The following is a 140,677-nucleotide window of genomic DNA, read 5'->3' as shown; positions in this document are numbered from 1 at the left end:
TTCTTGTCATTTGATGAAATAAGAAGCATTTGGTATGACATACTCGGCTCTTGAGGCATAAATGACCCAAACCGAATGGCTACCATCAACTCTTGAGTGATTTGGCTTGACCTCCCCATGACACAGTTATTGCAGCTAATGAATTTTAAATAATGGGATAATTATAAAGTATAAGGCGTTAGATAAACTAATCTTATTTTTTAGCAATCAACAGGTTAATAATATTAAAGTAATTATTGGAATTCATTCACCCTTATGTCCTCATATAGATGAAGAAATTTGAAACAGGAAGCAGGGAATGTTCTGATTTATAGTAATAAAAAAAAAAACACCCTATAGACGGCACTTCAATTACCACTGAATTTATTTTTACCGTATTGCAATTAACAGAACATGAAGGTAAACCAGGTCAACATTCTAGAAGGCTTAACATCAAGTTTATACTCTGAACTTTCAAGCCTCTTATGTCTCTGAGCATTTGAGAATGGGCAAAACAATAAAAAATAAAATACACCTAAGTATATTTCAGCCTTTTGGCAATATTTAATATAAATCTCAGTTTGTGCACTGGAATGGCTTAGAATAGAGGATCTCAACCTTTTTGACTCCAGTTACAGCTATATAAATATTTCGGTATAACTAGAAAGAGATTAGTGGTTTTAGCTTATTTTAATTGTCTCTTCTTGTTTTTGTCATTTTAAGCCATTTTGAGGCTTGCTGTTTTAGAATCACTCTTTTTTTCAGAACACAGTACATGATTTATGGAAATGAATAAAACAAACTCAAAAGCCATCTATGCTCCAGAAGATCAGACACTGTTAAAGGGCAAAACATTAAAAACTATGGCACATAGTCTTAGAGTACGTACTTGACTAACTGTGGCCCAGGTCAGGAAGCAGACAGACTGGCTAAACTGACCATCTGCTAGCCACCTCACGTCACAGAAGTCAGTTAATTGTCAGCACATAGAGACTCTTTCACCTAGATATCACACTATAGAGTCTGTGTCTGTTCCCCGACTAGAAAATACAGAAAAACATCCAAACCAATTTATGAGTAACAACTTAATTGATGTTTGTGGCATGAGGCATGAACATGATGTTCAGCGGGATCTGCAGCGGGAGAGAGGCTTGGGAGACGAGCGGTGAGTAAGTGGGTCAAGTGCAAAGTGATAACACCGGTGTCTGATTGCAGTGATGAGCGTGGAGAGACCGGATTAAAGAGAGCGTCTGGAGAACGTGCGGGAGAGAGAGATGGGACGGAGAGCTCGTGCGTGGACAGCGGCTGAAAGCCAAAGAGATCCAAGGAACTGAGTAATTGGAAGAGTTAAAACTGTTTGGAAGCGCAGAGAACGAGACGTTGTGTTATGAATCTTTTTGTTTCATTGAATAAAAAGCACGAGGCTCCGTAAGCCGACCCTGCCCTCTTCCGTCCTTCACACGAACGTTGTCACATTGGTGCCGAATCCCGGAAAGAAAGTAGGAATGCCGCTGTGTCAACTCCGTCAAGTTCGCCATTTGTGGAGGACATCCACTCGCTCGCGGGGCTCCACCAGGAAAATCATCAGGCGTTACTGGACATGAGCCAACCCGATAGCCCGAAAAAGCGTGCAGTTGGGCGCGTGGAGGTCAGGTATCTGGGTTTGCACTTGGGTCATGGACAGGTGCGTCCCCAAATTAATAAGATGCCGGCAATTGCGACCTAAGACCAAAAAGAAGGTGAGGCAGTTCCTGGGGCTGGTGGGATATTATAGGTTTATTCCTAATTATTCTGACCTCACCAGCCCACTAACTGACCTCACTAAAAAGGATGCCCCAGATCCGGTCCAGTGGACGGAGCTGTGTTAGCAGGCTTTCACCCAGTTAAAGGCTGCTCCGTATGGCGGCCCGCTCTTACACTCTCCTGACTTGTCTCTCCCTTTCTTACTGCAGACGGACGCGTCGGACAGGGGGTTTGGAGCCGTCCTGTCCCAGGAGGTAGACGGAGAGGAGCGGCCGGTGCTGTACATCAGTCAGAAGCTCTCTAAGTGAGAGACTATGTACAGCACCATTGAAAAGGAGTGCCTGGCTATCCGGTGGGCCATTCTCACCCTCCGCTATTATCTCCTGGGACGAGAATTCACTCTCTGTTCGGACCACGCGCCCCTGCAGTGGCTCCACCGCATGAAAGATACCAACGTGTGGATCACCTGTTGGTATCTGGCATTACGGTCCTTTGAATTCAAGGTGATCCACAGGCCGGGGGCGCAGATGGCTGTAGCCAACTTCCTTTCCAGGAATGGATGGGGGGAGGGGTATGTGGCGTGGTGCAGCAGAGAGGCTTGTGAGACGAGCGGCAAGTAAGTGGGTCAAGTGCAAAGTGATAACACCTGTGTCTGATTGCAGTGATGAGCATGGAGAGACCGGATAAAAGAGAGCGTCTGGAGAACGTGCGGGAGAGAGAGACGGGACTGAAAGCTCATGTGTGGGCAGTGGCTGAATTGGAAGAGTGAAAACTGTTTGGAAGCGCAGAGAGCGAGACGTTGTGTTATAATTATTTTTGTTTCATTGAATAAAAAGCACGAGTAAGCTGACCCTGCCCTCTTCCTTCCTTCACACGAACGTTGTCACAATGTTCAACAAATAAAAAATGTATATAACCCAGAGAAACAAATTCTAAAGCTTGGCTTATTGAATATCCGGTCCCTTTCCACGAAAGTGCTTTTTGTAAGTGATATGATCACTGATCATTAACTAGATGTGCTCTGTTTGACAGAAACCTGGCTAAAACCAGATGAATACATTATTTAAATGAGTCTACTCCCCAAGATTACTGTTATTAAAAATGAGCTGTGTCCAAAAGGCAAAGGGGGAGGTGTTGCTACAATTTATAGCAATATTTTCAGTATTACACAGAAGACAGGCTTTAAGTATAACTCCTTTGAAGTAATGGTGCTTCATATAACATTATCTAGAGAAAAAAGTATTAATGATAAATCCCCCGTGATGTTTGTACTGGCTACTGTATACAGGCCACCAGGGCACCATACAGACTTTATTAAATCATTTGCTGATTTTCTATCAGAGTTAGTGCTGGCTGCAGATAAAGTCTTACTTGTGGGTGATTTTAATTTCCACGTCGACAATGAAAAAGATGCATTAGGATCAGCATTCATAGCCATTCTGAACTCTATTGAGGTTAGACAACACGTTTCAGGACCTACTCATTGTTGAAATCATTCTCTAGATTTAATACTATCACATGGAATTGATGTTAATGGTGTTGAAATTCTGCTGCAAAGCGATGACATCTCAGATCATTATCTAGTCTTGTGTAAACTCCATATTGCTAAAACTGTAAATGCAACCTTCTTACAAATATGATGGCTCCATCACTTCTACTACAAAGGACTGCTTTGTAAGTAATCTTCCTGATTTATCTCAATTCCTCAGCATATCCTACAGTGCAGAAAATCTTGATGATGTAACAGAAACTATGGACTGTCTCTTTTCTAGCACTTTAGATACGGTTGCTCCTTTACGCTTAAGGAAGATTATGGAAAAGAGTCCAATACCGTGGTATAATTAGCACAGTTGCGCTCTAAAGAGAGCAGCCCGGAAAATAGAGCGCAGCTGGAGGAAAACTAAACTAGAGGTATTTCATATTGCTTGGCGGGAAAGTACCCTATCCTACAGAAAAGCATTAAAAACTGCTCGATCTGATTACTTTTCGTCTCTTTTGGAAGAAAACAAACATAACCCCAGGTATTTATTCAATAAAATTAACAAAAAAATAAAGCATCAACAGGTGTTGACATTTCCCAACAGCACAGCAGTAATGGCTTTATGAACTATTTTACTTCCAAAATCGATACTATTAGAGATCAAATTGTAACCATGCAGCCGTCAGCTACAGTATCGCATCAGAGAGTGCACTATAGATACCCTGAGCAACAGTTCCACTCATTCTCTACTATAGGAGAGGAAGAATTGTAAAAACTTGTTAAATCAGCTAAACCAACAACATGTATGTTATGGCGCTTTTCCACTGCATGGTACGACTCGGCTCGGCACAACTCATAACGGCACGGCTCAGTTCAGCTCGGTTTGTGTTTCCACTGCAGTTTAGTACCGCTTTAGAGTGGGCAGGATTATTCGCGTGTCATTATAGTTGCGCCGCTTCTACTGCCGTGACTCCTGAAAAACTTTTTAATTCTACGTTGCTCCATCGCGCTCTCACTGGATCCACTCCTCGGCTATCAAAGAGAGGAACATCTGTACTTCCTCAACAGACAACGAAACAGCCATTTTTTGGTTGTTTAAAAAAGGTGCGCTCATTCAAAACAGTTGCATTCGATCCTTCGCTGGCTGTGCTGATTTAAATCTAGCGGGTCTGTTGTGTCTCATGCTGAAAGTTCAATGACGCAGGCAGAGGTGATTCTCTCCGGCCAATCAGTGATCAGCAAAGTTTACACATCACGTTTTGGTAACGGTAAGGCTCGCTTGGAACCTCGGCCGAGGTGTTACTAAAAAAACTACCAGGTACTGTTCCCAGTGGAAAACCCGCCAAAAGTGAGCTGTACTGAACCGTGCCATGCTATGCAGTGGAAAAGTGCCATTAGACCCTATTCCATCTAAACTACTAAAAGAGGTGCTTCCAGAAGTCATAGATCCTCTTTTAAATATTATTAATTCGTCATTGTCATTAGGATATGTCCCCAAAACCTTTAAACTGGCTGTTATTAAGCCCCTCATTAAAAAAAAAACACAACTTGATCTAGTTAATTACAGACCGATCTCGAATCTCCCTTTTCTGTCAAAGATACTAGAAAAGGTAGTATCCTCACAATTATATTCCTTCTTAGAGAAAAATTATATCTGTGAGGATTTCCAGTCAGGATTTAGATCATCCCATAGTACTGAGACTGCTCTCATTAGAGTTACAAATGACCTGCTCTTATCATCTGATCGTGGTTGTATCTCTCTATTAGTGCTACTGGATCTTAGCGCTGCATTCGACGCTATCGATCACAGCACTCTTTTGAATAGACTAGAAAACTTTGTTGGCATTAGTGGAAGTGCATTAGCATGGTTCAAATCATACTTATCTGACTGCCGTCAATTCTTAGCGATGAATGAAGAGGTATATCGATCACAAGTGCAGTACGGAGTACCTCAAGGCTCAGTACTTTTCAAGCTTTACATGTTACCCTTGGGAAATATCATCAGGAAACACGGGGTTAGCTTTCACTGTTATGCTGATGATACTCAGCTCTATATTTCTTTGCGGCCCGGTGCAACACACCAATTTGAGAAACTTATGGAATGCATAGTCGATTTAAAAAAGTGGATGGCGAGTAATTTTTACTGCTAAATTCTGAAAAAACAGAGGTGTTAATTATCGGACCTAAAACCCCCAAAAGTAATAACCTAGAACACTGTCTAGCCCTTGATTGCTGCTCTTTGAATTCTTCGTCATCAGCCAGGAACCTAGGTGTGCTATTTGATAACAATCTCTCCTTTAACAGCCACGTTTCTAGCATTTGTAAAACTGCTTTTTTTCATTTTAAAAATATATCTAAACTGAGACCTACAGCTCTCAATGTCAAATGCAGAAATGTTAATTAATGCGTTTATGACCTCAGTGTTAGATTATTGTAATGCTTTATTGGGCGGTTGTTCTGCAACTTAATAAACAAACTACAGATGGTTCAAAATGCAGCAGCTAGACTTCATACCAGGAAGTATGACCACATTAGCCCGGTACTGTCAATACTGCACTGGCTACCTATTAAACATCACATAGATTTTAAAATCTTGTTAATTACTTATAAAGCCCTGAATGGTTTAGCTCCTCAGTACTTGTGTGAGCTCTTATCGCATTATAGTCCTCGACATCCATTACATTCTCAAAACTCTGGCCATTTGATAATACCTAAAATATCAAAATCAACTGCAGTGGGCCGATCCTTTTTCTATTTAGTGCCCAAACTCTGGAACAATCTACCTAACACTGATCGGGAGGCAGACACACTCTGTCAGTTTAAATCTAGATTAAAGACCCATCTCTTTAACCTGGCGTACACATAAACTAATACGCTTCTAATATTCAAATCCGTTAAAGGATTGTTAGGCTGCATTAACTAGGACGGTCAACCGGAATCGGGAACACTTCCCATAACACACAATGTACTTGTTATATCGTAAGAAGATTGACATCTACGCTAATATTAGTCTGTTTCTCTCTTATTCCGAGGTCACTGTAGCCACCTAATCCAGTCACTGCAGTCACCAGATTCAGTTTGTATCCAGATCAGATGCTGGATCAGCACCCAGAGATGACCTCTACAGCCCTGAACGTCAGCGGAGACCAGGACACGTAGATGAGCCCCAGAGAAAGATGCCCAGTGAGGACCCCACCACCTAGACAGTCATCAGGAAAAGACCAGTGGAACCAGTTGAGCCCTTACAGTCTGACTTTGCTGCAGTTGGAATTGTTCTGCTGGTTCGTTTGGCCAGAGGAGAACTGGCCCCCCGACTGAGCCTGGTTTCTCCCAAGGTTTATTTTTCTCCATTCTGTCACCGATGGAGTTTTGATTCATTGCCGCTGTCGCCTCTGACTTGCTTAGTTGGGGACACTTCATTTCCAGCGATATCGTTGACCTGATTGCAAAGACACTATTTAAACTGAACTGAGCTGGATGATGACATCACTGAATTCAGTAATGAAATGCCTTTAACTGAAAATTGAGTGTTTATTCTTGTCATTTTACATTATTGACACGCTATTTTCCTTTTTTTTCCTATTTTGATATTATGCAGTTGCTTTGACACAATTTGCATTGTTAAAAGCGCTATATAAATAAAGGTGACTTGACTTGACTTAAAAATGGACAAATACTTGGAGCAAAATCCAGTGTAAACAAGCAACTTTCGTTTACTTGGTTAAACTGGTCTCCTGGGTTAGGCTTGTGCTTCAGTGTTGAACTTGCTGAACTACATACAGTGAGAAATATACTGATAAACCATTTAAAAAATACAGATACAAAATGTATGAGAAAATCTACTCTGACAGAGCAAGGTGATTAAACATGATTAGGCCTATCCTTAAAATATGAAAGATTTTTGCCCCTTTCCTGTTTTTAAATTTTTTTTGCATATTTGTCACACTTAAAATGTTCAGATCATCAAACAAATTTTTATATTACATAAAGATAATGCAAGTAAATACAAAATGCAGTTTTTAAACGATAATTTCATTTATTAAGGGAAAAAAGCTGTCAAAACCTGCCTGGCACTGCGTGAAAAAGTCTTTGACATCACTGAGGATGAATTTGGCCCACTCTTCTTTGCAGAATTGCTTTAATTCAGCCACATTGGAGAGTTTGAGCATGAAAGGACTGTTTAAGGTCATACCACAGCATCTCAATCGGATTTAAGTCCGGACTTTGATTTGGCCACTCCAAAACCTTTATTTTGTTTTTCTTGAGCCATTCAGAGGTGGGGTCATTGTCCTGCTGCATAACCCAAGTGCACTTGAGCTTGAGGTCACAAACTGACGGCCGGATATTCTCCTTCAGGATTTTTTGATAGAGTGAAGAATTCATGGTTCCATCAATAATGACAAGTCGTCCAGGTTCTGAAGCTGCAAAGCAGCCCCAGACCATCACACTGCCACCACCATGTTTGACTGTTGGTATAATGTTCTTTTTATGAAATGCTGTGTTGGTTTTATGCCAGAGGTAACGGGACACACACCTTCCAAAAAGTAAACATTTTGTCTCACCAGTCCACAGAATATTTTTCCAAAAGTCTTGGGTATAACAAGATATTTTTTGGCAAATGTGAGACAAGCCTTTGTGTACTTTTTGGTCAGCAGTGGCTTTTGCTTTGGAACTCTCCCATGGATGCCGTTTTTGCCCAGTCTCTTTTGCCTCAGTAATTTTGGTAGGCCAGCCAGTCCTGGGAAGGTTCACCACTGAAGGTACACCTGGGAAGGCTCACCAGAGCCTTAGAAATGACTTTATAACCCTTTCCAGACTGGTACATGTCAACTATTTTGTTTCTCATGTGTTCTTGAATTTCTTTAGATTGCGGCATGATGTGTTGCTCTGTATAAGCATGCTTCACTTTCTCAGACAGGTTCTATTTAAGTTATTTCTTGTTTAAACAGGTCTGGCAGTAATCAGGCTTGGGTTTGGCTAGTGAAATTTAACTTGGCTTTCTAAAATAATGTGGTTAATCACAGTTCTGTCATGATTTAACAGGAGGGGCAATTATTTTTCACGTAGGGCCAGGTAGGCCAGATTTTTTTCCCTTAATAAATGAAATCATCATTTAAAAACTGCATTTTGTATTTACTTGCATTATCTTTGTGTAATATTAAAATTTGTTTGATGATCTGAATTTTTTAAGTGTGACAAATATGCAAAAAAAATTAAAAACAGGAAGGGGGCAAAAACCTTTTCATGGCACTGTACATAAGTGATGATATGCAAACTAGCTGATGATAAACATTTAATTTAAAACTTCATTCTGCATTAATTATTAAATACATTCAAATAAAGTTTGAAACACTTTGAAAGATAAGCTTCACAATGAATTTTAGATTTCCTGAGAAACAACAAAAGGAGCCCAGAGTAAAAGTGAAAAGAAGCCTGAGTGCAGTCATACTCCTGCATAAAGATTGAGTCAGCAAAGTCTTTTCTTCCCTCCACCCTTCTATTTTGGGCTCAGAGATATCAATAAAAGGTCTTTGAAGTCCACATAACACTGCAGCCTTCTTATCATTTGTGGTTTCAGACCAAAAAGCTACTGAATGATACAAATCCAATTAGACCGCATGCCTTCAGAGCTTCTGAATCTAGGTCATCGGTAAGGAAGTTCTCGTGTGCTAATAAAAGAGTACTCACGTAAACATTTCGGATGAGTCATATGGGTCAGTGCCTGGTTGGCAGAGCGGCCCGACGGACCCAGAAAACAAGCCTCTTGTCTTTGAGTGTGTCTGCCCATGAGGCAGATGATGAACTGCTTCATCGCAGTGAGAACAATGATGCACACAGTGTTCTCATTACGACAAATAATCATCAGTGTGATCTGCTTCTCCGCACCCAGAGTTGCATGGTCTGCTGATATGTGCGGTCCTGAGGGCACTTACTTTAGAGTTCAGGGACTTTAGAGTCCCTCAAGAGCCTGCCACCTATTAGTGAAGTTAGGTCCAGTCTCATATATATACTCTCACAAAATAATTATAAAACTGTCATGGTGCCCTTTCAAGGTATTAATATGAACTTTTAAGGTAATAATAAAAATATGTACCTTTCAGATCTTGTACCTTAAGATCTTTGCTCCAGTGACAGCTTTGTACCCTTTTTTCTAATAGTATACTGTTATTGTTCATATAGCAGAAATAAAACCCACAAACATGACTACAAAGCCTAGATCGCTTCCCATTATTTACAGAAAAATATATATATATTTTTTTTTTTTTTTTTTACTAGATGATAGAGGTTTGTAAACAAACTTTGATGTTGACTTGACAAAGCCTTATTTGAAAGTTTGAAATAAGTTTTAAGATGTTATTAAAATGTTATGTTCTTGCCAAAAGGCTTGAAACATGCTGCTAATATATTGCTAGCATGATTTAGCATGTTGCTAGTATGTTTTAACTCGTTTTAATAAGATTTAATATGTTTTTGCATGATTTAGCAATTCTCTCTATTAACAAACCATTAACTATGATTTTCCCTCAATAAACTCCTAATTTGCTGCTTATTAATAGTTATTAAGGTAGTTGTTAAGTTTAGGTACTGGGTAAGATTAAGGATATAGAATAAGGTCATGCAGAATATGTGCTTTATAAGTACTAAAAACAGTCAATATGTTAATAATAGACATGCTAATACGCAGCTATTAATAGTGGACATTGATACCTATTCTAAAGTGTTACAGATTGTTGCTAAAATGTTTTAACATTGATAATAACCAGAAAAGTTTATTGAGCAGCAAATCAGAATATTGGAATGATTTCTGAAGGATCATGAGACTCTGACGACTGGAACAATTACGCTGAATTGTATTCCTTTGTTTGTTTTTGTTTTTTTCTCTTAAAGGGAAGATCTAATCCTATTTTATGCATTCTGCCTTATTTACACTCTTCGAGAGCTGGATTCTCATGCTAAACATGGCCAAAGTCTTAAAAAACAAGCTGACAAGATATGACAGATACAGTATGTGCCAAATAGACTCCTTCAGGGTCTGTATACGTTTCAAAAAGTTTTTTTTTTTTGTTTTGTTTTGTTTTTTCCCTGTATGGCATCATAAATGAAGGAATTCCTTTTATGGTCACTTCTCCCGGAAAAGCGCACACACATCAACCAGAGCGAGAGCAAGGGAACACCCATCAATATGCTTCATTTGTTAATTTGTTAGCCATAGTAACTTTTTGTTCCTCTTTTATTGATGTTGTTGTCACAGCTCGCAGATAGGGCTGGGCGATATATTGCATGTGATATGCATGCGCATCTGGTCAGTAAAGCCGGTTCCTTCATTAACGGTAAATCTCCATCTCCTGCTTTCAAATGGAGCGGCATTTAATACACGGAGCCATAGATCACTGAAAAGCTACGCAATATCACTTTCATTTTCGCACATGAATCGCCTTCGATAATGAATGCTATATTGCCTAGCTTGTCAGTGAACTATGGCTCTGTTTATTAAAAACATACACGTTTTTTACGCTCCCATAAACATACAAGTTTTTTACAACTACTGCGATGAAAAAAAGTTGACATTGCTTTGATCCAGCTCGTTTGTGGATGGATGATGTTCATAGATGCAATAATAAATATTACCAGGTGGTCTCTTTTGCTGCAACTGACAATAAAACTAAAGGTGTTTTGATATCTGTTTGAAGAAATTTTAATATTTCCATTTTAGACACACATTGTGATAATGCTGACAGAATTGCCTGTGAAAAGTAATTCTCCCTGATCCTAACTGATAATTCTATTGTTTCTGCTTCAGTTGTTTGCTCTTTTCTCCTCATACAATCATGCAGACCATTGTTGTTTTTGTATTCATGCATCTTATTTTTTTTTTGTTTCTTTTCATGTACAGTTTGCCTTTTAAATCAAATTTTTTGAAAATGTTCACAAAAAAAGAGAATGCTCTTGACTCTTTAGCTCCGCCCACAGCACGCCTCCTCCAGGAGCTCGACTGTTTTAAGAAGGAAGCAATACAGCTGTATCTGTCTTTTATAAATCTGTTAAAAATAAAGACTCTTCAAAAATATGAAGCAATGCAATACTACTCTATAGGTACTCATGATTACCATGAAATTGGCAGAAACCATGGCCTGGTTGCACAGACAGGGTTTAGGTTAAGCCAGGATTAGGCAATAGTTCAATTAGGACATTTAAATGTGCTGTATGTAAGTTTTTGACTCTACTAAAGCATAACAATACCATAATATGTTTGCAGATATTTAAGAAACATGCCAAGTTAACATACTTGTTTATCTGAAAAACAATGCTGCAGTCAGTAATTCTCCTTTGAAAATATGCATTCCGGGCCGGAATGTCAGTCTGTGTTTTGGTTTGTGTAACCTGCCCACTGCCAGTTTACCCAATTGTATTTCAGCAACTCGGGTTGCCAGTTTGCGGAAAACACAGCATATTTCATATCATTCATCATCATGTGTGCTCGTTCCTGTTGGTGTCGTTAATGCGTCAAGTCTGAGGAGGAGGGGATGGTGAAAAAAACCCTCTCCAAATTTTTGAATTTGGACTGCAATTTCTAGTTCAACCACTAGGTCAATCCTACATAACGCACTTTTAAGTACTTTTTTATAAACATGCCTTTGAAAAAAAAAAACAATACTAATGTGTATCTTGAGACAAAACAAAGGCACTGACATATTTTACGATCAGTTACTGCAAGTTTCTTTAAATTGACACAGCTCAGATTTACATATTAGTCTGGGATTAGGCCTAAGCCTTGTTTGTGAAACCGGGGGTAACTTCAAATCAGTGTTTCTTATGTGATACATTTTTGAGCTGCTTGGCTGAGTTATTGAACTAGTTTTAGTTTTACAAGACCCTTTGTAAAACATGAATGGAAAATACTTCTGAAACCAAAGCTGCTGAAAAAAACATACTGGCGGCCACTGCTGTGCTCTTGACCCACTATACGAACATTCAGAATAAGTGTGCCATTGAGCTGAATTGGCTACTGCTGCACACTGAAACACTTCTCACTACTGCTCTATGATTGTCACCTTATCCTGGATAATAAAATGCAGATGCAAGTGGGTGACACATCACAGTGATACGTCTGGGTCAGATGTGTCATTTCAGCTGAAGAGGGTCTTTCAGCTACATCCACAGTCAGCACTGACGATGGTAAATATAAAAGATGTGGAACAGGAATAGGATCTTTTGAAGAATCATATCCAGGCAACAAACAAGCTTTGAAACATGAAACTCACGTTTGACCCTGTATGCTGAAAGAAAAGCAGTACATTGTGTCTTCTGTCATGGTTCATTTACTCCATTATGTATAAAATGCATTAAATGAAATATGGTTGCACTTTATTTTAAGGTGTCCTTGTTAGTGTAATAATACATTTACGTACTGAGTAATATTAATACATGTACTATATGGTTAGGGTTACTTGCATGCAATTATGTATAATTTATTGTTATTATGATAGTAAGTAACACCTTAAAATCAAGAATTACCAAAAATATAACATATAAATAAAACCTGATACTTGGGATACCAGTCAGTCCTCAGTCTGTCTGGGTAGAAACAGGATCACATACTTCACAAACACACCTCCATGCAGCACATAATCCTTCAGTAGGTCTTTTCCTTGCGCATCTAATGAGTAAATTACTGTTCAGTGAGGGGAGAAAGAGCTGTACACCTTTAGACCTTAAAGCAACCCTTTCATTATTCACAATATCATCAGCTGTTGCCTGAACCTCTGACTGAGACTCATTTGAATTATGGATCCAAACCCCAGAACATATGTACATGTTTATATTAAAAGCATAATTAACATGCAAATTATGTGCAAGCATGCACATTTCATATGCAAGGTCACTTAAATTTGTGCATTTCCCCATTACACATATGCTTCATGAACAGATATGCTCTACTTGAACAGAAAATAAAACAGGCATGAGAGGAAACTCAACAGAATGGTTTTCAGAGATCTCACTGAGATATTACAAATAATTGTCATCTGGATAAATCTACTGGTTTAAGACTAAATTATATTACATAATCTTATTTCAATCATTAACTCATCTTTTGTCTCTTAATAATGAAACGATTTTACAGGAATCTTAAAGAATCTTTATATATTAGAAAAACTTGATCAGTTCATCCAAGATTAGTAATAAATGGATATAAGTACATTCTGATTAGATTAGACGTATTTAAAATAAAAATCATGCAATTTATGTTGTTTATATGTTGTCAGAGCTAGGCAATTATATTTTGATGATTAATATTACTAATTTAAATACAGAATGAACATAAACATAAACATTATATACTGTACATTTAGGCTTCTTTATTTTACCAATACTATTTAAACGTCACTGTAATGCATGGCCTTTCAAGACTTATTGCTTTATAAGTTTTTCTCTAAAAATAAAAATAAATCAACATCCTTTAAAAGTAAATAACGTATGTTTTCGACTGCATCAGCGTTACAGCCAATAATAGCACAACTGAGAGAAAGTGCAGCGTACATGAAAAAAAAACCGTATGATAATATAGAGAAAATTGACAATGTCACCACAGTGGAGCGTATTATGTCATATTACATGGTCTGAATCGATTTTTAATGAAAGGATTTCCGGTGGTATTCCAGCATCTGAGGCCGAGACACATGAAAGAACCCACAGCTTCTTGGGTGTCAGCTGAGCCGCACATTCGAGCACATCAGTGTTGGGGGTGGGGAGAGTAAACCAGTGAAATTACCAGTAAGGGTTATATGCTGCTCATAACAATTCGAATGCCAACAATCCATACAGTGCTTCTGTCTTTTCAAATTGATCTAACTGTGAAATTGTGCATTGCGCAAATGCACTAATGCATTTTTTTTTTTTGCACTAAATATTTATTTAAACAGAGAAAATAAAGCCATGCACCTCCTCTACTTACAATCCAAGCAACTGGCTTTCTCCTTGAAAAACTGAGAAAATGCTCTCAGCATTACAATATTGTTTATATTCTAAAACACAGCAAGCATCCAAAATCGACTCATGTACATGACAAATTTGAAATACTCTATTGGCAACAACTGTATACTTCAAGAAGAAGATTGCCTTCTTCTTGAAGGATACACTCTAGTACATCAAAACAAGGTATCTTGAAAGCCAGCATGGAAAGAAAAACACCCATGATGCCAGTGTTGGAACAACTATAGTGTGCATACTACTGCTGTTTGTGTTACTTCAGGCAAAATCTGCTCCAATGATGAATTTAGACACAATATCAATTACAAGTATTTGCCATATAGTATCAGAAAATCAGACGAACTACTGCTGCACTAGTCACACTAATACTTCACATTGCACATGCAAACACAAAAACTGGCTAAATGTGAATCCAAGCTCTTTGGATATTAAATTCACACATTTTTTTCTAAAACACCCAGCTTATTCAAGGCGCAAAACACATCTGACAGCTCTCCTCTCCTTCAACAGCAAGTGCTTGTATCTCATCTGCATTAGTGTCTCGTGATTGGCCCGTGGTTTAACAACAGGAGATGCAGCTGCGAGTTGATTGGCTGAGCTCTGAAGAGGGAAGGCCATAAATAGGGGATGAGAACACACAAATCACAGATGCAGCTGTAACAGCTTACCGTTCGACATTTCACACGCTCTGAGACAGCTACAATCAAAAATTGAGAAGTCTGAAGCCTTTACTGGAAGCTGCAGACTTAAATACAGTAGAGAGTTTGGCTTTGGGATTGGGATCATGTCTCTAGAAGTGAAGGAAAAGACACAAGTGCGCTTGGTGTTCATGGGAGCAGCAGGTGTGGGAAAAACTGCCCTGATTAAACGTTTCCTACAAGACAGCTTTGACCCCAAACATCGGCGCACGGTGGAGGAGCTCCACAGCAAGGAGTATGAGGTGGCTGGAGTCAAAGTGACCATTAACATCATGGACACAAGCGGCAGCTACTCCTTCCCAGCCATGCGGAAGCTCTCTATCCAGAATGGAGATGCATTTGCCCTGGTCTACTCCGTGGATGACCCTGAATCTCTAGAAGCTGTCAAGAGACTGCGTGAGGAAATCCTAGAGGTCAAAGAGGACAAGTTCACACCCATTGTGGTGGTGGGCAACAAAAAAGACCGACTGCAGGAACGAAGGATATCGGCGGACGATGTTCTGGTGAAGGTGGAACTGGACTGGAACAACTGTTTTCTGGAGGCCTCGGCTAAAGAAAACGAAAACGTGATGGAGGTGTTCAAGGAATTGCTCCAGCTAGCAAACCTCCCTAGCTGTCTCAGCCCAGCTTTACGCCGTCGCAGAGAGACCTTTCCCAAGGACATGAGTCTTCGGCCGCCCATGAACAAGACCAACAGCTGTTCCGTCTCCTAAAGCTGGCAAGAAAAAGATTATCGAGAACGGAAAGGGTCGAGTTGCTTCTCAATGCCAATGTTGAAGCAAAGCAAAGATGCAGAAGGCTCTTTGAAGGCATGAAAAGATGTTTTTGTTACCCAGAGAAATTTCCCCTAATCCTGCTCCAAAAGCAGCATCCTCCGCAGTGATGAAGGAAAAGGGACAATGATTACATCCAAAGGGGAGAATGATCAAAGGACAATTGCATTTGTGCAAAGAATGTCTTGAATGTTTTGAGTTCCTGAAATTTAGTTGTGTGATCTGTGTAAAGAGCTACTGCAATATTCAATCATGTGTATGTCAAAACGTTCTGACTTTTATGACATTGCAATATTGTAATGCCGTAGCATTAATGTTTTTTTTTTTACCATAATTTAAAATTTGACTAAGACATGGTTTACAAATCATTGCACCAAGTATTGAAGTCAACGTATCTATATTTCAAAATGTCTGGCGCTGTCTACATGCACTTTTATTCTGTCGAAAACTCATATTTGAGTCAGGTGTCTTTTTTTTTACTCAGTTTCTTTGGGGGATTTTGTACCTTTTTGATTTGCTGTAACATGTATTGGAAAAATAAAGAAAAAGAAAACTAATGGCACCTCAAAGGCTTTCTGGCTTCTCTTAAAATAATTATTATATGTATGTGTGTGTGTGTGTGTGTGTGTGTGTGTGTGTGTGTAATGAATTCAAAGAGTTCAGAAAAGACTTGAAAGACTTCAAACCTATGGAATGACAAATATTGTAGTATGTGAATTATAAAGATGGAGGAATTTTTCTTTTTCTTTACTCTCCATTCCTACACTCTCAAGGGGGGGATGGGAGGGGGGTCCCAACGCTGTCACTGGGGGCGGTACCTCTTCAAAAGGTAAAAATATGTACATTTTAGGTATGCACCTTTAAGACACTTATATGCACTCTTTACATGTAAATAAATGTGTACCTTTTGATAGTATACTAATCTATTTTAAATAATGTTTAAATATTAACTATAAATGAATTATATTTTATATTTGCCTAATCATTTCCAAATAGCTAATTAGAAGTGTCGTTAAATTGTGTCCAGATCTTAATTATCAAATTTGATCAGTCCTAAAATCCAAGGAGCAATCAAAAATCAAGTGGCTGCCTCAGCTTAAATTGCATGTTCGCAAGTATGCAGTGAGGATCCTACAGGAATTGCCAAATATTGCCATCTTGTGGTGCGTCGACTGACTTGAAGCTTCTCACTTCACATGCTATATAACATGAAGTGAATAGTGACAATAAAGCAAAAGGAAATGTGTGCTGTGTTTAACAATGGCTCATTGTTCTTTATGCACACAACAGGATGTCAGTTAGTTCCTAAAACAGTCAGTTAATGACCTATTGAATGAAAATGTAGGGCCCATTTTATGCATGTTGTGTATGCAGCATATAACTGCAACAGGATCATATAACGTTGCACTAAATATCTGCTGCATAACAGCACTGAAAGTAACATCTGGGTTACCACCACATTAAGTATTCTCTATAATAATGGCCATAAAATACAAACCGAGTGTGTTTTGATTGTTCAGACTGAATACTGCCTGAGAGAAAAGCTGTACATAAGTCTGGTTGTTCTGGTGCTCTTTCAACAGCTGAAAGAGAAAGTGGCCTGGGTGTCTGGGGTCTAAAGTAATTTCTCAGCCCCCTTTCTCACTCTGGAGGTGTAAAGATTTTGGGCAGGGAGGCACGGATGATCCCTCAGCAGTCCTGACTATCTGTCCATAGTAGTCTTCTGATGTCTGATTTGGTGGCTAAACCAAACCAGGTTATTGAAGCGCAGAGGACAGACTCAATGACAGCCGAGCTGCTCCTGTGGCAGGTTGAACTTCCTTAACTGGTGTAGGAAGTACAACATTTGTTGACCCTTTCTGATTCTAATATATATTTTCAAACTAAAGGGATGTAGATGAGTTTGTTTCTTTATCGGAACCGATTTTTAGAAATGTAGCATTACATACTTGCTCACCAATGGACCCTCTGTAGTGAATGGGTGCCGTCAGAATGAGAGTCCAAACAGCTGATAAAAACATCACAATAATCCACACCACTCCAAAAATGCACGTTTATGATAAGCAAATCCATTTTTTTTCTAGACCATTGCTTACAGCAAAAACACTATAGTCTCTAATCCTTAATATTGCTTTCCCTGGTGAAAAAGTCGTCTTTTCTGAGGAGAGAAATATTCACAGATCAACCACCGTTTATAAGCAAAAGCAGTCCAAAACTGTTCTAAACAAATAAGTTGGTTTATTTTGACGTGAGAGGACAACAGGGGATGGACTTTTTCACAGATTGAAGCTGTATTGTGGACTATTATATGTTTGCCAGGAGCAACGGTTTAAATGTTAAGTTAAAATGCCTTAATGATGGATTTGTTTCTTATAAACACATAGCTCTCTGCTTCACAAGGCTATATTTGATGGACTGGAGTGGTGTGGAATATTGTGATGTTTTTATCAGCTGTTTGGACTCTCATTCTGACGGCACCCATTCGCTGCAGAGGATCCACTGGTGAGCAAGTATGTAATGCTACATTTCTAAAAATCGGTTCCAAACTCATCTATATCTTGGATGGAAATTTTCAGCAAATGTACATTTCAATTATTCCTTTAAGGCTTGTTTTCATCAACTTTCTTGAATCTTGAATTGACGTTTAATTTTTAACTTTCTAAACTTAAATTTCATTTCACTTTCTATTTATTTATTTGTGCACTTAAAAAAAGTGAAATATGCCAATGCAGTAAGTGAAAATGTAATAGTGAAAACATTTTAATTGTGGTATTTCATTGTTTCTCGCACAGAAAGCTACTGTATTATTTCACAGAAGACTTGTAATATAAAGCACAAGTCACATGAACTAATTTATTTGTAATATTTTCAAAATGAATCATGCATCTTGCACTGAAGCCAGTAAATCAGACATAGTACCTAACATCTCTTTTCGAGGCAGGTTTGGTACAACTTTTGCAAGTAACGAAGTTTCACAAAATGTCTATGCGTTAAAATACAGTTAGCCATTTATACACACAAACCGTGAAGATTTCCCCTTTCATACGAACAGTAGATACAAGGTGTATTGTTTCCTGAGGCCAAAAGCGGGAACTGACCTCTAAATGCTGCATTTCTAGTTCCTCTTTAAGTCGGGTTTAAACACACAGCTGTCTGTTCATCGGCTCTGACCTACAGCAATCCTCACACAGATAAGTGCTGCGCTCTCAACACAGCTTTGTTTCACAGATAAGGTGAGGTTTCGCTCTGCTACAGCTGGAGAACAATTGGAGGTATGGGTTTTTATCTTTGCACAACTATCATTGTTCTTTTGCGATGTTAAGATCCTCGACAAAGCTATATATCTAACCATCAACAAAAGGGTGATATTTGATCATTTTAAACAGTTCTGTAATGATCTCGGTGTGGTGAAACTCACAAATTCTGTTTAAAATGTTCAAATCCGTCATCATTTACTCACCCTCATGACTTTCTGTTTTAAGTAGAACATAAATATTGATATATTGGTAGATTGTTGGAAGCAAATATATGTTATGCTTCACAGAAAGAAAAGAAAGGGAAAGTAAAAGGCATTTTCATTTTCGCTTGAACATGTCTGGGTGGCGTTTCACTTCAAGAAACTTTTAATTGTAAAACCATTAAGATGTTTCAAATTAAATAAAATTAAATGAATTAAAAAATGTATACATAGTATTTATTGCACTTTTTAATTCATGCTGAAAAAAAAAACCTACTGTAATATTGACAGTCATTTACAATAGAAAATAAAAAAATTAAAGTGCAGAAGCATTTGCAATGACAATACTCAAACATAGTCAAAATGCTAAATATTTTAATTCTCTCAAAAAATGCAATTTTCTTTATGCAATAAATATATAATTTTTTTGTGACCAGGACACGTTTTCGTGAGTTTTGTTTGAGTCCCTTGACTTGGTCTAAGCTCCTCAGTGTCATGTGAACAAACCTGAGGAGTATAGAGCAAGTAAAGGGTCTTTTACCAACTCATCCTCTAAAAATGAAGACCACTGATGACATCAAATCCTGATGGAGATTTTCAAATACATAACACCCCCTTGTATTTTTTCAATAAAGATACACCTGAGCAGCATGAAGCAAATCACTTGTGTTTATTTACAAAAATAAGATTGCAAAGCAACAGCAAATACAATACACTGTAGCAAAACCGTATGTTCTCCGTAAGGTCGGACCATATTTGCACTATACAGCAAAAATATAGCTAGAACATCTCTGAATACGGTTGCCATAGCAACCACGCTCGCTCTCACAGAGTGAGGCACTGGGAAACGGCTAGTCGACGTACAATTGAGGAACACAAAGCAGTGGAAGACAACTTTAAAAGAAAGAAGTGTAGCTGTGCTTCAAAGGAACACTGAATGACGCTAGATGGCAGAGACAAACGTACACAGAGGAAGTACAGGGACGTGCGGGGGCAGTGCTGGTGCATGTTTTCTCCGTCCGTCTGTGATCCCGGTCAACCTGACACACAAAACTCATGCGTTGTGGTTATCAGCTTACCATACGGTTTTACAATCCTGCTCCAACCTCCTCTAAGATTTAATCAGGAAGCAAAAGCTAAATGGTTTTATCTGATTGGGTGGATGTCACTGCTAACAAGCCAAGTGAGTGATCACAGTATACTGCATTTAGTTAATGCTAAGCATATCTGCAGTATATAACTGGCCTAGTATTGCTAATATGGTTTATTTAAGATCAAACCCAAAGTCTTATCTTCTACACCAGGCAATACAGATCTTAACATTATAGCACACAAATGAAATGCACTGAAACTGAGGAACATGCCGTTTTTGCTCCCTTAGTTTTGTTATGTAGGAGTACAGAGACGTATTCACAGTACTTGGTTCATTTAGAGCTCGCTTGTTTGTCGTTTGGAGTAAACATTCATTACACAAAGAAACCAGCATTTGGTAACACTTTAGTATATGGACCAATTCTCTCTATTAACAAATTATTATTAGCATACCTATTATTAACATATTGACTGTTTTTAGTACTTATAAAGCACATTCTGCATGACCATATTCTACATCCTAATCCTACCCAATACCTAAACTTAACAACTACCTTACTAAGTATTAATAAACAGCAAATTAGGAGTTAATTGAGGCAAAAGTCATAGCTAATGGTTTGTTAATAGTGAGAATTGGACCTTAAAATAAAGTGTGACCATTAAAATGTAATATTTACTGTATTCAAACTCCAATCCTGTATGACTCTCACATGGAAAAACAGGAATATTTTAAATAATATGCTGGAAACTCTTATAATATTAGCAAAAAAAGACGGTTTTCTTTCTGTGCTTTTTCCACTGACAAAAACTCATACAAGTTTAGAATAACATGAAATGAGTAAATATGAAATTTCACTTTTGGGCGAACTATCCCTTTCATTTTGAAGGAACCAAAATAAAGCAGAAATACTGGTAAGAAGTCAAATCATCAGTTTTCCATAACAGTAGAACGGTAAAACTTTACAATAAAGTTCCAAGTTAACTGAATTAGTTAACTAACAATAATGTTTTTTTTTACTTCTAATACATTAACTCTTTCCCCACCAAACGTGGAATTTTCTGAGTTTTCACATTTTCACTGTTATACACTGGGGGCACTATAACGCATCTCCTGATTGAGTCCAGAATCTCCTGATCAAATATGCAGACAAAGAAGAAGCAGAAACCAGTGATCTTATATGTAAGCGTATGCATATGAAAAATAATGCGATCATCAACATTACAGCATGAAAATGTCGATCCTGTGAAGCTTTAGGGGTGTTGATGGAAGCCATCTACTGTATCTATGCTTTGATCATTGTCCTGAATATGATCCAGGTGTAGTACTTGATAAATACAATTTTGCTTTTTGCACAAAATGTTGCTTTTTATGACACGTGTTAAAGCCAGAATGTTTAAAAAGAAGAGACTCTGTTCTTTATTTGTATGCATTGCATACAGATATTCATACAAAAAAATATTCTGGGGATCATGAAATTTTAGTGAAAATAATCAAAAATGTTGGCGGTGGCTTTTTTTTTTTCAACAATTCAGACGGGGAAAGAGTTATTCATAGTTCATGTTAATTTCAACATTTACTAACATATTAACATTTTATTTTAATATGAACTAACAATGAACCGTATTTTGATTTGCTAATGTTAAAAAGATTAATAAATACCGCAACAAATGAATTGCTCATTGCTAGTTAATGCGTTAATGTTAACCAATGGGACCTTATTGTAAAGTTTTACCAATAAATCTAAAACTGGTGATTTTACTGCAGAGTATCACTTAAAGGTTAAAAATAATTCAAATTAAAAGGTAAGTGAACGCTTGCATAAATTATGTTCTTTGCATCATATCTACGTTCATATCTGCACACTGGCAAATGTTTGAGTAAATCTTTTATTTTAGACTTCAACTATATAATTTGGCAAGGGAAGTTTAGTTTAATTATTTTGCAGAGTAAAATGTGTTTATTCAGGAAATGAAGGTGATTGCAGTGTTTGTTCGGCTCGGAATGGGGAACTGTGTTAGCACACCTCTCAATTGTGTGAGGGGGGAAATATTTCCCTAAACTCTACACCTCACCATCTGTTTGTTGGCTAGTCGTCTACTGTGATATTGCGGAACAGGTAGGCCATGGACTCCCCGTTGTGAATGCGTCGGATAGCCTCGGCCAGGATCATACTGACATCCACTGTCTTGATCTTAGGGCACTGCAGCTTTTGCACCTCATGAGGGACAGTGTTGGTCACCACCACCTGAAAGACCATAAAGATATCCCAAACATTTGGTCATGCTCCATCATTTAATACACTAATTCACATCAATATTTAATGCTAATTAAACAGCTATTTTTTTTCAGAAAATGCATGAAGCATGTAGACAGTAAAATCATCTGAAATTTTCATTTCAATAAAAGCTTTTCTTCTTTTTTTTGGGAGAATCAGAATGAGCCCTTCACTTCTCATTGGACGTGCATTATAAACGAGCTGAAAGACTCACTTCGTCTATGGCGGACTCCTCGATGAGGCGTGGGGCGTCTGCAGACAAGAGGCCATGGGTGGCCATGATGTAGATCTTATAAGCTCCTCTCTCCTTCAGAATCTCAGCTGTTGCCACAAAGTCTTCCACATCATCAATAATGTCATCCTACATGTCAGAAACAACATGCACTGGTCATCCCGTCAATCAAAAATTACTGTCACACTGATACCTAGTCCAATAATATGCATTTCTTACCACAATGATGGCGATGCGGCCTCCAACATCTCCGACAACAGTGATTGGTGGTTTCTCCTTGGCCATCATTACTATAAAAGACAAACATCAACTAGTTTTTCAAATAATTTCAGGAAATTGTCTGTAGACCAAGAAGCCAATCAATCACATTCCATCATTAGAGTAGATTGGGTAAGATGGGTTCAAGTTATGCAATGGCTAGAAGTTTAGGCAATGGCCCAAACAACCCATATACACAAGCATCATTTAACCATTTGAAAAGTCCTGCATGGACCCAATTACACATAGCACTAGCTTATTTTTTTGGAGAACGCTTCCCATTTTACCCCACCTACAATTCAACCCAAATAGGAATGAAAAACTCATGCCATGCAGAAATCAAAATGATCATCTCTTGGTCCCCAATATACCCAATCATAGAGGCGAACATCTAGAGTTTTTACACTAAGAGTCAGTGCAGGAAACTACACATCAATCAATCTGTCCTCGAGTCAACATGACAGACTCCAGGACATCGCTGTAATTCAGGAGTGGTCAAGAAGGGCTAATGTCATTCATCCAGAGGAAGGACACAGGAACACAGCCAAAACACACACTCCGATCCAAGTAATCACGAGAGAGAGGAAGACTGGTGGGTCGATTTAAGAATACAAGGGGGTTAAAGGAGTAATGCATGCCTTCAACACATGCCTTTCATTAAGAGCACGACCCACAATGCTTTTCTATATTTATACCTTGAGTTTTACAGGTTAATGATGCTTACAGACCTTCTCTCTTAATCATATTCAACAGATCACTGCTTTAAGGAGCCGTTGTTCTGTAAAACAGCATCTTTGAAAGGCATCGTTCACAGAGGACGGGTTCTTGACTTAAAAAGAGCTATAGTAGATAGGAACCAGCAACCGCATGTACCAAACAGTGTTTTTCTTAGGGCTGGGTGGTTTTTACGGTTTTTATTACATTAACGAGAATGCAATGTTTTGCCACTATTGAGCAATTCATTCATTGATTAAGGAACCATGGCTTTGGTAAAAACACCAATTTTTAGCAAAAATAGTTACAATTAGACAAGTTGAAAATACACCAACGACGGTTAAAAGAAAAAAAATAACCCAACCGCATTTTTTTCCAATTTTTTTTTACTGTTATTAACAGCTTGGTGTTATAGTTTTAGTCGTTTGGAATTTGAATTGCCTTTGAGTTCAACTCTAAAACTGAATGTTTACATTTTGGTTAATATGAAGGATATTTCTTATTTTACATTATTTCTTAACATACCTGCAGGACGTTTTTAAGACCTGTTTGTGCAATATTTGCATATTTCATGCATCTTTTCTGCAAAGATATTTAAGAAGTGAATTTGTTTTACATTTACACCATGTTGACCACTTCATGTTTGCTGCACATGGAATAGAGCTTTCTTTAACCAGATCATTTTGTAAGTTTTAATAAAGACAATGTTACTTGAACCATGCTGTAGATACATTTTTTTAAATTGTAAAGAAGCTGTAATAATAAATAATAATAAAAAAAACATTTAAATAGTATCTTGTATTGGTCTTTTTTTTTTTTTGGCTTTATCACCCAACCCTAATCTTTCTCCACAGACAATCAAATATATATATTTTACATTTTGGTAAGCAATATTTCAATGACAAATATTTCATTATATGATAGTAAATGTTTTACAAGTGACATTTATTTGGAGAGTTTTTATAAGAATGGAGATGACAGTCTTGTGTCATCAGCCAATCAGCATGATAACGATGACGTAATTCTCCTGCAGTGATTCGTCACATGTGAGAGATTATCTGTATGCAAATAAGAAGCGACAAATGCAACGACTACCAATATAGACAGTGATCTGCTGTCTGATAATGCTGGATACTGCAGCAAACAAAAAACTATTCTGTTTCAACCAAAATAACTTTAAAAAGGCAGAAACCACTGACCAAAAGTTCACACAACGTGGACAAACTACAAGCAAACGTCAGCAGAGATTATCAAAAATGATAGTAGAGTTGCAATATTTAACATTTGTTTGGCTAAAACTATCAAATTGATTTAATTTTAATCTGAGACTACTACACCCTGAACAGATTTTTTTTAAAATAAGTAAATAAATAATGAATGAATTTAAAAATGAATTATTTTTGCCTTTGGTTTTCCACTAAATGTTCTAAAAAATTCTATATTTTAGTAAAAACAAAATAAATAACTTTAAATATAAATAATAAATAAATATGTATTATTTATAAATAATAATAATAACTATTTGTTTTAATAAATAATAATAATTTTGCACCTACTACAAAATTCAGTGCGCATGGCACTAGACAATGAATATAAATGGCTGATGTCTATGTAGTGCCTTGTCTACATACTGTAGACTATTAATAAAAATAAATAAGATGGAATGCAAGATGATGTCCAGTGTGAACGACCCCAACAAGCGCTGATAGCCAACGACAGTATTTATGTATGACAATATTTTAAAGTTTTCTAAACACCGTTTTTGTTGTTGTTTTTCTGTGTACTTCTACAAGCTTATATAACCAAAAAGCATTTGCTTTTTTAATTTAACACTGTATCTAAACCTCTATGAACTTTCAGTGGACACCTTCCTCTATTTATTTATTTTTTAAGGTCATGTGTTTCCAAGACTATGCAGGGGCCTTGGTTACAAGCAGCTAAACGACTACTATTTAAAACCTCTAGTCTAGGGATTTTTCATAAGCAGGCATGAAGTGTTGACTGGCAAGATGAGCCTGGATCACAAATAAAGACAGTTCTCTCAGACAGACATTCAATGGTTCCATTTCTGAACAATGGTAAGTACATGGAATTTGAAAATAAGCACTTCATTTGAGGCTTCTTAGTTCTGTTCGACTGAAGCACTCTGAAGCTTAATTCATTTTTTGTTACAATTATTAGGTAAAAATGATTAGGCTGGGCGGTACATCGGTATATATATTTATGCCAATGTGTGTGCTTTTATCGGCTATTTTACAAATTTAGAGTCACTATGTTTGATTTATTTTAATGTATAAGATAAACACCTTCAATTTGTAGAACAGTAAATTAGGGGATTGTGCAAAAATAGTCATTAGGGCATGGTTATTAAAATACAAACTTCACATTGAAAATATTATATAGGAACATGACTGTTAGCATAATATAAAAATACCTGTATCGTGATATTTTGGACATACCGACCACCCCTACTCTTTATAATAGTTTATAATTATATTATTAAAATAATATAATAATTTGAACTGCTCTTGTCATAACTGAGAAATATTCACAGAATAAATATCTGTAACTGGGTGTACTCGTGGTAAATAAAGTGCTTCAGAGTGCTGGATCACAGACACTGAGAGACCTCAGCCACTGCACACATGCAATAGGAACCATGTCAGCGTGTTCACTGCTGTGATCGGTAGCAAATAGAGTTAACGTCATACTTGGGAGCTCTATGCCTGGGAACGGAGCTTGTTGTTTGCCTATTACCAATAAATAAACATCACGTTAAACAAAAATCCACACACAAATGATAGAACATACAGACATGAAACCAGGACTTCAACAATCCTCATCAAACCCTGATGAAATATATTTTACAAGCTTTATATTGAACTTTTCGTAAGCATTTCTCAGTTCCACTGAGAAAGTGCTAGTGCTTTGAAATTGAGGGTTTTTTCAGGATTGTCAAAGTCCATACAAAAACCATAAATATACATCGAGCTACTTGGAGTGAACTGCTCTCAGGCGATGTGTGAGTAGACACGCATCACCCAGGACCTGCTCATACATTAATATGCTAAATATCATAAATGTGTGTGATCTTAATTCCCTTCTATACTGAGGTAACTGTGTGCTCAAGGTAAAACATAAGTGAGAATCCTACAATCTAGAACAATTAACACATGGAACAGTGAAAATAATAACTGTGTCTCAAAACCTAGATGACTGATTCGTCTTTTTCACTTGGTTGGTGGCTACCTAAACACACCAAAACTAAACAGTTTGTCATGGAATCTAATTCTTGTCACAGAAAATAACATGTTTTGTGTAGTGTTTTAATTGTTGGTCTATACACACATGCTTCAGACAGATCTATTTTTAAAGATTTTTTTTTTTTTTATCTCAAGACCATATTCTGAAATGAAAGTCAGCAGGCAAGTTGCTGCGCTCTAAATATTTGGACCACTAGATAGAGCCAAAATGCCACAAAATTAAAACTAAGACTTCATTTTGATATGTCTTCTGTCAGTGTGAAATGTTCCGGTAATATGCTTTCATGATTGATCATTCCTGTCACTTTTGAGTATTTGTTGTATTTTTTTAGTTGGATTGTTCAATAGGTTTGGAACAGAACAGAGGAGACTCAGTGCTGTCTAGGTGGCTCGTTTTAGTAGGTTTTGAGACAAAGTCTTTGTAAACATCTAGAGAGATAAATGAATGGGGGAAGGTTTAAAAAAAACCCTCTTGACCTATCTTGATCTCCTTAATCTCCAGAATCAGCTATTTTGCAAGCTGAATGCTGCAATCGAACCCAGGCTCAGTGTATGAACTCAGCTAAAACTTATAAAAACATGTTTTTTTTTCACCCCAAAATCAAAAGGAAAAGTAAATATATTTTTGTAAATGTACTTTGGATAAACAGTCTTTTTTGTCAAAAAAGACTATTTTTATGACAGTTAAGCACATTTTCGTTCATTCGTTTTTGTACTTTTGTTATAGTTTAATATGCATTTATGTATTTTTTATTACAGTGATGAGATTTAAATTCTTCCATTTTCCTGAAAAAGAAAAGTGTCCCATAAATATTAAACTTAATTTCTTCGTGAAAAACTACCTACTGTTAATTTTGGGGTGAAATGCTATCACAAAATGTCTTTCTGATCTAGTTTGTGTTTATAACCTCGTTCAACCTCTTAATAACATGAATGCTTAGTCACTGGGTTGGAGCTGCTGAGATGTGCAGCAACAACCTGCAGATTCAGAGTGTGGTGACTCTTACATGGCAACTCCAAGCCGGAGTGACCAAAGGTGTTGCGGACACATGGAGGAGAATGCCGCCCATCTGCCATGTCGGACTCTGAACACTGTGCTTCTCCATGCATGACGGCCAGACCAAGACGCAGACGCTCTGCATACGACTGAGCCCTGAAGAGAGGGGAGACATACAGAGATATTCCTTATGATCCTCTTGACTATATGTGACCCTGGACCACAAAACCAGTCATAAGGGTCAATTTATCCATCACCTGAAAGCTGAATAAATAAGCTTTCCATTTATGTATGGTTTATGATCGGACAATATTTGGCTAAGAGACAACTATTTGAAAATCTGGAATCTGAGGGTGCAAAAAAATTTTAACTATTGAGAAAATCACCTTTAAAGTTGCCCAAATGAAGTTCTTAGCATTGTATATTACTAATCAAAAATGAAGTTTTGATATATTTACAGTAGGAAATTTACAAAATATCTTCATGGAACATAATCTTTACTAAATGTCCTAATGATTTTTGGCATAAAAGAAAAATGGAGAATTTTGACCCATATGATTTTTGGCTATTGCTACAAATATAGTTCAATCAAAAATGAACATTTTGTCATTATTTTCTTGTTCTCATGTGGAATTTCTTTCTTCCGATGAACACAAAAGATATTTTGAGGAACCTAACAGTTGCTGGTAGCCACTGATTTTCATGTTTTTGTTCGTTTGTTTTTTTAATGGCTATGGGCAAACTGTTTGGTTACCGACATTTTTCAAAACACCTTTTTTTCTTTTTTCTTGTTTGTTTTATTTGTTTTATTCTTTATGGCTAATTTTATAGTGCTTTCAGTTAAAATGCTGTGCTTTTATCTCTGTTTAACACTGTTTAAATCCACATCCAGATTTTCCCTTGAAATCAGAATATGAAAATTAAATTCAGCAAATTCCATTTAGGCCTGCTTTTATCTATGAAAAATACAACACCATTCCAGGAGCTGTTACCTTTTTGCAGCAGATGGGGATTTGGCTACAATGATAGCGTTTCTATAATCAGGAATCTATGCAAAATAAAAAAGGAAAGAACAGAAAATGATTCATTTTATTTTTTTCTCCTTTATACATTTTTAAGTTAATGGATGTAAATGCTGCCTACCTCCTCCTGAATGTACTGCAGCAGGAATGGAGAAGCCCGCAGGTTGTCAACAGGGAAAGTAAAGAAGCCCTGGATCTCTTTCTGATGCAGATCCATGGTGATTATATGAGTCAGACCTAGTTAACATTGCAAATTGTTAAAAGCTGCAGAAATAACACTGTGGATCATAATGGTGCAACACATAACCATATCAGTAAAACGTTTAGACACACTAGACATCGTTTATCTATTTTTTGAACGCTTAAATGCTAAGAATTAGTCAATGTCGACAAATATAAATTATGTATGAATTTCGTGCCAGTTTTTAAATAGATATTTTTAATTTGGAGCAGAGAGTTAAGAAAAAGCAGTCAACCATAATAATAAAGACTGATTGTGGGGTCCACATTTTTGACCGTTACTGTGAAAACAGAAGTAGGAACATGACAGCCATTACCTGCTCTGGCTAGCATGGAAGCAAGCAGTTTGCACACTATAGATCCTCTCTTCCTCATCTTACACTGTTTACTGTAGGGGAAGTACGGGATGACGCCGATGATGTTCTTAGCACAGGAGGTCTTCAGTGCATAGGCCATAATCAGCAGCTCCATAATAGCAGTGTTAACATCTCTGATGGACACAGACAAACGGACTTTAGATAACTGTTCTAAAGAGCTTCAAGGCCTGCGGAGAACTGCAATCTGAGACATGCAATTTAGCACAAAAAAAAAAAAAAAAGTGATCCCCTGTAGACTTCACTTTGCACCTTCTGTATTCCACAGAAAAAAAAGAAAGTCAAAATACATAAGGGAAAGCAAATGATGTCAGAATTGGCCAATAAAGTGCACATAAAAAATATAATTTAAATGTACAATGATGCTCGTGAAAAATCATGGAAAGTATATGGTGAATATATGAACTCATATGAATATATGAATTATATACTATATTTAGACAGCAATTAAGCTATAGCGTTATGCACAAATTCCCAGGCACAAATAAATTTAAACAGTCTGAATTTCCTAGAATTTAATAAGCATGCTGATTTCCTATCCTGAACTGGATTCAATACACTGGCGCTCTTACCTGGGAATGGTTTGGATGATGAAGATTGTTTGGCCTCTCACAGACTCTTTAATCTCAACTCTGGTTTCTGTCAGATAAAAACAAAAACATCAAAATAACAGTGAAATGGATTATTTAGTTGACACCAACCTGTGAACCTCATGAAGAAAATGGAAACCATTACCTCAAAATAAAAATAAGAAACTATATTTGGAATAAAGAAACAACGCCTATTTTAAGAACATTACTCCATTATTGTTAAGATTATTATTTTGCTTCTTAATTATTCTTTTCATTTCATTCCATTATTAATACCATTTAATCGCATATCAAATCGCCATTACATTACACATTATCATAATTGCAATATCTTCAGATTGACTAAAATCATTAGACCTCAGATGATGCCAAACTTCAGACAACATACAAAACTACCACATTTTGCTATAAGTTTGATCACAACATACAATCATTGCTGTTAATAGTGTTCAGCGTCTGTTTGATTGCATGACATTAACTGCTAGTTTTTCACCGTACATTTCTGCCCTATGAACATCAACTTGAGATAGTCACCACTGAGAAGCTATTACTAAATATGATGTAGAGACTTTATTTTTCTGTAAAGCTGCTATGCAACGACTTGCATTGTGAGAAACGCTGTATAAATAAACTGAATTAATAGTGAGAACTGGACCTTGAAATAAAGTGTGACCAAAAATATGTGAAAGAGTAAGAAAAGCAGCAGTAGAGCATGAGCTGTGAGGTTTCTCTGTATAAAAACGCAGCTACATATGTGCATCTGGCTAATCAGTAATCTGGGTCTGTATTAAAGGTGTTTATTGTGTGAACTGGTTTCGAGGACGGCATTTTTGGTATTGTTTGAGAATCTTGCTGCATGTCTCTCAGATGGCTCTTTAGAGAGCGTCACGTTTGCTGAGAGTCATGAAAGGCTGTAAAGTAAAGGCTGTGTAGAAAGCCCTAATATGGAGATGGTTTGGGCACACGGCTGCTCATTTAGAGTAGTCTAAATTCATTAACATTAGAACGAGGTTAACAAGACATTCATGCGTGTATGGATTCATGTTGTGAGGTTTTTTGTAAGAAGTTGTCCTGTGCGTACAAATAACACAATTATTAGTAAATGAGACCCATTACGTTTTGTGTGATTTAATACACATTATTGTTATGAATTGTGCTGACTTCGAGACAGATACTGATTAAGTTTTTGAAACCGCAAGAGCGAAGTGATTACAGTAACGAGAACGAGATTTTCCTATTTAGGTCCAAAAACGACAGGGTGCCAAGGGTCACTCTTGTGTGTGTGTGTGTGTGTGTGTGTGTGTGAGTGAATAAAGCCTGATTGATCACCTCTGTTTGACTCCTGGTAAACAACAGATTTCCCCAGCTCAACTCCAAGACGCCTGCGCAAACAAACACAAGCAGAAAATCAACACAGGTATGCCAAACCTTTCTTATCATGAAAATCCCTTTGAAACAGAGCTGCATGACAACCTGATTAAACAGATTGTATTATTTCAGGCTATTTCCAAGAGCAGTCAGTCACATGCACAGCTTATGTGATGAATAGCCCACTGTTCACCAGTTTCCCTGCTCTCTTCATGTGGAGAAAACACTGCATTTACTTCGCACAGGAAGTACACTTAACACCACACGTCCACAGTAATCCAAATCCACATAGTATGCACTACTGCAGCTAAGTATTTATGTCTTTTTTTACTATTCGACATCAGAATAACGACATGAAGAACCAGGCCGGGCTGTCGTGTTTTCTGCTGATCTAACGTTACAGGCCAAAATCACCACTGCACATTCATACAACACCACCTCAAATCAAGATCCTTGTTCAATACTGAGCAGTTGGTCATGGGATACTCACTCAGTGATCTTCTTAGAGAGTTCAGTGCACGCGGGCGTGGAGTTGGCAGAGAAAACGCGATAACCAGTTTTAGCCACGTTCATGATCAACTAACGTTACCTAGCGGTCCACAACAAAACTAAGAGGTATACAAGTCTAATGCTAAACAGTCGCGTGGTTTTATCGCTGTCTTATATGGGAATGTGAATGATGTATTAGCTATTGAAGAATGCAGACGGCAGCTGCTGTTCAAATTTACTGTGGTTTCCAAACAAGCAGCCGATTTCTTCTGCGCGAGCTCCGCTGCTGAGGACTCACTACAGCCGCCTGCTGGCCGGAGATCACAGCTTCCGTACAAACTACGGATGCTTCCTCGGTTTGGCAAACCAACGAAAAAGGTACATTACCGCCACCTACTGATCTGGAGTGTGGAGTGTGCATAGATTTGGAAGAAAGAAATACAAAAGGAAGACGAAAGAAACAAAAATAAATAAAACAAACCTGTGTTCCTGTGTTTTTCAGGTAGTTAAATAATATTTCATGCACTCTTGATTGCCTTGCCCCTTTTCCTAACAATACTTTTAATATCTAAATATTATCAACTCCCATCCTAATTCTTGCATTTATTGAAATCTCTCCCTTTTATATGCAGAACACTCAATAAGAATATGCATCACTGTTTCTAATTCTCCACATTTGTCACACTTTCCCGATTCATGCTTACCTATTTTATAAAGACTATAGTTTGCTGTATGAATAATGACATCTTTCTTCCTATTTCCATCTTTTTCTCTCATTTCCAACATCCGGAAAAGATGTCTTCCTTTAGACCCACATAACTTTTGCCATTACTTACTTACTTCAAATGATATCACTCTCTTGAATTCAGCTTTACTTAAAGCTAACTTCATTTCTATTTGTGGATGATTTAATGCTTTCTTTGCTAGCAAGTCTACTTCCTCATTTCCATCCACACCCACATGTGCAGGTACCCAGAGGAAATTTACCTCTATGCTTATCTGCCTTATTCTAATCTAAACAAACTTTGTAATACTTCAGATACTAAGTCTTGCATAGCTTCAGATTTCCCACTCTGTAGACTAGTGAGCGCAGCCATTGAGTCAGTACTATCACAGCTCTTTCTGGTTGAACTTCTTCAATCCTTTGTAGAGCTAGTATGATAGCTAATAATTCAGTATTAAAAACTGACACATGATCTGAGAATCTTTTTGCTATTTTATTTTAAAAGTAGAAATACTGCTGCTGCTGTTTTTCCAGCTGGTTCCTTAGACCCATCTGTAAATACCTGTAACACAGATTAATACTCTTGCATTATATATTGTTGAACTACTAATTCAGTTGGCATGTTCACCTCCGGTGTTTTATTACTTTGTGAATTTGTAAGTCTATTAGCGGCATAGGGAACAACCAAGGGGGAATTGGTGGTATAGCAACAGAAGAAGCAATTGCATGGTCTTTCAACTCAAAGCTGTTTGCCTCTTTCCTTACTACCCAACCAAAGCTTGTTATTTCTATGCATTCATATTCCCAACAATCTTTCAAAAGTAGTCTAACTGGATGGTTCTCCAGATGTCCCTTTACACCATACCAGTACCTTCATCTCAACTGAAACCCATGCTGTTCTAGAGGCAATTCTCCCATTTCAACTTGTAATGAAGCCACCGGAGAAGATCTAAATGCACCAGAGCAAATGCGCAAACCTTGATTTTGTATTACCTATCTTTTTAAGTAATGTTTTGTTCCCTTAATCATCCATTAATCATCCCTTAATCATCCATCACAAGGAGTAAAACCTAAGAATATATTTCTGATGTGCAGAACAAGATTGTTGAGCTTCACAAAATAGAAAGTGGCAGTAAGAAAAGAGCTAAAGCATTGAAAATCCCCATTTCCACCATCAGGGTAATAATTAAGAAGGTCCAATCAACTATCTGCCTGGAAGAGGTCGTGTGCCTTGTCTTGAAGCACGGTGAGAAGGAGAGTTTGAGTGGCCAAAGACTCTCCAAGGATCACAGCTGGAGAATTAAAGAGATTAGTTGAGTCTTGGAGTCAGAAAGCCTAAAAAATATATATCAAACATCCCCTACATCACCACATGTTGTTCAAATAGGCTTCAAGAAAAAATTCTCCTAGCTCATCCAAAAACAAACTCCAGCAATTTCAGTTGCCAGACATGACTGGAACGTCAAATAGCACTGTCTTCTATGGTCAGATGAAGCTAAAAAAAAATTGCTTTTTGGCACCAAACCCATCAGATGGGTTTGGCACAAACAGAGATAAAAGTATACCCTGTGTCCACGGATAAATATATTGCTGGATCTTTAATGTTGTGGGCCTATATTTCTGCCGGAGGTCCTGGACATCTTGTTCAGATGCATGGCATCATGGATTCTATCAGATACCAACAGATAAAAAATCTAAACCTGACTGCCTGTGTTATAAATATTATAATGGGCCATGTTTGGATCTTCCATTAAGGCAATGATCCAAAACAAACATCAAAATCAACACAAAAATGGGTGCTTTTGCCATGGCCGTCCTAGTCCACTGACATGAACCCTGTAGAAAATGAGTGGGGTGAACTGAAGAGAAGAAGTACTAACATGGAGCTGTGAATCTGAAGAGATTCTGTAGGAAGAAAATGGTCTCTGATCTCTTATCAGGTGTTCTCCAAACTCTTCAGGCATTATAGGAGAAAACTGAGAGCTGTTATCTTGGGAAAAGGATGTTGCAATAATTCAGATGATTCAGTGATTCAGACATGTGTAACCAAATTCAGCCAAAGCCAAAAAAAAAATGTTTTTATTAAATGACTGAGTATTAGTAATGAACACCTGCTGTTAACTAGCATAATCACTGAAGGAAAGAGAAACACAACAACTACAACTGACTTCCAGCCACAGCCTTAGATGAAATCAACTGAAATGAAAGAAGACATTAAATCTCTCAAGATCTCAGTAGAGGATGATTAAACAACTCCACAAACAGCATCAGCTTCACTTATTAATAACCAGATTTACTTTATTTCTGTCAGACATCTACAAAAGCTTAACATTAATTTAGATGTTGAGGCTTTATTAAAAATAATATTTTGTTTAATGTCAATTAATATTTTGTTTAATGTCAATTAGTGTTTGATTGGGCTCTTATCTTCTGGGCATTTGTATGTTTATGAAGAACATTTGTTATTTAAAAAAAAAAAAAAAAAAAAAAAAAAACACAGGGCAGAATTTGGACCCGCATATTGTAAATCAAATCAGTTTACAGAATTTATGGGGTACGTCAATTTAAATTATGACTGCTTTTTATTGGCTGGTAATTTTAACGTTCATGTTGCCCAACAAATACACTATCAAATACACTGTCATTTAATCTGGTGCAGTGGATATCCTTGCCAACACTCTGGACCTAGCACTCACTCATGTTGAGAGCATTGCTGCTACAGCTCTGATTGCATTCGTCTGAAAGAAGAAAGTCATGTACACCTAGGATGGCTTGAGGGTGAGTAAATAATGGGCTAATAGTCACTGCAAACTGGTGAACCACACACTCATTGAAATATTAAGTTACTATAAGTTAAGTTAAGTTAAGTTAAATATAAGTATGCTTTGTTCTAAGTATGTTTTGTTTTATGTACAGCTTTAAAAACTAAAACTAAACAAACAAAAAGTTAATGTGCAAAAGTGAAATATTTGAATCAATCAGTATTTTAGCAATTCATTTTATTATTAATTCTAAAAGTATTATATGTGTAAGTATGTATAGCACGTAGTCCAACGTCTTCATGTTTAGTCCAATTTTGGGGGAGGAGCTGGTTGTTCTTAGCAGAACACACCTATCTGTCTCAAGTGAAACCAAAAGTGTCAGAGACGCTATTACTATAATACTAATACTATAGGCATGTGTTTTTGAACCATACTGTTGTAAAGTACTTGAATTAATTTGTTGTGGTAATTCTATAGTTGCTGTGGTAATATAACAACTATAGTAATATAAACAAATTACTTTACCCAAAACTGTACTAAATATTCTACAATTATAGGGTATATTATACTAAAATGCACTACAGTTTATAGTAAAAGCTAAAGTATACTACAGTATTACAGTTTATCAGTTCACTATAATAATAATACAGTATGCTGTAGCATTCATTAACAAAGTGTTGTAAATACTATAATATACAGTATAAATGTATAATACACTTTACTAACACTACAGTATTTACTATAAATAAGTATTTTTTTCATGTTGGTAAGTGTATATATATATATATATATATATATATATATATATATATATATATATATATATATATATATATATATATATATAAGTATGTATTAAGTATGTATTTTTTTAAAACCTACTCCAGCTAAAGGAGAAACAACAATCAGGCATGTGATCAGCTAAAAAAAAGAAAAAGAAAAAGAAAAACTTAGACCACTCCTATAATAGTAATGCTATTAATAATAATAATGCTTTGCAAAAAAAATGCAATACTAATATTTATTACTGTATTTTTTTTTTCCTTTTCAGACAATAAAGATTTTATTTTGGCAGAAAAAAAATGTCACTGGGATAATCAGTGCCCAAAGATATTCAACTTTATTTACAAAAAAAATTGCAAAAATGCCTCACATATTTTCTGATTAGCATCCAGGCGATTAACCTAATAAACACCGGTTTCTTTTTGTAAGATGGCCATTCTTACATACGACAGGGCCACTCTTATTTCTATTGGTGCACAATGCACTAACCTTTCGCCGTTTTTGAACCCGGACCCATCCTGGCCGAGCGAGATCCTGAGGAGGAACAAAGGACGCAACCCGTACCGGCGTCCTCGAGGGAAACGACCCGGCGTCAGGAACAGGCTGAGGGCACACGCACACCGCGCTCCCCTACCAAGTGTCCTGCTCGCCAATGTCCAGTCGCTGGATAACAAACTCGATGACCTCAGGGCAAGAGTCAAGTTCCAGAGGGACATTCGGGACTGCAACCTTCTCTGCTTCACCGAGACACGGCTGAACCCAGCGGTACCAGACCACGCCATCCAGCCGGCCGAGTTCTTCTCGGTTTACCGCATGGACAGAACGCTGGACTCGGGAAAGACTAGGGGAGGTGGAGTATGTCTGATGGTGAACAAACACTGGTGCGACAGCGCGAGCATTGTTCCCCTCTCACGCTCCTGCACACCGAATCTTGAACTTCTGACCATCAAATGTCACCCTTTTTATCTCCCTCGGGAATTTAGCTCGGTCATCGTCAGTGCCGTTTATATTCCACCTCAAGCGGACACGGACACTGCGATATGGGATTTACATGAAACACTACACCTTCACCAGACACAGCACCGGGACGCCGCATTCATTGTTTTGGGAGATTTCAACAGTGCCAACCTCAAGCGTGCACTGCCGAATTTCCAACAGCACATCGGCTGCCCCACCAGGGGCGAAAGGACATTAGATCACTGTTACACCCCATACAAGAACAGCTACAAGGCACAGTCACAACCACCGTTTGGGAAATCGGACCATGCCGCCATCTTCCTCATGCCTGTTTACAAACAGAGGCTGAAACAGGAAGCCCCGGTGCAGAGGGAGGTCCAACGCTGGACGGACCAATCGGTGGCCACTCTGCAGGACGCGCTAGATGACGCAGACTGGGACATGTTCCGGCGCAGCTCTGATGACGTCAGCTTGTTTACGGAAGCGGTTGTGGGATTTATAGAGAAACTAATGGATGATACGGTGCAGAAAACCATCATCAGGACGTTTCCCAACCAGAAGCCGTGGGTGGATAAAACCATCCGCGACGCCCTGAGATCCCGCTCCGCTGCCTACAACACAGGGCTCATCACCGGGAACATGGATGATTACAAGGCTGCATCTTACAGCGCGCGCAGAGCGGTGAAGGAGGCGAAGCAGCGCTACGGGAGGAAACTAGAGTCGCAATTCCAACATGGCGGCTCTAGGAGTCTGTGGCAGGGACTTAGAACCATCACGGACTATAAAACACCACCCTCCAGATCGGGGAATGCGGACGCTTCTCTGGCTGACGAGCTGAACACTTTTTATGCTCGCTTCGAGGCTGCAGCTAATCACGCTAACGGCGCTAGCAGTGCTAACTGCATGCACGCTGAGGAAGCCGGTGAGGACAACGTGTTCACCATCACGGAGCATGACGTGAGGAGGGCATTCAGGAGAGTGAACATCAGGAAGGCAGCAGGACCAGATGGCATCACAGGTCGGGTTCTGAAGGCCTGCGCTGACCAGCTAGCACTGGTGTTCACTGAGATCTTCAACCTCTCCCTGGAACAGTCCATAGTCCCCTCATGCTTTAAGCAGTCCACCATTGTTCCTGTCCCCAAGAAACCCCAGCCCACCTGCCTAAACGACTATCGCCCTGTAGCCCTCACATCAGTGGTGATGAAGTGCTTTGAGAGACTGGTCAGAGACTTCATCATTGCATCACTACCAGACACACTGGATCCACTACAGTTTGCATACAGGCATAACCGCTCCACGGAGGATGCCATCTCACACCTCCTCCACACCACAACAAGTCACCTGGACTGCAGAAAAGGGAATTATGTAAAAATGCTGTTTGTGGACTACAGTTCAGCGTTTAACACCATAATTCCCTCCACACTCACCTCCAAGTTGGAGGTCCTTGGTCTCAGCACATACTTGTGCCAATGGATCTCCAGCTTCCTGAAGGACAGACAGCAAGCCGTACGGATGGGTAAACACACCTCATCCTCCATCACCCTAAGCACTGGAGCCCCTCGAGGTTGTGTTCTGAGCCCCCTGCTGTACTCACTGTACACTTATGACTGTGTGGCCACTTCCAACTCCACCACCATCATCAAGTTTGCTGATGACACTGTTGTGTTGGGCCTGATCTCAGACAACGACGAGACGGCCTACATACAGGAGATTAAGAACCTGGAGAGTTGGTGCCAGGTGAATAGTCTACACCTGAACATCAGCAAAACTAAGGAGCTGATAGTGGACTTCAGTACGAAGCAGGAGCGGTCATACCAGCCGATCACGATCAGCGGGACTCCAGTGGAGAGAGTGGACAGCTTCAGATACCTGGGTGTTCACATCACGCAGGACTTGACTTGGTCCTGTCATACCAGCACCCTGGTGAAGAAGGCCAGGCAGCGTCTGTACCATCTGAGACGCTTAAGGGACTTTAGACTTCCCTCTCGGGTGCTTAAGACTTTTTACACCTGCACCATAGAGAGCGTCCTGACGGGCAGCATCACTTCCTGGTCCGGGAACTGCACTATGCAGGACAGACGAGCCCTCTGGGTGGTGCGTTCAGCGGAACGTACCATTCACACCGAGCTCCCTGACCTGCAGGACATCTACAGCAAGCGGTGCCTGACCAGGGCCAGGAAGATAGTGAAGGACCTCAGCCATCCCAACAATGGACTCTTTTCTCTGCTGCGTTCAGGGAGGCGCTTCCGCTCCATGAAGGCGAACACAGAGAGAATGAGGAGGAGCTTCTTCCCGCAGGCCATTCGGAGTCTTAACCTCTCTCCACTCTAATCACATCACCCCACACTTCCACTTTGCACATTTTTCAATTACAATCTGCACTAATTTGTAGAAGGTTACGTAAGGATAAATGAGTGGGACTTACATACCATTAGTCTTTTGTCTTTAGTATTCCTTTTACTCACTTATACACTTTACTGCACTGCACAGCACACGGACACTTTATCACTGACATACACTTTACTTTTTATAGAATCTATATAGAATCATATTCTATTTTTATTCTTCATATCTATTTTTATTCTCATATCTTGTTATTTTATTTTATTGCTAGTTTATTTCTGTATATATGTTTACTGTACTTTTCTATTTGTATTTTTGTAAACTTGAGGTTTTTCTTAATTTTGTTGGACAATTTGTTGGACAGTCGTACAATACATTTCACTACATGTCGTACTAAGTATGTATATGTATGTGACAAATAAAATTTGAATTTGAATTAGTAACAGGAAAAAAATCACTTTGTTAATTGTATTAAATAAAACATTTGGCTTCTTTGAATTTTTATTAAACATATTCAAGAAATATTCCAAGTGATACTTGCTGCCTCTCCTTCCATTTTCTCTCAGCCTCTGCATATTTGTCTCAAAATACAAATTTCATTATTCACTTCCTCTGGTGTCTTGTAAAAAAACAAGACACTAAAGGCCCAAAAATACTTCAAACAAAGTTAGTTTTCATTCTTCGTTTGGGGGCAAAAAGAACTTCGAAAAGGCTGAGCCATGGTATACTGATTTTGAACATTCCAACACCCCTGCGCTGCTGGAGGCGGGCTGTAAATTAATGTAAACATGTGTTACGACGCTCGCGCATATGCCCCAAACACAACAACAATGCAATGATGGTGTATCTAGGTCTTTTATTAAACTGGATAAATCATTACACGTTTTTATATTTTATGTGTTATAACTTCATTTAATTTATTGTATACCTTTTAAATTCGCTTATTGAAAGAACAACAGCAGCAGCAGTATGGTGTAACATTTATTTGAAACATGTATTTGGCACTTGCTACTTTATACTTTCATTTCTTTCTTTTCATGGCTTTGGGAAACTTGCATCTGATGTTTCTCTACATCGCTTTTTGCATAACTCCGGGTCGTCGACACCAAGCTTCGTTGCGATTTCTTTCTAGGAATTAAATACTTACTATGAACCTTTAAAGTCTCCCCGCGAGCGATTGTACAGGTGCAAATATATTTGTGGCAGTTCAGTTATTCGACACAGTGTATTTATGTTGCTAGTGGAGATGTTGTTCCCCTGCCTGACCTTATAAGAAACAAACCTGGAAAAAAAGATATAAATAAAATAAAAATCACACGTCAAAGAAGGTGTATGTAAAGAGTCCACTGCAGGTGAGCGTAGTGATGAACCCAACTGCAGTTTATTTACAAACAAGAAATCCAAACAGACAAAGACTTAACATGAAACAGACTTAGCATGGCATGAACAGACGTGGCATAAACAGACTAGACTCACCGACAGCAGGTTACAACATCAATACATGACAACAACCAAGGCAATGACAAGGCTACTTATAACAAACAGTGAGAGTCACATGACATGAAACAACCAATGAAGACATGACACAATGAACAAGAGAACCAATCAGAACAAGACACATAGAACAAGGGAACCAATAGCAAGAAAACATAAGGGCAAGGGAAGCAAGACACAAACAGGAACCATGACGGAACTTCAAAATAAAAGACATGAAAACAAGAACATGAAACAAAACCCAAAACAGACCTTACAGTGGAGCTCCAGAACACAAACACCGATTGCGTAATCGCCATGAACCAATGGTAGCTCAAAGGTGTTTAGAAGCCAAAAAGACCTCCCCAGAAAGTTCGCTGTGGTGAGCTGTATCAAAGTGCCAAAATAAACTCAAAACGAACTTCGTTTCAGCCTGATTTTGTTCGAAATGACATCATATCAGTTCGTTCTTCGATTTCGTATATATATCGAAGGATGAGTAAGTATACTGGGGCCTTAACACAAGTTTTTCCTCAGTGTGGAAGAATTTTAAAATATTTTAAAATAGCTACTCTCTCTGTTGCAACGGCATCTTGGACTTGGAGTATATTACTGTTAAATGCAGGCCCATCTATCTTCCGAGGGAGTTTACAGCAGTCATAATAACCGCTGTTTATATTCCACCGGACGCTAATGCTTTCTCGGCTGTTGGACTTTTACATGGGAGTATTAGTAGACAGCAGAGCATGCATCCTGACGCTGTGCTTATAGTAGCAGGGGATTTTAATCATGCGGACCTGAAAGCAGCACTCTCTAGATTCCACCAGCATGTTAAATGTGCTACTAGAGGAGTTAACACTCTGGACAAGGTCTACTCTAACATCAAGTTGGGCTATAGGGCGAGACCACTTCCACACCTGGCCCAGTCTGACCATGTGTCCCTGCTTCTGATCCCCGCATATGCCCCCCTCTGTAAAACTGCTTCTATCAGCACAAAAGTCATCAAAACTTGGCCTGATGGTGCCTCTCAGCAGCTGCAGGACTGCTTTGACAGGACCAATTGGGAGGTGTTTGAACATAAGGACCTGGGAGTGTTCACAGACAGTGTGCTGTGCTATATAAAGACCTGTACAGACACTGTCACAGTGGACAAACGCATCCGGGTTTTTTCCAACCAGAAGCCCTGGATGACCCGGGAGGTCAAGCAGCTGCTCAGAGAGAGAAACATCGCTTTCAGGTCTGGAAATCGGGAGAAATACAGTGCTGCCCGAGCAAACCTGAAGAGAGGCATCAGAGAGGCCAAGCTGGATTATAGGAGGAGGATTGAGGACCATTTGGACAGCAACAACAGCAGGCAGGTGTGGCAGGGAGTCCAGCATCTCATTAATTTCAGGACTAATCTTGGAGCTGATGAGGGTGATGCCACACTGGCAGAGGAGCTAAACCTCTTCTTTGCACGCTTTGAGGTGGAGCCGCCAGAGACAGCCACGCCACACCTCAAGGCCTTGAGCAACTTAACTCTCACAGTTAACGAGAGGGAAGTTAGGCATACGCTGAGGTCCGTGAACCCAAGGAAGGCTGCTGGACCGGATGGCGTCCCTGGCCGGGTACTGAAAGACTGTGCGGATCAGCTGGCTGGAATTTTTACTAAGATCTTCAACCAGTCACTGGCCCTGTCCACTGTCCCACCGTGTCTGAAATCCTCCACCATAGTCCCATTACCAAAGAAATCTCACATCTCGAGTCTGAGTGACTACCGTCCAGTTGCACTCACACCAGTGGTAATGAAGTGCTTTGAAAAACTGGTGCGGAGTCACATTACATCATTCCTGCCTGCAAGCTTTGACACTTACCAGTTTGCCTACAGGGGAAACCGATCCACAGAGGACGCCGTGGCCACAGCCCTCCATGCTGCACTTTCCCATCTGGAGAAGCAGGGGAGCTACGTCCGGATGCTCTTTGTGGATTATAGCTCGGCGTTTAACACCATTCTTCCCGTCAAACTGGTGGACAAGCTTCAGGACTTAGGGCTTCCACAATCCACTTGCATGTGGATTAAAAGCTTTCTGTCTGATCGCAGTCAAAGGGTCAGAGTGGGCCGATACACCTCTACAGCCCTCAGCCTTAGCACCGGCTCTCCACAGGGCTGTGTTCTGAGCCCTCTGCTCTACACTCTTTACACCTATGACTGTACCCCCGCTCACTATAGCAACACCATTGTGAAGTTTGCGGACAACACTACGGTGGTGGGACTCATATCAGGAGGGGATGAGTCAGCTTATAGGGAAGAGGTGGAGCGGCTCTCATGGTGGTGTAAGGAGAATAATCTGCTCCTCAACACCATAAAGACCAAGGAGCTGATCATTGACTACAGGAGGAAGAAAACGGACATTACTCCACTTTTCATCAGTGGGGACTGTGTAGAGAGGGTAGCTGACTTCTGGTTTCTGGGAGTCCAGTTAGAGGAGGGCCTTACTTGGAGCACAAACACCTCTGAGCTGCTGAAAAAGGCCCAGCAGAGACTGTACTTCCTTAGGGTGCTGAGGAAGAACAACATTACTCAGAGACTACTGGTGTCTTTCTATCGGTGCTCTATAGAGAGCATCCTAACCTACTGCATTGGCGTATGGTTCACCAGCTGTACAGTGGCTCAGAGGAAAGCGCTCCAGAGGGTCATAAACATGGCACAGAAGATCGTAGGCTGCCCTCTCCCAACACTGGAAGATCTACACACTTCACACTGTATTAAGAAAGCCCAAAGTATCCTCAAAGACACATCACACCCTGGACATGATCTGTTTGAACTGTTACCATCAGGGAGACGATACAGGACAATTAGAGCCAGGACAAACAGACTAAAAAACAGTTTTTATCCAACAGCTATAACCACTCTCAATAATCAAAAACACTGTTTTCATGAGATGTGAAAAAAATAGACAGATGGTGAATGTGACTGTGTACAATTTTCTGTACCTTTTTATTTAATTTTTTTTTTATCTTATGAATGTATGTATGATTACAGTACTCTGACTGGCTGGTACTTTTAAATTTCGTTGTACATGCAAATGGTACAATGACAATAAACTTCTATTCTATTCTATCTCTTTTCTGATGACATGTTTACATGTGTAAGGACAGGACAACCTGTTACTGACATGAGATCTACCAATAACAAACCATAACCATCCAATTAATTCCAGATATACAAAACAAATGAAAGTCGCATTGTCACGTTCACCGGGAGTACGGATCGAGGAGACTCAGGAGATAATGTTCACAATGTCTTTAATAGAAACCAAATGCCAAGGAACATGGAGAACGCAGGAGACATGATGCACACGAATGACATATAACAGCGGACACTAGACTCAGGGAAACACAGGGCTATTAAATAGTGGAGTAATTAGATAAATAATGACACACGGCTGGAAACGAATGGAACTAAATCAACGGGAGACAGAAACTGGGTCACGGAGCACATGGGGAACAAAACACAAGACAAACACGAGTCTGACAAGACACGCCCTCCGGAAGGCACGTCCTCGCGCCACACAACATCCAATGGGGAGGGGGGGTGGGCGCTCTGGAGGCCTCAAGGGACAGGGACACGGAGACAGGACAGATGGCCTCCAGGGCGGCGCCCGTTCTGGGACCTACGGTGGAGCAGGGAGCTCGGAAGGTCATGGCGGGTCAGGGGACTCGGGAGGCCATGGCTGAGCAGGGAGCTTGGGCGGCCATGGCGGATGCAGGGATTCAGGAGGCTATGGCGGGACGGCCTCTATGGCTGGAGCCATACTACGCCCCCAAAAAAATCCTTGAAGGAAGTAGAGGCTGGTTCTGGCTGGCGCTCAGGAGAAGCGGGCACTTGGGGGCACTCTGGAGGAGTGGACACTGGAGGAACGGGCCCTGGAGGAGCGGGCCCCAGAGGGCGCTGTCGAGTAGTGGGGCTCTGGAGGGCGCTGTCGAGGAGCTGGCACTGGAGGGCGCTCTGGAGGCGCAGGCACAGCAAAGCACTTTCGAGGGGCTGGCACTACAGTGTGCACTGGGCTGGAGTCAGCGGCAGACGGCGGGCTTGGGTGAGCCATGGACGGCCGCCTTGATTTCCCCGCAGACGGCAGCGGGCTGGTTTTGTCTCGGGGCAGGACACTCTCCAGACACCAGAGGATCCCTTCCCTCCAGCTTAGTCCTGTGGTGTCTGGGAGGTCCACGGGACGATGGGAATTGGCCCCGTGCCAGAACAGCGAGAGGATGTTGGCGTCATCGAGTGCCATCGCCGCGATGAGCCTGCAGAACTCCCAGGAATACTCGACAAAGGGAAGATCTCGGCAGGCAAGGGCGATGAAGCAGTGGCGGTCTCCATAGCCACAGGAAAACAAAACTAAACAAAAAAACTCAACAGGGGAAAACGGCACAGAGGTAAACGTTTTTTTGGTCCGCTGTTCTGTCACGTTCACCAGGAGTACAGAGCGAGGAGACTCTTTCATCTGCATGTTTTGCATATTGGATGCAAGTCTTCAACCACTCATAAATCCTTTTTAGATAGCTTAATTGCTCTTCAGTGGAAGTCTGGGAGATTGTGTTGTTCCACCATGTTTTCATTTTGGGAGTTTCACATGTGCCTTTCCTAGACAAGCACCAGTGAAGTGAACTCTACTAGCTACAGCCTCAAAGAGCATCCAAACTGAGGGCACAGCACATGCATGGTGAAAGTAGTTGGTCCCAGCATGAAAGACTAGTTTTCATGTTTGTTTGTTTTTGTTGTTGTTTGTTTTGTTTTTTTCCCATTTTCAACCAGGTTAACAAGATTTGTTCACATCAGTGTTGATGTTAATTTACTGGTGCAGTCAGATAATCGGAATAAAAATAATATTTTCTTTGTTTGTTTTTCTCAGTGCCATCAGCAAACCGTCTTTTGGCGTTAAAATAGTACTGTCAGGATTTATTTAAGACGACTTGGAACCTTCAACTAGGAGTCACGGAATACCAGGGCTATCAAAACTTCTTGCAATCATTAATATTTTTGGTCTCTAGTTTTTTTTCAACGCACTGTGGCTTCTTTATTTTACAGTATAGTAAAACTGTCCCTTTCTGTGTTAAAATGACTTACACATCTACTGTGTTAAATTCAACACAACATTTTAACCTATCGCTTTTTTTAGTGTGTGAACTCAATTACTGATCAGGAGAGTTAATGTGTAAATGTGCTGTTTGTTTTTGCACGAGATTAATAAGGCAAGATCTGCTAGTGTTCAGAGATTTGTTGGGGTTTAAAATGGGTTTTAGGTTACCATTGTGCTAAAGAGTAGAGCCTGTGTTTAGGTTGAGCAGAAGACCAAGACGCATTGATAATATGCTATATGTTGCTTTATTTAAAGAGCAAAATCTTGTGTGAGTGCCCTGAGTCCTGCAATACGAGCTCCTATGCCTAAACTAGGTGCCAATCCATGCCAGTCGACCAGTGAACAACAATCAATAATCTGACCAAATTTGCTGCACTGTGGCACAAAAGAAGTTGCTATTTACGAATGTGTATGTATATATTATTTATTTTAAAGTTATATTTTGGGGATTTTATGCCTTTAATTCTGATAGGACAGTGGAGGAAAGTGACAGGAAGCTATAGGGCAGAGAGAGGGGCGTTAGATCAGGTTGCCAGAGGCACAATTGTGCTACATGTTGCCTTACTAACAACAATGCCAGCAGTGCCCACAATAGAGACTATTTATAAGGGAGCAATGTAGTCTAAAAGGCTTGTTGATGGTGTGTTGCTTCCACAGAAACAATGACTAACCTTAACCATTTCAAGCTCAACAGAATCATGCGTGATTCATTATTATGTGCAACGCTGTAAAAACGCTTTAAAAGAAATACGATGCAGAGTCTCAGATTGTAGAGCTGATTACTCTGGTAAGTAACTCAACAGTCAATATGAACACTTTTTTAACTACACTGACATAAAAATAAAGGTTTTAAAAGGGTGCTTTTACTGCAATGCCACAGAAGATCCATTTTTGGTTTCCCAAAGAACCTTTCAGTGAAAAGATCTTTATAAAACCATGTTTTTCCTAGTGTTAAGAACATTTGAAAAATTAAAAAAAGAGAACCTTTCCACTATAATAAAGAACCTTTTGTGAAAATAAAAGATTACATGTATGATAAAGGATGTTATGGATGTTAAAGGTTCATTATGGAACCATCAATGGCAAGGGAAAAAAAACAAAAACAAAAAAAAACAAAGAATACAATACTCTTTTTTGACTGTACAATGTACAATACAATTTCTTTTTTAACTTGTTCTAGATATTAATCAGAATCTGCTAATGGGTAATAATGGAACAGTTTTAAAAAGCTTTTTTTTAGCATTGTATACAACAGGATCTGCATTTTAATTGGTTTAAATAAAATATGTTTTGTTATAGAGACACCTTTCCTGGATAAAAAAAAAAGAAATAATTTTTATTAAGGCAATTATCAAAGTTTGATGAAATGTTGTTTAATTTTTCAATAAAAGAAGATGCATTTTTACATAATTTGTTAAATTACCCCTAACATAACCCCTTAACGTTGTTAAATTACCCCTTAAATGACCCCCTATCACCCCATAACATAAAAAAAACAATGCATTGTCAAGATAAAAATATGAAATACTGTATACTTTTAAACTGAATATGTTACTGCTGATTATCTCCCTATTGTCATGAGTCCGGGCCCTGCAGTTCTGCCTTTCTCCACCAGAGGTCACCATCTCCCTTCCTCCCAGACTTCATTCCCCTAACTCCACTCAGCTGCCACATTACACACACCTGTCACATTATTACAGTCATTACACCCGCACCTGTTCCCCATTGCCACAGACTATATAGTCTCCCTTCTCTCACCGCTCGGCCTGGTTGCATTAATTGTTATTTTTGAGTGGTAAATGTGTCCTAGTGATTGTGTTTCTAGTGTTTACTCTAGTCCTTTTCTGTTTTGTTTTTGTGCCGTGTTGGCCTTTTTGTTTCAATTAAAAGCACCTTCCCTGCACTTGGACCCTGACTTCGTCTTTTCCACGGCGCTCCTCTTAGCGTTCCGTGACACCTATCTGACTGGAAAAGATATCAGTACATGATTTGTCATAAAGCTCACATATTTTCAGCTACAAGAGGAGCTGATCAGACTTGAACTTCCCAGCAATTTTAGCATGCATTTGAGAGGCTATCATAAGATCAGTCCCTGAGGGACGAAGACAGCGCTTTGCATTTTCCAGTACAAATTTGGGCCTCAGTGCTTACTTGAGCATGAAATTATAATCTCTGTTTACGAATCATATCTAATTTTAGTTATTAAATCCAGTTTTATGTTGTCAATTTACCTTTGAAATTAGTGAAGGGTTTTTATCAATACAGCAAATGTGATTTTAATGTTGTCAGAATGATTGGAAATGATACTTGTACAGTACTATATAGCTGTACATGGACTGAACAATAAAATGATTCCTTTAAAGGCAAATTGAAACAATATTATACGTTATACTAATAATTTAAAATAAAACTGTAAATCTGAAAAATATAAATGTGGTGATGTGAATGATGGTGATCTGAAGCTAGCATTAAAGTGGTACTGAATGTCAATAATTAACTGGTTTAAAGACTGCAACTTTTTGAAAGGCATTGTTTTGTGGTACTTAAGATTCAGTAGCACAACCAAAGGGACAAAAAAACATTAATAAAATTATGAATATTTTTGAGTTTGCTTTAGTCCCAGCTGCTCTGCTTTCATGCATCCAATATAATTGATCATTTATTTGGTATGACTTGAGATTGTAAATGAAGAACATGGAATAATTTTTGCTTAATGCACTGCATGCTTTTATTTATAAAAGCCAGGATAAAGCTGTACTAGTTTTAGTCTGTGATCAATATCCCAAAGCCAAATCGAAACCTTAACTATTAGTGAAATTAAATTAGGTATCTTGCTGTGTGATATGAACTGTTTAGCTTTTAAAACAGGGTCTAGTCATAATGTAATATGTATGTAGTGTGTGTCTAAATCAGTAGTTCCTCATTCACTGAAGGGGGTTTTTGTACGGCTCAGTATCACTGTGTTCGTGGTAGCTCATAATGCTGTTGACAGTAATAATCTCCTGCATCTTCAGACTGGACATTTCTGATATTGAGCATGAAGTTTGTTCCTGATCTCCCATCAGTGAATCTCTCAGAAACTCCAGACACTTTGTTACCAACACTGGAGAACAGGAGTTTGGGTGTTTGTCCGGGTTTCTGGTGATACCAGGCTAAACTGGATGTAAAACTAGAACTGCTGGACCTGCAGTTGAGAGTGACGCTGCTTCCCACAGACACTGAATCCACCGATGGACTCTGAGTCAGAATGATCTCAGCTGAACAACCTGCCATCATTGTTACAGTCAAACAGATGACACATTAAAAAAATAATAAAAACATTCATAAATCACTGAATATTCAGCTTTAATCTCACCAGCAAGAGAAAGCAGTAGAGAGCAGATCATCAGAGAGTTTGCAGTCATCTTTGCTAAGATTGAGAGAGAACAGACCAGAGCTGCTGCTTTCAGTCCTCAGTCTTAAACAGAGGGGTGGTGCACGTATTCAAAGCTGCTTCCTTTCAGAGAAAATGTCACATATGTGTAACTTTTGAATTTTAAAATAAATTCAGATTAAACTGTTATCAGATGTTTTTTTTTTTCTCAAATACAAAGACTTTTTATCAGTATCAGCTAATATTTCTCAAGAGTTTACTATGACATGCTGATGATATTTCATGAACATTGAGTAGTTTACCATCAGTGAATCAGCTGGAGTCTAAAATGTTTAAGTGTGAAATTTTCCTTTTTAAAAATATAGTATATATAGTAATTTCTCATTTTTACTGGTATGTAGTTGACCACAATGTTAAGTAGAAGTAAAAGAGTTGTTGTGTAGATGCAGTGATCAGTGCAGCTGCTGGAGCGTGCAGAGGTTTTTGTGCAGCTGCTCTATTAGTTTGTATCACTGTGATTAACTTTCGGCGGCGGCACCAGACTGGATGTTGGCAGTAAGTAAATATACAAATCCTTTTAAAACAATGCAATATAGTTATATTACTATAACTTATGACATTATAATTTGAATGTTTTAGTATGTATTGGGGAAAACAACTTTTCTATTTGATATGCTTACAGTAAATATTTCTCAATGTAGGTTTATATTTGAGTCAAACCACAGACACACAAAATTATTTACTACTTACATGATGCAAGAGCATACATAAGCATACAAAAATATTTAGTCATACAGCAACAATGTTTGATTTGTGTAAAGTTTTATCATTTAAACTTGCCAATTTGACATTTATGCTGGAAGGAGAACACTTCAGCATATTTTCCAACTTATTATGGAAATAGTACAGTAATTAAATATTATACAAAATTGTGAAGTGAATGCAATGTTTTTGGACACTTTATTGCATGCAATTAAATATATATATATATATTATAGTCTAGATTATATTAAATGAAATTAGTTGAACAGTAGACCGCTAAACCAATGAGGTGAGACAAAAAAGTATATACTGTCATTGCTACTGAAACTTCTATGAATTTCAATATATTTGCAATTGTACATTTGTAATGATGAAATGCATTGCAGTTTATAAAATTTAAAATCTATTACCTTTAACTGTATCAACACTACAGTTAAAATTAAAATCCAATACTTTACATGTGCTTTAGTATGTTAGTCAGTACATCAAAATAAGAGTACTTTAAATCATGACTCTTTAAAGAAGAAGATTCTTAAAGATTTAAACTGTACTTTAAGTAAAACATTTAATTTGACATTATAGTCATGAAAGTGTGCTCGCTCGGTACACTTAAAGTACAATTATTTTTTTTAAATATTAATCTTTTTAAGATTTTAAGTTCACTACATATGCACATTCAACACAATTAAGCACACTCCTTTTTCAGAAAGGCTGAGAACAAATTACTTTTAAATAACACCAACTTACCTTCATTTTCCCTAAATGTATGTTAGTGTGATTGTATTGAGCTCACTTGTTACCCAACTATAGGTAATACAAATCCAAGCAGTTGCTTAGTTACTAACTCCATGGTTTCCCAAATATGTTATTAAACATCTGTCAGTATGATTACATTTAATTAGTCTCTAAACTTTCATCATATATTACTTTGTCTAAACAGATGATAGGATATTGTTTGTCACATTCATCAGTAATAAAATGTGTTGAGATGTCTGTTAAGTGAGTTCTCTGTTGTCCCGCTACCGCTCTTTTCTCAGGTCTCACTTCTCCTAAACTGAGCATCCTGCCCCCGTCCAGCGCAGAGATTTCATCAAAGAGCACAGCGACACTGGTGTGTGTGGCCAGCGGGGGCTTCCCGTCAGACTGGAGCTTGAGCTGGAAGGTGGACGGCAGCAGCAGCAGGTCTCAGGACAGCAGCGCTGGGCTCCTGCAGAAGGACGGTCTGTACAGCTGGAGCAGCAGCCTGACTCTCTCTGAGCAGCAGTGGATGGAGAGCGTCTCAGTGAGCTGTGAGGCCACACGCAGCGGCCAGCCTGCCGTCACTCAACAACTGACCAGAGATCAGTGCTCACAGTAGACCTGCTGCAGCCTTCTGCTCGTATCTCACTTCTGCTTCTCTGATTTAATTCATACAAGAGATGCTATGATTTTTCTCTTTTATCTGAAATAAAAGCTTTTATCTTTGATTCTCTTCTTGGTCCTGTTGTGACAGATAAATGTTTAAAAGTAGAATATTCCATTAAATATTCTACTAATATTCTACTGGCCTCTCAAATAACATGGGTTATGGTTATGATGTCTGAATGAACTATAATTCAATAGTTACAAAATCATTTGAAATGCTGATAAAAAAAAGTTTGAGGAAGACTCGAGAATGTCACATTGTATGAAATGTCAACTTCCCTAAAGTATTTGTCAGATAATAAAATAAGCTTCTCTCAGTGAAGCATGACAACACCTGGAGAGTCGATTATAAAACGAGAGTCATCTCGAAACAGCATTTGCAACAGTGTTGCTATTGTTATAACAAAAAAACAAAGAAACGGAACTAGTAGTTTTCAGTTTTCAAATGGTTTTCAGTAATTGAAACAAAATTGAGACTGAATTAAAATAAACTATTAAAATTAGATGAAAAAAAACTTAAAACATAAATCTTATATAAAAAACTATATCATGTGCACACACCTGTGTCTAAATGGATTTGATTTCCTCGAATTTCCTTCTGTCTACTGACTCCTCCTACTTTCTGCATTGCATTTTGGTCTCTGTATACACACTCGTGGTATTGAAGGTTGAAGAGAGCACTGTACATTCACTCTCGTCACCTACAATCCCTTCCGATACCGAGACTCGAACCTGTGAGCTTTGGGTTGCAAGTCAGACTCTCCAAAAACTTCAACTTCACTCTCCAAAAATTAGGCCACTATACTCGCCCTAAGGATACCAGTTTGTTACCAATCTCCAATCAACAATCCTGGCTGGACAAGAGAACAGGGCAGAGCAGGGAACCATGAAAAAACTGTGACAGAGAACAGGGCTTAGGAACAGCCTCTGCGGCAATGACAGAGTCAACATGAACGACACAGAATTCTAGAACAGTTTCTGGGACCTTGACAGGGCGCACAGAGGGTGTAGGGGTGACCTTTGCGGTCATGTCAGAGTCAACAGGAAGTACAGAGAGTTCAGGGATGGCCACCTTTGTTGTGACGGAGCTGACAGGAAGTATAGTGAGTCCACAGACAGCCTCCATGGCAGTGACAGAGCAGGCAGGTAATAGTGATGACAGAACAAGAAATTAACTTCTACTTGGTCACGATAGAGTGAGCAGATGTCTCGGGGAGAGGTGTGATGGACACTGTTGCCTCGGGAAGAGTGTATTATGTGGCCTATTTACGCCAGTTGGCATGAGGAGATCAAAACGGTCTTACAGTTTCATTAAATACGTTTCAGCTACTATAACTGAAGTCTTTGGGAAAAACAGTTGTTATACATCTGAAATGGATGCAGTCACCACATAACTAATGTCTGTATTGGCAAAAATTTACAGTAGTCAAATAGATTTCAAATCAATGGATTTATTAATAACGAAATAGAAAACTTTCAATTCAGGTTAATACTGCTAATTTAATACTCTGAAAGGGACTACAATTATCTATACAAATATCAAAATAATACAAATTAACAAAATTCTAAATACAGAATTATAACTTTGATCTCTGCTGAAAATATGTTTTGGTGTGCTAAAGTATTAATTGGCAAAGCTCACTCTTCCCCCGAGGTTGACAGATGGTGGTGGTTCTTCTTTCGTCCACCTGCTCTGACTCTTGAATTCCGCAACCACACCTTATCTCACTCTCAACTTCAGAATCAGTGGCCCGTTTCAGAAAGGAGGTTAAGTGAAAACTCTGAGTAAGTTTCTTTCCATCTCCTCCCCCTTTTTAAAGTGTAAGCGATGTTTCAATACCTCATTCATTCACGCTGCATTATTTTTGTCTTATTTCAAGTACAAACGTTTAAAAATTATTAAGTTAAGATGCATTTTCTATAGATGAAAAATTATCTAAATATTTAGTCTTTTTAAAATGTAAAATTGTCCTCAATAGGGTAAGAAAAATAATCTTAATGCAAACGGAAACAAGAAAAGGCTATTTTTAATTTCTTACCCAATTGCCAAATAATTTGGAAAATAAAATAAGATTTTAAATATTTTTTTCCCTTCATGGAAACAAGACTAAATACCTTGTAGCCTATTATTTATGTTATTATATATATTTTTAAACCGTATTCATGTGCATATTTATTTGAGCGGTACCATTTTAAATGGTAGTTTTCTTTAAAACATCAGAGATGCAGAGCACATTATAAGTCCTGTATGCAGATTTTAAGGAACGTGTGCATCGCTCTCATGCTCTTTCTGAACATTTTTTCCTGGGCACAAATCCATCAAAGAGGAGTTCCTCTTCAGGAACTCGTCCCTCCCATCTATTGGACAGATTTCATTGGTATTCAGAGCCGGTTACGCTGTAGGCATTCCCCAAAGCGTCTCCTGATGCAGCGTCTCGTTCCTTCGAGGAACTGGGGTTACATACGTAACCTAAGACGTTTTTACAGGACTGCAGGTCAGTGGTGTAGCAATGGGTTTAAATATAAATAATCAGATCTGATAAATGATGTTCACTTGATAACATCTTTCTGTGACCTGTGGAAGTAACCCAAAATAATCAGAATTTCTTTCAGGATTTCCAGTGTGGTTGGATGCATTGATGACAAGCATATGCCCTCCATCGCACCTTATGAAACTGATTACTGAATGAAATGGAAGGATGCCAGATGGAGGGGTAGTAGCCTAGGAGCCGTAACCAGCTGTTATATAAACAAATTATTCACATTTTTTTGGTCATCTTTATTTCCTAATACAAAAGCAAAAGTTATTCTTTTTACTTTTGGATTTTAGAAATCTTCCAATACTTGACCATCTCCTCTTCATCTGTCAGTGGTGCTGGTGCAGGTTCTCCCTCTGCCTTCTTGTTGTCGACAAGTCAGTAGGTAATTATATTACTCTAATTAAGAAATGTAACATGTTGGATTAAAGAATATTTAATTATGTGAAAAGAGTGTTAGACTATGTGGACAAAGCTGCAGCGCATTGAAATAGACATTGAATGATATTTATTGTCAAATGTCTGTAAAGTCATTTATCCCACACCCATGAACCTTTTATGTTTAAAGCTTTACCTTGATTGAATTGTGTTTTTATACTTCATTTTTAGCTGCTGCCACGTTCTTGTTTCTTTTTCTGTCTTTTTCCTTTTTTAAATGTTATTATTATTATTATTATTTGTGGCCATGGGATACCATTAAAATTAATATTAGTTCAATAAAGTTTTCACCTCTGATATTATAACAGTTATTAAGTTATAGACAATTATTAAGAACTCAGAGATTCCCATCTCAGAGTATAAGTCAACTCTGAGTTCAAGTTTAAACTCCGAGTTGGTTGAGCCTCTTTATTGAAACAGGCCCCAGGAGGACTTGGCTGAAAGGAGCATTTTCAATCAGCCTGTGAAAAACAAATAGGCCAGGGGTTTTATTTGAAAACTGCATGGTATGTGTGTTGGAGCAGGGTTGGAACAAAACTCTGCAGGGCTGCGGCCCTCCAGGAACTGAGTTTGACACCCCTGAAATAGGCCTATATCAGGAATCCTCAACGCTGGCTCGTAAGAGCCACTTTCCTGCAGAGTTTAGCTCCAACTTTGATCAAATTCACCAACCTGTGATTTTCTAATGATCCTGAAGACATTGAATAGCATGTTTAGGTGTGTTTGATTAGGGTTAGATCTAAACTCGAAAAGTGGATCTCATGAGCCAGATTTAAGGATTCCTGGCCTGTATGAAACAACAGGTTCTAAAAAGGTATCTTTTGATTTGAGCCATTCCAGTTCAATTGAGCAGCTAAATAATGGCCAGTCAATGTTGTTAGTATTCTCCTAGTTGCATTACAGGGCTGCCTTCACAAACCCTGCATGGGTCCAAAGGTACAAAAGTTACCCTGGGCCCACACTGGGCCATCATGGGATTAATGTGGGCTGTCCCATGGTCTGGGGTGCTCATATTGAACCTTCGGTGAGCCCAAAGCTGTGGGCCCCGCCTGGGCAAGGCTGCACTTGACTTGTTTAGGTTTGGTGTGGGCTGGCCCTGTAAAAAAAAAAAAACCTGTAAATATGAAAAATATCATTGTGGTGATATGAAATGTGGTGATCTGAAGCTATGCATTAAAGTGGTATTGAATGTCAATAAAATTATTTTAAAGATTAAAACCTTTTGAAAAGGGATGCTATGATTGTTTTGTGTTCTTAAATTTCAGTAGCATGTCCAAAGGGACAAAATGTTCTCAATTTTCTCATCTTAAATTAACTTGTGTATGCTTGTAAGTTTTCTGATGTTGATTTTGTTTTTGTATGACATCGATTCTTTAGTAATCCTGCTGTGGGGGATTGGTTGAGCTGCATGTCTTCTAGTTTGAGCATGTGTTGCATACATGTTTTGTATAGTTGTTTTATTTAGGTTGTAATTTTTTTTTTTTTTGGACCCCCTTGAAAATATCACATCTCAAGGGGCTATCCTTTCAATAAATTCAAATTAAAACCATGAATTAAACTATGAATATTTTTGAATTTGCTTCAATCCCAGCTGCTCTGCTTTCATGCATCCAAGATAATTGACCATATATTTAATATGACTTCATATTGCAAATAAAGAACATGTAATTTTGCTTAATCCACTGCATGCTTTTATTTATAAAAGCCAAGATAAAGCTGTACTTGTTAGTGTTGGTCTATGATCAGTATCCCCTAGCCAAATCTAAACCTTAACTAATTTATTTATTTTTTAAAACAGGGTCTAGTCACAGTGTATTATGTGTGCAGTGTGTGTCTAAATCAGTAGTTCCTCTTTCACTGAAGGGGGTTTTTGTACGGCTCAGTATCACTGTGTTCGTGGCCATTCATAATACTGTTGACAGTAATAATCTCCTGCATCTTCAGACTGGACATTTCTGATATTGAGCATGAAGTTTGTTCCTGATCTCCCATCAGTGAATCTCTCAGAAACTCCAGACACTTTGTTACCAACACTGGAGAACAGGAGTTTGGGTGTCTGTCCGGGTTTCTGGTGATACCAGGCTAAACTGGATGTAAAACTAGAACTGCTGGACCTGCAGTTGAGAGTGACGCTGCTTCCCACAGACACTGAATCCACCGATGGACTCTGAGTCAGAATGATCTCAGCTGAACAACCTGCCATCATTGTTACAGTCAAACAGATGACACATTAAAAGAATAATAAAAACGTTCATAAATCACTGAATATTCAGCTTTAATCTCACCAGCAAGAGAAAGCAGTAGAGAGCAGATCATCAGAGAGTTTGCAGTCATCTTTGCTAAGATTGAGAGAGAACAGACCAGAGCTGCTGCTTTCAGTCCTCAGTCTTAAACAGAGGGGTGGTGCACGTATTCAAAGCTGCTTCCTTTCAGAGACAATGTCACATATGTGTAACTTTTGAATTTTAAAATTAATTCAGATTAAACTGTTATCAGATGTTTTTTTTCTCAAATACAAAGACTTTTTATCAGTATCAGCTAATATTTCTCAAGAGTTTACTATGACATGCTGATGATATTTCATGAACATTGCGTAGTTTACCATCAGTGAATCAGCTGGAGTCTAAAATGTTTAAGTGTGAAATTTTACTTTTTAAATATATATATATAGTAATTTCTCATTTTTACTGGTATGTAGTTGACCACAATGTTAAGTAGAAGTAAAGCAGTTGTTGTGTAGATGCAGTGATCAGTGCAGCTGCTGGAGCGTGCAGAGGTTTTTGTGCAGCTGCTCTATTAGTTTGTATCACTGTGATTAACTTTCGGCGGCGGCACCAGACTGGATGTTGGCAGTAAGTAAATATACAAATCCTTTTAATACAATACAATATAGTCATATTCCTATAATGTATGACATTATAATTTGAGTGTTTTAGTATGTATTGGGGAAAACAACTTTTCTATTTGATATGCTTACAGTAAATATTTCTCAGTGTAGGTTTATATTTGAGAGTCGAACTACAAACATAAAAATTACTATAAAAGTTACAGTTACATAAGCAATTACAAAAGTTATAGTTACAAAACTATAAAAGTCTATGCTATTAGATAATTTTGTCATAGTATGTGGCATATAGCAACAATATCATAGGTAACATACTAATATATCAAATTGTTATGTCGGGTGTCGGCCAAAAGATATTTGAATGGATTTGAGTACAAATTTGTCATTTAAACTTGCCAACTTGACATTTATGAAATGTATTTTACTCTTCACTGGAAGGAGTACAGTTCAGCATAGAGTTACATAGAGTACTTATTATGGAATTAATACACTTTATAATAATACACTAAAGTGTGAAGTGAATATAATGTTTTGGGACACTTAATTACATGTTATTAAAAAAAACTATTACAGTTTAAATTTATGTTAAATGCAATTAGTTGAACAGCAGACTGCTGACCCACTTAAGCAGGTGAAAAGGACATCTATATCAATTTCGTAATTACTTATGTTATAGTAAACTAAAATATACTGTCATTTCTATTGAAACGTCTGTGTATTTCAATATATTTTAATTGAACATTTGTAATGATGAAATGCATTGCAATTTAGTAAGTTTAAAATCTATTAACTTTAAAAAGTTAAAATTATTATTGAATACGTTACAGGTTAGAATGTCAACACATCAAAAGAAATGTACTTCTTTAAAGTATGACAGAAGATTATTAAAACATAAAAATGTACTTTAAGTAAAATATTTAATTTAACATTATTAGGAAACAGTCATGAAAATGTACTCTCTCTTTAAAGTACACTTACAGTAGCCTTTTTTCATGAATACTACAATATCTGCAAGTGTTGTTACTTTTTTTAAATATTCTTTTTAAAATTTTAAGTGCACTTCATATGCACATTCAACACATTTTAGTGCACTTCTTTTTCACAAAAGCTGAGAACAGAGTAGCTTTTCAATAACATCTACCTTCGTTATTGACTCTTTTCTGGATGTGTGTTAGTGTGGTCGCATTGAGTTCATTGAAAAAGAAAAAAATCCAAGCAGTTATGCAGTTTCTTATAGTAACTAACTTCATGGTTTCCCAAATATGTTAGTAAACATCTGTCAGTATGATTACATGTAATTAGTCTCTAAACTTTCATCATATATTACTTTGTCTAAACAGATGATAGGATATTGTTTGTCACATTCATCAGTAATAAAATGTGTTGAGATGTCTGTTAAGTCAGTTCTCTGTTTTCCCGCTACCGCTCTTTTCTCAGGCCTCACTCCTCCTAAACTGAGCATCCTGCCCCCGTCCAGCGCAGAGATTTCATCAAAGAGCACAGCGACACTGGTGTGTGTGGCCAGCGGGGGCTTCCCGTCAGACTGGAGCTTGAGCTGGAAGGTGGACGGCAGCAGCAGCAGGTCTCAGGACAGCAGCGCTGGGCTCCTGCAGAAGGACGGTCTGTACAGCTGGAGCAGCAGCCTGACTCTCTCTGAGCAGCAGTGGATGGAGAGCATCTCAGTGAGCTGTGAGGCCACACGCAGCGGCCAGCCTGCCGTCACTCAACAACTGACCAGAGATCAGTGCTCACAGTAGACCTGCTGCAGCCTTCTGCTCGTATCTCACTTCTGCTTCTCTGATTTAATTCATACAAGAGATGCTATGATTTTTCTCTTTTATCTGAAATAAAAGCTTTTATCTTTGATTCTCTTCTTGGTCCTGCAGTGACAAATAAATGTTTAAAAGAAATATTTCATTAAATATTATACTTACATCATGTGGCCTCTCAAACAACATGGGGTGGTCATGAAGTCTGAATGAACTATAATTCAATAGTTACATAATCATTTGAAATGCTGACAAAATGTTTTAGAATGAGTTGAGAATGTCACATTGTAAGAAATATCGACTTCCTTAAAGTATTTAATGTCAGATAGCCAAATAAGCTTCTCTCAGTGAAGCATGACAACACCTGCAGAGTCAATTATAAAACGAGAGTCATCTCGAAACAGCATTTGCAACAGTGTTACCAGAACTAGTAGTTTTCAGTTTTCAAATAGTTTTCAGTAATTGAAACAAAGCTGAATTAAAATAAACTATTAAAATTAGATGAAGAAACTTAAAATATGAATATTATATAAAAAAACTAAATTAAAAATACATTTAAAAATTGAAAATAAGTTGAAGTTGAAGTATTATTATTGGTCATTAAGATGCACCGGCCTGTTGGCTTTGCAGTTTAATTTTACTTCTTGTCCTGGTTGAGCTGATGTTATTAATGGTGTCTGAGTGATGATGACGACCTGTCCTCGGCACTCTAAAAGAGTCACATATACCATGAAATACCAAAGTATGACACATGTTAATTTATGCAATAAAGATCTAGTCTAATTATACAAACCCTGATAAACTGCAAGCATCAAGATAAAAATGTTGATGGAAGTCATTGTTGTTCTGTGATGATGATGATGATGATGATGATCTGTATTAAACTACGGGCCTATATACACTTACAAATCACTGAAGCATGTGCTGCCGATGCAAAGTGCTGCTGTATGTAAATGTTCAGTGTAATTAGAGCAGTCAAATTTAAGAGCAATAACTCATAAATTACATCAGCACAATTAGGAATGTGTAAAAACATACAGAATCTTCTTTTTATGGGCAATCAAACTCAGTGGCTTTTGAAATATCACAGTAATAAATAACTATACCATTTGAATAAAATCTGTCACTTAAGTGCATATACCATGCATCATGCATCATTAAAATGCTACATAAAACCTAGTAGTTGTCATGATGGCTGTAAAGGGACTGTTTTACTTCACTATACAATAGTAACTCTTCAGAGCAAAGAAGTCTTTAGTCATGTTGCAAATGTGTAAATAAGCTAAGATAGAAACACAACACCTCAAAGATTTATTAAACAAAATCATGATGCAATAGCATTTATTTGTGATGAAGCTGAAGAACATTATAACACAGTTTCTGTGGTTTCAGTAGTAAATCTTTATTTCTTGTAAACAAACCTCTTGTGGTTTGAACATGAAGCACTGGAGACACAGGCACTATTCTGAGACGAACAGAATCTCCTCCACAAATGCAAATCTGAGTTTCAGGCCACACTTCTTTGGACTTTGGAGTTTATTTGATTCAGTGCTTATAAATAGATCAGCTCTGTGCAGATGACTCGGTTTCTTTATTTCAGTAAACTCTTGAACAGGTTCTGACGCTCATAAGATGGAGCTTTCTCCAGAATTGCAGTGAACCATAGAGATTTTCTTCCACACACCTGTGCACCTGTGTGCGTGTGTGTGTGTGCGCATGTTTATGTGGTTTATGAGGACACAAATTTGTATAATGACATGGGTATGACAGAGATATTACAATATGAAGGTGGTTTATGAGGACACTGTCTATGTCCCCGTAATTCAAAATGGTTAAAAAACATACTAAATGGTGTTTTTTTGAAAATCTAAAAATGCACAAAGTCTCCTGTGAGGGCTAAGTTTAGGTGTAGGGTTGGTGTAGGGCAATAGCACACACAGATTGTTCAGTATAAAAACCATTACGCCTATGGAGAGTCCCCATAAACCACGAAAACCAACGTGTGTGTGTGTGTGTGTGTGTGTGTGTGTGTGTGTGTGTGTGTGTGTGTGTGTGTGTAAATTATGAGCCGTCTCTTGTGTTCTCTCCATTATACAGGTACATATACATAAAATTTATTGATCATACGTAAATAGTGTACACAGCTAAAGTCAAGCCAAATTATTGGAAATGTTTGCTTGCAAAAGATTTTCACACCAAAATCAAAGTGAAAAAAAGACAAATTACAATCTGCAAACATATAGATAGATAGATAGATAGATAGATAGATAGATAGATAGATAGATAGATAGATAGATAGATAGATAGATAGATAGATAGATAGATAGATAGATAGATAGATAGATAGATAGATAGATAGATAGAATACCTCAATATCTCAAAATGTTATATAAAATACCTGTTTACATTGTAATATATTTTAAAATGTAATTTATTTCTGTGATACCAAGCTAAATTTTCAGCATCATTACTCCAGTCTTTATGTGATCCTTCAGAAATCGTTTTTTTTTTCAGTATTCTTTGGTGAACAAAAAATTCAAAAGCATTTTAATTTTAAGCATAATTTTATTTATAAGCATTATAGCATTAATATGAAATATAACTTTTTGTAAAAGTCTTGACTGTAACTTTTGATCAATGCAATGCACCCATGCTGAATAAAAGTATTCATTTCATTTGAGGGGGGAAAAAAAAAACTTAATCGGACTTTTGAACAGTAGTGTAAACCATGGCTACAGAAAATACATTCACTACGGAAATCTGCATGCATTGTTTCTTCTTCTTTGATGTCATCTTCCTCCTCCTCCTTCCTCTCCGTTTTTTTAATTTTATGGCAGTTAGCAGCCAGCTTCTGGTGCAGTAGGCTACCGCCACCAACTGGACTGAAGTGTGAAGCATCAATAGGCAATTAATAAACAAAAATAAATCATTTTTAAATTCTCTCTTATAATCCTAATATTTTAACATATCTTAATATTGCACTATATAATTATGTTGCAAATTAAATGTTGTTTTTTTTAACCTATGTCTTTTAATTACTTAAGTTATATTCTTTCCTTTTTAAAAACATTTTATTAGTACATGCTCTATTGTTTCTGTTTGCTCACAATAATCACACTGTCTTGTTTCAGGCTTTCATATTTTATACAAAGAATGATTTACTCCAGAATGCTCTCTTCGAGTAATTGAATACAGATGTCTGCCCTTAATTTCACATTTCCACACTTGTACATCTGTGTGTTTCACAGCTTGCTTATGAACAATTTCATTAGCCTCCACTCCCATATGAGCAGGAACTCACAGAAACATTATTAAGCTTGCATTACTTATTCTGAAAAAAAGTAGCAAGAATCTCACATGTAATGTGTTCCTCTTGCCAGGCTTGATAGTGCTGGATAACAGTCAGTACATATTACATCTGCTCTTGTTTTACATCTTCAACCCACTGAAGTGCTAACATCATGACAATTAATTCTGCTACATACACAGATGTGTGTTCATTTAATCTTCAGTAATACTATTTTGTAATTTTGGAATATATTCTGCAGCAGTTGTTTATCCATAAACTGGATCTTTAGATCTATATGTTTATTATATGTAGCCATGATAAATATATTTGATCTAAACACTGCTGCACAATAATATTCAATTGTACGTCATCTATAGGCATCGGAAATATCCACAGGGATATATTAGATCACAGTAGGTCTAACATTTGCACATTTACTCCTAACAGCATTTCCTCATACAGAGTTGAAAGCCATTTCTCATTTCAGGTGTTACTCTGTGGAATAAGAAAAGCTTGAGTGAAGATTTGGACACTCGTCCACAGCTCCTGACAGATTTGAAGCTCCTACTCTCTCTCTAGTACGTCCAGTCTCCTGGATGTAAGTGCTTCCCTGAAAGCCAGCTTCATGGCAGGGATGGTGGAAGTGAGAGGATCTGCCAAGTATCTGTGTGACACCAAATCATCAATCAAGCCTGCAGTCCAGAGTAACAGTGTATTACAAATAAACCTTCAGATCTGAGCAGCCTACTATTTCCCCGCTGGGCCAGATCACCTACCTTCAGATGTTTAAACAGAAAACACATGTGGTCACGGCTGTACTGTACAGAGCTCAGACCTTCATGGTGTTTGATCGGACATTTTCCCAAGACAAGATGAGAACTGAATGTCATGGTCAAGAAGACCCCTGAACTTTCAATTGAAGGAAAAAGAGCTGTGAAAAGAAAATGTCTGAGAATATTAGCCACTACTTAAATGGAGACCCTGAATCTGTAGTTCCCCGCTCTGGCTTGATTTGTAGCTTGCTCTGTTGAATGAGAATCCACAGAATGTGCTTCCAATAAAAGTCTGACTGCATCATCTTCATTTATTGGATAAAAAAAAAAGCAAATCAGTTGGAGAGAGAAATCAGCGCAAGTCTGGTTTCCATCACTGAATATATAATGAAGGCTCTGGAAGAGGCAATAAGGATTCAAAGAACTGTCCAGAAGTGTAATGATAAATGTCTTCCATAATAATAATATAGTATTGATCATAAAAATTATTAAAGGAAGGGTATTTGATCGATGTTCATAATAATCTAATTTATTATTTTATTTTTTATTCTCTCTTGCTCTCTCTTTTAATGAGGGTAATTCTCTATTCGAGGGGTGTAACAATTATATTTCTATATTTGTGTCAATAACAAGCAGGGATACAGCTCTGACCGGAAACGAACAATGAAATTGATTTTATACCTATTAGTTTGTGTTTTATTACCGTCTACACCTATTCCAACCCTAAACCTACCCCTTACAATAATGAAAAAATGGTAATTATTGCTGTACAGTGTAACAAAAATGACGCTGTATTGATGTGCGCATGCCCAGTAGCGCCATACATATCCCTTCCAGTGCAGCAACGTCATCACGTTTTTAGCGGAAGTCCTTAAAGTGAAACCGAAAGTGATCAGAGACGCTTTTGCGGAGGATTGTAAATCTAAATGTCTTCACGTGTCACGGTAAGTTTGTGAAAACGTTTCAAAGCTATAATATCTGTTATTGTGAGGACCTTTTGCGTCTTAACAGATGTTATGTCGAACTCGAGCGTTGTTCGCTTCTCTCTAAAGAGCTGTTGTGGAAACTATAAAGGAGAAAGAGAAGCGCAGGCCGTCCAGGGTTAGCAAACCAGCCACGAAAAGTTCACTAAATACAATTTATGTAGGCAGTAGCAGTTCGATATTCTTTGTGGAAAACACAAAAATGACCAAGAGGCGTCCATAATGTACTTTAATGGAAAATATGTGAGTGGCGCGTCAACATTTTGAGGGCCCAGAATCTGACAGAAAACAGGACTGTAAACAGAAAACATGACTGTAAACACGACTGACTGGCTGGGGAGTAAAAACACGGTGTTGTGCTGAAATCGGGGTCAATGTTTCCAACTAATTTTCAGGGGAAGTTGCTAAAGGAAGGTCGTTTTGTTGCTAAAAGTTGCTAAATGACGTCGTGATGACATCATTGCGTAATTACGGCGCTAAAATGTGTCACTACATCAAATCTCAGCAAAAAATATATATTTGATATATGTTAATTTAAATTTGTTTGTCAAATAATATAAATGCCTAATATAATATTAAAATATAAATAACTGTATTTTTAAATACAACTGAATTATTGAACACTTACACAGTTTTGAACCATTCATTTTTATTTTTATTAGCTAGTGAACTTATAAAACTACACATTCTGAACAGTTATAGTTTTAAGCAGTGCATTACTAGTTAGTTAGTGTGCTACAATCCAAGAAAAGTCTGTAAATATAGGGCACAATCTACTATGTTAATATTAAGGACTTTTTTTTTTTTTTTTACCTGCATTTTAAATTACCCATTGTATTTCGTGTTTTCGGTTTACAGGGCCACAACGGATAATAGATAACACATAATATCCTGAAAAATTACTAGTACCTTTTCCATTTTTCTAGATATTTTTCTTACAGTGTACTAACTGATCAACAATCCCAGGTACAAGCTAAGGTGTATCATAGATTAACAATCATTCTATTATTATTATCAGATTAAACAATAATTGCAAATAGCAGCTAAATTCATGTGACGTGTGTACTGCTATGCATCTGTGGTTTACTCATTTTGTGTAATTTAGATGGAAATTGTGTGCTTTTTTATCGTTTGAGTCATTTAACAAAAGTTGCTAAAAAATTGCCAAATAAATGTTAAAAATAGCTCAATTTGTTGCTAGGTGCTTTTGGAAGAAAAAGTTGCTAGGGTAGTGTGAAAAGTTGCAAAATTTAGCAACAAAATTGATGCTCTCCCTCTCTCTCAGATATTACAAGTGCGCGTTATGCAATGTGAACAGTGGGCACTGACCGGCAGAAACATAAATCTGCACCTATGGCATGGAGGACGAAACAAAACCTTGTCAGAGCCATTTGAAAAAACGAACCTGAGCGCGCAAGACTTGATGTGAATGGCTATTTCTTTGTGTTGAGAAATTTAGAAATGTACAAGGTTTATATTATATCTGTCTATCTATCCAGTTTTTTTCTTTCTGTTTGATAAACAGTTAAATGTGTTTACACACAGAAAAAGACAAATGTAAGCTTTTAATAAGTCCAAGAATAAAATGATTAATTTAGCCTAACATGTTAAAATTGATTTACAGAACTTGTTTTGCTGTTTTCTAACAGTTTGCACTTGAATAAAGAAAGAAAACTTGCACTTAACCTTTTCAGAGGCTTTCCCACTTCATGAATGGGGAAGGAAATGTTTTACAACATGGTGAATTCTGTGAAAAATTCCAAATTAGTTGTTCCCAAAAGAAGTTTAAACAGATTGTTAAAGCTCTCCCAGTATTAATTTTTTGAATTACAAATGTAACAACAAATTTATAAGAAACAGTCTACTTAACTGCCAGACAAGCTCTCTCAAAAGAGATTATATTCTCAAAGACTTTGGAAAGGAGATAATAAAAGAGATTAGCTGTAAATACTTAAAATTCCCAGTCCCACCAAAAATGAAAGAAATGCAGTTTAAAATTATAAACAGGATTTATCCAACTAATGATTTCTTAGAACAGAGATTTAAAATGGATGTAGGAAACTGTAGCTTCTGTGAAGATGAACCCAAAGATTTGGATCACCTTTTTTGTTTGTGTAAAGTTGTACAAAGGTTTTGGCAGGACCTTCAACAATTGTTCATCTCCAAAGGAATTCAGTTGATGAAACTAACAATTAATGATATAAAATTTGGTATTTTTCGCAATGATCACAATGATTTTGGTATTAACAATGTCATTTTGTTAAGTAAATATTTCATACATAAATGTCGATTTTTCAAGATAAATCCTAACTTTACGCAGTGGAGGAATGAGTTGAAACTTTTCTATAACTCTTTATTATTGATTAATAACAAGAATGCAGTGAAACTGGGTTCTTTTATAAACAATCTTATTGAATAATTGCCCTTTTGATTCATTTTCTTTTGAATGTGTAAATGCCATTTTTGCCATTTGTAACATGCTCCCTGTTCTTTTAGTATTTGTTTTCTAAGATGTGCACAGGTTGTAGTAAGACTTTTACATTGTACCTGATTTGTTTGTATTTGCTTTGTCAATAAAATAAAATAAAAAATAAAAAAAACCTTTTCACAGGCATTTTGTTTAGACCGATATCGTTATGTATCATTATAGGATTTTCTAGAAATATATCGATTATCGCAGAATCGCTGTATCGTGATACTATCGTTATCGTGAGTCATGTATCGTGATAATATTGTTTCGTGAGATACCCTGCGATTCCCACCCCTAGTGTGAACCTGGCATAAAAGACCACCTCATATACAGCGCACAAAATCAGGCTTGTGCTGTGTGTAAGCTATTGCACGATTGTAAAAACAAGAATTCACTGCATGATCAAACATTTAGGTGAGAGATATTTTTGAAAAATGTCTACAAAATGCCCCCTCCACCCCTCAAATTAAAAAATCCCCTCTCACAAGAGCCACCTAAGAGGGGAATTAATTCTCAAAAATGAAATTCAGGCCCTGAATAAATGTCTAAAAATCCTGATTGGAGTATCACTATAAATTAGGGGTCGGCAACCTTTTCGGCATGATAGTTTTTTGGGTTAACCACTGTGCCAATATACCCGTTCATAAACTTCTTGTCAGTGCTGCCACGCGACTTTTATTCATTTATACTGAATCGCTACATTATATTTCTCAGCAACGAGGGGGTAAAATTGCTGATTAAGTAACTAAACTCCACTTCATTGTTTGAGACACAGATGCAGACAATTCACGCATCTCTCTCTCTCTCTCTCTGTCTCTCTCTCTCTCTCTCTCTCTCTCTCTCTCTCTCTTTCTCTCTCTCTCTCTCAAAATGGCCATATTTGAGAAAAAAAAATCAAGTTTGCATCATTGGATATAGCTGTCGGTCATTTAACATTTCTGTCCTAAAACATTTGACTAATATTAATTGATTTGCAGCTTCATCTTACCTCGCTCTCTTTCAATGTTAAAAAGATACGCTCTGCGCTCTGCTTCTGTGAATGGTAAACCCCCGCCTACTTTGATTTGATTGGCCATCTCAGTCATCTCAGTCAGACCACTGAGGATCTCTGAATCTGATCTCTTGATCTGAAGCACCCAGTATGTACAAATACTATTAAAGTGTTCATTCTCACACTTTAATAGTATTTATAGCTCCTAACAGGCTGTGTGACTATGAGAAGTTATTACAACAAAATGTATGTCAGTATACAGTTTTCCCTATTGCTTGGTGCCAGCAATTATCCCTCTGCATGCCACTGTTGGCACGCGTGCCGTAGGTTGCCGACCCCCATTCTACATAATAAAAAGAAGGCTTTAAAAAGATCGGTATCGGTGATCGATATCGGCAGATACTGTTTTCTGTTATCGGAAATCGGTGATCGGCCTCAAAAATCCTGAACGGAGCACCGCTAGTACCTAGTCTATTTTTGACCGATGCCCAGTTCAAGCCGCACAGCAAATACAAAATAAAAAGTCAAAATAGCTATACACTACAAAACTGGCACAATTGTAAATAAGTTACTTTTCTTTCAAATGTGAAAGTGCTCTGTAGACTTTCCAGTATCAGAATCTTGCAAAGATATGCTTTTTCTGATTTCCACACACATTTTTATGAAAATGGATATAGTAGGCTACTGTTTCTCTGTATTATAAATTGCGTTTTTTTCATCTGAAACGTGTTGCGATTTCCAAGGCGACTTATATAAAGCAATCAAGGTGAAGTGCAAAGTGTGCACATTAGGATTGGTGATGAATGAGAAAAGGCAAGTGAGTTTGTTTTGATTTTGTATTGTGCATTTTCCAGCAACCACGCCGCTAGTTTCAGTTTCGCTTTAAATATTTAGGCTGGGCGATTATAATATGTTTATAGTGAATGCCACTATAATTTGTGTTTATTTTTTACTTGTATTATCGTTCTTTTTTTCTATTCTGAACACTGCTAAATTTACAGGATTTTTGTGGAGTGTGGGGAATATAAATTCATGTTTCTAATGTTTGTAAACAGTTTGTTTATTTTACATTATTTCTTAATTAAATGATAAAATGTGTCTTATACATCAATCGACTTGTACATCGATGCAACTTATCTGTGTGTCATAAAGTGCTCATAAAAATAGGTAGAGATGGTACACGAATAGAACTGCCATGTATGTACAAGTATATAGTACATATAGTACAGTAGTGAGTGTCAGTTTATAAAAAAATAAAATTTCAAAGCTTCATTTGTCAGAAACATATTATGCGGCCCCTCACTTAATGTGAAAAACTTGATGTGGCCCTCAAGTCAAAAAGTTTGCCCTCCTCTGCTTTAAAGTGATACAAGCTTCGATGCACGCTTCACTGAAAGCTGCCGGAATTTCTTGACACACGCTCCGAAGCCTCGGCACTGAACATAACATCACTAGGTATTGGTATATTTTGCATGCTAGTGAAAGGAATCAATCCCTTGACGTGATTGGTTATTGAATTGTGACGTAGCAAACCGAGGTCCGTTTCAAACCTCATTTCTGGGACTTCCACTGGGAAACTACAGTTTTAAGGAGAAAATACTCAGCAATGGTGTTGATTAATGGACTGGCACATGGTTTGTCTAAAAGCATATTAAAAACACCACAAAGAACACAACATAAAAAAAAACTTGATTTTCACTATAGGGGGACTTTAATGCTTTTTCTTTGGCCATCTGAGCCTGAAATCTGAAAATCTGAGAGAGAGATAAATAATAACGTGATTTTGAATATTACTTTGACTGTTAGAATAACACTTTTCAATAAAGCAACATTTGTTGCAGGGCCGGCCCAAGCCTTTATGGGACCCTAAGCAGAATTTTATTTGGGGGCCCCATGGTTATTGTTATAGCTTGATTATTCACACACTATAAATCTAACACACCCATTATCAGTTTTGTTTGTTGTAGCTGTGTTGCTTACATCATACCATTGTCTGCCTGCATGTTTTTACCCTTCTGTGATTTTTAATTGTAACAGTTGCAAACTTACAAGAGTGGTCAGGTGTTAGTGTGCACTTTAACATTCAAAGTTTTAAAGTATTAAGTGTTATACTTACTGAAATGAAAAGTAGCAAACAAACAAAAAACAAGCAGACAATGCATTTACAGAACAGAATGTTATTTTAACAACAAATATTAATCGAAGTTGTAATTTGACTACAAGTCATACTTTTTTATAATAAATATTAATTAGTTAGCTAACTATGGTTTTGAGAAACGCACCCCAATGTTGAATTTGTCCCCCCCACCCCAAAAACATGATCGATGTTAACCATTTGACGCGCCACATTTTGGCTGGTGTTGAGCCAGAGAAAGACGAGCTCAGGAAAAAAAAAAGAGAGATGCGCACAGTGCTTTTCATATTTCATAACTGTTCAGTATTTTCAACCGAATAAAGTTTATTTTAGGTTTCAGACATTTAAATACACTTTAATTAAGTAAAAAATACATTTAGTTTGTAGGCTACACACAGATTTCTATGGAAAGTATAGAAAGTGCGCAATAATAATCCTTTCAATTCATGGAAGATGTTTAATTACTATCAAATACACATTGTGTAGGTTACTATAAAGTTTACTCTGTGTTTCTCCCAGTTAACTGGCCACTTACTTTCATGTTTTTCAGCAGAAATTGGTGAATTTACGTGATGTTAATCCTACAGATCCACACGGCAGCGTCCAGAGCATATTATCAACATGGTCATTATTGTGCCTGCATGATACGTCGCTATGGAAATAATAAAATATGCATAGATTATTTAATTATTTAATATTGCGCTTTGGTATAATTACCACTGTCCATTGACATAATATAACAAATTAAAATAAAATAAAATAAACCATCATTTAATGTAGGCTACTCATGGGGGCCCTAAGCAGCCGCATAGTTTGTTTATGTCTTGGGCCGGTGTTCTGACGATTTGTGCTACCAGCTCTGATTTGTTGGATTAATTGCATTACTTCAGTTGTATTTTTTTCTTCTTCAAACTCAGTCAAAATGTAACCTATGTTCCCGGTAGGTTTTTGTTACAGTTTGATACAAAGGCGAATCTGTGAATCACAGATGTGTTTCTATTATTATTATTTTAATCAAAATTGTTTTCAATTCACTTATCTTTTGAGGGAGGTTATTTGTCACCTATGGTATCGATTTAGTATCGATACGGAGGTATTACATTCTGGTATCATACCGAAGCCAAAATTATGGTATCGAGCCATCCCTAGTGTGGACAGAAATGCTTGCATTTTCCGTTGGGTACAGCATTATCCCTATATTGCTGTGCCAACTGTGTTATTGCATCTGTGTTTTGTGCTTTGTACATAACTACAGCCCTTAACTGCTGTAAAATTACTGTAACCCACGACTACGGGGCATCCAGGCACTTTAGTGACTGTGCCTCCTCACTTCAGGGCAACATCTTGCACCGAAACTCAATTGTGAAAAAATTCAGTGTATTTTCTCTGTTTCCATGTACAGGCATGAAATCAAGTCTCTCATCTATGAAAAAAGAGAAGCAGAACAGCCTGTAAAGTGTGTGTGCATGAGGAGAGAGAGGAGGAGAAACCTGCTTATAAAATGAGTGTGTATCAGGAGAGAGAGGAGGAGGCTCCTGTTTACAGCAGCATCTCCAGGATTCAGCTGTGTGTCTATGAAGAGTAACAACTCCATGTTTCATCCCCCTAATCTCAGTGATGTTGACGCTCAGAGAGCAGCATCTCCAGGATTCAGATGTGTGTCTATGAAGAGTAACAACTCCATGTTTCATCCCCCTAATCTCAGTGATGTTGACGCTCAGAGAGCAGCATCTTCAGGATTCAGCTGTGTATCTATGAAGAGTAACAACTCCATGTTTCATCCCCCTAATCTCAGTGATGTTGACGCTCAGAGAGCAGCATCTCCAGGATTCAGATGTGTGTCTATGAAGAGTAACAACTCCATGTTTCATCCCCCTGGTCTCAGTGATGTTGACGCTCAGAGAGCAGCATCTTCAGGATTCAGCTGTGTATCTATGAAGAGTAACAACTCCATGTTTCATCCCCCTAATCTCAGTGATTTTGACGCTCAGAGAGCAGCATCTTCAGGATTCAGCTGTGTATCTATGAAGAGTAACAACTCCATGTTTCATCCCCCTAATCTCAGTGATGTTGACGCTCAGAGAGCAGCATCTCCAGGATTCAGCAGTGTGTCTATGAAGAGTAACAACTCCATGTTTCAGCCCCGTAATCTCAGTGATTTTGACGCTCAGAGAGCAGCGTCTCCAGGATTCAGCTGTGTGTCTATGAAGAGTAACAACTCCATGTTTCATCCCCCTAATCTCAGTGATTTTGACGCTCAGAGAGCAGCATCTCCAGGATTCAGCTGTGTATCTATGAAGAGTAACAACTCCATGTTTCATCCCCCTAATCTCAGTGATTTTGACGCTCAGAGAGCAGCGTCTCCAGGATTCAGCTGTGTGTCTATGAAGAGTAACAACTCCATGTTTCATCCCCCTAATCTCAGTGATTTTGACGCTCAGAGAGCAGCGTCTCCAGGATTCAGCTGTGTATCTATGAAGAGTAACAACTCCATGTTTCATCCCCCTAATCTCAGTGATTTTGACGCTCAGAGAGCAGCGTCTCCAGGATTCAGCTGTGTATCTATGAAGAGTAACAACTCCATGTTTCATCCCCCTAATCTCAGTGATTTTGACGCTCAGAGAGCAGCATCTTCAGGATTCAGCTGTGTATCTATGAAGAGTAACAACTCCATGTTTCATCCCCCTAATCTCAGTGATGTTGACGCTCAGAGAACAGCATCTCCAGGATTCAGATGTGTGTCTATGAAGAGTAACAACTCCATGTTTCATCCCCCTGGTCTCAGTGATGTTGACGCTCAGAGAGCAGCATCTCCAGGATTCAGATGTGTGTCTATGAAGAGTAACAACTCCATGTTTCATCCCCCTAATCTCAGTGATGTTGACGCTCAGAGAGCAGCATCTCCAGGATTCAGCAGTGTGTCTATGAAGAGTAACAACTCCATGTTTCAGCCCCGTAATCTCAGTGATTTTGACGCTCAGAGAGCAGCGTCTCCAGGATTCAGCTGTGTGTCTATGAAGAGTAACAACTCCATGTTTCATCCCCCTAATCTCAGTGATTTTGACGCTCAGAGAGCAGCATCTCCAGGATTCAGCTGTGTATCTATGAAGAGTAACAACTCCATGTTTCATCCCCCTAATCTCAGTGATTTTGACGCTCAGAGAGCAGCGTCTCCAGGATTCAGCTGTGTGTCTATGAAGAGTAACAACTCCATGTTTCATCCCCCTAATCTCAGTGATGTTGACGCTCAGAGAGCAGCATCTCCAGGATTCAGCAGTGTGTCTATGAAGAGTAACAACTCCATGTTTCAGCCCCGTAATCTCAGTGATTTTGACGCTCAGAGAGCAGCGTCTCCAGGATTCAGCTGTGTGTCTATGAAGAGTAACAACTCCATGTTTCATCCCCCTAATCTCAGTGATTTTGACGCTCAGAGAGCAGCATCTCCAGGATTCAGCTGTGTATCTATGAAGAGTAACAACTCCATGTTTCATCCCCCTAATCTCAGTGATTTTGACGCTCAGAGAGCAGCGTCTCCAGGATTCAGCTGTGTGTCTATGAAGAGTAACAACTCCATGTTTCATCCCCCTAATCTCAGTGATTTTGACGCTCAGAGAGCAGCATCTCCAGGATTCAGCTGTGTATCTATGAAGAGTAACAACTCCATGTTTCATCCCCCTAATCTCAGTGATTTTGACGCTCAGAGAGCAGCGTCTCCAGGATTCAGCTGTGTGTCTATGAAGAGTAACAACTCCATGTTTCATCCCCCTAATCTCAGTGATTTTGACGCTCAGAGAGCAGCGTCTCCAGGATTCAGCTGTGTATCTATGAAGAGTAACAACTCCATGTTTCATCCCCCTAATCTCAGTGATTTTGACGCTCAGAGAGCAGCGTCTCCAGGATTCAGCTGTGTATCTATGAAGAGTAACAACTCCATGTTTCATCCCCCTAATCTCAGTGATTTTGACGCTCAGAGAGCAGCATCTTCAGGATTCAGCTGTGTATCTATGAAGAGTAACAACTCCATGTTTCATCCCCCTAATCTCAGTGATGTTGACGCTCAGAGAACAGCATCTCCAGGATTCAGATGTGTGTCTATGAAGAGTAACAACTCCATGTTTCATCCCCCTGGTCTCAGTGATGTTGACGCTCAGAGAACAGCATCTCCAGGATTCAGATGTGTGTCTATGAAGAGTAACAACTCCATGATTCAGCCCCCTGGTCTCAGTGATGTTGACGCTCAGAGAACAGCATCTCCAGGATTCAGATGTGTGTCTATGAAGAGTAACAACTCCATGATTCAGCCCCCTGGTCTCAGTGATTTTGACGCTCAGAGAGCAGCGTCTCCCGGATTCAGATGTGTGTCTATGAAGAGTAACAACTCCATTTATAAATCCCATAATCTCAGTGATGGATCTGCTGTGAATGTTGACCCTGTGTGAGTATCATGAAGTTGAGTGTATTTTTTATTTACTTTATGATTCTCTCACTGAAGTTCTTTTTATTGAATTTTCTAATAATAATAAAGATTCCTCATTAGAGTCATTTAACTCTTTAAACGTACACACCTTGATTACTGAACTATGCTAAGAATCTTACTTCAGTCAAAGGAGAAACAACAATCAGGCAAGTGATCAGCTAAGGGCAAAAAAAAAGAACAAAAAACAGCATGAACCACTCTTTATTGTACTGTGAAGTAAAAAAAATGCATTTAATAATAATAATAATCATAATACAATAAAATATAATACTAATATATATGGCTGTACATTTCTTTGCCTTCAAATGTTAAACCATAAAGCCTTTATGTTTTCAGAAAATGCAGGGGAACTGCATTCAGAATCTCAGAAGAAAATGTTATTTTCATTTTATTAGCAGAAGCCAGTTTCAACACTTTTATAGGTTTAGGTTTTTAGAGTTTATAGGTTTAGTTAAAAGAGTTTAAGAGTTTATAGGCCACTTTGCTCACACATCACATACAACAGCAATAAGCAATTTATATCACTACTTCAGGATTCATGATCCTGATTGATTTCAGGCATAGATTAACTTGAAATGTAGCACATCTTTGTAGCGTATCTCTATTGATTATCATAGTTTCCCGCTAGATTCCAAATCTGCACTTCTGTATGTCTGGATTTTCCCATTTGTTACAACTTTCTCATCCTATTGTTACACATTTTGCTTCTCTAGGCCAGCAGAGCTGATAATTTAGATCAAACCCTACAGTGTAATATATTGTTGGGAAATATACGCTGTTACAAATATAAATATAAATATAATTGGGATCTATACGCTGTCAAAATACAGTGCAGGGAGGGACAACTATGTTTTCAGCACTTGTTTCTGGATGTCATAATGTGAAATTTTGACTTGCCGATTATAGTCTGATAATATATCAAAATATCTACACTTTAAAAAAAATGGATGTAAAAAAAATGCAATATGCATGAAGTTCAGCATTGTGGAGATAAGCATTTACTTTACTTGGGCTCTTGACCCCTTGACTTTTTAAAATGAGATTTTCTATGGCTGCTGTAACTGTTTGTTTATAAAGCCCATTTGTTATATCAAAAATTGCTAGAGAAAATCTGATCAGATGAAGTTGGTTACTAATTGATTGATTGATTTAATCATCGTGTAGTGGCCTGATTTGGTCTAATCTGTGAGTATGCTATTTAGATTTATTTATGGTGACCATGTATCTACCATTGTTTTATCATAGGTAGAATGCAAAATGTTTCAATACAAGCATTTCAGTCAAATGTAATTTATGCAATATTTCAAACCTTTAACCCACGGGAGAAAATCAACCCACCACAACAGTTTAAAATCAGTCCAATTCAGTGGGAAAAAAATGGTAACCCTACGGATTCGCCAAGCCTACATCCAACATGAGCTGCATCCAAAGGGATTTTCACGATTTCATGCCCTGCACGAAGCACGAAAATTATATTTAATTTTACAATGTTTGCGGGAGCGAGATTAAGAAAACAGTCTCGCGCAAGGCTTTAATACACAAACGCATACAATGAATGGTGACTGTAGAAAGCAAAAGCCAGAAATCCCGGCTGGATGCATTTTTTTAGGTTCAAAAAGAGGACATGTCCAGGGAAAAGAGGGCGCATGGTCACCCTAATTTATTATTTTTGCATTATTATATTCTTAGAATACTACTGCCTGCTTCAATATTTTGAAAGGTTTCCAAGTCATTATGCGGAAGATATTTGGACAGAATTATGTAGACTCACAGACATCAATAATATGCGTATGAACCTCAACAATGGTGACAAACAGATTATTCAGATAAACAGATCAACAAAACAAGCTACTAAAGTCACAAAAAGCTTTTTGTTGATTGTCACCATTCTTAAGATTCGTGCACTGATTCTTTATGTTTGTGTGAGGCAAAAAGACACCTCAAAGCACTTGAATTAAAAAAAGAATCGGAATATCTGACTGCTATAACATCACAAGACTGCTGTAAATAATGTAACTAGCAGCTAATATACTCAGAGATTAGACTCCAGATGAGATCAGTGAATCAAGCCACTACATGATGATTGAAGAGTGTGGGCTCTTTTTAATCAGGAGAATTTTCTGCAAATAATGACATGCCATTTTTCATGATATATGCATGTTTCATGAAGTTACGAGTGAAAACACCACATGAAAGCTTACATTTTAAACCACAATTAAATTTGTATGTAAAGAGTGTGCCTATTGAACAGGTAGAGGAAATTAGACTTCTTGGAGTTATTCTTGATAGTAGGCTGAAGTGGTTAAAACAAATAGAAAATATGGTAATGGTTATGGGAAGAGGTCTATCAGTTATCAAGAGATGTGCAAAATTTTTACCACAGTATTGCATCTCTCAGATTGTGCAAGTAATGGTTCTTACTTATTTAGATTACTTGATGCACTCGACCATACCACTGGACAGTAAAGACTTACATAAAAATTACAGTTAGTCCAGAATAGAGCTGCACGACTAATTTTGAACTGTAATAGAAGGGTTAATATTATGAAAATGCACAAAATTCTAGGTTGGCTACTGGTGAAGGATAGGGTAATTGTTTCTCTGCTTTGTTTTATAAGAAATATTTCAGTATCAAGAGTTCCAAGTGTATTGTACTGTCAACTTTTGTATAGTAGTGTCAGTCATAGTTTTAACACCAGGCATGCATCAAAAGGAAATTTTTTGCATCCTGTTTCAAAAACTAATGCAAAGCAACGGACTGTAATGTATAGAGGAATGAAAACATGGAATGAATTGCCATCGGACATTACAAGTTTTTTGGGCCGTGGCCTTTAGTCTCCTTGTTAGAGCGCCCGCCTCCCGCGTCAGAGACCGCGGTTCGAATCCCAGTCAGAGCTGTCGTGGCCTAATGGATAGAGAGTTGGACTTGTAACCCGAAGGTTGAGGGTTCGAGTCTCAGGACCGGCAGGGATTGTAGGTGGGGGGAGTGAATAACCAACACTCTCTCCGCCCTCAATACCACGACTGAGGTGAGACCCTTGAGCAAGGCACCGAACCCCCGGCTGCTCCCCAGGCGCCGCAGCATTGGCTGCCCACTGCTCCTGGTGTATGTTCACTACTGTGTGTACACTTGGATGGGTTAAATGCAGAGCACAAATTCTGAGTATGGGTCACCATACTTGGCCACACACCACTTCCTTTACCCTTTAATAAGTAAAATTAGGTTTAAAAAAATTGTTGAAGAAATATTTAATGGTACAGTACTAAGTGGATTGTTGATTGTTGATTAATGTAATTTAGTTTTTTACTTGTTGGACCCCAGGAAGAATGGCCACTACTTAGAAATCTTAAGCTAAGAGAAATGGCGACATTGACCTTGTTGCTATGGATGATGTCAACAACCTTACTTACTACACCCACAGTGATTGGCTGAGGGGTCTCTTAGTCTCTGTCAGTCATTTAATCATAGAAATAGTTTAGAACGATCATTCATCAACTTCAATTATGTAAATTGTTGCAGCTTTGCACGGCTGCTCACTTTAACATTATGAATGCGTGCTATTAGATGTATATCCAAGTTGTTGTTTTTTGTTTTGTTTTTTGCGGAGCATAAAAGCTATTAGGGCACAGAGGTGCCAATGCGATTTCTTTTCCTGATAACTGTGGAAACAACCCAAAATCTTCTCTCATGATTGCTCATACAGATAAGAGTAATCATTTGAAACTGTAAAGGGTCTACTTTTATTTGTGTACACTCACAATATTAACAAAAGGTTGTGTTTTTGTAAAATAAAGAAAACAATCGCTTTCTGGATGCACTTTCTGTTGTCTCGGTCTCCGTGAACTGGAGCATGGCCCAAAAATTAAACTCGGTGTATAGCCTTCTTGCCTTACAGACATGAGAAATATATCTAGAGAAAGCATGAAATGTCTACTTATAAACAAACCCGTTTTTTAAAACAAAAACTATTGATTATGTAATTTGTATTAAAGGTGCATTTCTCTCTAAAGGTGTGTCACTGTACTGTGGAGATGGCGGGTCAGCATCATGATTTTAGCATAAAAGCACTTTGAGAAATACTCATAGAGCAAAAAGTTAGGAGTCGTGAAATTGATTCCTAATTTGTCTATTATGATTTTCTCAGTACCGTCAGCAGGAAGAGAAAGAGAGCAGCTTCTCCACTGCAGCCCCCTGATCTCAGTGATGGACCAGTGCCCTTTGATCCTGTGTGAGTATATTCATGTAGAGTGAGACATTCAACACAAGAAATAATGTACACAGAAATAACAAAAGTTTGTTATTACTGCAAAAAAGTTCAAATGTGTTCGCTATAGCTGTCTCTATCAAAACAGAGAACATATTTAAATGTCTCTAATATTAGAGACATTGAATATTTTCTCTGTTTTGATAAAGCTCTTTTCTGTTTGTTTTTATCTCTCTGTTCTTCGTAATGTCTTTTCAGTGGCTGTAGAGCTGACCAGATCAGATATGTGTCCCGTCAGACCTCCACTTCCTCCTCCTATCAGAACCACATCAATCATCATGACACAGAAGCAGCCCTGCAGTGTGATTCTCACCCGCCAGTGCATGATGATCTGCAGAGAGTCAAAGACCAACACAAAACCAGCATGAAGAACAAGTATGAGAGCTTATTTGAGGGAATCAAACTACAAGAGAATCACACCCTCCTGAACCAGATTTACACACAGCTGTACATCATAGAGGGAGAGAGTGAAGGAGTGAATGAAGAACATGAGGTGCTACAGATGGAGAAAAATTACAGGACACTCCAAGACACTCCAATCAACTGCAATGACATCTTTAATCCTTTATCTGAACCAGGATATGAGGAGATGAGAAGAGAGAAGAAATACAAAATAAAGACTGTTCTTACTAAAGGCATCGCTGGAATTGGAAAAACCGTCTCTGTGCAGAAGTTCATTCTGGACTGGGCCGAGGGAAAAGCCAATCAGGATGTAGATTTCATGTTTGTTCTTACATTTCGAGAGCTGAACTTGATTAAAGATCATCAGTACAGTCTTCACAGACTTCTGCTGGACTTTCACCCTGAACTTCAACATCTGGACTCAAATATTTATGATGAATGTAAAGTTGTGTTCATCTTTGATGGTCTGGATGAAAGCAGAATTTCACTGATATTTTCAGACAGTCAGAAAGTTTCTGATGTGACTGAGATTTCATCAGTGGGTCTGTTGATGTCAAACCTCATGAAAGGAGATCTGCTTCCCTCTGCTCTCATCTGGATCACCACCAGACCAGCAGCAGCCAATCAGATCCCATCTAACTGCATCAACCGTGTGACAGAAATTCAGGGATTCAATGACCCTCAGAAGGAGGAATATTTCAGGAAGAGAATCAGTGACGAGCATCAAGCCAGCAGAATCATCTCACACATCAGAAGAGCAAGAAGCCTCCACATCATGTGCCACATACCTGTCTTCTGCTGGATCTCAGCCACTGTGCTTCAGAACATCCTGAAACAAGATCTCAGTGCAGAAATCCCTCAAACTCTGACTGAAATGTACATCTACTTCCTGCTCATTCAAACAAATATGAGAAACCAGAAGTATGAAGACAGACATCCAAAGAAACACCTGCAGTCCAACAGAGAAGTGATTGTGAAACTTTCTGAACTGGCATTCAATCAGCTGATGAAGGGTAATGTGATGTTTTATGAGGAGGACCTGAGAGAGAGCGGCATAGATGTCACTGACGCCTCAGTGTATTCTGGGATTTGCACTGAGATCTTTAGGGAGGAATCTGTGATTTATCACAGAAAAGTTTACAGCTTTGTACATCTGAGCTTTCAGGAGTTTTTTGCAGCACTGTATGTGTTTTACTGCTATTTACACAAGAACAGCGAGGTTCTGAAAATGTTCCTGACAGGAAAGTTCAGAAATCAGTGTGAGACTGTTTCTCTGAATACGTTTCTGAAGGGAGCAATGACTAAAGCTTTAAAGAGTAAAAATGGACACTTGGATCTTTTCCTTCGATTTCTTCATGGCATCTCACTGGAGTCCAATCAGAGACTCTTACAGGATGCACTGATACACACAGAGAACAACCCAGAGAGCATCAAGAAAATAATCCACAACCTCAAACGAGGTCAAAAAAACAATGTCAGTCCTGACAGATGGATGAATCTTTCACACTGCTTGATTGAAATGAGGGATAACTCTGTTGTTAAAGAAATGCAAGCATTTTTAAACTCTAAAACAAGCAAAAAAAATATTTCTCTTGCTCAATGCTCAACTTTGGCAAACATGATCCTGATGTCAGAGGAGGTGCTGGATGAGTTTGACATTAAACAATACAACATCAAATCAAATGAGGGTCGATGGAGACTGTTACCTGCTGTGAGGAACTGCAGAAAAGCTTTGTAAGTGTGGAAAACTGATTATGATATTTTATATTTTTCATATAATTATATTTTACATAATGTTCAACATAAGTTGTGATGAAAGTTTGATATGTTTTATTGGGGTTTGTGTTCACAAGCATGAGTGTTAATTACTGCAATGAGTGATGTTTTCATTCTCAAGCAATCAGTGCCAGTAGGTTTTTTTTTTTTAGATTTGTAGAATGGGGAAAAAATAGCTTTGTGCTTTGTCAACTTAACCAGTAAATATTGTCCAACTATGTGGCAGTTGTTTAGGTGATTTTAGTCAATAGAATTGGTTTATGTAATAAAGTAACTGATCATATTATCAACTCCAGTCCTTGAGGGCCAGTGTCCTGTTAAGAGTGAATGTTAAACTAACATGATTTTATATGGTAAATTTTGTTAACTAAGGCAGTGCTTCTCAAACCTGTCCTGAGTACACCAGCACTGCACATTTTGGATGTCTCCCTCATCCAACGCATCTGATTTAACTCATCAACTCATTAGTAGAGACTCCAAGACTTGAATTGAATTGTGGTGTGTGACTGATAAGGGAGGCGTCCAAAATGTGTAATGATGGGGGTCCCCAGGACAGGTTTGAAAAGCACTGAACTATGAAGTCTTTCAGTCTGATGGGGACATCAGCACACCAGCATGCTTTTTAACCTGAGTCCTTGCTGTTTTCAGGTTGGCAGGCTGTAATCTCACTGATCAGCAGCACTGTGAAATTGTGGCTTCAGCTCTACAATCATCAAACTCCCCCCTGAGAGAGCTGGACCTAAGTAACAATCATCTGCAGGATTCAGGAGGGAAGCTGCTCGCTGCTGGACTGGAGAGTCCAAACTGTCAACTCAACATACTGAGGTTAGTGTTTCACACTGATTCATTTTGTGAGCTTTGTTTTAGCTTGCTTTTATTTCAGTTTTAACTCACTTCTGGGTACCTATTTGTCCCCAAAATAAGGTTAAGTAGGTCCACACACGCACACACACCCCACACTGTTCTCTAAAATGAAGCACACTAACATTATTACTGTTGTTGTAGATTATCTGGCTGTTTGGTGAAAGAGGAAGGTTGTGCTGCTCTGACATCAGCTCTGAGTTCAAACCTTTCACACCTGAGAGAGCTGGACCTGAGTAACAATCATCTGCAGGATTCAGGAGGGAAGCTGCTCGCTGCTGGACTGGAGAGTCCAAAATGTCAACTCAACATACTGAGGTTTGTGTTTCACACTGATTCATTTTGTGATTTTAATAATTACAGACACCCTGTCAAGCAAGTTTAAGAGGAAAGCATTTTGGGAAACTGTTCTGCATTTTTAACCTAAATCACAGCAGCGTGCACCTGTGAAGGACGCAGACTGTCAAACATACACAACTATTAGCCAATCACAGCAGTGGGTCTTTACTTCCGAGTCGACAGTCTTCAGACAAGGCCTTGTCACATCAAAGTTTGTCATCAAAATGTACTCATCTAGTTTCATTTTATTAATCCTACTCGTGTTCGGATAGTTTTAAACGCACACAGAAACTTTCCAAAAATATGCAAAAAAAATTTGTTGGGTCACTCAAAATGGTGGCACAAGGTTCCCAGAAATACAAAGAAATACAAGCAGAGTTTTTTTCCAATTTCCAATTGTTAAGTCGTTTATGTTGTAGATTAGAACATGCGTCATCTTCATTCCCAAATAAAAAATGTTTTACAGAAAATGACCTTGTTAACAAAAATCTCAAGCCAATTAATTTATTAACATATTAATTTGAGTAAATGTGAATTTACGTGAATCGTTCATAGCAGTTCCTGAGTAAATGTCTTCATATCGTAACATAGACTTCAGCATCCCACCTATATATATATATACATATATACATATATACATATATATATATATATATATATATATATATATATATATTAGGGCCGGGACTCGATTAAAAAAATTAATCTAATTAATTAGAGGCTTTGTAATTAATTAATCGAAATTAATCGCATTTTAATCGCATATAAATATTTGACCTGAGAACAGTGAGAAGTAAGTTTTTTTTTATATGGATTTTTACATTTCCCATCCACAGGGCCAACCAAAGCGGTCTCATCAGCTTCTTTGTCCATGTTCACTGTGGTTTGTTTTTGTCTGTTTCTCAATATGTGTTCTTCAGCGATCTTGCGTACTTGTGTTCTCGTTCTACGTCATCATTAACCGTCGAAGTTCAGTTCCAATTCTCAAGAACGCAAGTACAGAGGATGCATGATAGTGTCCGGATATGTTCTTGAAACTGAGGATGCATCGAGTGCAGACTTGAGAGGATCGAGCCGTTAGAAATCCCAGAAAACGCTGTGGGTGGCCGGTGTACGGAAGCCTGTAAGCTTTAAAGTCGCTCTCACAAATACTTAACGGCTCTTCAAGTTGAAAGTAAACATTTATCGTTTTGTTTTGGTTAATTTTAATGAAGTTATAAGACCCGGAGAAAGTCTGCATTTTTATTGGCATATTAAAATGAATCTTAACAGTAAAACATATAACGCTGTAAAATAAAACACAATACAATTATATGAAAGTAATATCTATAATAGTATGAAATGTTTTAATAAGTTATGACATTTTGTAATATTTATTGTTCATTGGCCGTTTCTTATGCTGAGAAGCATAACACTATGAGTTAACCGCTGATTTAAATAGAAGAACAGATTAAATAAAGATGATGGACATCCTCAACATCTTCCTGTCAATCAGAATAAGCATAAGTCTGTTGGTGAACCTCTTTGGTGGTTCAGGCACAGCTGTCACAACACACGGGAGCGGCGAGCATCAGATCCAGCGCACTGATCGCCAGACCCCCTTCACTTTGCGGTCAGTTAGGCAGGAATGCAGTACATCTCAGTTCTCATAAGTGTGCGTTCTGTGTTCTCGCGTCCTTCCGAGTTCGTTCTTCCAAGGAAGCCTGGCAAGACCGGTCTCCACGAGAACGCAAGTCCGTTCTGAACGCTAGTTGGTGCTCCAGTATAATCGGTCCGCCGAAACGCATCCAGTGAGAAACGTTCCGCGGTGCAAAAATAAGTGCGATTAAAATGCGTTAAAAAAATTTAACGCGTTATTTTTGTGTAATTAATTAATCTAAATTAACGCGCTAAAGTCCCGGCCCTAATATATATATATATAATTTTTTATTTTTTTATGAATTACTCTACTTTTTTTCCTTGGGTATTTCTTTTTAATTTTTTTATCTTTTTTAGCTTGCTTTTATTTCAGTTTTAACTCACTTCTGGGTACCTATTTGTCCCCAAAATAAGGTTAAGTAGGTGCACACACGCACACACACCCCACACTGTTCTCTAAAATGAAGCACACTAACATTATTTCTGTTGTTGTAGATTATCTGGCTGTTTGGTGAAAGAGGAAGGTTGTGCTGCTCTGACATCAGCTCTGAGTTCAAACCTTTCACACCTGAGAGAGCTGGACCTGAGTAACAATCATCTGCAGGATTCAGGAGGGAAGCTGCTCGCTGCTGGACTGAAGAGTCCAAACTGTCAACTCAACATACTGAGGTTTGTGTTTCACACTGATTAATTTTGTGAGCTTTTTTTAGCTTGCTTTTATTTCAGTTTTAACTCACTTCTGGGTACCTATTTGTCCCCAAAATAAGGTTAAGTAGGTGCACACACTCACACACACCCCACACTGTTCTCTAAAATGAAGCACACTAACATTATTTCTGTTGTTGTAGATTATCTGGCTGTTTGGTGAAAGAGGAAGGTTGTGCTGCTCTGACATCAGCTCTGAGTTCAAACCTTTCACACCTGAGAGAGCTGGACCTGAGTAACAATCATCTGCAGGATTCAGGAGGGAAGCTGCTCGCTGCTGGACTGAAGAGTCCAAATCAACTCAACATACTGAGGTTAGTGTTTCACACTGATTCATTTTGTGATTTTAATAATTACAGACACCCTGTCAAGCAAGTTTAAGAGGAAAGCATTTTGGGAAACTGTTCTGCATTTTTAACCTAAATCACAGCAGCGTGCACCTGTGAAGGACGCAGACTGTCAAACATACACAACTATTAGCCAATCACAGCAGTGGGTCTTTACTTCCGAGTCGACAGTCTTCAGACAAGGCCTTGTCACATCAAAGTTTGTCATCAAAATGTACTCATCTAGTTTCATTTTATTAATCCTACTCGTGTTCGGATAGTTTTAAACGCACACAGAAACTTTCCAAAAATATGCAAAAAATTTTTGTTGGGTCACTCAAAATGGTGGCACAAGGTTCCCAGAAATACAAAGAAATACAAGCAGAGTTATTTTCCAATTTCCAATTGTTAAGTCGTTTATGTTGTAGATTAGAACATGCGTCATCTTCATTCCCAAATAAAAAATGTTTTACAGAAAATGACCTTGTTAACAAAAATCTCAAGCCAATTAATTTATTAGCATATTAATTTGAGTAAATGTGAATTTACGTGAATCGTTCATAGCAGTTCCTGAGTAAATGTCTTCATATCGTAACATAGACTTCAGCATCCCACCTATATATATATATACATATATATATATATATATATATATATATATATATATAATTTTTTTTTTTTTTTTATGAATTACTCTACTTTTTTTTCCTTGGGTATTTCTTTTTAATTTTTTTTCTTTTTTAGCTTGCTTTTATTTCAGTTTTAACTCACTTCTGGGTACCTATTTGTCCCCAAAATAAGGTTAAGTAGGTGCAAACACGCACACACACCCCACACTGTTCTCTAAAATGAAGCACACTAACATTATTTCTGTTGTTGTAGATTATCTGGCTGTTTGGTGAAAGAGGAAGGTTGTGCTGCTCTGACATCAGCTCTGAGTTCAAACCTTTCACACCTGAGAGAGCTGGACCTGAGTAACAATCATCTGCAGGATTCAGGAGGGAAGCTGCTCGCTGCTGGACTGAAGAGTCCAAACTGTCAACTCAACATACTGAGGTTTGTGTTTCACACTGATTAATTTTGTGAGCTTTTTTTAGCTTGCTTTTATTTCAGTTTTAACTCACTTCTGGGTACCTATTTGTCCCCAAAATAAGGTTAAGTAGGTGCACACACGCACACACACCCCACACTGTTCTCTAAAATGAAGCACACTAACATTATTTCTGTTGTTGTAGATTATCTGGCTGTTTGGTGAAAGAGGAAGGTTGTGCTGCTCTGACATCAGCTCTGAGTTCAAACCTTTCACACCTGAGAGAGCTGGACCTGAGTAACAATCATCTGCAGGATTCAGGAGGGAAGCTGCTCGCTGCTGGACTGAAGAGTCCAAATCAACTCAACATACTGAGGTTAGTGTTTCACACTGATTCATTTTGTGATTTTAATAATTACAGATGCCCTGTCAAGCTAGTTTAAGAGGAAAGCATTTTGGGAAACTGTTCTGCATTTTTAACCTAAATCACAGCAGCGTGCACCTGTGAAGGACGCAGACTGTCAAACATACACAACTATTAGCCAATCACAGCAGTGGGTCTTTACTTCCGAGTCGACAGTCTTCAGACAAGGCCTTGTCACATCAAAGTTTGTCATCAAAATGTACTCATCTAGTTTCATTTTATTAATCCTACACGTGTTTGGATAGTTTTAAACGCACACAGAAACTTTCCAAAAATATGCAAAAAAATTTTGTTGGGTCACTCAAAATGGTGGCACAAGGTTCCCAGAAATACAAAGAAATACAAGCAGAGTTTTTTTCCAATTTCCAATTGTTAAGTCGTTTATGTTGTAGATTAGAACATGCGTCATCTTCATTCCCAAATAAAAAATGTTTTACAGAAAATGACCTTGTTAACAAAAATCTCAAGCCAATTAATTTATTAGCATATTAATTTGAGTAAATGTGAATTTACATGAATCGTTCATAGCAGTTCCTGAGTAAATGTCTTCATATCGTAACATAGACTTCAGCATCCCACCTATATATATATATATACATATATACATATATACATATATATATATATATATATATATATATATATATAATTTTTTTTTTTTTTTTTTTTTTTATGAATTACTCTACTTTTTTTTCCTTGGGTATTTCTTTTTAATTTTTTTTATCTTTTTTAGCTTGCTTTTATTTCAGTTTTAACTCACTTCTGGGTACCTATTTGTCCCCAAAATAAGGTTAAGTAGGTGCACACACGCACACACACCCCACACTGTTCTCTAAAATGAAGCACACTAACATTATTACTGTTTTTGTAGATTATCTGGCTGTTTGGTGAAAGAGGAAGGTTGTGCTGCTCTGACATCAGCTCTGAGTTCAAACCTTTCACACCTGAGAGAGCTGGACCTGAGTAACAATCATCTGCAGGATTCAGGAGGGAAGCTGCTCGCTGCTGGACTGAAGAGTCCAAACTGTCAACTCAACATACTGAGGTTTGTGTTTCACACTGATTAATTTTGTGAGCTTTTTTTAGCTTGCTTTTATTTCAGTTTTAACTCACTTCTGGGTACCTATTTGTCCCCAAAATAAGGTTAAGTAGGTGCAAACACGCACACACACCCCACACTGTTCTCTAAAATGAAGCACACTAACATTATTTCTGTTGTTGTAGATTATCTGGCTGTTTGGTGAAAGAGGAAGGTTGTGCTGCTCTGACATCAGCTCTGAGTTCAAACCTTTCACACCTGAGAGAGCTGGACCTGAGTAACAATCATCTGCAGGATTCAGGAGGGAAGCTGCTCGCTGCTGGACTGAAGAGTCCAAACTGTCAACTCAACATACTGAGGTTTGTGTTTCACACTGATTAATTTTGTGAGCTTTTTTTAGCTTGCTTTTATTTCAGTTTTAACTCACTTCTGGGTACCTATTTGTCCCCAAAATAAGGTTAAGTAGGTGCACACACGCACACACACCCCACACTGTTCTCTAAAATGAAGCACACTAACATTATTACTGTTGTTGTAGATTATCTGGCTGTTTGGTGAAAGAGGAAGGTTGTGCTGCTCTGACATCAGCTCTGAGTTCAAACCTTTCACACCTGAGAGAGCTGGACCTGAGTAACAATCATCTGCAGGATTCAGGAGGGAAGCTGCTCGCTGCTGGACTGAAGAGTCCAAATCAACTCAACATACTGAGGTTAGTGTTTCACACTGATTCATTTTGTGATTTTAATAATTACAGACACCCTGTCAAGCAAGTTTAAGAGGAAAGCATTTTGGGAAACTGTTCTGCATTTTTAACCTAAATCACAGCAGCGTGCACCTGTGAAGGACGCAGACTGTCAAACATACACAACTATTAGCCAATCACAGCAGTGGGTCTTTACTTCCGAGTCGACAGTCTTCAGACAAGGCCTTGTCACATCAAAGTTTGTCATCAAAATGTACTCATCTAGTTTCATTTTATTAATCCTACTCGTGTTCGGATAGTTTTAAACGCACACAGAAACTTTCCAAAAATATGCAAAAAAAATTTGTTGGGTCACTCAAAATGGTGGCACAAGGTTCCCAGAAATACAAAGAAATACAAGCAGAGTTTTTTTCCAATTTCCAATTGTTAAGTCGTTTATGTTGTAGATTAGAACATGCGTCATCTTCATTCCCAAATAAAAAATGTTTTACAGAAAATGACCTTGTTAACAAAAATCTCAAGCCAATTAATTTATTAGCATATTAATTTGAGTAAATGTGAATTTACGTGAATCGTTCATAGCAGTTCCTGAGTAAATGTCTTCATATCGTAACATAGACTTCAGCATCCCACCTATATATATATATATACATGTATACATATATACATATATATATATATATATATATATATATATATATATATATATATATATATAATTTTTTTTTTTTTTTTTTTGTATGAATTACTCTACTTTTTTTTCCTTGGGTATTTCTTTTTAATTTTTTTATCTTTTTTAGCTTGCTTTTATTTCAGTTTTAACTCACTTCTGGGTACCTATTTGTCCCCAAAATAAGGTTAAGTAGGTGCACACACGCACACACACCCCACACTGTTCTCTAAAATGAAGCACACTAACATTATTTCTGTTGTTGTAGATTATCTGGCTGTTTGGTGAAAGAGGAAGGTTGTGCTGCTCTGACATCAGCTCTGAGTTCAAACCTTTCACACCTGAGAGAGCTGGACCTGAGTAACAATCATCTGCAGGATTCAGGAGGGAAGCTGCTCGCTGCTGGACTGAAGAGTCCAAATCAACTCAACATACTGAGGTTAGTGTTTCACACTGATTCATTTTGTGATTTTAATAATTACAGATGCCCTGTCAAGCTAGTTTAAGAGGAAAGCATTTTGGGAACCTGTTCTCTTTTTCCCTTCATTAGCCTACGACAAATTTACCTGCTCTCTGCAGTTGGATAGAAAAGTTTTAGGCAAAAAATTGAAATGTTTATATTCTGCACTGTTTTATTTTATATAATTTAATGATTCCTCTCTAAGCCCTGTCTTTAAAATATTATTAACCACTGTTGGCTGTCTAGTAACATGTTAAATCATGCAAAAACACGCTGGTGATGTTATGCTAGATACACATTAAAATGTAGCAAAGGGCTATATCATTCTAGAAGCATGCTATCAACGTATTAAATCATGCTAGCAACGTATGAAATCATCAGAATCTTCAAAAAATCACACTGTTAACAGAAATCTTAAGCCAGTTAATTCATTGTCAACTTAATTTGAGTAAATGTCATTCAGTGAATCGTTCAGAGCAGTTCCTGAGTAAATTCCTTCATATCATAACATAGACTTCTGCATCCCACCAATATATATGTATATAATATGCAGAGCTACGTAGATTACTTACAGATTGTAATCCGTTACTGATTACAAATTACATGACAAAAATTGTAGTTAGAAACGTAATCCATTACATTACACATTTTAGGTAATAAAATCAGAATATTTTTGGTTACTTTTGACCTAACTCGTTTATCACAATGATTTGAATAGGATAATCTTGTACCATATTGACATAAAAATACAAAAGGTTAGAAAATATATTCCACTTGTTGTTATTAACAACATGAAGTGTATTAAACATTATATTACGTCAAGGTTTCCCAAACTGGTGTTTGTGAAGGAACTGCATGGGGAGCTATGAGTGAAAAGCTAATAAGTAATTAAATCATGAAAAATGTTAAATTTAAACAAAATAATGTTAAAATAAATCAAAATAAAAAACTTACAAATTTGTTTTTTGTTTGTTTACTTGCATATCATGTGACTATAACCAATGTCAGAGAACCAATGAACATGCAAATGGGATATTATTAAAATATTTAATTAAAAATGTTCATCAGAAGTTGATGTAATGTTGAAACATTTCTTAAACCGGAAATGATTTTTGTAAATCAGTGGTCGAATGCTGTGTAGCCATCTGACTAATGACTAATCTCTGTGAATGTCGACAAAACTGGACGACTTTGAATGTATATAAACAGTAGGCTATTTTCAAAAGGAAAATTTAAAGGATGAATAAGCGGAATTAGGAAGAATCAAAAAGCTATGAATAATTTATTGCTATTGTGCAAATAATAAGTAATCATTTAATTCATAAAAAAGTAACTGTAGTCTGATTACGAGTATTTTAAAATGAAATTTAATCTAATTACTAGTACTTAATTTCTTAATTTTTGAAATATGATTACGAAATCCAGATTACATGTAATTAGTTAACTACCCAGCTCTGTATATATATATAATATATACACACAGTGCCCTCCAAAAGTATTGGAACAGTAAGGCCGATTCCTTTTTTTTTGCTGTAGACTGTAAACATTTGGGTTTGACATAAAAAGATGAATATGAGATGAGAGATTAACATTTCAGCTTTTATTTACAGGTATTTTCATCTGGATCTGATACACAACTTAGAAGATAGCATCTTTTGTTTGAACCCACCCATTTTTCATGTTACCAAAAGTATTGGAACATGTGACTGTCAGGTGTGTTTTGTTGCCCTGGGGTGTCCTATTAATTGATTATTCAAACAATAAATAGCACTGTCTGCGCTCAGTTTCAGATCCGTGCAGGCTGCATTTATAGTTAGTTAGATGTGTAATCAACATGAAAACCAGAGAGGTGTCTATGGGTGAAAAACAAGCAATTGTGAAGCTGAGAGAAGATGAAAAATCAATCAAACCATTGCACAAACACTGGCAATAGCAAGTACAACCATTTGGAATCTCCTGAGGAAGAAAGAAACTACTGGTGTACTAAGTAACACACCTCAAACTGGTAGATCAAGGAAAACATCTGAAAAATTGTGACAGCTGTAAAGAAAGACCCTAAAACAACTGTTAGTGACATCAGCAACAACCTCCAGAGGGCAGGAGTGAAGGTATCACAATCTACTGTTCGCAGAAGACTTCATGAACAAAAGTACAGAGGCTACACCAGAAGATGCAAACCACTCATTAGCAAGAAGAATAGGAAAACGAGCCTCTAAAATTCTGGGACAAGGTTTTATGAACTGATTTTATGGACCAAGGTGATTGAAAGGCTAAATTTGGGAGAAAGAAAGGATCTGCTCATCCCAAACATACAAGCTCATCTGAAACACAGTGTACACAGGTGTACATTATAGTACACATTACACAAGTAATGTAATGGCTTGGGCTTTCATCGCTTCTTCTGGGACAGGCTCATTAATCTTCATTAATGATGTAACACATGATGGCAGCAGCAAAATTAACTCAGAAGTCTACAGAAATATTTTGTCTGACAATTTACAGAAAGATGCAACCAAACTGATTGGGAGATCCTTCATCATGCAGCAAGATAATGACCCAAAACATAGTGCCAAAACAACAAAGGAGTTCATCAGGGGCAAGAACTGGAAGGTTTTAGACTGGCCAAGTCAATCTCCACACTTAAACCCTGTAGAGTATGCATTTTACCTGCTAAAGAAGAGACTGAAGGGAGTAACCCCCAAAAACTGAAGGAGGCTGCGGTGAAAGCCTGGAAAAGCATCACAAAAGAAGAATGCAAAAGTTTGGTGATATCAATGGGTCACAGGCTTGATGCAGTTATTGAAAGCAAAGGATTTGCGACTAAATATTAAGTCTTTTTCACTTTAATCTATGTTAATTCTATCTGTTCCAATACTTTTGGTAACATGAAAAATGGGTGGGTTCAAACAAAAGGTGCTATCTTCTAAATTGTGTATTAGATCCAGATGAAAATACCTGTAAATAAAAAATGAAGTTTTAATCTCATATTCATCTTTTGATGTCAAACTCAAATGTTTTCAGTCTGCAGAAAAAATAAAGGAATTGGCCTTACTGTTCCTGTGTATGTATGTATATATATATATATATATATATATATATATATATATATATATATATATATATATATATATATATATATATATATATATATAGTAACTGATTACATGTAATCTGGATTACGTAATCCGATTCCAAAAATTAACTACTTGTAATTAGTTACATCGTTACATTTTAAAATACTCGTAATCAGACTACAGTTACTTTTTTATGGATTATATATTACATATTATTCACACAATAGCAAAACATTATTCATAATTCATTGATTCTCCCTAATTTCTGTTTTTCATTTTTAAAATTTTCCTTTCTAAAATAGCCTACCGATTATATACATTTGATATATGTATATATAGTCCAGTTTTGTGGACATTCGCACAAAGATCAGTCATTAGTCAGGAGGCGTAAGAATTTGACCACTGGATTTACAAAAAATCATTTCCGGTTTAAGAAGGGTTTCAACATTGCATCAACTACTGATGAACACATTCATTTTTATTTTAATTATTACTCTGTAGGTTTTTTTAACCATATATTATTCATTATAACTAATTAAAATGCACATATTTACGTTATTTCTTATATACATGCAATGCAGGCATTACATAACTTTTTTTAATCTAAACCTTATTCACCAAATGCTTTAAGTACCTCTGAGATTTTAAAATAAATATTTCAATAATTAAGTATCACATTTGCATGTTCACGGTTTCTTTGATGTTGATTAATGATCACATGGCATGCAGGTAAATAAAAATATTTAATCTTTTTTAGTAAGTTTTTTATTTATAACAATGACTAAAGAAATACTAAGACGGTTCACTCCTATACTTACGAATGGGAGAAACTGCAGCACGCAATATGGAGGAATAGTCCCACCCTCTAAATCAGGGGTTCTCAAAGTCTACAATCAAAGGTCCAAATCTGAATTTTCATCAAGGTCTGTACTGGAACAATTTTAAAAATAGTAAAAATATTTCACAATATTTCTGCTTTTGCTGTATTTCGGATCAAATAAATGCAGGCTTGGTGAGCAGAAGTGAATTCTTTAAAAAACATGAAGAAAATTTTCTAAAACTAAAACGTCAGGTTCGACAATATCATGTATTTTTTAATTTAAATCTAGATGGCCCATGGAAACCGTCTCAGGTTACGTATGTAACCATGGTTCCCTGAGAGGGAACGAGACACTGCGTCCTCTAGAGGTCGCTATGGGGAACTCCATCTACGTGACCCGTGTCTGAAGCATATATACAAAAACACCAAGTATTGGCCGGCGACAGCCTATGACGTCACTCTCGGTGCGCCACAGTATAAAAGGGCGCCGGGAGAAAGCATCATCCACTTCTTCGTCTGAAGCTGCATCCGAAGCATGGCCTAACGTCTAGAGGACGCAGTGTCTCGTTCCCTCTCAGGGAACCATGGTTACATACGTAACCTGAGACGTTCCCTATCAAGGGAACTTCGAACTGCGTCCTCTAGAGGTCGCTATGGGGAACGATATACCAACGCCGCCATGCTGAGGGAAGTGCATGCCATTCCAAAGGCGAGCACTAAGCATCAACTCTTATTAATGATAAAGGAGTTGTCCCTGGGATGAATTGACGGCTGTCAGTGACATTATCCCCTTCGGCCAACGGCCTGAATTTCATACCCCGGACTTACCTGATAGAGGCGGACCTCGTGGACCTAGGGTAAAACTCAAGGCTTGGAATCAAAAAGAAGGATTCCTTTAAGGGGATACGACCAAGCGCTTAGGATAGTAACTAAGCCTGGCCTGTCACCCAGGGGCTACTGCTTGCTCCTACAAGAGCTCGCTGAAGGAACTGTATCAACAGATCCTTAATAATAGCCCCCGTGCAAATGGTATCACTGGGGATACATAGGTAGAGCGGGTCCCAAGGAGACCGGGGCCTAGCCGACTCAAAGAATGGGACGAAGCCTCAGCGCGTAACCCATACCATACAGGTTTTTAGAAAAGACCACAAGACACTCGGTGTGCGATCTTACCACAGCGTGGCTTTCAGAAAGTGCACAAAGACTAGCGTGCGCACTTACCATAACATGGATTTATAAACATCGTTCTTTTCATATGCTCTGGAGGGAGCAGCAAGCTCATAGATAACCCTCTAAAGCGAGGGGAGCAGTGCTGGCTCGACCAACAAGGAGAGCTCGTGAGGGAGCAGCATGCTCATAGATAACCCTCTAAAGCGAGGGGAGCAATGCCAGCTCTACCAAGACAGAGCTCCAGAGAGCGGAGAACTTAACTCTCAGTTATGAGAGGATACTAGCACATAAATTAGTAGAGTGGGGCCCAAGGAGACCGGGGCCTAACCAACTCAAAGAATGGGACGAAGCCTCAGCGCGTAACCCATACCATACAGGATTTTTAGAAAAGACCACAAGACACTCGGTGTGCGATCTTACCACAGCGTGGTTTTTAGAAAAGTGCACAGAGACTAGCGTGCACACTTACCAAATATGGATTTTAGAAACCGTATTGTCAGATGACAAGGAGGCCTAAAGAAAGGCCTGACGTGCTAAAGTTTCTGAATGACGGAGCTCTGAGAGCGGAGACTCGACTCTCATAAGAGGGGAAAACTCAGATGCTCAGCAGGGAGCGGCATGCTCATAGGCAACCCTCTAACGAGGGGAGCAATGCCAGCTCTACCAAGACAGAGCTCCAGAGAGCGGAGAACTTAACTCTCAGTTCATGAGAGGATACTAGCACATACATGAGTAGAGTGGGGCCCAAGGAGACCGGGGCCTAACCAACTCAAAGAATGGGACGAAGCCTCAGCGCGTAACCCATACCATACAGGATTTTTAGAAAAGACCACAAGACACTCGGTGTGCGATCTTACCACAGCGTGGATTTCAGAAAGTGCCCAGAGACTTGCGTGCGCACTTACCATAATCATGGATTTGAAATTTCTATTCTCCAAATGCTCTAGCTTTAATAACGTTACTCTCTATCAGATGCTCTCTGGAGGGAGCAGCATGCTCATAGTCAAAGTGACCCTCTAAGAGAGGGGAGCAACGCTATCTCGACCAGCAAAGAGAGCTCCTGAGGGAGCAGCATGCTCACAGGCGACCCTCTAAATGAGGGGAGCAATGCTAGCTCTACCAAGACAGAGAGGATACTCAGCGCATATATAAGTAGAGTGGGGCCCAAGGAGACCGGGGCCTAGCCAACTCAAAGAATGGGACGAAACCTCAGTGCGTAACCCATACCCTACAGGATTTTTAGAAAAGACCACAAGACACTCGGTGTGCGATCTTACCACAGCGTGGATTTCAGAAAGTGCACAACGACTAGCGTGCGCACTTACCATAATCATGGATTTGAAAATTCTCTATTCCAAATGCTCTAGAGGGAGCAGCATGCTCATAAGTGACCCCCAAAAAGAGAGGAGCGATGCTAGCTCTACCAAGGCATAGCTCTGAAGAGCGAAAAACTCAACCCTCAACGTAAGAGGGGACTCAGACGCTCGTAAGGGAGCGGCATGCTCATAAGTAATCCTCTATAGAGAGGAGAGAAATGCCAGCTCGACCCACAAGAAGAGCAACATGCTCATAGGTGACCCTCTATAATGAGGGAAAGCCATGCTAGTTCAACCAAGGCAGAGCTCTAGATAGCGGAGAACTCAACTCTCAGTATGAGAGGATACTCAGCACATACATAAGTAGAGTGGGGCATAAGGTAAAACCGAGGCCTACCAACTCAAGAATGGGACGAAGTCTCAGCGCGTAACCCATACCATACGGGATTTTAGAAAAGACCGCAAAACACTTGGTGTGCGATCTTACCACAGTGTGGTTCTTAGAACAGTGCACAGAGACTAGTGTGCGCACTTCCCAAATACGGGTTTTAGAAACCGTATTGTCAGATGCTCTCTGGAGGGAGCAGCATGTTCATAGATGACCCTCTAATGAGGTGAACAATGCTAACTCTACCAAGAAAGAGCTCTGGAGAGCGGAGAACTCAACTCTCAACATGAGAGGGAACTCAGACACTCAGAAGGGAGCGACACGCTCATAAGAGACCCTCTAAATAAGGGGAGCGATGCCAGCTCACCCAACAAAGAGAGCTCAGAAAGGGAGCAACATGCTCATAAATAACCCTCTAACGTGAGGAGAGAAATGCTAGCTCGACCAACTATGAGAGCAACCTGACAAGGAGGCCTAGAGAAAGGCCTGACGGGCTGAGGTTTCTGAATAACGGAGCTCTGAGGGCGGAGACTCGACTCTCATATGAGAGGAAACTCTGACGCTCAGCAGGGAGCGGCATGCTCATAGGCAACCCTCTAAGTGAGGGGAGCAGTGCCAGCTCGACCAACAGGGTAGAGCTTGGAGGAGTACAGCAGCAACCAGGATCAGGTTGTTAAGTAACAAAGCTCTGGGAGCGGAAACTCTACTTACAGCAAAAGGGTTTCAAACACTCAGGAGGGAGCGGCATGCTCATAAATAACCCTCCACATTCTAGGCGAGGGGAGCAAAGCTAGCTCGACCTACAAACAGTTTTAGGGATACCTAACAACCCGAACAGGCTGCTGGAAATAGTATCAGGGTAAGGTAGCTGAACAGAAGGCAACGAGGGGTCAGGGAAACTGCTACTAGTTACCAAAGCATAGTAATAACGCCAACCTGATACCATTCTTAAAGTAGTTTGAACACACATCCAGCGAATCTGAAAATTGGATCGTACTCACCCATCCAAGGATCCCGCGCATAAGATCAGACCAAGAGGCGCAGAAAGGGCCTAGGTCCAGATCATCAGTAAGGCAGGTTCTAAAGCATAGAACCTAACCAAGTCATCATAGATCCGGTAGATGGAAAAAGTGAGCGTAGGAGGTGCTCACCTAGCCTCAGTTAGGTGGAGTGAACGGAGGTTGCAAGGGAATTAGAGAGGGAGATGTAAAAGCCCCCTGAAGGAAGGAAAGTCTCATCTTTCATCCTGGCCCGGGCGAGAGCGTTGTGAACGCCTCTTCCAGACCACGTCCCTCAGGTTCTGCCTACGTCCCGTCGACCTGCGCTTCCCTGAAGCCCTACCCGCAGGCGGGGGAGGGGCGCGAGTCGCGACACTAGCCTTCTGTACCCATCTTTGATCCCCAGATCCAGATGGGCCAGGACCCTCGCGTTGTTTGGGTTCAGACCTGGACCTTCTTGGGATGAAGGTTTTAAAAGCCGCTGAGCGCACCTTCGCCTCCCTAAACTTTTCAACCACCGCCTCGACGGAGGTACCAAAAAGTTCGGAAGGCGAAACCGGAGCATCGAGAAGAAAGCCCCTCTCTTTCTTCCCAACGTCTGCCAGGTTCAACCACAGCTGTCTCTCCGTTACCACCATGGCCCCCATGGACCTGCCCATAGCAGAGGCGGCCTGTTTGGTGGCTCGCAGAGCCAAATCAGTGGTGCGGCGCAACTCAGCCACCTCGTCAGGGGAAAGACCCTGACCTTTATCCAGGTCTTTCAGCAGATCAGCCTGATAAGCCTGAAGCACAGCCATCGTGTGCAACGAGGCGACAGCCTGACCTGCTGCTGCATATGCCTTACCATTCAAGCGAGATGACATCTGAAGGGGCTTAGATGGCAAGGAGGGAACCTGAAGAGAGGATGCCTTGCCCTCAGAGAGATAGCTAGCTAGCGTCTCTTCTATGGGAGGCATCCGCTCATAGCCGTTCTCACGCATCCCCTCAATATTAGCATAACTGGCATGCTGAAATCTAAAAATACGAGAGGAAAACGGCTTTTTCCATTCCTTCTCAACCTCCGTATGAAGGTCAGGAAGGAAAGGAAGGTTCACTTGAGCTGGGGGGTTATGGCCAGAGAGATAACGCTCATCGAGACGACCCCGCGGCGCCATCACTCTGGCCCGCTTCCACGGCAAGTCAAGCCTTGCCGAGGCGCGTTCCATAACTTCCAACAGCTCCTCATACGCAGGGCAGGAGGATTGAGAGGGCTCAGTCTCGACTTCTTCACCCTCAGACATCTCCTGCTCTTCCTGGGCAGGGCCCAGCAGAGCACTAGCTGTTGAATCAGATGGCGCCAGTGAAATCGCGTCATCATCCTCCAGCAGCTCGCCCTCGTTCGCGGGTGATGAGCGTGAGAAGGAAAGCCCCTTCTCTAACTCACCAGCGAGACTCACCTGCGAGCCCCATGAGCTCATTTTCCTCCGTGCCTCAGCAGCAGAGGGTCCTGAACCCCGGGAAGCAGATGGATGTCCCTCTTTCCTCAAAAAGAGAGACAAACGAGAGCGGAGCGTTTTCATGGGAAACCGCTCACAGTGCACGCATACTGCTCCCTCGAGAACACCGCGTGTGTGCTCTTCACCCAAACAAAAGACGCAAAGATTGTGTGAATCATCGGGTGTCAGATAACGCGGACACGGATGCACACACTTCTTAAACGCCTTGCTAGTGCTCGCCATATTATATTTAGAAAAACCGTTCTTACCTCGTGAATACACGCTTCAAACAAAGCAGTCATTGAAGACGAAGAAGAGGATGATGCTTTCTCCCGGCGCCCTTTTATACTGTGGCGCACCGAGAGTGACGTCATAGGCTGTCGCCGGCCAATACTTGGTGTTTTTGTATATATGCTTCAGACACGGGTCACGTAGATGGAGTTCCCCATAGCGACCTCTAGAGGACGCAGTTCGAAGTTCCCTTGATAGGGAACTCTATGAACATACTTGACTTGACTGGGGACGAATTTACATTTTATTAAAAAGTGTTTGCGTATTCTACACTCATGTCGTGTGCACTCATTAAGATAGGTTAGATGCCTCCCTGCCTCCATTCCGAGTCCCGATCAAGCACTTTACCGATTCAATTGGTCTCCACTCCTCCTCCTGCCTGGCTTTTTGGCTCGCATCACTCACCGCAGAGCAAGCCTGTTCTTGATCAAGCTGCTGTGAAAACGTAGAAAAGCCGACGAGGCAGAAGTTGCGGTGGAGCATTCTTTAGGCAGAGCCAAATACTTGATGCCTCCGTCTAGAGCGCTTTGGCATTGTGATTGGGTGGTTTATGCTGTCAATACAGGAGACACGTCAATGGGCAATGTGGCTGCTCGCTGTCCCTGCGTAATGGTCCTTGGCAAAAAAAAAAAAACATTCACTCGGCCCCTAAAATGAGTCGTCCCACCGGGAAAATGCCAATCCAGCCCTGCTTACAGGAAAGATTAAATGAAAATGACATCAAAGCTTTTCTGAAGATGGTCGGTTCTTTTCAAAGATACTTTCATATAAAAACATTCACGCTGCATTTTAATTTTGAAAAGTGCAGTGCTCCGTTTATTCAACGAAGTATAAGCCTTTTTAGAAAGTCTATTTGTGGCGGACAGTTTTGATATTGTGACATATCAAAATAACTCAACGTATGGGAAAGACTGGACTCTGCTATAAATCAAATAGACATAATCTAAGTGATAAAAAAACCCTCAAATTAGCGGTGAAATGTCGGCCGATTATGTCAAACGTCATATGCTCATTGGATGTCAAAACAACAAATGTCATGAAGGAAAAGTCAATATCTCGCCTGCGCTTTCATTTCGGACCATCTCCAAAAAGATAAAAAAAAAATAAACAAATAATTTACAAGTTTAACGTGCATTTACTAAAATAGGAAATATAATTAGTGCTCTTGTAATACGAAACGAAGGCAGGTCCGGATTAAATTCCCTCTGGATCCGGACCGGAGTTCGGACTTTGAGAAGTACTGCTCTAAATGAAAGAGCCAAATTTCCCATAGAAACCTGGCTAGACCAGCCAATGCACAGTCATAAGCACGTTTTGACTCCGCATGCGCATCGGCTGGTCTAGCCTGAAAAATAAGCTTTTTAAATGCTATTTGAGCATAGGAAACAACATTCATGGGGCAATTAATTTAAGATTTTTGTTGCTGATTTGACACATGTAGCTTAATTATGAGTTCAGCGAGCAGTTTTTGAGATTTCAGGATTCCTCCATTCATTAATATAAGTCTTGTACGAGCTGCCCGGAGGCATTGCAAGTATGGCTGCCGAGTGAAGAGACTTTCCTTGAAAGGGAGTTTCTTTTAAAATTGATTTATTTTCATTTTCATTTTTTTTATGATTTAATTAATTGTCAGCTCTTCAATAAACTCTCAACCCCCCTGCAGTTCCTTTATGAACCCTATTGGGAAACCTTGATATAATATAATATTTAATGCACTTCATGTTGTAAATTACAATGAATGGAACAAGTTTTCTTACTCTTTGCATTTTTTACATCATGGTACAAGATAATGCTATTTAAATCAATTTGATAAACGAGTTAAATCAAAAGTAATCCAAAAGTAATCTGATTGTACTACCTAAAATGTGTAATGTAATGGATTGTTACTGACTACAATTTTTGTCGTGTAATCTGGAATCAGTAACTGATTACAATTTGTAAGTAATCTACCCAGCTCTGTGTGTGTATATATATACTCAGTATATACTGTCCATTTATTTAAAAAAAATAATAATTAAACGCACATTTTTTTCTGAAATCACACACCTCATATTTCTGTTGTTGTTCCCGAATGCCAGAAATAAGTTCTAAAGCATCTCGAAAATGAAGCACACTAACATTATTACTGTTGCTGTAGATTATCTGGCTGTTTGGTGAAAGAGGAAGGTTGTGCTGCTCTGACATCAGCTCTGAGTTCAAACCTTTCACACCTGAGAGAGCTGGACCTGAGTAACAATCATCTGCAGGATTCAGGAGGGAAGCTGCTCGCTGCTGGACTGAAGAGTCCAAACTGTCAACTCAACATACTGAGGTTTGTGTTTCACACTGATTAATTTTGTGAGCTTTTTTTAGCTTGCTTTTATTTCAGTTTTAACTCACTTCTGGGTACCTATTTGTCCCCAAAATAAGGTTAAGTAGGTGCACACACGCACACACACCCCACACTGTTCTCTAAAATGAAGCACACTAACATTATTACTGTTTTTGTAGATTATCTGGCTGTTTGGTGAAAGAGGAAGGTTGTGCTGCTCTGACATCAGCTCTGAGTTCAAACCTTTCACACCTGAGAGAGCTGGACCTGAGTAACAATCATCTGCAGGATTCAGGAGGGAAGCTGCTCGCTGCTGGACTGAAGAGTCCAAAATGTCAACTCAACATACTGAGGTTTGTGTTTCACACTGATTAATTTTGTGAGCTTTTTTTAGCTTGCTTTTATTTCAGTTTTAACTCACTTCTGGGTACCTATTTGTCCCCAAAATAAGGTTAAGTAGGTGCACACACGCACACACACCCCACACTGTTCTCTAAAATGAAGCACACTAACATTATTACTGTTTTTGTAGATTATCTGGCTGTTTGGTGAAAGAGGAAGGTTGTGCTGCTCTGACATCAGCTCTGAGTTCAAACCTTTCACACCTGAGAGAGCTGGACCTGAGTAACAATCATCTGCAGGATTCAGGAGGGAAGCTGCTCGCTGCTGGACTGAAGAGTCCAAAATGTCAACTCAACATACTGAGGTTAGTGTTTCACACTGATTAATTTTGTGATTTTAATAATTACAGAAACGTTTATCTTTTTCCCTTCATTAGCCTACGACAAATCTACCTGCTCTCTACAGTTTTAGACAGAAATTGATTTTTTTATATTCTGCACTGTTTTATAATAGTATGTGTGTGTATATATATATATATATACACACACACATACATACAGTATATGTATATAAAACAGTGCAGAATGTAAACAATTTCAATTTGTAAATGATTGTTCTCTAAGCCCTGTCTTTAAAATATTACTGACCAAACCTACATTAACCACTGTTGGCTATCTAGCAACAAGCTAGCAGTTGCAAGAAACATGTTAGCATTGTGTTAACTCATGCTAGCAACATGTTAGTAATATGTTAAGTCATGCAAAAACATGCTAGCAATGTGTTATGTCAAGCTAGATACACATTAAAATGTAGCATAGGGCTATATCATTCTAGAAGCATGCTATCAACATATTAAATCATGCTAGCAACGTATGAAATCATCAGAATCTTCAAAAAATAACACTCTTAACAGAAATCTTAAGCCAACTTAATGTGAGTAAATGTGTGTGTGTGTGTGTGTGTGTGTATACAGCCATGGACAAAAATATCGGCACCCTTGGTAAATATGATCAAAGAAGGCTGTGAAAATTAATCTGCATCGTTAATCCTTTTATCTTTTATTTTTAAAAAATGAATTGGATAATACGAATTTAAAAGGGGGTAAATATCATTATGAAATCAATGTTTTTCTCAAATACATGTTGGACACAATTATTGGCACCCCTAGAAATTCTTATGAGTAAAATATCCATGAAGTATATTCCCATTCATATTCACAATTTCGAGCACTCCAGGGTGATTATGAACATAAAATTATCCAGCCCTGGCTTCCTGTTTCACAGAAATATAAATAGGAGGGAAAACAAAGCCCAAATTCCCTTAATCATCCATCACAATGAGAAAAACCAAAGAATATATTTCTGATGTGCAGCAAAAGATAATTGAGATTCACAAATTTGTGAAGAAAATTAGGCTTTAAGAAAAGAGCTAGAGCAGTGAAAATTCCCATTTCCACCATCAGAGCAATAATTAAGAATTTCCAATCAACATAAAATGTTACGAAACTGCCCGGAGGAGGACGTGTGTCTATATCGTCCTAATGCACGGTGAGAAGGAGAGTTTGAGTGGCTAAAGACTCTCCAAGGACCACTGCTGGAGAATTGCAGAAAATAGTTGAGTCTCGGGGTCAGAAAACCTTTAAAAAATGGTCAGATGAAACTAAAAAATTAGCTTTTTAGCAGCAAACACTCAAGATGGGTTTGTTGAACACATGGATAAAAAGTACCCCGTGTGTACAATGACATATACTGCAGTACTTTTGATGTTGTGGGCCTATATTTCTCCTGGAGGTCCTGGACGTCTTGTTTAGACACATGGCATCATGGATTCTATCAAATACCAACAGATAAAAAATCTATAAATGACTGACTAAATGACTGTTAGAAATCTTATATATAATGGGCATACAGACCTCAAAAACAAACACAAACCTCAAAAACAACACAAAAATGGATGACGGACGGAGCACAAAACCAAGCTTCTTGGAGAGTCTTTAGCCACTCAAACTCTCCTTCTCACCGTGCATTATGACAATATAGACACACGTCCTCTTCTTCGTAACATTTTCTGTTGATTGAAAATACTTAATTATTGCCCTTGTTACGGTCCCTGATATAGATGTCTAGAAGGCAAGAGGGACACATAACATAATAGACGGACAGCGACTAAAGTTTCCCAATCATTTATTCAAACATAAATTGCTCACAAAAATAACCAAAATAACAGAGACGGTCGGGGGGCCCAGTAACAAAGAAAAGAATAAATAAACTAACAAAACAAACTGGGCCTCCCCGCTCCAAACTAAAATTACAAACAAAGAAACAAAAAGCACGTGGCGACGTGGCGGTAGAGAAAACTGAAGCTGGTGGAGAGAGCCCGAAAGCGTCCGCCTCCTTCCTCTTTATAGCCTCGTCTCCCCGGCTCAACCAATAAGAAACTAGAATAAAAAAAGATGATAACAATAAGCACTCATGTTCATTTGAGGACTCTGGGCTGGGGCGTACGCGAGGCGCGCGTAACAGCCCTGATGGTGGAAATGGGAGTTTTCACTGCTCTAGCTCTTTTCTTTTTTTTTTTTGTTAACAACTGTTTTTTTGTTTATTATGTTTTATTTTGTGCAATGGTAGTAGAAAAAAAAGCAGCTGTACAAATTTAAAACCCACCCCTTGGTAGACTCAAAAAATAAATAAATAAAAATAAAGACGTTAATTAATATTAATAGATAAACAAATAACAATAAAATAATTTTACAAAGATTTTAGAAAAGAAGACACAACATTAAAAGCTGAATGCCATAAATTTACAGTTTTCACGTTAGATCCATGTATACGAGAAGTAGAGAGTTCCATCGAGATAATGTCCAACAAATACACCGTCCAGGTTCGTCTGTCCATTGTGTGAGGAGGATTCCAACGCCCAACGGTTGACAAGCATTTTTTTTGCTGCTGTGAGAGCAGCTAACAGTAAAGATCTTTGTTGGACGGACAAGGTGAAGTCCCAAAAGTCATTCATGAGAAAATGGCGCGGAGTCAAACATATCTCAGTACCCAACAAATATGATAGGTCCAAAAGGTGAGAGAGAGGGGCACTCCCCAAAACAAATGCAAAAACATGCCTAAACTGGGAACAGAGATTACACTTCGGAGAAGACAATAGATTCATATAAAAATATTTCATTGGAGTCAAGTAAACCCTATGCAGCAATTTCCAATGAATCATTTGGTGATTAGGGTTATTAGAAGACAATTTAAACATACCCCATACCTGATCGGAAAATAAACATTCACATCCTCATTAAGATCCTTAGCCCAAACAGTTGTGATAGATAAAGGTTTATATGAATGCTCAAGAAGAAAGAGATAGATGACTAAAGCAGAGGAGGGAGATTCCTCAGAAGGAAGGATTAGTTTGTGCAAAGGGTGAACAGGTATATGAGAGTTCCAAGGAACCCCATATGCCTGTAGGGCCGATCTAATGCGCAAATACATAAAAAAGGAGGCGCCTGGCAGATTATATTAAGTTTTAAGATTCTGGAAGGATTTTAAACCACTATCATCATAAATATCTCCCAGAGTGTTTACTTTATTAATTACTTAATTGAGTCCATTGCGGACAATGAAATGAAGTACTGCCTGACAAAAGGTTATTATTGTGCAAAATAGGTGAATGCCTATGCCATTTTGTAGCTAGTTGTGAACGTCTTTCAACATCCCTCCATGTGGAGAGGAGGTGGGTTACAATGGGACCAAACCGAGATTTACACTGCCTAAGCGGAACTCCCGAAAAAACAAGATGCATCAATTTATACGGATAAACAATAGATTCCTCAATTGCTCTCCAAGACACAGAAGCGTCAGGATCAAACCAAACTGCTAAATGGCGGAGGGAAAAGGCTTGAGCATAAAGTCTAAAATTAGGGAAAGAAAGACCTCCATGTAATCTACATCGTTGTAAGGTAGTCAGTTTAATATGAGGATGTTTCCCATCCCATATATACCTTGAAACACATGCATCTAGTTTCTTCCATTAGCCAACCGGTGGAGCAAGAGGAATCATGGAAGAAAATAAATTGATACGTGGGAGAACATTCATTTTAATCACAGATGTACAGGCCTGAAAAGAAGTAGGAAGACGAGACCAATTTTCCAAATCTGACGATACTTTGGCTAGAATACCATTGGAAGGATGATACATGGGAGAACATTCATTTTAATCACAGATGTACAGGCCTGAAAAGAAGTAGGAAGACGAGACCAATTTTCCAAATCTGACGATACTTTGGCTAGAATACCATTGGAAGGAAAAACATCTATCCCCAAGTACTTAAAGTTTTGAACCAATGGAATAGATATAGAAAGGGACATGGAATCAATTTTAGAATTGAGGGGAAGTAAACATGACTTACTCCAATTAATTTTAAACCCTGAGAGAGATCCAAAATGGTCAAATAAATTCAACACATGAGAAATAGACTGTGACGGCTTCTCCAAAAACAATAAGATATCATCAGCAAACAAAGAAATATGATGATGAGTATTCTGTATATTTATGTGAGAAATAGTTTCAGATTGTCGGACCACTAGTGCTAAGGGTAGGGCAAATAACAGAAGAAAGTGGGCAACCCTGACGAGTACCTCAATGTTTAAAGAATGGGTTAGAGTGAACAGCACCTGTGAGAACAGTGGCTACTGGATTGGCATACAGAACTTTTATCATATTTATGAAACTCGATCCCAGACCGTTGAACCGCCCATAAATGGTTCCATTCTAGCTTGTCAAAAGCTTTCATCGCATCTAGAGATAATACAGCCCAAGGGGAGGACAAACTATTCTTTGAATTAATAATATGATATAACCTGCTTAAGTTATCCGAAGCTGAGCGAGATTTAATGAATCCTGTTTGGTCATGATGAACTAGCCTATTCAGAAATTTCTCTAGATGACGAGATAGTACTTTAGCATATAATTCAAATTCAAATTTTATTTGTCACATACATATACATACGTAGTACGACATGTAGTGAAATGTATTGTACGACTGTCCAACAAATTGTCCAACAAAATTAAGAAAAACCTCAAGTTTACAAAAATACAAATAGAAAAAGTACAGTAAACATATATACAGAATAAACTAGCAATAAAATAAAATAACAAATAGATATGAGAATAAAAATAGATATGAGGAATAAAAAATAGAATATGATTCTATATAGATTCTATAAAAAGTAAAGTGTATGTCAGTGATAAAGTGTCCGTGTGCTGTGCTGTGCAGTAAAGTGTATAAGTGAGTAAAAGGATACTAAAGACAAAGACAAATGGTATGTAAGTCCCACTCATTTATCCTTACGTAATAACATCAGTCCCTATCAAAGAAAGTGGACGGTAACTAGAACAGGAAGTCGGATCTTTATATTTTTTTAACAAGAGAAAAATAACAGCTGTATTAATAGATGGGGGAAATGAGCCTTGAGTAACTGAAAAATTTATCATATCATGAGGGGGCCTAAATCCGACCAAAAAGTAGTATACAATTCGATTGGAATGCCATCTATGCCTGGGGATTTCCCCTTGTTCATAGATCGAATTGCTGACTCCAGCTCCTGAAGAGTGATCGGTTTAGCCAGGTATTCTGAATCCGAATCTGACAGCCTAGGTAAATCAAGGTTGGACAGAAAAGATGCAAAAGGGTCAGGGTCACCATCAGCAGAAGTAGTATAGAGGTTAGAGTAAAAAGAGTGAAAGGCGATATTAATGTCTTTTGAGTCTGTCATAATGAGCCCAGATTGGGATTTCACTCCTGAAATATTAGCAAACTTTTCATTGTTGCGTAATCTTAGGGCTAAAAGGTGGCTTGGTCTACTCCCTTAAAATAATAATTCTGCCCAGAATCTCAGTAATGAATTGAGTTCGGATGTAACCGCCATGATTTTACTGAGTGTATTGTCTGAGAAACAACGCTGATTACCTCTAGTCAGATTCTGGAGCTATGATTCCAGTTCAACTATCTTTTTGTGTTGGTTTTTCTGAAGGAAAGAGGCATTGGAATGCCATCTATGCCTGGGGATTTTCCCTTGTTCATAGATCGAATTGCTGACTCCGGCTCCTGAAGAGTGATTGAAGAGTGATCGGTTTAGTCAGGTAATCCGAATCTGACTAGGTAGATCGGTTTAGCCAGGTATTCCGAATCTGACTAGGTAAATCAAGGTTGGACAGAAAAGATGCAAAAGAGTCAGGGTCACTATCAGCAGAAGAAGTATAGAGGTTAGAGTAAAAAGAATGAAAGGCGATATTAATATCTTTTGGGTCTGTCATAATGAGCCCAGATTGGGATTTCACTGCTGAAATATTAGCAAACTTTTCATTGTTGCGTAATCTTAGGGCTAAAATGTGGCTTGGTCTACTCCCTTAAAATAATAATTCTGCATATGAAGTTTGCAGAAGGAAAGAGGCATATGAAATTGAGTTATTCCTTATAAATACTTTAACTGCATTCCAAAGTGTTCGAGGATCATCCACTGAACCTTTGTTAATTTCAATAAACTCAGCAAATTTATTTCTGAATTGACTGCAAAAATTTTCATCCTGTAACAAGTGTTAAATCACCATCTAGTGGCACGAGATGGCCGAGGGATCAAAGATAATCTGCACAAATTTCCATCATGATCCGACAAAGATAAGGAACAGATATCGGCATCACAAACAGCTGAAGATAAAAATGTAGAAATGAAAATATAGTCAATTCGCGAATAGGATTTATGAGTAGCAGAAAAGAAAGTGAAGGAATTAGCAGAGAGATTTAATAAACGCCAACTATCCACCAACGAGGATGAGGTTACACATTGCCGAAGTTTGTCAGAACACAAAGCTTGAGAGTGTGATTCCTTTGGTCCAGGTCTATCTATGTGACATTACAGAATTCGTATCTGCACCCAATACAATTTCAAAATCTGAAAACTTCAAGAGATAGGTTGGCAAAACAGAAAAAAAGTAGAGTCAGGAGTACAAGGGGCATAAACTGAGAGAAATACAATATTCCTATTCTCCACTATTGTTTTTATATGTGTTATTCTACCATCTGTATCAGCCTTTATCACAGCCTTCATCTAAAATAATAATATTTAAAGTCCTCCGGACCAATATTAGAACACCCTTGGTTTTAGTATCCGAAGATGAGTGAGATACCACTTCATAAAACTTATTATTACACCTGCGTATATCCTACTCTTTCAAATGGGATTCTTGAACTAACACTATATCAATCTTTCTTCTTCGCAAAAAATCCAGAAAACCTGTACGTTTTTGAGGGCCATTTAGCCCATTAATATTACAACTCAGAATATTAAGGTCAGTCATAGTTGTCAAACAGAATTACTGCATAATAAGACAAAATACAAGTTTGAGAATAAAACCAGTTGAGTCTACCATTAAAACACCCCCCACCCTCCCCGTTACCATTCAAAAAAACATAAACACATTCCCATGAACTATGGCAGATCAAACCAAGAGCAACCCTTGATCTGCCAGCACCCTTAACATGGTCCGTGGCGTCAACAAAAATCTGCACATTACTGTAGCACCAACATTTGGCCCCATAGTCACATATTGACTAGGTAGTATTTCTGTTTTAAAAAATTTAATAAAAATAATAATAAAAGAAAATAAAGAAAATAAAAAAATAAAAAAAGATAGAAAGAAAAGTGAGATACAGAATACAACTAAAACAAATAAAATATCATAATCAGTAAGCGATACTGTTCTGCACAATGAACTATGAATTAAGAAGTGAACATTAAATTGAACAGTGAAAGATACAGTCACCTAACCATTTAGAACATCTCTTCTCTGATTAGACAGCAAATGACCAGCTGAAGCTCACTGAGAGTTGGTGGATGAAAGGGATCTGAGAAAAATTCTTGCTTCTTCTGGGGAGTATAGCATTTTAGGTTCACCTTGATTCAGAATGACCTTCAGCGTTGCAGGATAAAGGAGAAAATTCTGGATGCCAGCGTCTCTCATCTCCTTCCTAATTGGCGCAAATGCACTACTTCTTTTTGCGGTGACCGGAGAAAAATCTGGAAAGACAGACAGCATTGCTCCGTCTGAAGATTTCAACAGGGCATGAAGTCTGGCAGCCCACAGAATGAGCTCCCTGTCCGTGTACCGCAGCAGTTTAAAGATGAAAACCTGTGGTTTAGCGCGATCTGAGGAGAGCCTTGTGTACACGCAATACGCTCGTTCCACTTCAATCTCTTTCCCCCCAGAGACGGGAGCCACGTCGGTAGCAATCTTTTCAAAAAGCCCATAGGGTCGTCCTTTTCGGAACCTTCAGGCAATCCAACCAGATGCAGATTTCTGCGCCTATTGCGATCCTGCAAGTCCACAACCTGTTGCTCAAGCTCGTCAATGCGCCTATCATGATCTGTGACGACTTTCTTTTGTTCTCTCATCTCCCCTGTAAGAAGATCCAGTTTAGAGCATAGCGACTGAACAACTGACATGTGAGAAGCGAACTCGTTCCGCATCGCTGTCAACTCGGTTCTTAGAATGTCCTCAAAGTGTGGAACAGTGTTCGCCATCTTGTCCATATCGCTCGCTTGGATTTCTTCTTAATCTGAGAAGCCGATGGAGACAACTCCTGCTGTTTACGACTGGATGCCATTAGGTAAAGCACCACAAATGAATAAAACTTAAAACAAAACGAAAAAAAATCTGCAAAAAGAGGCCAAACATACGAAGCTCTACTCGAGTGCGACTAGATTCATGAGCACGTCACGTGACTCCTCTTAAACTCACATTCTTACCCTCTAGCTCTTTTCTTAAACACCATCACACACCCCACACTGTTCCCAAATTCCAGAAATAAGATCGGAAGCATCTCTAAAATGAAGCACACTAACATTATTATTCTTGTTGTAGATTATCTGGCTGTTTGGTGAAAGAGGAAGGTTGTGCTGCTCTGACATCAGCTCTGAGTTCAAACATTTCACACCTGAGAGAGCTGGACCTGAGTAAGAATGACCTGCAGGATTCAGGAGTGAAGCTGCTCTCTGCTGGACTGAAGAGTCCAAATCAACTCAACGTACTGAGGTTCATGATTCATATTGATTTATATTTTAATAATAGTGTGTGTGTGTGAGAGAGACTATACCTCTAATTTTGTAATGAAATAATAATTAATTGCATAAAAATAATTGCTCAATGTGTTAAACATGTTAAACAACAAAAACATAGTGGGGGGGGGGGGGGGGGGGGGGGGGGGTATTCCAGAAAGCAGGTTATGTGACATACCCGGGTATGTTTAAGGTAAGTAAACGGATAAACTCAGCTTTCGGTTCCAAAAACGGAGCTAACTTTCAGAGTAAGTAGCCATAGCAACTTACTCTCTGGACATAACCTGCTCCGGAGTAGGTTATGTTTCAGGGTTGGTTTACTTCAGTACTATCAGCGAATGCGTGACCTACTGACCAGAATCCAGTGGGCGTGACCGATTGTACACAATATGATATATTATTACAATATAGTTATGTAATATACTATATATGTATATATATATATATATATATATATATATATATATATATATATATATATATATATATATATATATATATATACATACATACATACATACATACATACATACATACATACATATACACTCACCTAAAGGATTATTAGGAACACCTGTTCAATTTCTCATTAATGCAATTATCTACATATCTGCATTTAGGGGTGTGGTCCTGGTCAAGACAATCTCCTGAACTCCAAACTGAATGTCAGAATGGGAAAGAAAGGTGATTTAAGCAATTTTGAGCATGGCATGGTTGTTGGTGCCAGACGAGCCGGTCTGAGTATTTCACAATCTGCTCAGTTATTGGGATTTTCACGCACAACCATTTCTAGGGTTTACAAAGAATGGTGTGAAAAGGGAAAAACATCCAGTATGCGGCAGTCCTGTGGGCGAAAATGCCTTGTTGATGTTAGAGGTCAGAGGAGAATGGGCCGACTGATTCAAGCTGATAGAAGAGCAACTTTGACTGAAATAACCACTCGTTACAACCGAGGTATGCAGCAAAGCATTTGTGAAGCCACAACACGCACAACCTTGAGGCGGATGGGCTACAACAGCAGAAGACCCCACCGGGTACCACTCATCTCCACTACAAATAGGAAAAAGAGGCTACAATTTGCACGAGCTCACCAAAATTGGACGGTTGAAGACTGGAAAAATGTTGCCTGGTCTGATGAGTCTCGATTTCTGTTGAGACATTCAGATGGTAGAGTCAGAATTTGGCGTAAACAGAATGAGAACATGGATCCATCATGCCTTGTTACCACTGTGCAGGCTGGTGGTGGTGGTGTAATGGTGTGGGGGATGTTTTCTTGGCACACTTTAGGCCCCTTAGTGCCAATTGGGCATCGTTTAAATGCCACGGCCTACCTGAGCATTGTTTCTGACCATGTCCATCCCTTTATGACCACCATGTACCCATCCTCTGATGGCTACTTCCAGCAGGATAATGCACCATGTCACAAAGCTCGAATCATTTCAAATTGGTTTCTTGAACATGACAATGAGTTCACTGTACTAAAATGGCCCCCACAGTCACCAGATATCAACCCAATAGTGCATCTTTGGGATGTGGTGGAACGGGAGCTTCGTGCCCTGGATGTGCATCCCACAAATCTCCATCAACTGCAAGATGCTATCCTATCAATATTGGCCAACATTTCTAAAGAATGCTTTCAGCACCTTGTTGAATCAATGCCACGTAGAATTAAGGTAGTTCTGAAGGCGAAAGGGGGTCAAACACAGTATTAGTATGGCGTTCCTAATAATCCTTTAGGTGAGTGTATGTATGTATGTGTATGTGTGTATGTATGTATATATATATATATATATATATATATATGTGTGTGTGTGTGTGTGTGTGTGTATGTATGTGTGTATATATATGTATGTATGTGTATATGTACTTTACTTTTATTCTACTCAATTTAAAGTAAAAGTACCACAATTTAATTATACTCAAGAAAGTAGAAAAAATGTACTCAAGTACTGTAATGAAAGTATTTCAATAAGTTACTTTCCACTTCTGGTGATTAATCAGTGAAATAATCGGCAATTAGTTGATCAATCGTTAAATTGCAGCCCTATTCTCCACTGAAAACTAGAGTTTATAGGCTCTGCCAGCTACCTTTAGGGAATCCCAATACCCCCAAATCCTCACATTTTGTGAGTTTCCCTAATCAAACACACCTTATTTAATTTATCAGCTTATGAGTAGAGACTGTAATACCTGAAATGGTTGTGTCAGATGAGAGAAACTTTGTAAGGTGCAGTATGCAACATGCATTCTTCTGAAATTCTATATCTTAGATCAGTAAACGTTCTTTTAGGCCATACCACAGTGCATTATTGTGTAGTCTGCCTTTATTAATTCCTCAATTAGCTACTATAAAAAGGAAGGAAAGGACAGTTCAATGCAAGAGCTAATTGCTATATAAACAGCAGTGATTACGCAGTTTTGTCTATACAGCAGCAGCAAATGCTCTACTGCAGCGGTTCCCAAACTAGGGTGTGCAGACTGACCACCAGGGGTGCGTGAGAGAATGTTTGTAATGGCGTAAAAATTGTCTTTTTATTATTTTTATGTATTTACCTTGGATAAACTTCACATGTTGTATTTGTATTGAGAGAGAGAGAGAAAAAAAATCACATTACAAGTTGTAATTTGCAACCTATAAATTATTCACGGTTTCATTTTGCGGTTAATCATCTGTTTCAAAATAGCCCCGCCCTTTCACATTAGGCGCTAAGTGATAGTAAATTCATAAAAAAAAATTTACTTACTATATTCATCAAAATGGAGACCTGGTTTAAAACTGGCACTTTAAAGAAATCAAGGGACAGTAGGGATGAGCCATCTACATCGGCCTCTTCTATGGAGATGTGCACCGGCCTTGAATATATGGAGAAACCCGATCGAGCGGACTCGGAGGAGAACGGATGAGAAGAAGAGGCGGGGAACAGAGAAATCCAGCAGAGATGTGCTGATGAAAAGAATTAGGCCTACGCTAGAGAGTGAGAAAATGTCAAGTAAGAAACGCAAATATTGCAACAGTTACATTGGTTTCGGGTTTACATGGATTGGAGATGCAGAAAATCCAAATCCGCACTGTGTAGTCTGTAGTGAAGTTTTAGCAAATAGCAGTCTCAAGCCCTCATATATGGTCCGGCACTTACAAACAAGACACAGCCACTTACAAGACATGCCTGCAAGTTTTTTTCAAGGGAAATTGGAGGAACTGCAGAAGAAGAAAAAAATGATCCACTCCCATTCAAGCTTAGGGGCTTCCAAAAATGCACAGAGAGCTTCATATCTGGCAAGTTACCACATAGCTAAAAGAGGCATGCCCCACACAATTGGAGAAAATCTGTTCTTACCTGTTGCCAAAGATATGGTAAACTGTATGCTCGGAGAGAAAGCTGCAAAGACGCTGGACAAATTCCCTCTCTCCGACAATACTGTGGCTTGTCGCATTCAATATCTGCCGACATCCTCAGTCAGCTAATAAGCAGAATAAAAAACAGCAAATTTTTCTCACTGCAAGTTGATGAGTCCGCTGACGTAGACAATCTATCTAATCTTCTGGTGTATGTCCGTTATTTATTTGAGAACACAGTGTATGAAGATTTTTTGTTTTGCCGTCCCCTTACCACTCGTTCAACAGGGGAAGATATTTTTAATTTGATGGATAGCTTTTTCAGAGTAAACGAAATTGACTGGGCGCGCGACGTTGGAATTTGTACAGACGGGGCGAAATCAATGACAGGGAGGCACAAAGGAGCAGTAGCTTTCATCCGAAAAGTTGCACCATCAGTTTCCTGGGTACACTGCAGCATCCACCGAGAAGCTCTAGCAACAAAAAACATGCCAGATGAACTTTTGTTTGTACTTAACGACGTTGTGAAAATCGTCCATTAAATTAATATATTTTCCGCACAATATGCAACGAAATGGGCAGCAAGTATGAAACACTTCTGCTGCACACAGGAGTGTGCTGGTTATCACGTGGAAAGGTCTTGTCAAGAATTTTTGCGCTCAGATGTGAAGTGCAGGAATTATTTTGTTCATAACCCATTTCATTTGTCTTCATTCTTGCAAGATGACATCTGGCTTCAGAAGCTGGCATATCTGGCAGACATATTTTCTACACTTAATGAACTTAATTTAAGTCTGAAGGGCCTTAGTACTACCATTTTTAACACCCAGGACAAAGTTGAAGAACTTATTAAAAAGCTAGTCTTCTGGGCTAACTTTATAAATACAAACTCCACCGAGTTTCTTGGTTTCCTCTGCTGTCTGAAATTGCTGCACTTGTGCACTTGCACTGTGATTACGTCAAAGGCCTCATAATTAAACATCTCAAGCAGCTCAGCCAAAATCTGCGGACTTACTTCCGCCCTATGGACCAGTCTCAGACATGGATACTGAATCCTTTTGATGTCACTCCTCCAATCCCACATCTCTCTTATTTCAAGAGCAAGAACAATTACTAGAGTTATCATCTGATGGGAGACACAACATACTTTTAAAAAATAAGTCACTTGTGGATTTCTGGGCTTCAGCAATGGTGGCGTATCCAGGATTGTCAAAACAGGCACTGAAAGTGTTGATGCCCTTTGCAACCACGTACTTATGTGAGGCAGGCTTTTCTGCACTGACATTGTAGAAAACCAAAATAAAAAGATAGGAAGCAATATTTTTGTCACAGAATAGCCCGTCTCCACCTTCACTGATCACTTCCACCTGCACCTCATCTAATCATGCGCACCTGATCATCGTCACCATCATCATCCTGCACACTAGAAATGCACGCACCTCCAGTCACTCTTGGTCCAATCTTCCGTCCAGCCCACCTGAGTTCCCGCTGGTTCCGTCCAGCCGTCCTGAAGTCCCGCTGGTTCCGTCCAGCCGTCCTGAAGTCCCGCTGGTTCCGCCCAGCCGTCCTGAAGTCCCGCTGGTTCCGTCCAGCTCCGCGCTACAAGAGCGCCCCCCGAGAATCTAGTTCTCAAGCCACGGCCAGGAGTGCCGATCCCGATCCCCGAGAATCCAGTTCTCAAGCCACGACCAGGAGTGCCGTTCCCGAATCCCGAGAATCCAGTTCTCAAGTCTCGGCCAGGAGTGCCGATCCCAATCCCCGAGAATCCAGTTCTCAAGCCACGGCCAGGAGTGCCGATCCCGAATCCAGTTCTCAAACCACGGCCAGGAGTGCCGATCCCGAAACCCGAGAATCCAGTTCTCAAGCCACGGCCAGGAGTGCCGATCCCAAATCACGAGAATCCAGTTCTCTAACCACGGCCAGGAGTGCTGTTCCCGACCCTCAAGTGTCCGTGCTGCAAGAGCGCCCTCAAGTGCCCGCTCCTCCAGAGCGCCCCAAGAGCCCTCTCCTCCTGAGCGTTCCCATGAACTTGCTCCTCCAGTTTGGCCCCTTATGGGGAACATTCCCAAAGAAATTTCTTTTTTTGGGGGGGGGCTATATACTTGTAATCCAATAGTGGCCTTGCTAGGGACATTGGTCAGGGCCACTATGGCTCGATCGTCATGGCCTCATGATTCCCTTTGGGCTCCCCTAAAAAGAATACGGCCAAGGCCGTCCAAGCTCGCTGATCCACCATGGCCTCCCAAGGCTCCTGATCCACCATGGCGTCCCGAGTCTCCTGCTCCGCCATGGCCTCCCGAGTCTCCGGATCCGCCACGGTCTCCTGAGTCTTCAGTCCTGCCCTGGCCTCCTAAGGCTCCTGATCCACCCTGGAGGCTTCCCTGTCCTGTCCTGGTTCTGCTCCAGCCTCCAGGGCTCCCACCCCCCCTCCCCGGTATTATTGTTACGTCGCGGGACGCGCCGTCCGGGAGGGGGAGGTAATGTCACAGAATAGCCCGTCTCCACCTTCACTGATCACTTCCACCTGCACCTCATCTAATCATGCGCACCTGATCATCGTCACCATCATCATCCTGCACACTAGAAATGCACGCACCTCCAGTCACTCTTGGTCCAATCTTGAAGTAACATGCTGCAAGCTGTTGTGACTACGAGGACCGACATCGTACGAAGCTACTGGCTGAGTATACTACCTGAAATTCCCTACCTGTTATACTTACTTTCTGCCCTGTTCCTCGTCATCCTCTTCGCTCACAGAATCCAGTTCCTGGGTGAACACCGTCTTTCCCCAAGTTCTCTGGGACTCCAGTTATCCACGGATCTGCAAAGAAAAGAGAGACTGTTGGAAACCTGACTATCTATTCCCAAATTCACGAAGAATCACTACTCGCCTATTTCCATGTCGTCCACCTTTGCTGTGTGTTCCTCAACTCTGTGAATAAACCCTTTCACTTGAATCACTTACCTTTGTGTCCCACAGTTCCGTTACAATTTTTTATTTATAACTGAATTTTTTATATTTTCTAATATACAGAAAATATGTGTATTTAGTTATTGTAGTTCAAAAATGTGGAGCTTAATCGGAGAAAGGTGGTGGGGGTGCTTGACAGGTGTCAAACACTAGAAAGGGGTGCACACAGCAAAAAGTTTGGGAACCACTGCTCTACTGTATGTAGTTGCTGACAGTATACAGTGACTAAGCATTGTGGATATGAGAATGCATTAAAGTGATATAGGGTTGGGAAGGTTACTTTTAAATGTATTTCACTTCAGATTACAAAATGCATGCTTTTTTACCATATTTTGTTAGATTAATCAAGTTCAGTAACAATCTAAATACTTTGGAATGCTTAAGGTGAGGGGCATAAACTTTGGTGTCTTTCTTTTATGCTAACCACTTCTAAATAAAAATGGGTAATCTAAAGCAATTATAAATGCATTAAAAATATTGAGATAATATTACTGTTTTAAATATACCATTTTAAACATTGAAATATTAAATGTTGGTGGGGAAATAAATTGCTTTAAAAATTAAACTAAAACCACCAGTAGGTTGCAGTAAATCACTGTCTTAATGAATGAGTCATGAATCATTCAAATTCAATTTTATTAATTCAAAAGGACTTATTCATTAAGGAATGAAGCAAGTGATTTTATGAATGTATTCAAATGTTTTGCTCAGCCGATTCATTCAAAACACAGATTCAATCAGAACCCAAGCAGTACTCGGTTACTCACAAGACACGCAACTTTCTGATGTGGATTTATTTCAAAGGCATTAGTTATTTGCATTTAGTGTAAATAGCAATAGATGCTGCTTACACTAAGTGAAAATAACATATTTTCTTAGCGACAGATGCTATTTACTCTAAATGTAAATAACCATAGATTCTGTTTACACTCTGTAAAAAACAGCAGTAACTGTGCTACACTAATATGTGAGCAAGGTGGATGTACATGTTTGCATTTTTTAGAAAAACAAAAACAAAGATCATGCGTGGTTAGTACGTTTTGGGAAATAAATGTACCTGAAATCATGCCATAAAACCCATACTGAATAGTTCTGAATAAGACTTTTGAGTAATCAGTTTTGTAGGTTAGAATATTTACTTCAAAATGATGTGAAAATCATCCGGCTCGCTCATTCACTGACTTGAAACACAATACTTTCTTTCTTACATATTACACACATTCTCACACAAATGTGACCCTGGACCACAAACCAGTCATGCACGGGTATATTTGTAGCAAAAGCCAAAAATGCATTGTATGGGTCAAAATTATAAACATTTTCTTTTATGCAAAAAAAAAATATTAGGATATTAAGTTAATATCATGTTCCATGAAAATATTTAGTAAATTTCCTATCGTAAATCTTTCAAAACATAATTTTTAATTAGTAATATGCATTGCCAAGAACTTCATTTGGACAACTTTAAAGGCGATTTTTTTTTCCTCAGTATTTGGATTTTTTTTTTTTTGCACCATCAGATTCTAGATTTTCAAATAGGCTAGTTATATCTTGGCCAAATATTGTCCTATCCTAACAAACCATACATCAATGGAATGATTATTTATTCAGCTTTCAGATGACGCATAAATATCAGTTAAAAAAAGAATTACCCTTATGACTGGTTTTGTGGTCCACAAATAGGGACATTTTATGTTTTTATAAATATTGGGCAAGACTTGATTCACTTTTTCTTCCCTCCAAAGAAGAGATGTCATTGCATTGGCGATGGAATTAATGTTTTAATGAAATATTACAAGGGCATATCATACTAAACACATGTTTGGCACAGTTATCCGTTTAAAAGCCTCTAATTGGCCGTTGCGTTCAACAGTCATGTCTGTGATTGGCTATAATGCTCAACGCTTCAAAGCACATTGTAAGTAGTAACCTTTGATGCAAAAAGGGAAAAAGTAATGCTGTAATCATATTCACAATCATGTCATAATAACCCGCAACTATATTTATACAGTACGTTTCTAAACATGGAGCTCACTAACATGAACACATTCTGTTGTAGATTATCTCATTGTATGGTGACAGAAGAAGGTTGTGCTGCTCTGGCATCGGCTCTGAGTTCAAACCCCTCACACCTGAGAGAGCTGGATCTGAGCTACAATCACCCAGGAGAATCAGGAGTGAAGCTGCTCTCTGAAACACTCACACATCTGGACAAACTCAAGTACGTTGAGCAGAAACTATTTCTTTCTGTCAGCTCTGTATGTGACAAAGGTTTTTAGTTTCAGTCTTACTCTTGGAACATTTAAAGTGGTCATGAACTGATAAACCAAAATTCCCTTGATCTTTTGACATATAAGAGGTCATTGTACTATAAAAAAAACATTCTGAACTCTAGATCAAGATAGATTCCCTTGATCTTTTGACATACAGTATAAGAGGTCATTGTACTCAGAACTTCCTCATTAGTCTAAAAAAGGCTTATATTGAAGCCAATCTGCCAAAATGACAGCTTGTGGAATGTGTCACTTTATGATGTAATAGTGTGGATAAACACCGCCTCTGCAGAAGAAGATCAACGCCTGCTTATACAGCGCTGTCTGTTTAGCCCCACCAATCCAATTCACACAGTGTAAATGATGCAGGTCTACACAGAAATCAAATGATAAAGATACTCTGAAGACAACAAGACGCTGTACTGTACCAGGTTGTGGAGTCTTTACATTGCCTTCCTTCTGATCCTAATGTTAGGAAAGATTGGATGAACTTTATTTTTAATGAAGTTTTAGACCACGTCAGTAAGAACTTGGTCTTTTGTTCACTTAAATTTGACCACGGATTCGGATTACAAACAAGGAACAATTCAATGCAGGATTTTCAGAAAGATTGAAACTAAAAGACAATGCTGTGCCAACTATATTGGATCGGGCAGTAATGTCGCAAAACACAAGTGTGAGTACATTAACTGATTTTATTACGTGGTCACTGTTGCTTTGTCGGTTCGTACAGATCATTTGATATGTAATGAGTATTTATGCATTTTTGACCTAAATCACAGCAGCGTCTCTCGGTGAAAGATGTAGGCTGTCAAACATACACAACTGTTAGCCAATCATAGCAGTGGGCTACACCTATTCAAACAGAGTTTAATAACAGAACAGAAAATAGCCTATTACTTCTAAATTATGTTTTTTATGTAAAGATTTTGGCAACATTATAAGGGGATCTCAGAGAACAGTACAAAACAATAAAAAAGGCAGTTCATGACCCCTGTAAAAAAAAAGTTTAGCAGTAGATCTAGTGCTATAATTACATGTTATTATATAACATAAATAACATATAAATTGTAGCTTTGACAACTAAAAAAAATCATCTTTATGAACAATACATATAAAATTTTATCTCAAAATTATCATAACATATTACCCTTATCATTTATTAAATGCATTACATTCAAAATACTTTTACAAACCAGTCTGTTATTTCAAATTATAAGTTAATTATGGTAAGATTATGCTTGTGCCACATTTTCCAATATAGGGACCCCTGAGTAATGAAAATCGGAGAACTTAAGGCCGTTTTAAAGGATAAAAACTTGTTTTTGGTGGAAGATCAATTTCTCGTCCTCTTTCAAGAAATCAGCTTCCTCTTCTTGGTTGGGTTACGTTCTCCGTGTCGTAAACTTTTGAGGGGCTTTTAAACCAGAGCGTTTTTAGAGGTGAGATATTTATCAACATATGATCATTCCTGTGGGATTGGCAGCATCATACAAATGTTTCATGAATAACATATAAATCCTGTCGTAAGTTAATTTGTGTGCTCAGATCTGCGCTCGTTTCTACATCAGATTGATAAATGAGGGCCAACTGATTATTCACTCGGTGTGTGAGAGAGAGAGAATTACTTGTCAGTGCAGTATCTTGTATTACCACGTTGCTAACATGACTTAATGATTATCAGGTTACTAGCATGTAGTTAGCATGATTATCAAGTTATTAGCATGTTTCTTGCATGATTAGCATGCTATTACATAGATGATTAATATTAGAGTGGAAGCTTAAATGAGTTTGAATGGGTTAGAAATATTAGACAGAAGGGAAGCTTGATCGAGTCTCAAGGGATTCTGGGAGTTTCAGTTTGAATGTTGACAGCTGGAGCTTGAAGAGTCTTTGGGGTGTTTCTTCTCGTCACACAATGTTTTTTTCTTAAACCTATTTAATCTTAATCCTTCTGTATTTGCACAAACATTAATGCAGCTGTTGTGTGTGTGTGTGTGTGTGTGTGTGTGTGTGTGTGTGTGTGTGTGTGTGTGTGTGTGTCTGTGTGTGTCTGTGTGTGTTTTCTAGTGTGGATCATGCAGGAGAGTTAATGATCACAACAGGACTCCGCAAATGTAAGACACAGACACAGACACACACTCACTCACACTCACACACACTCACACACACTCTCACACACACACAGACACACACACACACACACACACACACACACACACACACTCTCACACACACAGACACACACACACACTCACAGACACACACACTCACAGACACACACACACACACTCTCACACTCACACTCACAGACACACTCTCACACTCACACACACACACACACACACTCACAGACACTCACACTCACAGACACACACACACACACTCTCACACTCACACTCACAGACACACTCTCACACTCACTCACACACACACACACACACACACACACACACACAGACTCACAGACACACACACACACACACACACACACACACAGAGTTTAGTTGTTAGTAGTTTAGTGTGTAATGTGTGTGTGTTGTGTTCAGATGACTGTGATCTCACACTGGATCCAAACACAGACACAGACACACACACACAAACACACACACACAAACACACACACACACACACACACACACACACAGACACACACACACACACACACACACACACACACACAGACACACACACACACACACACACACACACAGACACACACACACACACACACACACACACACACACACACACACACACAGACACACACACACACACACAGACTCACAGACACACACACACACACACACACACACACAGAGTTTAGTTGTTAGTAGTTTAGTGTGTAATGTGTGTGTGTTGTGTTCAGATGACTGTGATCTCACTCTGGATCCAAACACAGCACACACTCGACTCGTTCTGTCTGAGGAGAACAGGAAGGTGATGTGTGTGGATCAGCGACAGTCATATCCTGATCATCCCGACAGATTTGATGGGTGGTTTCCTCAGGTTCTGTGTTCAGAGAGACTGACTGGACGCTGTTACTGGGAGACTGAGTGGAGCGGAGGTGTTCGTATATCAGTGTCTTATAAAGGAATCAAGAGGAAAGGAGTGAGTCTTGACAGTTTGTTTGGATCTAATGTTCACTCCTGGAGTCTGTTCTGCTCTGATCACACATTCATTGCTCATCACAATAATAACTACACTGTTATCTCAGCTGTTGCTGGTGTCTCCTGTAAGAGAGTAGCAGTATTTCTGAACGAGTCGACCGGCTCTCTGTCCTTCTACAGCGTCTCTGACACACACACACTCACACACTTACACACATTCACACACACATTCACTCAACCTCTACACGCTGGGTTTAGACTTGATTACAACTCTTCAGTGACTCTGTGTCACATTAAACATTAAACACACACACACCCATGCTTCTTCTTCTTTTTCTTCTTCTTCTCCTCCTCATCCTCATCCTCCTCCTCCTCCTTTTCTTCTTTTTCTTCTTCTTCTCCTCCTCATCCTCCTCCTCCTCCTTCTTCTTCTTCTCCTTTTCTTCTTTTTCTCCTTCTTCTTCTCCTTCTCCTCCTTCTTCTTTTTCTTCTTCTCCTCATCCTCCTCCTCCTCCTTTTCTTCTTTTTCTTCTTCTTCTCCTCCTCATCCTCCTCCTCCTCCTTCTTCTTCTTCTCCTTTTCTTCTTTTTCTCCTTCTTCTTCTTCTCCTTCTCCTCCTTCTTCTTTTTCTTCTTCTCCTCCTCCTCCTCCTCCTTCTTCTTCTTTTTCTTCATCTTCTGCTTTTTCTTCTTCTCCTTGTTCTTCTGCTTTTTCTTCTTCTCCTTTTCTTCTTTTTCTCCTTCTTCTTCTCCTCCTCCTCCTTCTTCTTCTTTTTCTTCTTCTTCTCCTTTTTCTTCTTCTCCTTTTTCTTCTTCTTCTCCTTGTTCTTCTTTTTCTTTTTCAATTTTTGGGTCACACTTGATTCTTGAAATTAAAGTTTTTGCTTTTTTTCAGGAAAATCATAATACTGTAATATACTTTTGTTCAATAATATTTATTGATTATTATTTTGAATTTCGAGGAGATTTTATGATACGATGCAATATGTATATCATTTTTATGAGCTAGTTTTCCATTAAAATTAACTAAACACTGAATTAAAAAAAATAATAATAATTTTGTATTGGTATTTTCTTCAGGAAAATCAATATAATAATAGTCCACCGGATAATTCTGTTACTTAAAGGGTCAACTCAGTTTATGAACTATTTTCACACTCAAATAAAGAAAACTATTAAATTGTTTAAGATCTGTTATTCCGTGGCCTGTCTGAATACTGGACTCTGATTGGCTGGCAGGTGCAGTATAACTGTTTAATGCACGGGTAGTTCCCGGTCAGTTTAAATCACCGTTTCAGCTTACATAAATATTATTGAGATATTTTTGCACCCTTGTAATATTTCAACAACATTTTTATTATTATTGGATATTCTATCTAATACATACTCAGATGAAAAATATTTGCTCCCAGTGGGTGGTTCTGTGAAGACATGTAAGTTATGTTTCTAATTTTTAAGGTATGCATAGGTGAAATATTAACTCCGTAAGGACTGTTTATCTCATGAAACGAGAAGGATTGTTCCTCTTATGATTCATTGCTTCTTCCTCGCGGTGTCTTATGGGTAATATCCGCCGCGCGCATATCGGCCATTTTGTTGTGCAGCTCAGAGCAGGGGTCGCAGCACACGCTGTCCTGTAAATGAGTAATAATCGACTCTTATAGCGGGTCAGAAGTAAAGCCGAGGCACGATGCTCTCTGCTGCCCAGCTGCTGGATGAGTTGATGGGTCGGGACCGGAACCTGGCTCCGGACGAGAAGCGCTGTAACGTGCGCTGGGATCACGAGACCGTGAGTGACCCGCAGAGTCATACAGTAACATTATTCACAAACACACACAGCTCTCTGCAGATCACTGAACCTCTTAAACAACTCATGTCGATGTGTTTGTGTGTGAGTAAGCTGAACTGACCCGTGTGTGTTGTGCTAGTTTGTCTGTTAGCATGCTAAGCTCGTGTCTCGTTGTTGAACACATGCGCTAAACACGCGCCCTCATCCTCATCTTCATCTGTTTATATTGTGTTCTTTTGAGCTAAAATAGCGCTTATTAGTTAGCTACAATCGTTCAGCACCGTCTGTGCTTCATGTATGAATGACCGACTTGAGAAGATACTATCACTTTTATAAGTGCTCTTAAAACTGACAAACAAATCCCACAGATCTAAGTTTAATGAGACACATCTGGAGATCAAAATATCATGGCCTCTGTGGTGGGCTCTTTGGACTTGAGCCAGGAAGAAATCACATAAAACACTGAAAAATTAAATAGTTACATAAGTGATGCACCTTAAATCTAAACTAAATGTAATTGCATGTTATTTGCTATTAAATTATGTATTATACTGTAAGTTTATATTAAATGTAATTCATTGAATGTAAAAGTTTTTGTTTGTTTTCTTTTTAACCAAGTTGTACTTTTTTTTTTCTTTATGTAGTTTATAATCACTTCTATTGTCTAAATATACTTCAAGTATATCACTCTAAATGTACTGACACTCATATGTGACCCTGGATCACAAAACCAGTCATAAGGGTAAATATTTCTAACTGAAAGCTGAATAAATACGCTTTCCATTGATGTATGGTTTGTTAGGAACGGCTGAGATGCAGCTATTTGAAAATCTGGAATCTGAGGGTGTAAAAAAAATCAAAATACCGAGAAAATCACCTTTAAAGTTATCCAAATGAAGTCCTTAGCAATGCATATTACTAATCAAAAATTAAGTTTTAATATATTTACAGTAAGAAATTTACTAAATATCTTCATGGAACATGATCTTTACTTAATATCCGAATGATTTTTGGCATAAAAGAGAAATCAATAATTTTGACCCATACAATGTATTGTTGGCTTTTGCTACAAATATACCCCAGCGACTTAAGACTGGTTTTGTGCTCCAGGGTCACATATATGGAAAACTAATAGTCATTTTTACTGAAACTTCTATCTCATGTATTACATGTATTTGTAATGATAAAGCTGCAGTTTTAGTAAACTTATCATGCATTGATTTTAAATGTAATAATGAATAACGCTACAGTTAAAATGATAATCAATGTGCTTCAGAATGTTATTCAACTCATCAGAATAAGTGTACTTTAAAGCACAACCAAATATTATTAAAACAGTGGTTTAACGTGTACTTTGAGCTTTTAATTTCACATTAGAACAAAGTGCACTGTTTAAGAGTAGTTAAGAAACAGTCACTGAGGTGAACTCTTAGTACACTTAAGTGACCTTTTATTTTCTTCAGGATAAAATATACTTGTAAGATTTGACGTATGTTGTAAGAAGTGCACATGCAATATAATCAAGCAGACTTATTTTTCACAGGCAAGTAGTTGCTTATTTCAGTTGATTTCTACCATGTTTTTGATTTAGTAACACCTGAGGAATTTTGGCGGGAATTATGCTCCCTTAGTGAGCGGCTAAGTCTTGTACATTTTCTCATTTTAAAATGTTAAATGAATTCACAATGGATGTACGTTTATGTGGTTATGATCTCTAAAATATGGCATCAGCAAGAAATGACTTCTCTCTCTCTACAAAATGAATGATAAATTAATTTGTAGGCTACAGGTGACGGGTAAATGTGTTTCTCAGTTTTAGCAGCTCCAGCAGAGCTCATGCTGTTTGTCATGTTTTGAGGTGACAAACCATAAAGTTGTGAAAAGAGATCTTCGAGTACTGATGAGGATTTAACACAACTCTTTTCTTCAGGTCTGCAAATACTACCTGTGTGGCTTTTGCCCCGCTGAACTCTTCACAAACACACGATCAGACTTGGGTAAGGACAGCTTCTCAAATACATGCATCTCATTTCATTCCTGCGATCCACATTGTAACGTATCGTTTTGTTTTCTAGGTCCTTGTGAAAAAATCCATGATGAAAATTTGAGGAAAATGTAAGTTAGTGTTCTGTATTGGGTGAATATCATGAAAACAACCAGATCCCAAATCATATGGTATGAAGTGTTTTTTTTTTAGAACCGTTAAGATTTTTTTTTTTTTTAATTCTGACAATATATTCATTAACATCAATTTCCTTTCAATTTTCTATTATATAATTAAAAAAAACTAATTCTTTTTACTGTAGTATCTGGGCCGATTTTTTGTTCCTGTTGTTCTCAATGGTGATTATAATTGCTGTTAAAATTATGTGTGTATATATATATATGTATATAGGTTGTCAAACATGTTCTACAGCAGTGATTTTCAAAGTGTGTTACGAGTAGCACTAGTGGTACGCAGAGGAATCACTAAATTAATGTTAAAGCAAAATACATTTTCATTTAATATTTGTTTGAGTAAAGTTTTTTGTTGTTGTTGTTTTACATTTAAGTACAGTAGTTTTTTTTTTTTTTTTTACTTTTTACAAAACATTCATTTATTCATTAGTTATGTTTTTTATTTACTTGTATGTAAGCATTTACAATGTTAAAGTGGCTGACAACAATAAATATTGTTATTAGGAATAAAACTGCTGTGTTTTTGAACTGTGCAGAGCTGTAGCTGTAGGCCTGCTACGCTACTGTATTTTAATGTTGGTCATTATGGTGGTACTTGGAGAGACAAATATTTTCTGAGATGGTATTTGGTATAAAAAGTTTAAAAACCACTGTTCTAAAGCAAAATTCTTATTGTTTCTAAAAATGGTCTTCGTTTTCTTTAAACATAATACAATTTTAAATTTTACCCCAAAATTAATGATAAATAAAAGAAACATCTGGACGTGTTCTTTAAAAGTTTCCTAATGTGGTTCTGCATCTTATTTGGAGTGAGTTTTCTTTAGTATAGCCTTTGACTCCTGACTGCTACACATTGTCTTAGGTATGAGAAGAGCTCCCGCTTTATGAAGGAAGGCTATGAGCGGGACTTCCTGCGGTACCTGCAGAGTCTCCTGGCCGAGGTGGAGCGCAGGATTCGGAGGGGCCATGCACGTTTAGCCCTGTCACAAGCCCAGCAGAACTCTGGAGTAAGTATTTCCATAGACTTCACTGTCTACATTTTTATATGACCACATTTTGGAACATATTTATTGCCTGATTTCAGCAAGCCAGCTGGTTAGGGCAGTCTATTAAATTCATATGCAGTTTTTATAATAATAATATAGAAAAAGATGTTTGTACACTGTGTTGAACACAACTCACTCTGAACTCTGATTTCCAGGCACCGGGTCCATCTGGGAAGAACGAGGAGAAAGCTCAGGTCCTCACCACGAAGATTGAGGAGCTTGTTGTTCAGGTAGGTTCTGCCTGTCATAAGCTGAGAAATAAGCACGAATGTGTTCAGAGAGGCATATAGATGTGTGTTTGTGTGTGTTCAGATTGAGGAGTTGGGCTCGGAGGGCCGTGTTGAGGAGGCACAGGGCATGATGAAGCTGGTGGAGCAGCTGAAGGATGAGCGGGAGGAGCTCAATTCCACTCCTTCGGTGAGTAACACATCCAGGTTTAAGCAGACATAAGGCTTGTTTTTGTTTAATTGTAGAAGGCACTGACATGTTTTCTTGTTTGTCAGACGATTGAGAGCTTTGCCGCTCAGGAGAAGCAGATGGAGGTGTGTGAAGTGTGTGGTGCTTTCCTTATAGTTGGTGACGCTCAGTCCAGAGTGGACGATCATCTAATGGGCAAGCAGCATATGGGATATGCCAAAATCAAAGCCACGGTCGAGGAACTGAAGGTGAGTTGACAGTCAGCGTTTAGGTATTTTTTGCCGTTGGTTAAATTTAACCCTTGTGCGTCAATTTAAAAAAATAAGTTACACCTTAGGTTCATAGAGGACAAAAATGTCCATGTCAAAAAACTGTCATAAAGTACAGACTTAAGTTTGGTCCAGGGATTAAAGATCTCCGTCGCTACGACGGATTTCCGTTAATTGCAACGAGTCTATGACGGATTTCCGTCAATTGCAGGGTTCCGCCTGTCCTTATCACTTTTCACAATTTTAAGGCCGTAAATAGGCTTACATTTCTCAAATAGTGTAATAAATGTCTTAATTTCAGTTTGAATAGGTCTTAAATTAAGGAAAGATGAGGTGTATTCAGCCTGCTGAGGGGGGTGTGATCAAAGCCTGGAGTGGAGTGATAGCACGTTCCTCTCGAAGCATTCTGCAATCACTCCGCTCTGGATCCACTCCGGGTTTTCTTTTCCCGCTCACGGAAAAAGTGCTCTGTGTGTTCAATCCATTTTAAAAGTTATTCTAATGTGTTTATTTTTGTGCATGTCAGGCTACAGCTGAGGTAGAACTGAGCAATTCCAGCGTTATGGACGTGACATTCGCAGTCAAAACCTGAAATATAAATTCTCATAAATTGTAGAACACACACAATCTTGCGCATGAATGCAGCGCAGATAGCAAACAAGTGTTATTTGAAACACATCATATGTTTAAATAAGATAATATTGACAATGAAAATTAGGCCTATATGATATTTAAAAAAATATATAGTTTTGGCGATTTGTCATCGGCTATACAGTCCGCCTGTGCATATTTTTTTGCAAATGCTTAGGCTATCTTCGCGAAGTTCTCGCAGAGAATGCGATTTCTAAAATGTTATTAAAATGTATTTCTTTATAAAATGTTATACGGTAAGCCTGAAACAGCAGTATAGCTTTATTAGTCATCAGCAACGAGGTAAACATGCGCGCCGGTATGCTATGAAGCATCCGTAGACTACAATAGATTTACAATGCACAAACCAAGCAACAATATCTGCTGAATGGAGAAGGGTTGGTCATTCACAAAGCATAAAATATTAATTTTATTTTAATTTTCGTTTTTGTGTTCAAGCACACGCATAAAGTTTGCCACAAAGCACAGGCGATAGCCTAATGATTCTGAAAAAAATGAGACATTTTAATTATTTAATATACTAATGTTTGAGTCCTTGTCGGCTGCAAAGATGAAATTCAGGAAATCTCCACTGGACGTTCCTTTGCTGAGAAATGCATTCACGGATTACAGCCTAATCAGAGAGTATTTGATTTCATTTTGAAATGGTTCATTTAAAAGTAGACTTTACTTATACAGGGCTCTACAGTGCTACCATTTCAGTCGCATTTGCGTCTGAAAACTACTGTGTGCGACTATGAAACATATTTAGGAGCACCAGTGCAACTGACCCGATCAGCGTATTTGTGTTTGTGCTGAGGGAGCTTTAAAGGTTTCTAACGTAGGCCTACTTTCAACGTGTTTTTGCAGCGTTGAGTAATGTATCAGATGCATTCTCTCATTATAACAAAAAAAGTGTAGACAGTGTAAATAAGAGATTCATTGTGCAGTGTAAGGAGCTTCGTTGATTATAATGGAGTTTTGTGAGGAGCCCCAATTTTAAGTTTTCTTTTTTTATTATTATTAAGTTGATTCATTTTCAGGAAAAAATGCAAGTGATCGCGAGCACCTCCCTGTCATGCATGCGCATAATTCTTTTCCGCACAAACACTTGCATATGAATAATAGTCTAGACTCTAGAGCATAGCCTCATGAACTTGTTTATAAATAAATCGCTTATGCATTAAAGAAAGATACAAAACAGGTTGTTAAATATGCTGAATATATTGTTCAAATATTTATAAAATGTGAAACTTATTCTTATTCGCAGTCTAGCAATTTTTGCATCTGCATAACATAGTGAATTGTTTTTAACATGCAATGATACAAAATAAAATCAAACAAGATTTGTAATGAAGAAAAAACAAATATTTAGACAAATATGAATGATGTAGCCCACATCTCTTGAGCGTCTCACTCAGCATGCGCGTGCCGAACACGCAAAATCTTGCTCTCTGCATGAATGCAACGCAGATAGCGACACAAGTTTGTTTGAAACACAAGTTTAAATAAGATAATATTAACAATGAACATTATATGACATTTAAAATAGTTTTGGCGATTTTTCCTTCAGTCCGCCTGTGTATTTCTGACCCAAACAGCAAAGCAGTCTAAATCTCTGCGATGTTCTCGTTAAATATGCAATTTCTGAAATATTACAATGAATTAATTTATTTTTATTAAGTTATGATATGAAAAGCCTGAAACAGTTCACAACGGTGTAGCCATGCACAGGCTTTCAGTCATGAGCAACGGTAAACATGCATGCCAGTGTGCATCTGATTTAATATGAAGCGTCCGTAACGGTCACGTCCGTAGCGCATTATTATGTTTGATAAGAGCAAATAATGGAGATGAGCTTTTGATCATAATTAGCATGGCCATAAGTTGGCTTTGTACAGAAAGTTTCAAGTTAATTGCATTAATAATTACTATATGAAATAAACCTAATCTTTAAAACGTTACGGACGTGACACAGCGCTGAAGCGTCCTGACGTCATAAATCTAGCCCTTATAAATCCAAAAATCATTGCTGTTTAGACAAAGTGAGTGTATTTACTTTTCAGACAGGCCTCCATCTTTCTACAAAATACTTACTGCTGACATAAATTAAAAAATGGGCAGTCTTTGATATCTCATTTCAAAATATGAAATACAGTCGAATGAAAATGTATTTTTACTAGGCCTATAGGTCCACCACTCATATGTGGTGGATAAACATAGCGATTTCCTTCAAATTTCTATTAAAGCACGTCAATGCAGTAAAATACAGACCTAAACACACAACTTAAACAGGGTTTTGTTCTTTTGGTAAAAACTTAATTTTTTCATGGTAAGGTTGACATTTGCATGAAGTTAAAACATCTTCAACGCTATTGGTCTCGACTATTTAAATAAAGTGTTGGTTAAAGGAATATGACTTCGCCTGAAAAAAAATTTCAGTCAGAAGAATTTTTTTCACTTTAATCCCTGTTGGTCTCATTTTAAAGAAGAAAGTTGTAAAAAAAATTTAAACCAAAAAAGTTAGAGGTTTAAGTTTATGAAAATGATTTATGAGCACTTTTTTATATCTAAAATGTATATATTATAAAATATTTTGAACTCAAAAATTGATAGAAAATCAAAGCCATCTATCTAAACAAGTTGTGTTCCAAATTTGAGGTTGATATCTCAAAAGATGAGCTTTTAGTAAGATTTTATTTGGGTGAAGTACCAAACTTTTCCCATTAGATTCCAGCAAAGCTCCACTGGCATACACGGAAGTGGGATTTGTGATTGGCAGTACACTGTAATTTCTCAAACATTACAGGTGCGTGCACAATTTTATTTAGGACACGCATACAAACAAGACTCTGACATCGATACCAACATGCCCACACAATTATAGCTGCATAAGTTATACAGTTGACTCTGTTAATTTTGACAGCAATTTTTTTATTTAGTTTTAGTCATAGTCATTTGACTAAAATACCATTTAGTTTTAGTCATTTGAATTGTTTTTAGTCTAGTTTTAGTCGGCTAAATCTACAGTAAATTTAGTCGGCTAAAAATCTAATGGGTTTAGTTACAGTGCATATATTAAGCATTTCTCTAAAATTTCCAAACTCATTATATAGGTTTGCTATTAAGGTTTTATCATGATAGAGCGATATAACTGCGGTGACACACAACATTTTATGTTAAAATTAAATAAAACAACTTATAAAGAACAAGAACATGGTCTTCTTTTTAAGGAACCACCAATGGTTATATAGGATAATTATACATTCTTTATAGCATCTTGTTTACCATATTCTTCATTCTTTCAAGCAGACATTTATTTCTATAAATTTAAATTAATCTTTAGAGCTACTAAAGTTTTTCAGTCAAGACCAGTGAGTGATGTTCTGTCTGTCTTTTGTTGCTTGATTAACATCAATGCCACAGACAATAGCAACTTAATTAGACCATTATCCCTTTAAAACCGAATGCACAGCTGCAACGGATGCAATGTACTGATACACGTTCCTCCTACTGTTTACGTTCACTTAAGACGTAATCAACTGTGTTTATGTAAATACTTGTCAAAACGGACATTTCGACATCATTTTATGTGTAATTCTCTGTTCATGTGACGAGAGAGAGTACTCGTGTGCTGCGAGATGCGCTTTCTGTGTGTGTATGCTTCAGTGTCTGTGCTCAGATAACCAGACCAAATCGAGTTCTCTCTTGCATCGTCAGATTTGCTCTTTTACTCTCACATATTGACATTTTTTTACGTTTTATGAGACGTGCAGCAAGTGTGTATTGTATGTATGCATCTAACCTCCTAACTATGCACTACAGAACTATGTTCTGAATGAATCTCTTCCCAAATCGTCCCTCCTTAACATTTTCGTCTTGTTTTTATTCGCTGACGAATGTCAATAGATTTTCGTCATAGTTTGTCATTCAAAGAGTTTTCTTTCATCGTCTTGTTGTCGTCGGTGAAAAAAAGTCAACTAAATTAACACTGCTATATAATATACTATAATATGCATAAGCAGAAAACAGGAATAAAGCAAGTATTTGCTTTATATGCCAAACTTGAAAAAATAGCACTATCTAGTAAAAATAGTGAAAATTTTGAAGTATTTCCAACAGAATGAAAGCCTATTGACAAATATTGCATCATTTTATAGTTAAATGGCCCTGGGACTAAAAATAGCAGTTTTAATGGGTTTCAGTGAGGACTTTTTTTTTCCCTCAAGTACCTGAGAGGAACTGCTTTTTTGTACCTAGTGTAAAATAGATTTATTAAAGGAAATGAGGGTGAAATATTAATTCCAATTAAAATACACACCTGTGCCAAAATGTATGCATTGGCATTAACAGTCAAAAATTTATTTAAAAAAAAAAAAAAACTAGTGTTGTCAAACGATTAATTGCATCCAAAATAAGTTTTTGTTTACATATGTTTGTGTACCGTGTATATTTAAGTATAATTTAATATACACGTATATATTTAAGAAAAATATGCTAAGTTTAGAATATTTATATATAATATAAATTATATGGATATAAATATATACAAGGAAATATTTTCAATATATAATGTTTATAAATCCGTAATAGATATACACAGTAAACTTGCATATTATGTAAACACAAACTTTTATTTTGACTGCGATTAATCCCGATTAATCATTTGACAGCACAAAAACAAACTCAGACAAAAATGTCCATAAGGTCGCACAAGGGTTAAATAATATTTTCTGGTGTTGTGAATATTCACAATTGTTTAGGTTTCAACCATCAACAAAAATCAATTTGCATTATATTATTTCTATTAAATTGAAAACTTGCATAACAAATTCAAAATATTTAGACAACAATGTAAGAGTGCATGTTAAAAATAAAAAAAATGGGTATTTCAGACCATGATTTTCTGTTTGATCCCACAGGAAAAGCTGCGTCGGCGCTCAGAGGATCCGGAGAAGGATGAGCGAGGCAAGAAAGAGCGGGAGGACCGGGAGCGTGAAAGGGAGGAACGCGAGAAGAAACGCAAAGAGGAGGAGGAGAAGGAGAAAGAGCGAGAAAAGGAGAGGGAGAGAGAGCGGGAGAAGGAGAAGGAGAGGGAACGGGAACGTGAGCGGGAGAGGGATAGGGAACGGGACAGGGACAGGCGCAGGAGGAGTCACTCCAACAGCAGACACTCCAGCCGTGCGTCAGACCGCCGCAGGAGCCGCTCAAGAGACAGGAAGAGGTCCAGGAGTAAGGAGCGCGACAGGAGGCGCAGCAGGTACACAACTCGCACAGCTCCTAGACACACATGCTTGACAGGTGGTTGTGCAAAACCAGACCAAGAAAGTATTTGTTGTCAAAATGGCAAATTTAAGTGGTATTTTAGAATTATTTGTATGCTATTATATTTTGATTTTGCTTTTATATTTTCAGTTTATTTTTGTTTTAATTTTAACTTTTTTTGTTTGTTTGTTTAGTTTTTTTTTAGATATTTCTGCTTCATTTCAATTAAGGAAGAAAAAAAAAGTTAGATTTAGTTAACAATACTGGTTCAACATTCTTTACTACATCTGATATTCACCTGTGGTGGCAGTTGTGATTTCCTTAACTTTGTACTGATGGATGAAACCTTACACATCAACAGGAGCCGTGACCGAGAGAGGAGGCGCAGCCGCGAACGCTCAGACAGGAAGAAACGTTCTCACAGCAGGGAGAGGAGGAGGTCCCGCAGCTCTGAGCGCAAGAGCCACCGGCACCACAGCCGCAGCAGAGACAGAGAAAAGGACAGAGGAGACCGAGACAAGGACAAATCCTCTAGGGACAAAGGTGTGCCATTTAATTTTAGTTTTTGATCAGAGAAAGGGAGTCTTTAGCCCGATTCGGACGGTAATTGTTTCTCATATGGGTGTCTGTAAAATAAATGTACATATCACCTCAGTGATAATATGGATTCTGATGGTGATTTATTCACAGTGGAGGAGCAAGTTCTGTGATCCTATGAACTCGGAAACACGCTGCTTATGTGGCCAGTCACATGATTGTTTGAGTTTATTCTTATTATTCTGTAAAATTATGTAAAATGTATTCTTATTATTCCAAACATATTTTATAATATATAATCCTATTTGTGACCCTGGACCACAAGGCTAGTCTTAAGTCGCTGGGGTGTATTTGTAGCAATAGCCAAAAATACATTGTATGGGTCAAAATGATTAAATGGGTCAAAAATCATTAGGATATCAAGTAAAGATCATGTTCCATGAAGATATTTTGTAAATTGCCTACCGTAAATATATTAACTTAATTTTTGATTGGTAATATGTATTGAGGAGAACTTCATTTGGACAAGTTTAATGTCGATTTTCTCAGTATTTAGATTTTTTTTGGCACCTTCAGATTCCAGATATTTAAATATCGTATCTTGGCCAAATATTGTCCGATCCTAACAAACCATACATCAATGGAAAACTTTTATATTCAGCTTTCAGATTATGTATAAATCTCAATTTAGAAAAATTGACTTTTGTGGACCAGGGTCACATTTATTATTTTATTTTTTATTTTTTTAATCTTCTGTTTAAAAATAGGAAAATAGAGCAGTATATATCCGTTTATAATACACATTTTAAAATTGTATTGCAGCTGCCTTAATAAAAACCCATTTCGAATATTTACGTGCATTTCTTCTCTTTCTGCTCCCAGTCGCTGTGGTGGAGCAGTTATGAAGTATTGTTCTTTTAAATACTTTTCAGCATTTCAGAAATAAATATGTATGCAAATTACACCGAAGTACAAAGTTCGGGAGTACTAAAAATGGGTTTAAACATTGAATTTTGAATCAATTTCTTCTCATAAAATCAGATGTGGATTCGGATTGCAATTAAATTACCCCACGACCTTGGTGTTTGTCAAAAAACAGTAGGTAATTTTTACGGGGGTGGTGAGAGAAAAACACCGACATCCTGGATTCGGACGGCATTAAAATTACCAACTACCCCCTGTATATGGTGAAAATCACTTGTGTCCCCTCGAGAAACAATTACCATACGAATCCTGCTTTTATTGGATTTGAAATAGCACTTAGGGTGGTTTTGTTCTTGTTTGTCATTTTGTGTTTGGGTTTTGTTTGTTTTTGTTCTTTGTATGTTTTGTGGTGTTTTTTTTTGTTTTGTTTTTTGGATCTGTATTTTTTGTATGGAAGCCCGTTTCCGCCACTGAATAAAAAATAAAGGTAATTTCGACTTCTCGCAATTTATTTTTTTTCTCAGAATTGCTAGATATAAATTCGCAATTGCGAGTTATAAAGTCAGAATTGTTTTTATCTCACAATTGACACTATAAATCGTAATTCTGTGAAAAAAAAAGTCAATTGTGAGTCGCAATCTTTTTTTTAATTTTTTTATTCAGTGGCGGAAACAGGCTTCCGTAGTTTTGTTTGTCAAAACGAGGAAACATTGATTTATTTTAGCCAGGCAAAGAGAATTAAAGGAAGTAAAATGAACCTTTTTAGGTTGGTTTAGTCTTTCCATAGTTTCATGTTTTTTGTTTTTGGCCAATGTGCAGACTTCCCTCAACATATATAGAGACAACTCGTTACATCAGAAGTTTCGAAAGGTTTTATTGCAGGAATTTAAACCGACTTGAGAGACTAAAATATGGCTAATATTTTTCTGAATCTCCCAGATACCATGTCTGTTTGTTTATCTCGCAGAGCACAAGGACTCTTCAGATGAGAAAAGGAGCAGCAGAAAGGGCTCAGTTGAGAAGTCTGAGCTCTTCAAGCCCGAGCCCATGGAGGCGGAGCCTCCCAAAGCAAAAGTGAACGGCACCGCGCAAGAGCTACATTCTGAAGGTGACACACAGTCCAATTAAAACTGATCTGATAGGACCTCAGATCAGCCCCAGGTAAGTGCACCGTCCCGTCCGGCCCGGGTCTCTCCCCTCTCCCCTTCCCCCCTTTTTCTTTCAGTTCTGTCTGTGATTTTTCTTCCTGTTTTTTAATAGTGCATCGTAAGTATGCACTGAAGATGGGGACTAGGCTGATGAAACGGAAGAAAGTAGAAAGAAACAAACCCAGAGGAAAGGCCAGTGTAGCCCTGAAAAACATGCTTGGAGGTACCTCGTTTTGTATCGGTCATACATCTGTCTCTTTAGACAAGTTCTCTTCCAAATTTACGTGTTTTTTTTTTTTTTTTGCTTTTTTTCCTAACTCTGCCTTTACTACCTCAACCTGTTTACTCTATGCTCGCAGTAAGATTAAACTAGTTGACTGAACTTTGTTTTTCACATTTAAAATGATTGTGTGCTCTATGTATGTACATGCATAAACACACAGCATTTTACCATCTGATGTCTATAAGGTGTTAAGAAGTCCAAAGAGTTCATTCAACTGCAATGAATACAGATATATGTACTTTTTTTTTTTTTGTTGGAGTTACATGGATATGTTGCACTTTTAATACCGTCTGTTCTTAAAGTTGAGATCCGATAGCTTTGGGATGATGGAAGTGTAGGGTTAATGAATTATTGCAGCTGACTTCCACACCTCACACAGCGTTGGTGTTGTGAGCGACCCCCCCCCCATGAAAAGCCAATTTAAAAATCAAGGATACTGTCAATCTGTGCAGGTACTCACCCAAGGTACTCCTTTCACTACCCACATCCATTTGAATGCTGTTGCCTGTGAACGTGTCTCAGAGCTTGATGTTTATTTACCCTATCTCTTTTCTCCCAGTTTTAAATGTTCTCAGTTTTGCTTTCTGTTGGTTTTAAGTGCCAATGGTTTACTCTACGCCGTAACGGGTGGATGTCAGGTTTACAGATGAGCACAATTGATATCCCACAGTAACCTATCAAACCAGATCAAGCTCAAAACAGTACTTTCTCCTTGTTTGTGTCGCTTATTTTCATTTTGCCTGTTCGGTAACAAGTAATAGGTTTGAATTAGGGCTGGGTGATATAGCTAAACAAACGTATGTCAATTCATCTCGTTGATGAAATTGAACGTATTTAACACTCAAATGGCCTTAAAGTTTGGTTTAAATTGATTTTTTTTCTTTTTGTATATATGTAGCACATACAAAATGGCTACAAAATTCAAAATCAAAGTAGTGAAAGTGGAAATTTTCAAATATTTCCATAATACCCCCCACCCAAAAATATCAATTAAAATCATTAAATAGACATTACGAAAAAAGTATTTTTGCGAAATTAAGCAAAACAGGCAATATTGTCAATTCTGTGTCTAAAATTTAACACCATATTAACTGTTAAATCAATATAACTTGCAATCATGGAGATTTTATGGCATAAACTGTACTCCTTGCTCAAGTAATATTGCTGAATTATATCATACGACATTTATACATAATATAAATGTTTATGGGCCAGATTTACTAAACTGGGCAAATTAGCGCGAGAGCGCAATTCCATAGAAGCGCCGATGGGAGGGAAAATCGTGCGTGTGATTTACTAACATTGCGCAAATTAAAGAACACCAACACAGCCAGATAATTTTCATAATGACCAGCGCAATCTACCAAGAGCAGCGCAAATTACTGCCTGCTTTAAGACATGCTTTTTTTGGCATTAAATAATGGCGCAAATACCAGTAATTTGACGAGCGCAAATGTTAGTAAATCTCGTTGCGTGTTCATTTGAATACACTATTCCCATACATTTTGCGCCTGAAAGGGAAACTCCTACAAATGCATATTCAATAAGGTCAGGCGCAAAAATAACGGTCCACGCCTTTTTAGCGCTTATTCTTCACAGCGCATATTTAGAAAAACCTGACAGTGCTATTTTAACGCCAAAAGACTGCGCTATATAGTAAATCGGGCCCTAAATGTGATGTATAGTAAATGCTACAATTATACGCAATTTTTTTGCCCTCACATCTTGAATTTTATGGGCATATAACTGGATTCTCATAGGCTACATCACTCAGTTTTTGTCATCCTGCCCTTTTTTTTTTTCATAATCACACCAAATTAATGCATTAGTCCTAATATGCACTAATATAACAGTCCACAGGAATCAACATAAATGAATCACAGTTTTGAATTGATTTATCGGATGAAACTGTTTTTAAAACTGAAATTGTTATGCATTTTTGCGATCTGTTGCTGCTGATTATATCAGCGATATTGGATATATCGCTCAGCCCTAGTGTGAATTAGCTTGTGTTTTAATGCAGGTGTGTCTTTTTGAAGTAAACTTTTACTTTCTCTTTCGTGTTTTGTTTAAATTCCCTACTTGTGTTGTCCTTAAAATAGCAGTGCATGCTTTCAGAGCAAGATCAGCCACCTACAGAGTGTCAGTCTGGCCGTATAGAAGAGGGATATCAATTCTTTAAATATTTCATGGTTTTATTTGTGTGCTTGCCTTCAATCATTTGTACTTGCAGCGGAGCAGTTACTCTAGCTGCTGCTGCTGTTGTAGTAAATATAAGCCTTTATAAATCTGTGTAGAACAAAGATAAGTGATCAAATGTATTTATTGCCAATTGGACATGAAAAAAAAAGTGGTTTGATTAATTTTTTAAAAATCTGTAATTAAGACTGTTAATCTGGTGTAATGTTTTTTCTTGAACTGTAAATGTGTCTGGTTTCACACACTAATTGAGTTTCTCTGACCATTTGTGTACGTCAGGGGGAGTTTGAACAGCTGCAAGAGGAAGACCTGAAGACCTCCATCCGACAACTCACCTCTGCGGCTTTAAAACAAGGTGAACCACAGATGTAGTGGCCTAAATGATAAAGATGTAAATGTAAAACGGTCCCTTTTTCAGCGTTTCCACAGGACCTTTCGTGTTTTGTTTTGTTTGTTTGGTTTTCTTTGGTCTTACTGCTATGAGCTGGCGTAGATGCACATGCAGGTCCACCATTATTTCTGTTAGTATGCATTCAGAATGAATCAAATACTTGTGGCATGTTTGCTCTGTACAGTCCGTTCTCACTTGACACGTTGGAAATATTGCCGATCGGTTTTGTTCAGTATTTTGACTGGAAACCTTAAAGGTCTCTCAACTGCTTTATCTCTTGGTTTTCCCCTCTGTATGCTAAATCCCAAATCTTTATACGATTTTAGTTTAGAGAAGTGTTTTCATTTTGTTCCCGTTTTAAAAACCTGTATTTGTCATGAATAAAAATTAAGAAACACATGCTGTGGTGTTCTTTTTTGAAACGATGTGGAAGCATGTAAAAGCTGTTAGTGCATTTTATAAAACAAGTTAACCAAATAAGCCAGGCTTATTTAATTTAGTTTGACTTAATTTGAACCAAATCAACTGACAATAAGACTAACTGAAATAAACCTGGCTTATTTGGTAAACCTGTTTTATGAAACAGGCCCCAGAGGTCAACAAAATCTTGATCAAATCTGACAGTGACCAAATATTTAGTATGTCCAGGATTGTTTTTTTCTACATGATTAAAGTATTTCATCACTTTAACCCCAGGTTTCACAGACAAGTCTTAAAACTAATCTCAGACTAAAATGTAATTCTGAGCGGTTTCAACTGAAATAAACACTGACTGATCTTAAAACCTATCAGTGCCTTCGTTTTGTCTCAAGATGCACACCAGTACTGTTTTTTTTGTTTGTTTTTTTTTTCTAAGGAATGATAATGAAAATGACTTGAATGTACTAATTGAACTATGGCCTAACCCTGGCTTAGTCTAAGCCCTGTCTGTGAAAACGGGTTTATAGGTGTCTCAATGTATGCAAATTCATGATTTCCTGGAAAGGCTTGACGGTTCACTTAGATGGCCGTCTTGGTGATTATTTTTTTGAAGATGGCCTTAAAAGGAAATGGCTGGAATCTCCAAAACTGTCAAGACTCTTTGAATACACGCCTGCAAACTCGTTACCTTCGTGTACCAGAGTAAACTGGACACTGTTCAATTGTTAAACACACATCTTAACACTTCATGTGATGCACAACACATTTTCTCTGATTGAGGGACCTGTGTGAATTTAAAAGTATCCTCTTGGTTTAACACATGAACCAGTTTGAATTGTATTAAAGTACTGTTTTCTAAAGCCTAGAGTTTGCGGGTATGGCGATAAATCTGCATGAAATCTGACAATAGCATAAATCTTATATATAAATTGAATATATCATGATATATTTCTGTAAGAGCGCCCCTTTGAGGAGCACAACAGTGTCTCGTGCAGTTATAGTCATGTGTTATTTGTGATCGCTGCCATTAGATGGAGGCACATTTCTGGTATCTTGAATTAAAACAAAGACATGCAGAACGAGCAAATATTATGACAAAGCAGAAAGAGTCCTTTCA

At 38.3% G+C, this 140,677-nt stretch overlaps 4 protein-coding genes across 10 annotated transcripts; 3 read left to right on the top strand and 1 right to left on the bottom strand.

Annotated features, from left to right (window-relative positions):
* Positions 1-14,843: 14,843 nt before the first annotated feature.
* LOC306850800 (GTP-binding protein Rhes-like) lies at positions 14,844-16,189 on the top strand. Its single transcript, XM_079386675.1, has one exon. It carries the CDS (start codon positions 14,976-14,978, stop codon positions 15,600-15,602), a length of 627 nt encoding a protein of 208 aa, XP_079242801.1. The 5' UTR covers positions 14,844-14,975; the 3' UTR covers positions 15,603-16,189.
* A 3,147-nt stretch (positions 16,190-19,336) lies between these two features.
* On the bottom strand, positions 19,337-32,343 carry LOC306857246 (phosphoribosyl pyrophosphate synthase-associated protein 1). Of its 4 annotated transcripts, none has more exons than XM_079397085.1 (12): positions 32,036-32,343; positions 31,507-31,559; positions 30,160-30,226; positions 29,531-29,703; positions 29,095-29,210; positions 28,944-28,999; positions 27,962-28,107; positions 26,403-26,441; positions 22,939-23,009; positions 22,702-22,848; positions 22,285-22,457; positions 19,337-20,159 (listed from the first exon to the last, which is right to left on the bottom strand). In XM_079397085.1, exons 1-11 carry the CDS (start codon positions 32,116-32,118, stop codon positions 22,299-22,301), a joined length of 1,110 nt encoding a protein of 369 aa, XP_079253211.1. In that variant the 5' UTR covers positions 32,119-32,343; the 3' UTR covers positions 19,337-20,159; positions 22,285-22,298. The 4 variants fall into 4 exon arrangements, 3 of the variants coding, with proteins under 3 accessions (XP_079253211.1, XP_079253212.1, XP_079253210.1); XR_013783082.1 differs by having other exon boundaries at positions 19,772-21,169; positions 21,960-22,457; positions 32,036-32,342; XM_079397086.1 differs by lacking the exon at positions 26,403-26,441 and having other exon boundaries at positions 32,036-32,342.
* Positions 32,344-64,265: 31,922 nt separating this feature from the next.
* On the top strand, positions 64,266-123,419 carry LOC306846281 (uncharacterized protein). 3 transcript variants are annotated; one of them, XM_079379539.1, is made up of 20 exons: positions 64,266-64,330; positions 78,587-78,670; positions 78,905-80,842; positions 81,533-81,709; positions 81,890-82,063; positions 84,218-84,391; positions 84,571-84,741; positions 85,636-85,809; positions 85,989-86,159; positions 87,079-87,252; positions 87,432-87,605; positions 87,785-87,955; positions 88,888-89,058; positions 100,749-100,922; positions 101,102-101,275; positions 101,455-101,628; positions 110,181-110,351; positions 118,742-118,903; positions 121,026-121,072; positions 121,825-123,419. In XM_079379539.1, exons 3-20 carry the CDS (start codon positions 79,071-79,073, stop codon positions 122,367-122,369), a joined length of 4,950 nt encoding a protein of 1,649 aa, XP_079235665.1. In that variant the 5' UTR covers positions 64,266-64,330; positions 78,587-78,670; positions 78,905-79,070; the 3' UTR covers positions 122,370-123,419. The 3 variants fall into 3 exon arrangements, with proteins under 3 accessions (XP_079235665.1, XP_079235664.1, XP_079235666.1); XM_079379538.1 differs by lacking the exon at positions 64,266-64,330 and adding an exon at positions 74,146-74,399; XM_079379540.1 differs by lacking the exon at positions 64,266-64,330 and adding an exon at positions 78,477-78,480.
* A 206-nt stretch (positions 123,420-123,625) lies between these two features.
* On the top strand, positions 123,626-139,523 carry LOC306846369 (luc7-like protein 3). 2 transcript variants are annotated; one of them, XM_079379698.1, is made up of 11 exons: positions 123,626-123,853; positions 125,784-125,850; positions 125,929-125,968; positions 126,894-127,038; positions 127,233-127,307; positions 127,390-127,494; positions 127,581-127,742; positions 133,316-133,653; positions 134,020-134,201; positions 136,087-136,280; positions 139,029-139,523. In XM_079379698.1, the coding sequence occupies exons 1-10, from the start codon at positions 123,755-123,757 to the stop codon at positions 136,245-136,247; spliced, it is 1,374 nt and encodes a 457-aa protein (XP_079235824.1). In that variant the 5' UTR covers positions 123,626-123,754; the 3' UTR covers positions 136,248-136,280; positions 139,029-139,523. The 2 variants fall into 2 exon arrangements, with proteins under 2 accessions (XP_079235824.1, XP_079235823.1); XM_079379697.1 differs by having other exon boundaries at positions 136,087-139,523.
* The last annotated feature ends 1,154 nt before the right edge of the window (positions 139,524-140,677 follow it).

This window comes from Barbus barbus (assembly GCF_936440315.1).
Source record: "Barbus barbus genome assembly, chromosome: 3".
Taxonomy (NCBI): domain Eukaryota; kingdom Metazoa; phylum Chordata; class Actinopteri; order Cypriniformes; family Cyprinidae; genus Barbus; species Barbus barbus.
The sequence above is the reverse complement of the archived record's forward strand: the minus strand, read 5'-3'. Positions and strand labels throughout refer to the sequence as shown.

Coding starts and splice junctions, on each gene's coding strand:
- LOC306850800 (XM_079386675.1), top strand. CDS start 14,976: ATGTCTCTAGAAGTGAAGGAAAAGACACAAGTGCGCTTGGTGTTCATG.
- LOC306857246 (XM_079397085.1), bottom strand. CDS start 32,118: ATGAACGTGGCTAAAACTGGTTATCGCGTTTTCTCTGCCAACTCCACG. Junction 31,560..32,035: donor CTCTCTAAGAAGATCACTGA/GTGAGTATCCCA, acceptor TTGTTTGCGCAG/GCGTCTTGGAGTTGAGCTGG. Junction 30,227..31,506: donor TTACCAGGAGTCAAACAGAG/GTGATCAATCAG, acceptor TTTATCTGACAG/AAACCAGAGTTGAGATTAAA.
- LOC306846281 (XM_079379538.1), top strand. CDS start 74,149: ATGAAGAGTAACAACTCCATGATTCAGCCCCCTGGTCTCAGTGATGTT. Junction 84,392..84,570: donor TGTCAACTCAACATACTGAG/GTTTGTGTTTCA, acceptor CTGTTGTTGTAG/ATTATCTGGCTGTTTGGTGA. Junction 101,629..110,180: donor TGTCAACTCAACATACTGAG/GTTAGTGTTTCA, acceptor TTCTTGTTGTAG/ATTATCTGGCTGTTTGGTGA.
- LOC306846369 (XM_079379698.1), top strand. CDS start 123,755: ATGCTCTCTGCTGCCCAGCTGCTGGATGAGTTGATGGGTCGGGACCGG. Junction 123,854..125,783: donor TGCGCTGGGATCACGAGACC/GTGAGTGACCCG, acceptor TCTTTTCTTCAG/GTCTGCAAATACTACCTGTG. Junction 127,743..133,315: donor CCACGGTCGAGGAACTGAAG/GTGAGTTGACAG, acceptor TTGATCCCACAG/GAAAAGCTGCGTCGGCGCTC.